This window comes from Salmo trutta, chromosome 25, assembly GCF_901001165.1.
Source record: "Salmo trutta chromosome 25, fSalTru1.1, whole genome shotgun sequence".
Taxonomy (NCBI): domain Eukaryota; kingdom Metazoa; phylum Chordata; class Actinopteri; order Salmoniformes; family Salmonidae; genus Salmo; species Salmo trutta.
Window position 1 is genome coordinate 25,141,116 of NC_042981.1, and position 113,649 is coordinate 25,254,764.

At 42.6% G+C, this 113,649-nt stretch overlaps 2 protein-coding genes across 2 annotated transcripts; one reads left to right on the forward strand and one right to left on the reverse strand.

The window, feature by feature from the left end:
- The first annotated feature begins 6,763 nt into the window (after window positions 1-6,763).
- On the forward strand, window positions 6,764-8,045 carry LOC115162234 (glycoprotein hormone beta-5-like). Its single transcript, XM_029713352.1, has 3 exons — window positions 6,764-6,914; window positions 7,216-7,414; window positions 7,709-8,045. The coding sequence occupies exons 1-3, from the start codon at window positions 6,889-6,891 to the stop codon at window positions 7,898-7,900; spliced, it is 417 nt and encodes a 138-aa protein (XP_029569212.1). The 5' UTR covers window positions 6,764-6,888; the 3' UTR covers window positions 7,901-8,045.
- Window positions 8,046-15,074: 7,029 nt separating this feature from the next.
- Window positions 15,075-86,476, reverse strand: LOC115162232 (potassium voltage-gated channel subfamily H member 5). Its single transcript, XM_029713349.1, has 7 exons — window positions 86,178-86,476; window positions 82,526-82,918; window positions 76,670-77,099; window positions 62,227-62,426; window positions 57,057-57,309; window positions 51,662-51,858; window positions 15,075-16,335 (listed from the first exon to the last, which is right to left on the reverse strand). Exons 1-7 carry the CDS (start codon window positions 86,322-86,324, stop codon window positions 15,325-15,327), a joined length of 2,631 nt encoding a protein of 876 aa, XP_029569209.1. The 5' UTR covers window positions 86,325-86,476; the 3' UTR covers window positions 15,075-15,324.
- Window positions 86,477-113,649: the final 27,173 nt, after the last annotated feature.

Consider the following 113,649-nt stretch of genomic DNA (forward strand, 5'->3'; position numbering starts at 1 on the left):
CACTGACTGCTGCAAGGCATGTTTGCAGTTGAGCCCTACCATTATCACAGTGTACATGAATCTAAATCAAACAGAAAAAAAACGAAATTGCTTTCAGTCGATATGTACAAATATGTGCTATCCACAATTGGTTGTCCTAAGTAAAATGATAGAAACAGTAGTCATGGTAGGAAATGATCGATATACTCAGTTCTCTGATAATTTGGTACTAATTGCAGTTTACCATTACATGGGCCATTATTATTATACATTATCTGCAATGATAAACAAAGCTATCAAAATAACATTTGAAATATTTATTTGTATGTGGAAAACAGAGCTTGACGTTGTTAATAATGGACACATGCTGTACTTGCTTAAAATAAAAATACTTTAAACCAATGATATGGCTTCTTTTCTTGTCAGAGCTTCGTACCTTCATGAGCTCTCAAGATATATTAAATGTAAATATGTTTACATAAATACCTTAAACTTTAGAGAACTTTTTAAAAACATTTGGAGTGGCTCCAGTCTGTTTTTTGGGCATCCTACAGTGGGGACTTTAAAATGAGGCACCAGGCAAGCCAGCAGCAGCAGGAAGAGTAGGTGGAGGGGGAAGGCAGCACACAGCACCCTGTAGAAGAAGATAGATGGAGAGAAAGAGGCATTAGTAAGGCTACGGGCATTAGAGTCAAATGGATGAAAACCTAATTCCATTTTTATGCACTCTTCTCTTTATGGGTATTCTGACCTTGAGCATGCTATTCACCCGCTATTCGTTTGGGGTGAAAATCAAATAAATGAAGGTGTGGTGGAGATGTGTCTACACTTACGGCTTATTCTGACCTTGACTTAATTCCCTCATAATTCCACCACTATTGATAAGAGCTAGGTACTTCAGTAAACCATTTGGATAAGGGGATTGTAAATATAAATTGTTTTAGATATATTTTCTCTTGTGATTGCTGGAGACAAATGTGAAACCAGTCAAATGGCAGCAAACTGAAGCATATCAACATACCACCTTTGGCCAGTGATGTTTATTAAATTACTTTGAAATGTATTTTTTACAATTTGCCTCATGTTAAATTATTAGCCACTATCGGTAGCCACTGCCAGTTATACCCACATATATTCATTACGGTCACTGACTTTTAGTGTTAGTTTTCTTACATTTTGCATTACGTTGTTAGTTTACCTTTCTTTCCTCTGTCACGTTTGTGTGGTTGTTCCTGGGGATCGCTAGCAATAGTGGATCATATTAGGCTAATGCATTACAAGTTGTGCAATAATTTGGGACCTATTTGAATCATTGTGGAACACAGACCAAACGCAAGGCTCACGACAACTGGATCGTTGTCACAGTTCCATGATTAGTGAGGATTATTAGGGTATATTTATAGACCACAGTTCAACCCCTACTGTACACTTCTCACCTTACAGTATTTATTGGATTCAACAAGTGAATATAGCAACTTTCAGGATTAATCAAATCACTGTATTTTTGATTTACCAATATATTTTGTGCATAAAGGCTGTCCAAAACAATTTTTTTTTACTATTCATGAGTGTAGCATCTCATGGAACTGTCATGCTTGCTCCCACCTCCCCTCTCTGGCGCTCGAGGGCACGAGGATGCCCTTCATTGCGCACACCTGTCACCATCATTATGCCCATCAGCGCTCATTGGACTCACCTGGACTCCTTCACATTTTGATTGCCTTCCCTATATCTGTCTGTTTCCTCTGTTTCAACCCTGTGTCAGCATTGTCGTTTTCGTTTCCTCTGTCCAGACGCTGTCCTTGTGTTCCTGTCCGTTGGCTATTAAATGTTCACTCCCTGTACCTGGTTTTCGACTCCAGCATCGATGCTTACAGGAACTCCTAAATATAAATAGGTCAATGGGGCAAGTTCAGTCTTATCCATATTTTTTTGTATGTGTGTCTTAACTTACATCCCATTCCCTCCATAGTGTATTATGTTTGACCAGGGCCATAGGACATAGTGCACTATGGGGAATAGAGTGTCATTTGAGACTTGTCCTCAAGAGTGTGCATTGTATCCAGTTGGTTCTCTCACCTGGCACTGCATAAATGTGCTCTGCAGTCATTCCTCCAAGCTCTGCAGTCATTCCTCCAAGCCAGCGCAGGCCTGCGTCCAGCTGTGATTGGCTGTCCTCAGGCCCTTCTGCAGCTCAGCACTGTCCCCATGCTGGAAGTCCCGCCCACTCAGGTTGATGGCGATCAGAGACTTATAAACTCAGCAAAAGAAACATCCCTTTTTCAGGACCCTGTCTTTCAAAGATATTTGGATTTTTACGAATTAACTTTACAGAATCACAGATCTTCATTGTAAAGGGTTTAAACACTGTTTCCCATGCTTGTTCAATGAACCATTGTCACGTCCTAACCATAGTAAGATGTTATTTTCTATGGTAGAGTAGGTCAGGGCGTGACAAGGGGCGTTTTGTGTTTTCTATATCTATGTTTAGTTCTAGTTTTAAATTTCTGTTTTTTGGGATGCTCTCCAATTAGGCAGCTGGTCCTCGTTGTCTCTAATTGGAGATCATACTTAAGTAGAGGTTTTTTCACCTGTGTTTGTGGGTAGTTGTATTCTGTTTAGTCTATGTACCTAACAGAACTGTGTGCTTTTGTTTCTCTTTTGTTATTTTGTCGTTAGTGTTTTTGAGTTAAAATAAATTTCATCATGAGCACTCAACACGCTGCGCTTTGGTCCCCTCTCTACGACAGCCGTTACAACCATAAACAATTAATGATCATGCACCTGTGGAACAGTCGTTAAGACACTAACACACGTTAGGCAATTAAGGTCACAGCTCGTCAGTGAGGGCCTGCAGCAGCTCCCAGTGCTCAATCACACCTGCACAACATGTTATTAATAGGTCACAATGGTTATTTATTTCATCTTTATTTAACCAGGTAGGCCAGTTGAGAACAAGTTCTCATATACAACTGCGACCTGGCCAAGATAAAGCAAAGCAGTGCGACAAAAACAAGAGTTACACATGGGATAGACAAATGTACAGTCAATAACACAATAGAAAAATCTTCATACAGTGTGTGCAAATGTAGTAAGATTAGGGAGGGAAGGCAATAAATAGACCATAGTGGCGAAATAATTAAAATGTAGCATTCAGACTGGAGTGATAGATGTGCAGATGATGTGCAAGTAGAGATACTGGGGTGCAAAAGAGCAAATAAAAAACAATATGGGGATGAGGTAGTTGGGTGGGTTATTTACAGATGGGCTGTGTACAGGTGCAGTGATCGGTAAACTGCTCTGACAGCTGATGCTTATAGTTAGTGAGGGAGATAAGTCTCCAGCTTCAGTGACTTTTGCAATTCGTTCCAGTCATTGGCAGCAGAGAACTGGACGGAAAGGTGGCCAAAGGAAGTGTTGGCTTTGGGGATGACCAGTGAAATATACCAAACCCACCCAAAGCCAACACCTCCTTTGGCCACCTTTCCGTCCAGTTCTCTGCTGCCAATGACTGGAACGAATTGCAAAAGTCACTGAAGCTGGAGACTTATCTCCCTCACTAACTATAAGCATCAGCTGTCAGAGCAGCTTACCGATCACTGCACCTGTACACAGCCCATGTGCTACAGGTGGGTGTTGCTATGGTGACCAGTGAGCTGAGATAAGGCGGAGCAATACCTAGCAAAGACATAGATGACCTGGAGCCAGTGGGTTTGGCAACGGATATGTAGCGAGGGCCAGCCACCGAGAGCATACAGGTCGCAGTGGTGGGTAGCATATGGGGCTTTAGTGACAAAACGGATGGCACTGTGATAGACTACATCCAATTTGCTGAGTAGAGTGTTGGAGGCTATTTTGTAAATGACATCACCGAAGTCAAGCATCGGTAGGATAGTCAGATTTACGAGGGTATGTTTGGCAGCATGAGTGAAGGAGGCTTTGTTGCGAAATAGGAAGCCAATTCTAGATTTAATTTTGGATTGGAGATGCTTAACCTGTCTGGGCTAGGGGGCAGTATTTTCACGGCCGGATGAAAAACGTACCCAATTTAAACAGGTTACTACTCTGGCCCAGAAACTAGAATATGCATATTATTAGTGGATTTGGATAGAAAACCCTCTGAAGTTTCTAAAACTGTTTGAATGGTGTCTGTGAGTATAACAGAACTCATATGGCAGGCAAAAACCTGAGAAGAATCCAAGCAGGAAGTGGAAAGTCTGAGAATTGTAGTTCTTCTTTTGATTGTCTATCGAAGCTACAGTGTCTGTGGGGTGACGTTGCACTTCCTAAGGCTTCCATTGGCTGTCTAAAGCCTTCAGAAAGTGGTTTGAGCATTTTCCTGTCACTGGGCAGATAATAGGAGCTCAGTTACTGAGTGGTCTGCCTGGCAACAAAGGGATTGTATATGCGCGGTCACGCGAGCATGCCGTTCCTTCTTTTTCTTCTTGAATGAATATGCTATTGTCCGGTTGGAATATTATCGCAATTTCACGTTAAAAATACCATAAATATTGATTTTAAACAGCGTTTGACATGCTTCTAAGTATGGACTTTTCGTCTCTCATTCCGCGCTTGCGCGTTACGCCTTTGGCTAAGTGATCTGTACGCACAAAACGGAGGTATTTGTACATAAATATGGATTATTTGGAACAAAAACATTTCTTGTGGAAGTAGCAGTCCTGGGAGTGCATTCTGACGAAGATCAGCAAAGGTAAGAGAATATTTCTAATACTAATTCTGAGTTTAGGTTGCCCTGAACTTGGCGGGTGTCTGAATAGCTCACCGTGATGGCTGAGCTATGTACTCAGAATATTGAAAAATGTGCTTTCTCCGTAAAGCTATTTTAAAATCTGACACAGCGGTTGCATCCAGGGGTAGTCTATAATTCTTTAAATAATTGTTATATATTTTGTCAACGTTTATGATGAGTACTTTCGTAAATTGATGTGCACATTCACCGGTCGTTTTGGTGGGAATACATTTTCTGAACATCACCCGCCAATGTAAAATGCTGTTTTTCTATATAAATATGAACTATTTTCGAACAAAACATACATGTATTGTGTAACATAATATCCTAGGAGTGTCATCTGATGAAGATCGTCAAAGGTTAGTGCTTCATTTAGCTGTGTTTTGGGTTTTATTGACATGTCCTTGCTTGGAAAATGGCTGTGTGATTATTTTTTGTCTATGTACTCTCCTAACATAATCTAATGTTTTGCTTTCGCTGTAAAGCCTTTTTGAAGTCGGACAATGGGTTTACATCAAGGAGAAGTGTATCTGTATGTTTGAGAAAGTTGAATTATGACATTGTTGTTTTTGAATTTGCCGCCCTGATATTTCACTGGCTGTGTCCCGCAGCTGGGACGCTAGCGTCACACCTAGCCCACAGAAGTTAATGTGAGTCTGGAAGGAGAGTTTACAGTCTTATCAGACACCTAGGTATTTGTAGTTGTCCAAATGTTCTAAGTCAGAACCGTCCAGAGTAGTGATGCTTGTCGGGTGGGCGGGTGCAGGCAGCAATCAGTTGAAGAGCATGCATTTAGTTTTACTAGCATTTAAGAGCAGTTGGAGGCCACGGAAGGAGAATTGTATGGCATTGAAGCTCGTTTGGAGGTTTGTTAACAGTGTCAGAAGGGCCAGGTCTATACAGAATGGTGTTATCTGCGTAGAGGTGGATAAGCAATAAACTAGACATAGAAATACAAAAGACTAGAGACCACATAGAAATACAAACCTAGAACATAACCCCAAAAACCCAGAACTAACTAAACCAACACCCTACTAAATAAATCACCACCCCGAACCACATAAACAAAATACCCTCTGCCACGTCCTGATCAAACTACAATAACAAATAACCCTTATACTGGTCAGGACGTGAGAATAATCTTTTGAATAACCCTTTTTGGTTTTAGGTAGAACCCTTTTGGTTCCAGGTAGAACTCTTGAATTCCATGTAGAACCCTTTCCACAGAGGGTGGAACTACATGGAACCCAAAAGAGTTCTACCTGGAACCAAAAAGGGTTCTCCTATGGGGACAGCCGAATAACCCTTTTGAAGCCCTTTTTTCTAAGAGTGTATCCCAGACTCATCCTCCCTTCCTGCTATTCTAATCTAACTCTAATTGGTTGGAGGTTGAGGTTAATCTCCTAAAGTACTTGAGTTATTCTGCTCCAATCCCCAGTATCCTGAGGGCTTTGGGAAATGGTGATTTAATGATGAGCGAAGTGCTTACTCACCCAAATAAACTCAGACCTCTTCTCGCTCTCATCTCCCCTACTGCGGCCTCCATACATCAGACCAGACCGTGAATTATTCCTCTGTCTCCATGGGATCCACACAACAAACACGTTAGAACTACAGTAAATGCTCTGTGAAAATGTCATAGCAGAAAAAAAACATCTAAATTATAACAGACTTGCACTGAACTGGATAGTAAAAGTTAGCGCTCCAGGGCAAGGTTCTCACCTGTAAGAACAGTTCCTGAGGTCAATCAGCTAAATGAGTCTAATCTACAGGTATGAGTGTTTTCTCCCCTCTTCCATGTGGATGGCTATGAACAAAGGACCAGTCTCAATCCCTAATCAGGCTAATGGTCTGTAGTTGATTGGTGACTGGGCTGATGGGTGAGACAGAGTAGACAGGCCTAAGGGGGATCAGACAGGAGCCTGACTCTCTGGCAGGAGCTAGAGACGTGGTGGTTACTAAGGCCTTAAATGGCTCCTGATTGACATGAGATGCTGGGATAAATAGCTGTGAGTTCCTCCCTGGGATCCATTATCGGGTGATTCTGCTGTCAGAGACATCACAGCTACTGGAGTTACTGTAGCTCCTGATTCAGAGGTTCAGTAGTGGCAGTTTTCTCCAGTGGAGAACCACTGCAGTGAGACCAGTTGTGAGCCTAGATGACCCAGAGGAGAGGTACTCAGTGGTGAGTTATAACACTTTAGTTAGATCAGTCACGCTTACTCTGTATGAAGTTAGGGTCAGGAATCACTGAGATCTCTGGAATATTTCATGTTTTAGTTGTTGTTTTTAGTTTCGTCAACAACCTATGTTTTTTTCATTTGATTGTTTTCATTAAAATGCCAACAATATAGTCTAAAAATACTATTGACATTAACTGCCATACTCTAACTATTTGAAGACTTTGCTAAAAGTGAGATAGAGAAAGAGCGAAATATGTTAGGCATTAGAGATAACCATGTGATGTGTGTGGTGTCTGTGTGGAGGTGGTGTGCTGTGCTGCTGTGCTGTACAGGGCTGTGGTCATGGCTTCACCCAGAGACACTGAGTCAGGCTTCAGCCGTCAACCTGCGCCGCTTCATTGGCTGTGCCGTCCGGGAGTTCACCTTCCTGGCCAGGAAACCAGGCTGTGGAGGGCTTCACATCACCACCGACGCCTGCTGGGGGCGTTGTGAGACCTGGGAGGTGAGGGCAGAGAGAGGGAGAGAGTCCTACGCAGTCAGACTGGAGAGAAGTGTTAGAAATCAGTAGATGTTAACAAAATCAATCAAATGGAAAATATAACAGTAACTAAACCATGATGATTATTGAAGAAAAATGCATCACTGTACCATGGCTAAAGGCTAAATCCACCCCTGACATAATAACGTAATAAGTCAGTAATAAAGTACTTTATTATAAAGTCATAATTGTGGAGCTTGTTGAAATAAATGAACAGATGTTAATGTAAATGAACCCTGGTTCTGTGTGTCTTTTCAGAAGCCTGTCCTTGACCCTCCCTACATAGAGTCATACCAGCGTGTGTGTACCTACAACGAGACCCGCCTGGTGACGGTGCGGCTGCCTAACTGCTCAGTCAACGTGGACCCCATGTACACCTACCCTGTAGCCCTGAGGTGTGACTGTGGAGTGTGCCTGACCAGTACCACTGAGTGTATCACCTCTGTCTGACTGCAGCACCATCACTGGCACTGGACAGGGAGAGCAGCAGCGCTGGATGTTTACTCTATGGAGAGAATGGAAATCACCTTTCTATTTCAAGTCATTATACAACTTGGAAAAACTTGAAACATGTTAATAAATAATGTCATCTGAATCTGAATACTTTATTTAAATTAGATATAGATCACTCAGCTCTCTTCACTAAAAAAGCAGATGAGAACAAAGAATAGTCAAGACATTCAGAGCATAGTGGTTCATAACGAACTTAAAATCATTCATAAAGAGCATATAAACGTGTTTTTCTAAGCGTTATGAATATGCATTATATAATATCTGCCTACTCAACTGTCACTAAGGTGCTTCAGGGCTGTTTGAGCTCCCATGCTTCAGGCATCTTCACTGTGCAGGTGGGATTAGGGAGACTGTGGAGCACTCCCTAGACAGTGTCACACACACTTGCTCACTCTGTCACCCGCATGCAAAGACGCACGCACACAAACACGCACACAGACACATACACACACACACACACACACACACACACACACACACACACACACACACACACACACACACACACACACACACGGGCACACACACACACACACACACAGACACACACATACTCCCTATGGTGTCAGTGGTGTCATACTCCCTTATGGTTCCTCACAAAATATTCAAGACTGGGAACATAAACACTCATCACCCCCTCCCCCCAGATATTAATCGTACAATATCCCTGTGATTCATGCTTTTGGGGTTTTCATGTTGTGACAGCAGGATCATTCAAAATGTCACATTCAGGGGTCAACGTAGTTCCACCATCTTAGGAAGGGAGACATTACGGAGAGGGAATGAAGAGATATCTGTTAAACATGTTCATGGAAAAGCAACCAACTGTTCTTCCATCTTCAGTTCCTGTTTGACAACTCCTGACATCAGTAAAACCGGCCAAAGCTGCCTTACTTAAAAAAATACACAGTGCAAACACGTTCGACCCAGTACACCTAACTTGGAGCAGTGACCAGACCTGGGCCTCTGTGCACTGTCAGCTGGCCCTGTCTCCTGAGTCTCCCTCTCAAACACATTGACCATCTACAGCGCTGCCACTGTCAAAGGAAGAGGCGAGGTAAGAAGACTTACAATAGTTGTGTCTCAAGAGAGCACAGTTTTATGGCCCTGTCGAGAGCTGCTGTAACAACCCCTGTTGTTGTACTCGTGTGACATTTCCGCCGCTTCCTCCTCGGGCTGGAGGAGGAGGGGAGGAGGGGGGGCTGCAATAGCTCCTGGCAGGAGGACTGAGGGGGAGGCGCCCCTGGTGCCACACTGCAACATCCTAATGGAAAAAGAGGTGGCAGGCTCTGATAGGAAGGTACAGATGATGATGATGATGATAAGGATGATGAAGATGATGATAACCCGGTCCTTCAGACCTCAGTCACAACAGTGAACCCCTCCTCTGTCATACCTGCTGAGAGCCTCCATTATGAAACACACAAGTTGTACGATTTTCACTCAAAAGGAAAAATCTAAACAAAAACATAAACATTGTTACCCTAAGCAGAGAACATGCTGAACCCAAATCCACCTCTAACTGACTGCTGTGAAAGAATGACCACATAATGAAGCTGGTGGTTTTACTGGAAAATCTATAGCGGTCTATATTGAGTGTAAGGGGATCCTGGTGTCTTGGTTTGTCGATCTTAGAAGTCTGATAATCAATGTCCTTATACGAGAATATGCCAAAGACAAGAAACCAGGCTCAGTTTTTAAGAGCACTTAACCAAGGGTATTAGGTTTGAATTCTGTGGCCAAAAACGATTAAGAAAAATAGGAATAGTCATAACGTCTTACATTTTCACACTCCCAGGAGTGATCAAGTCATAGAGTTTATAAAGCTTTATTTTTAGTAGCTCTTGACAAGTTAATTTCTCTCAACTGTTCTCTTTGGCTTGGTGTCAATATACACAAATGATGGTAAATGAACTATAATAATTTTTCTGTCAACCTGCTCAGTCTTAATTGGCGGTTCATATTCAAACCCTACTGCATTCTCCCTGAACACAGACTGTAACTCCAGTGTTAATGAGCCTACTGGAGTCAGCACAACACAGGAGTTGAGTGGACAGATTATTGCTGCCAAATCCAGCCCAACCAAGTACACTCAATGACCAAAAGTATGTGGACACCTGCTCGTCCAACATCTGATTCCAAAATCATGGGCATTGATAAGGACTTGGTCCCCCATGTGCTACTATAACAGCCTCCACTCTTCTGGGAAGGCTTTTCACTAAATGTTGGAACATTGCTACGGGGACTTGCTTCCATTCAGCCACAAGCGCATTAGTGAGGTCGGGCACTGATGTTGGGTGATTAGGCCTGGCTCGCAGTCAGCGTTTCAATTGATCCCAAAGGTGTTCGATGGGGTTGAGGTCAGGATCTGTGCAAGCCAGTCAAGTTATTCCACAGCGATCTCGACAAACCATTTCTGTATGGATTTTGCATTGTGCATTGTCATGCTGAAACAGGAAAGGCCTTCCCCAAACTGTTGCCACAAAGTTGGAAGCATAGAATCGTCTAGAATGTCATTGTGTGCTGTCGTGTTAAGATTTCCCTTCACTGGAACTGAAAGGGGCCTAGCCCGAACCATGAAAAACAGTCCCAGACCATTATTCCTCCACCAGTCCTTACAGTTGGCACTATGCATTCGGGTAGGTAGCGTTCTCCTGGCATCCTCCAAACCCAGATTCGGCTGTCGGACTACCAGATGGTGAAGCGTGATTCATCACTCCAGAGAACGCGTTTAAACTGCTCCAGAAACCAATGGCGGTGAACTTTACACCACTCCAGCCGATGCTTGGCATTGCGCATGGTGATCTTAGGCTTGTGTGTGGCTGCTCGGCCATGGAAACCCATTTAATGAAGCTCACAACGAACAGTTGTTATGCTGACATTGCTTCCAGAAGCAGTTTGGAACTCGGTACTGAGTGTTTCAACCCGAGGACAGATCATTTTTAGGTGCTACTCTCATCAGCACTCGGCGGTCCCATTCTGTGAGCTTGTGTGGCCTACCTCTTTGCGGCTGAGCCGTTGTTGCTCCTAGACATTTCCACTTCACAATAACAGCACTTACAGTTGACCGGGCAGCTCAAGCAGGGCAAAAATTCTACGAACTGACTTGTTGTAAAGGTGGCATCCTATGACAGTGCCACATTGAAAGTCACTGACCTCTTCAGTAAGGCCATTCTACTGCCAATGTTTGTCTATGGCGATTGCATGGCTGTGTGCTCGATTTTATACACGTCAGCAACGGGTGTGGCTGAAATAGCAGAGTCCACTAATTTTAAGGGGTGTCCACATACTTTCGTATATATATATATATATATATATATATATATATATATATATATATACATATACTGCTCAAAAAAATAAAAGGGAACACTTAAACAACACAATGTAACTCCAAGTCATCACACTTCTGTGAAATCAAACTGTTCACTTAGGAAGCAACACTGGTTGGCAATAAATTTCACATGCTGTTGTGCAAATGGAATAGACAACAGGTGGAAATTATAGGCAATTAGCAAGACACCCCCAATAAAGGAGTGGTTCGGCAGGTGGTGACCACAGACCACTTCTCAGTTCCTATGCTTCCTGGCTGATGTTTTGGTCACTTTTGAATGCTGGCGGTGCTTTCACTCTAGTGGTAGCATGAGACGGAGTCTACAACCCACACAAGTGGCTCAGGTAGTGCAGCTCATCCAGGATGGCACATCAATGCGAGCTGTGGCAAGAAGGTTTGCTGTGTCTGTCAGCGTAGTGTCCAGAGCATGGAGGCGCTACCAGGAGACAGGCCAGTACATCAGGAGACGTGGAGGAGGCCGTAGGAGGGCAACAACCCAGCAGCAGGACCGCTACCTCCGCCTTTGTGCAAGGAGGAGCTGGAGGAGCACTGCCAGAGCCCTGCAAAATGACCTCCAGTAGGCCACAAATGTGCATGTGTCTGCTCAAACGGTCAGAAACAGACTCCATGAGGGTGGTATGAGGGCCCGACGTCCACAGGTGGGGCTTGTGCTTACAGCCCAACACCGTGCAGGACGTTTGGCATTTGCCAGAGAACACCAAGATTGGCAAATTCGCCACTGGTGCCCTGTGCTCTTCACAGATGAAAGCAGGTTCACACTGAGCACATGTGACAGACGTGACAGAGTCTGGAGACGCCGTGGAGAACGTTCTGCTGCCTGCAACATCCTCCAGCATGACCGGTTTGGCGGTGGGTCAGTCATGGTGTGGGGTGGCATTTCTTTGGGGGGCCGCACAGCCCTCCATGTGCTCACCAGAGGTAGCCTGACTGCCATTAGGTACCGAGATGAGATCCTCAGACCCCTTGTGAGACTATATGCTGGTGCGGTTGGCCCTGGGTTCCTCCTAATGCAAGACAATGCTAGACCTCATGTGGCTGGAGTGTGTCAGCAGTTCCTGCAAGAGGAAGGCATTGATGCTATGGACTGGCCCGCCCGTTCCCCAGACCTGAATCCAATTGAGCACATCTGGGACATCATGTCTCGCTCCATCCACCAACGCCACGTTGCACCACAGACTGTCCAGGAGTTGGCGGATGCTTTAGTCCAGGTCTGGGAGGAGATCCCTCAGGAGACCATCCGCCACCTCATCAGGAGCATGCCCAGGCGTTGTAGGGAGGTCATACAGGCACGTGGAGGCCACACACACTACTGAGCCTCATTTTGACTTGTTTTAAGGACATTACATCAAAGTTGGATCAGCCTGTAGTGTGGTTTTCCACTTTAATTTTGAGTGTGACTCCAAATCCAGACCTCCATGGGTTGATAAATTGGATTTCCATTGATTATTTTTGTGTGATTTTGTTGTCAGCACATTCAACTATGTAAAGAAAAAAGAATTTAATAAGATTATTTCATTCATTCAGATCTAGGATGTGTTATTTTAGTGTTCCCTTAATTTCTTTCAGCAGTGTATATAGACTATATATATAGTCTATCTCAATTTATAAATACAACGTAAAAACAAAATCAAATTTCTGGGAGTTCCGATTTAACTACTATACGGTATCACAAATTGAACTTTGCGGTGAAACTTTAGCTTCTTAGTCATTTCAAAGTATAAAGAGAGAATACATTGAATGAGTGATTCTGATATCCTGCAGGTATCCCAGTAATAATACATTCCCATTCCTGTAGAGAAGGACATTTTCAAGATGACAATTACACTAGAAAGCCCCAGACAGAGATGTTCCAGACAGTAGTTTATTTAGCTGACGCTACAATCAAGGTGTGCAACTGTAAAACAATACATGAACCATAGTGGGAATGATCAGTGCTACTTATTAATGCCATTGCTTTACCAAACATTTGAAAGCAATATTCCAGCAGAAAAGGATTGGACCTTATAGTCCAGGTTTAAAGAAATGCTTCCCAATCCTGTCTGTCCTGTCCCTATAGGAAGATGTATCCAGCTAGCACACCAACAGAGAGAAAGAGGCTAGATATTAGTATGCCCAGGACACAATCAGTGAGTTTCAATAGAAGTTATTTACAGAGAGGAGAGAGAGAAGGGGGGGGGGGGTAGAGAGAGAGAGTATGCGAGAGAGAGAAGAAATATGAGGGATTGAGAGAAAGCGAGAGACCAGTGTGAGGTGTGAGAGAGAGATAGAAGAGAGGAGAGCAGTGTCAGGTGAGAGAGGGATGGAGGATGCAGCAATACATTCAGGTGACTGAGACTGAGCTGAGACGTGATTAGTTCTCTCCCTGTAATGAAGGGAAGGCTGGACATGCTCTCTCTTTCTCTCTCCTGCTGTGGACCACACTCAGACCACAGGACTCTCTTAGTCGATTGTCAAATAAAGACACTGCTCCTAGTCGCTCTATCCCTTTATGAACTTCAGAAGTAAGTTTGAGAGACACTTTCAAGAAATGGGTTACTGCATATGGTACAGCATAGATTACTTATATGTACACAGATCCCTCGACTGAATGCTACCACTGCATCCTAATGTATTATTACGTTGTAGTAAGACAGGCTCCCTGTGTAGCAGACAGGTATTCATCAGTGGACTAAGACCCAGAGCCATACACATACATACTGTATATATGACTCTGCTGTGAGTTTACAAGTGCCAGTAAGAATAAATATGTAGAAAATCACAGGTTGTATAGCTTGCAATATTCAAAACAAATTCATAACCATAAACATGGCGGTAAAATGGACAGAAGACATCCACATTGGTACTTCACAAACCAGGCATGTATCTCTATTGGAATAGCTGTGCCACAGAGGGAGCACTTTGCAGCAGGCTAGCTGATCAAAGATGGGTTTTAAACAGAAGCCAGCCCAACCCAGTCGTTCAGTGCAGTTGAGTTGAATTGGGGAGAGGCTAAGTGGCAGGCAGGCAACCTCAGCACCCACAACATAAGAAATGAGAGATAAGCTGGTGAAGGTGCTCTCAACAAATGAATCTTCAATAATAGAAGTCGGAGCAGGCTTTGTGATACACCATGCAACTGTGTGGCTCGTGTCATGTGTAGGGACTGTGGGACTGTGTGTCACTGGATGGGACTCTATTTCCCAGAAGCCATGCTGTCAGTCTGTTTCAGACTTCCCTACTTTATTTACCATAGTGCAGTCAGTCTGCACATCTAGTTCATGCTGCAGGGTGAACATAAAGCCTTCTTTAGACATCATGTCAACATAAAGTCCATACACAATATGCATCTAAATTATGCATAGACATGAGAAAAATCAACTGTTACGCTATTAACACTAAAATACCCCTGGAAATAATATTTTTCTCTACAGGAAATCAGACAGTGATAGGAGATATATAGATTATAAAAAATATAAATCAATGTAAGTAGCAACAACTAACTGGAACAGACCAAGGCTTGGGAGAAAAAAAAGGACTAATACCTTCAAATCATGATGTTGCTCAATAATTCATATCAGTTATCACTTACTTGCATGGGCACTCATATCATCAAGAAAGGGCCAGATAACAGCTTCTGGACTTTCTTTCTGTGGGAAAAACTTTCACCTCATGGATTTCCCAATACACCAAGTATCAATGCAGTTTCAGGACCCATTGGTAACTAATGGTTAATAGCGCTACCTCTATGCATACCCTCAATGTCAACATTGGAAATTGTCAATACTTAAAACATATTTATATACAGAGTAGATCAATAAAATATTGGTTCTTTTTAAATACATTTGCATGCAGTCAAATGCATCATACACAGGCAAGAAGTAAATAGTTATAGTTTCTTTGACAAGCCAGAATCCAGCTAGACATGAATAGAGAAGTATTTACAATCAAGAAAGGAATAATGATTGACATTAGTTAAAAGTTTGTTTGCAAATATTAAGGTATGTGGAACAGTGGTGTTATATCCTCTTCAGATGTGTCCATCGTCGTCCACTGAGTCAGGAGAAACGGGTCTGGAGACAGCGGAGACGTCCTGACGTTTGGTTTTGGGGGTGGCGGCCAGAGGTAGAGACATCCTCCTCTTTGTAGAGGTCAGCAGTTTGAGGATCTGAGCCACCTGTGTCTCCAGGGCCCTTAGCTGGCCCCCCAGAGTCTGGAGGTCCCCCCGGAGCTCTAACTGGGTCTCCTGCAGCACAGCCTGTAGGGCTTGCTCTGGGATGGGGCCGAACGGGTGTGGCAGGGGTCTCTGCTGGAGGTGAACCCGAACCTCCCCGGCCCCGTCTATACGCAGCTCACTCTTAGTGGTGCTGCTGTCGCAGGAGTCTGTCTTACGGAGGTGGTTGTCCTCCTCCTCTCCTCCTCTAAGCCCAGCCTCCTGACCCCTGCCCTCCTGAAAGAGCATCTCCTCGGAGACGGCTTTAGCTACATTGTTCAGTCCCACCTTCCCGACCTCTGAAGGTGGGGGAGTCAAGCTTTTGATGCGCCCCCAGCCCCTGGCAGCAGGAGGCTTCACCAGAGCAGGGCTGCTGCTCACCTTGAGGTGGACCAGAGGTGGCTCCCCCACGACAGAGCTGGGCTGAAGCTCCAGAACTTCTCTGTTGTTCTGTTTAGGGCCCGCACCAGCGTAGACCTCTGGAGGTGGGGCAGTCAAGTTTTTGATGCACCCCCAGCCCCTGGCAGCAGGAGGGCATGACCTGGGCGTGACCTGGGACACAGTGAGCACACTGCTGCTGCAACCCAGAAGGGGAGCCCCATTCTGGAGCCCCTGTAGGGAGGAATGGGGCCCAGGTAGCTGGATGTTGAGGGGCAGGGAGTGCTGCAGCCTGGAGTGGGAAAGCTGCAGGCTGTGGTGGATGGGGTGCAGGTGGTGTTCCACTTGGACCTGGTTCTTCTCCAGGCCAAGCTGAGAGGACGCACCCTGGTTCCGCTGGCGCTGGCGCTCCTCCTCCTCCTTCATGTCACTGATCTTACGGAAAATCACCTACAGGGACACACAACGGTACCAAATTAATCATTTCATACAAACATTTATTCTTTATCATTTTAATACAATACACACTGAGTGTACAAAACATTAAGAACACCTGCTCTTTCCATGACTCAGACTGAACAGGTAAATGTTATGACTTGTTAAATCCACTTCAATCAGTGTAGATGAAGGGGAGGAGACAGGTCAAAAAACGATTTTGAAGCCTTGAGACAATTCAAATTAAATCAAATCGTATTTGTCACATGCGCCGAATACAACAGGTGTAGACCTTACAGTGAAATGCTTACTGAGTCCTTAAACAACAATGCAGTTTTAAGAAAAATATAACAAAATAATAATAATAATAAAAGTAACAAATAATTACAGAGCAGCAGTAAAAATAAAAATAGCGAGGCTATATACAGGGGGTACTGGTACAGAGTCAATGTGCAGGGGAATCGGATAGTTGAGGTAATATGTACATGTAGGTATGGTTATTAAGGATCAGACCCTTTTGGGTCGAGAACAGGTCCGTTCTCCAGGGAAGGCGGAGACGCCTTCGGGGTTGAAACCTGCTGAGAACCGGCCAGTCGGAGAGCCGACACGGCGGCGACACTTCCACCAGACCAGAGCGGCGTCCGGCTACTGGGGTGGAAGAAAAATAAAAAGTAGGTGAGTGTGGATTCCCAAGTAGCTAGTGTAGGTTTGCTACTTGCTTGCTAAGAGTAGCCACTTCGCCCATGTAGTCCTCCGCAAGCAAGTAGTTGCTATATTGAAAGTCAACGTGGTCCACATGGTCTTGGAACAAAGCAAAGTAAACACAGCTCCTGCAGCGCTGGAAACGTTCAATAGCGACCTCCATTTGAGACCGCCGAGCCAGCTAGGCTAGCTGGACTTCCATGTCTCTCCCCCTCTGCAGAATCTGGAGGGATCCCGGGACAGACAGCAGCGCTTACAGCAACTAAGCCCAACAGAGCCGCAGGATCCAAAATAAAAGTATATAAAAAAACTGTCAATTTTACAAAAACAATGAACCGAGTTCTCTCATTCATCGCTCAACAACAAACATACGTCGCTTTCAGATGACGTTGGACATGCCAGGTATTAGTTGAGGCTTGTCACTGTTGGGACGACTTCATTGATGCACTTATTGATGAAGCCAGTGACTGATGTGCAGTGTTGCCAATTTAGCGGCTCTGTCGCTGTATTAAGCGAGTATTCAGACCCCTCTAGCGACACATTTTCAAAAAATCGACTAGCGACAAATCTAGCGACTTGTTCCGGTGTTATTGGAGACTCTGGCATGAAAGCACGTATCATTCTTACTCTTCTCAACGAGCCACCCCCATCCCAAAGCACTCACAGGCGGTGCAGTCAGAGCAGAAGATGTTCACCCCTCCGCGTCCAGAATGCAAATGAATCGCGTATGTGGGAAGCCGCCGCTGGCTGATCCCGCCCTGGTTTACATTCAGGGCGGGATGTAAATGTAAAGGTTTGGTCTAAAATAAATCAAGGCACAAAAATAAATCACTGCATTTGACTCCCACAGCCTCAGTCACTTACTCACCTTGTCCACTGTGTGTGTGCGCCTCTCTGTGACATAAGCTAAACATCTAGCTGGCTAGCTCATCATGTCTCAGTCTAAACTGTACACTCAAAAATACAGAAAGGAGTGGGAATCAAACCCTGAATTCAAAGACTGGTTGAAGCCGTTTATTGGAGATGATACACGGGCATACTGCCTGTATTGTACGGCTGATTTCTACGCCAAACTTAGTGATGTAAAACAACACATGACAACTCAAAAACAGACTCAAAAGGCAAAGCCTTATAACAGTTCCACCCTAAACAAGCTGCCATTTATGGTTAAAAATATGGACTGCAAAAAAGGCTGAGGTTACCATGGCATTCGCTATCGCTAAACACTGTTCCATGCTGGCATGTAATCACAACGGAAAAGCATGTAGAGCTTCTTTCTCAGACTCCACTGCTGCTACCCACTTCAAAATGCACAGGACAAAGTGCACAGAAATTATTAATGGTGTTCTAGTACCATACTTTCTGAAGTGGGTCGCAGATGTGGGTGACCAGCGTTTCAGCCTCCTCCTCGATGAGTCCACGGATGTAAGTGTTTCTAAGTACCTGGGGGTTGTGATAAGGTTAGGGTGACCATATTTTAGTTTTCAAAAAAGAGGACAGTGGGAGCGGGAGGCAGACGGACACAGTGGGCGGTAAATACAAATGCGTTCACAACCATGCAACTATGTTATTGAACTTTAATACATAAAGTAATACATCCTTTCCATTCAACTGTTGGCCCTCAACAATAGAATAATAACAAAAAAAAACAAAAAAAATAGTTTAGCCATAGGTTAAAATAAATGGCCATAGGTTAAAATAAAATGTAGAAAACAGTTTTAAAAAATCTCCTATTTCAGTCAAAAATAATGTCAGTCCTCCTGATACTTTCCCGAAGATCGAATCTTTCCCAACAGTCCTTTATTACCAATCAAGTAGGCATGAAAGTCTTTGCAAGACATGTTTTTAAAGTTGTATTGTGTACACAGAAGCCCCTTCAGTGACTCAACAGACAAGTGATTCCTTTCCTTTATCCACTGGCTTTGCATCAGTGAAAAAACTCTTTACATTTGCATTGTGAGAAGGAATAGCAAAGAAAAACTGCAATCTTCAGTAGCTCTGAATGAAAATCTATGCTTTTGGACCTTTCAAAATATTTGGTCCTATTGTGTGCTTGCAGATTACTGAACTCTTCATCCCTGTTACACCTTTCTGTGAATTTCTTCAGGTTGGTGACCTGATCAAAGCACTCTGCATCATCAATTGGCACCCCCTTTTCTCCCAGGTGTTTTATACAGGCTTCTATGTCATTTCAGTCAGGTGTCTCACTCAGATCCATCCACATGAAAAAGGAGAACTCCTCCATGGGTGCCATGCATTTCTCCAGATACTCCAGGCATGAACTGTACAGACCCTGTACTTGAGCACTGAAATGGTCACAATTCTTACCAAGTCCATCCTTGTGCTTTTGTGCCAATAGTCCCTTAACTTTAAGGGACATGAAGTTATTGGTCTTGCGTTCAAGAAGCTTGGTGTGGACTTTGTTCAAAAGGTTCTTCACTTCCACAATTGAATTACTCTCCCTTTCCATCTCCTGAATGTGTGAATGAAACACACACATGAGTGAGTGCATGTGCCAGAGGTAAATTTCACTGAACTCATCTTCAAAAAAACTTCTTGATCAAGGAGGGTGTTTTTTCCTGTGAAAAAAAGAATGCTTTCAAGGCTGGAAACATCTGTAGCAGCCTCTCAATACCTGGGAATAATGACAGCCATCACGTCTTGCTGTGAGAAAGGAGACTTCTGTATTCAACATAAAAAAATTCACAGTACTCCTTCAGATTCTCTGTGCGCACAGTGTAGATGTTAAAGTATTGACATATTTTGAAGATGATGTTCTCAATATCGACATCTAGTGTGTCTGCCCCGTAATGAACACAATTGTTCAAGACGTGTGCTGGGCAGCCCACACCGATTAAATACTTGTTCTGCAATGACTTCTTTAAGTTTGCAAAAACATTCTTTCCTTCTTCATCACGCCAGATTCCCCCAAACATTGTATTGCAATTGTCACCTGTAAATGCAATACATTTGGAAAAAATCCCATTATTTTCCAGTGTTTCTTTGATGTATTGCGCGATCGTATCAGCTGTTTCATTTGGAGTGTTTTTAACTTCGACTAATTTACTTTGCACGCCACCATTCTAACAATCAAAATACTGAATAAGCAGAGGGAATATTTTCATAGCACCGTGATTGCTCCCATCAGTAGAAACACCACAGTGAGGTATGTCTTCTAGTGCTTTCTGAGCTATGTCGACAGAATGTGGTGCTATCACAGCGTTAACAATTTCTTCGGTCTTAGTACGAGCGCTTGAAAATGTTTGCGCAGTCTCGGAATCAGGGAATGCCGTTTTTAACAAGGCAGACGTGCAGTCCATTGATCTGTAGCTATTGTGATGCTTCGTGTTGTGGAATGCAAAAACTCCCTCCGCAGCAGTAACAGCATCTTCTGTTTTACCTGCTCTCACAAAATAGTCAGTTTATTTACCTGACGAACTCTCTCCTTTAGCTGCAATTTTGTGTTTTGCAGAGCTTATGTGGGCTTCTAGGTCGCTAGCACCTTTATTTGACACTGACACGTACGACCAAGACGAAAACACGAGAATTTTCTCTGTAAATCGTCTGAATTTACATTTGCGTTTGGGCATTTGTAGCTGTTCTGGAGCCATGTGCCACTGTTGACAAGCAAGCTGCTGCTCTGTCTCTTCGCTGTTGCCATGGTGAGGGTAATGATTGAAATGCAGTTTGACCAATGTTTGCGTAGGCCTACATGACCCATGTGAGAAGGCGGGACCTAAAGAGAAAGGTCAAAGCAATGCAAAACCCCAAAAACGCACACAATGAATGGCGACTGTAGAAAGCAAAAGCCGAATCCCAGGCATTTTGGGCGATTTAGAAATCCCGGCCGGACGCATTTATTTAGGTCCAAAAAGAGGACATGTCCGGGAAAAAGAGGTTGTATGGTCACCCTAGATAAGGTACTTTAGTGACGCCAAGCAGACAATTGTATCAACATATCTGGGGCTTGTTGAGTTGGAGGGAGGAGATGCCAAATCTATAGCCCGTGCTCTTTCCTCGAAGTGTTGTCTTAAAAAAGAGAAACTCCTGGGGATAGGGACTGACAATGCCTCTGTTATGACGGGGATTAACAATGGGGTCCATAAAGTGCTGAAGGAGGAGTATGGCCTCAAATATCTGGTTCTTATTCGCTGTGGGTGCCACTCTCTGCAGCTTGCTCATTTGTAGTTCTAAACATATTTAGGGTGTTTTTTACTCACTTTTTGTCTCTCCCACGACATTATTCCTCTCTCCTACAGCGTCCATCACAATTACATGCACATGACCAATTATGCAAATTAGGTGATGACATCATTTAGCAACTTTTAGGACAGCCAATAGCTACTTTCCTTACTGAGGAGTTGGCAACAGTGCTGATATGGTGTACTCCTCAATGCCATCGGAAGAATCCCGGAACATATTCCAGTTGGTGCTAGCAAAACAGTCCTGTAGCTCAGCATCTGCTTCATATAAAACAATTTTTTTATTGACGAGTCACTGGTGCGTCCTGCTTTAATTTTTGCTGGTAAAAAGGAATCAGGAGGATAGAATTATTGTCAGATTTTACAAATGGAGGGCGAGAGAGAGCTTTGTATGTGTCTTTGTGTGTAAGGGGTGCGTAACCGGTGGCAGGGAAGTCAGACGCAGGAGAGCAGAACTTGGTAATAGCCGGAGCAGTTTAATAGCAAAACCAATGGCATAAAAATAACAAGATATGGGTACAAAAACACTTTGCGCACCAATCGACACGTGCACAAGCACTTACAATAAACAATTCCACACAAAGACATGGGGGTTAAATACACAACAAGTGATTGAGGGAATTGAAACCAGGTGTGAGGAAAAACAAGACAAAACACATGGAAAATGAAAAGTGGATCGATGATGGCTAGAAGACCGGCGACGCCGAGCACTGCCCGAACAAGGAGAGGACCCGACTTCGGCGGAAGTCGTGACAGCCGACGCCGGCCTCATGGACGACCCGGAGGGCGAGGCGCAGGGCGATCCGGACGGAGACAGTGGAACTCCCGCAGCATTGAAGGGTCCAACACGCCCTCTACCGGAACCCAGCCCCTCTCCTCCGGACCATACCCCTCCCACTCCACGAGGTACTGAAGGCCCCTCGCCCGATGCCTCGAATCCAGGATAGAGCGAACGGAGTATGCCGGGGCCCCCTCGATGTCCAGAGGGGGCGGAGGAACCTCCCGCACCTCAAACTCCTGGAGCGGGCCAACCACCAACGGCCTGAGGAGAGACACATGGAACGAGCGGTTAATACAGTAATCGGGGGAAGCTGTAACCTATAACAAACCTCGTTCACTCTCCTCAGGACTTTAAATGGCCCCACAAACCACGGACCCAGCTTCCGGCAGGGCAGGCGGAGGGGCAGGTTCCGGGTTGAAAGCCAGACCCGGTCCCCCGGTGCGAACACAGGGGCCTCACTGCGGTGACGGTCTGCGCTGGCTTTCTGGCGCAGCACGGCCCGCTGGAGGTGAACATGGGCGGCGTCCCATGTCTCCTCTGCACGCCAGAACGAGTCGTCCACCGCAGGAGCCTAGGTCTGACTCTGATGCCAAGGCGCCAGAACCGGCTGGTACCCCAGTACGCACTGGAAGGGAGAGAGGTTAGTGGAGGAGTGGCGGAGTGAGTTCTGAGCCATCTCGGCCCTCACATCCTTGGCCAAGGTAGGCCACCAATACTTCCCAACCAAACAGCGCACTGTCCGACCGATCCCAGGATGACCAGAGGAGGGTGACGTGTGGGCCCAATAGATCAACCGGTCACGGACAGCAGACGGAACGTACAGTCGCCCAGCGGGACACTGAAGGGGAGTGGGCTCTGCACGTAACGCCCGCTCAATGTCTGCGCCCAGCTCCCACACCACCGGCGCCACCAGGCAGGATGCCGGGAGTATGGGAGTTGGATCTATGGGCCGCTCCTCTGTGTCATACAGTCGGTACAGTGCGTTTGCTTTCACGTTTTGGGAACCTGGTCTGTTGGAAAGGGAAAAAACAAAACGGGTGAAAAACATGGCCCACCTTGCCTGGCGAGGGTTCAGTCGCCTCGCTGCCCGGATGTACTCCAGATTGCGGTGGTCAGTCCAGATGAGAAAAGGGTGTTTAGCCCCCTCAAGCCAATGTCTCCAAGCCTTCAGAGACTTGACGACAGCCAATAGCTCCCAGTCCCCCACGTCATAGTTTCGCTCCGCCGAGCTGAGCTTCTTCGAAAAGAAGGCACAAGGGCGGAGCTTCGGTGGAGTACCCGAGCGCTGAGAGAGCACGGCTCCTATCCCAGCCTCGGACGCGTCCACCTCCACTATGAACGCCAAAGAGGGATCCGAATGGGCCAGCACGGGAGCCGAGGTAAACAGAGCCCAAAGGTGACCAAAAGCCCTGTCTGCCTCAGCCGACCACTGCAAACGTACTGGGCCCCCCTTCAGCAGTAAGGTAATGGGAGCCGCTACCTGACCAAAACCCCAGATAAACCTCCGATAGTAATTGGCAAACCCTAGGAACCGCTGCACTTCCTTTACCGTGGTGGGAGTCGGCTGAAATGCGGTCACTCTCCATCTTCACCCCCTAGGTGGAAATACGGTACCCTAGGAAGGAGACAGACTGCTGGAAGAACAGGCATTTCTCAGCCTTGACGTACAGGTCATGCTCCAACAGTCGACCTAGCACCCTGCGCACCAGGGACACATGCTCGGCACGTGTAGCGGAGTATATCAGAATTTCATCAATATACACCACTACACCCTGCCCGTGCAGGTCCCTGAAAATCTTGTCTACAAAGGCTTGGAAGAATGATGGAGCATTCATCAATACATACGGCATGACGAGGTACTCATGCCCTGAGGTCTTACTGAACGCCATCTTCCACTTGTCTCCCTACCGGATACGCACCAGGTTGTAAGCACTCCTGAGATCTAGTTTGGTGAAGAAGCGTGCCCCGTGGATTGACTCAATTGCTGTGGCGATAAGAGGTAGCGGGTAACTGTACCTCACCGTGATCTGATTTAGGCCTCGGTAGTCAATACACGGGCGCAGACCTCTCCTTCTTCTTCACAAAAAAGAAACTCGAGGAGGCGGGTGAAGTGGAGGACCGAATGTACACCTGACGCAGGGATTCGGAGACATATGTTTCCATAGCCGCCGTCCCCGCCTGTGAGAGGGGATACACGTGACTCCTGGGAAGTGCAGTGTCTACCAGGAGATTTATCGCACAATTGCCCCGTCGATGGGGTGGTAATTGAGTCGCTTTCTTTTTGGAAAAGGCGAGAGCCAAATCAGCATATTCAGGGGGAATGCGCACGGTGGAGACCTGGTCTGGACTTTCCACCATAGTAGCACCCACGGAAACCCCTAAACACCTCCGCGAGCACTCCCGCGACCACCCCGTGAGAGCCCTACCTTGCCAAGAAACAGTGGGGTCATGACAAGCTAACCAGGGTAGGCCTAGCACCACGGGAAACGTAGGAGAGTCAATGAGGAAGAGACTAATTCTCTCCTTATGACCCCCCCTGTGTCACCATACCCAGAGGAGCGGTGGCCTCCCTAATCAACCCTGACCCTAATGGTCGACTGTCTAAGGCGTGAATGGGGAAGGGCACAGCCACGGGAACAATGGGGATCCCTAAACTAAGGGCGAACGATCTGTCTATAAAATTCCCAGCCGCGCCTGAATCGACGAGCGCCCTATGCTGGGAATGCGGGGAAAACTCAGGGAAAGAAACATACAAAAAAACGTGTGCAACAGAGGGCTCTGGTTGAGAAGGGTGCAGGCTCACCTGGGATGACGCCAGAGTGCCCTACCTGCTGCCTCGATCCCCAGAGGAACCAACCCGGCACAGACCGGCAGCGTGACCTCTGCGGCCACAGATGGTGCACGAGCCGTAACCTCCTCCAGTCTCCCTACGCACAGCACCTCCCAGCTCCATGGGTACCGGAGTGGCGGTGCTGGGGGATGGAACCGATATAACCCGATCTGGACGTCCGCGGGTGGCCAGCAGGTTATCCAGCCGAATGGACAGGTCCACCAGCTGGTCGAAAGTGAGGGCGGTGTCCCTGCAGGCCAACTCCCGACGGACGTCCTCACGCAAACTGCAGCGATAGTGGTCGATCAGGGCCCTATCTTTCCATCCCGGGTCCGAAAATCCATGGCGAATTCCTGGGCGCTCCTCGTCCCCTGCCTCAGATGGAAGAGACATTCACCCGCCACTCTACCCTCGGGTGGATGGTCGAAGAATGCCCGGAAGAGGCGGGTGAAATCCTCGAAATGGTCCAGCGCCGCACCCACTTCTCCCCACACGGAGTTGGCCTACTCCAATGATTTCCCAGAGAGGCACGATACGAGGGTGGAGACCTTCTCACGACCTGAAGGAGCCGGGTGGACGGTTGCCAGGTAGAGGTTGAGCTGTAACAGGAAACCCTGGCAGCGTGCAGCCGTCCCGTATTACTCCTGGGGAAGGGCGAGACGAATCCCACTGAGACTGGGTGAAAGGGGGGGCGAGTAGTGGAGACCCTGGTTGTGCTGGTGGAGGCGCTGGAGGAACTCCCTGTCTCTCCCAGCGGTCCATAGTTTGGACAACGCGGTCCATGGCGGCGCCGAGATGGTGGAGCATCGCTGCATACTCCCGGACGCGCTCCTCCACCTCTATTCCAGGGGCACCTGCTCCTGCTGGCTCCATATAGTTGGTGTGGGATTCTGTAAGGGATGCGTAACCGGTGGCAGGGAAGTCAGACGCAGGAGAGCAGAACTTGGTAATAGGCTGAGCAGTTTAGTAGCAAAACCAACGGCATAAAAATAACAAGATATGGGTACAAAAACCCGTCGCGCACCAATCAACACATGCACAAGCACTTACAATAAACAATCCCACACAAAGACATGGGGGGAACAGAGGGTTAAATACACAACAAGTGATTGAGGGAATTGAAACCAGTTGTGAGGAAAAACAAAATGAAAAGTGGATCAATGATGGCTAGAAGACCGGCGACGCCGAGCGCCGCCCGAACAAGGAGAGGACCCGACTTCGGCGGAAGTCGTGACACTGTGTGTGGAGTAAAGGTGGTCTAGAGTTTTTTTCCCTCTGGTTGCACATTTAACATGCTGGTAGAAATGATGTAAAACGGATTTAAGTTTCCCTATATTAAAGTAAGTGCTTTCCTGTTTGCTTATGGCCATATACAGCTCATTGGGTGCGGTCTTTGTGCCAGCATCGGTTTGTGGTCGTAAATAGACAGCTACGAAGAATATAGATAAACTCTCTAGATAGATAGTGTGGTCTACAGCTTATCATGAGATACTCTTCCTCAGGCGAGCAAAACCTTGAGACTTTCTTAGATATCGTGCACCAGCTGATGTTTACAAATATACATAGACCGTCACCCCTTATCTTACCAGAGGCTGCTGTTCTATCCTACCGGTACAGTGTATAACCCGCCAGCTGTATGTTTTTCATGTCGTCGTTCAGCCATGAGACATGGATTGTGTATGTGTGTCATTCAGAGGGTGAATGGGCAATATAAAATATTTACAGTGCACTCCAAAAGTATTGGGACAGTGACAAATGTTTTGTTGTTTTGGCCCTGTACTCCAGCACTTTGGATTTTAAATGATACAATGCCTAAGTGCAGACTGTCAGCTTTAATTTGAGGGTATTTTCATCCATATTGGGTGAACTGTTTATAAATTACAGCAATTCTCCCATTTTAGGGGACCAAAGGTATTGGCACAAATACACTTATGTGTATTAAAGTGATATTAAAGTATTTTGTCCCATAGTCATAGCACACAATTACTATATCAAGCCTGTCACTCTACACTTTTATTGTAAGTAAGAATAGAATATGTTTATAAACACTTCTACAACTTCTTAGGGCTAGGCCCCTTTTTCTCTACTTCCTGTCTGAATGACATGCCCAAAGTAAACTGCCTGTAGCTCAGGCCCTGAAGCCTGGATATGTGTACCATTGGAAAGAAAACAGTTTGAAGTTTGTATACATTTTAAAATAATGTAGGAGAATATAACACAATAGATATGGTAGGAGGCGATCCAAATTAAAACCAACCAGAAGTTTTATTTTTTGAGAGACCATCCTCTTAGAAATGCAAGAGTAAGGTCATATTGAAAATTAGCTCCCTGGATGAAATTCCTATGGCTTCCACAGGGTGTCAGCAGTCTGTGTTCAAGGTTTCAGGCTTGTAACTTCAAAAAATAATAAGAAATATCAGTTTTAATAGTGGGACACAGTCTTGTAATTTTGTGTTTGCGCGCGCCATGAAGACCAAAAAAAATATTTTGATGTGGGGCGCCGTCCTCAAACAATCGCATGGCATGTTTTCGCTATAATAGTTACTGTAAATCAGACAGTGCAGTTAGGTTAACAAGAATTTAACCTTTCAGCCGATATAAGACACTTCTATGTACATAAATGTTTAAAATCCATAATATTTATGATCATTTATTGGAATTGCGCGCCCTCCAGTTTCACCAGAAGTTAGCTAGCGGGACTCCTATCCGTATTAATGTGGCTGCTACCATGATTAAGTTAATCCTGAATGAATCGTGAATAACGATGAGTGAGAAAGTTACAGACGCCCAAATATCATACCCCCAAGACATGCTAACCTCTCACCATTACAATACAGGGGAGGTTAGCATTTTTGGGGGGGGTATGATATTTGTGCGTCTAACTTTCTCACTCGTCATTATTCATGATTCATTCAGGATTATCCGTAATCATGGTAGCATCCACATGAATGTAGAATTGTTTAGAAACTTTATATTCTTACTTTTTTTTAAATCACCTGTCTGCCTGTGTATCTGTCGATCCACTTGTCATGTGTCCCATTAACACTGCAGTGCTGCCAGTCAGGCCCTCTACTGCAGCTGGCTTTAGGGAGGATCTCTGTTAAATTATCTATCAGTGCTCCTGACTCTGTCTCCCTCTATTATCCAACCTGTGTTGCCTGGCGCCGCCAGCCTGGTCTCCTCTCCTGGCGCTCCTTAGACACTAATTACATAAGTAATGACAAGGATCTCAGCCAGAAGACCAAAGTGTTATTCTTAGTTAAAATAATAATGGTACCTCTGTAGCTGACAGTCTAGGCATGTGGCTCTTTAGCATGGTGGAAATACAGTATGTTATTATATTATTCCCTCACATTCTTTCTGTCAGCCCTGTCAGGACATGCCCCCTTCTCCTCTGTACCCGGCACCTCTGTTGGAAGAGGCTGCATAACGTCACTTAATGTCATTGTATCAAGTCCCCTGCTGGGTCAGCGGGCTAGTGTAGGGACAAGGAAAATGGATTAAATAAAAACCTTTCCTCAGTAATCTACAAACAATACAGCATAATGACAAAGCAAAAACTTTGTATTTTTTTTTACTTATAGCAAATGTTTAAACAAATTAAAACAAATACCTTATTTGCATAAGTATTCAGACCCTTTATGAGACTCGAAATTGAGCTCAGGTGCATCCTGTTTCCATTGATCATCCTTGATGTTTCTACAACTTGATTGGAGTCCACCTGTGGTAAATTAAATTGATTGGACATGATTTGGAAAGGCACACACCTGTATACATAAGGTCCCACAGTTGACAGTGCATGACAGTGCATGTCAGAGCAAAAACCAAGGCATGAGGTCGAAAGAATTGTGACAGGATTGTGGATTCTGTCGAGGCACAGATCTGGGAAAGGGTACCAAAAAATGTCTCCAGCATTGAAGGTCCCCAAGAACACAGCGGCCTCCATCATTCAAAAATGGAAGAAGTTTGGAAGCACCAGGGCTCTTCCTAGACCTGGCCGCCCGGCCAAACAGAGCCTACGGGGTAGAAGGGCTTTGGTCAGAGCGGTGACCAACATCCAAATGGTCACTCTGATAGAGCTCTAGAGTTCCTCTTTGGAGATGTGAGAAACTTCCAGAAGGACAACCATCTCTGCACTCTGGTCTGGTGAAACAAAGATGAACTATTTGGCTTGAATTAGAAGCGTCATGTCTGGAGGAAACCTGGCACCATCCCTACATTGAAGCATGGTTGTGGCAGCATCATACTGTGAGGATATTTTTCAGCAGTGCTGGAAACTGGGAGACTAGTCAGGATTGAGGCAAAGATGAACAGAGCAAAGTACATGGACATGTTTCTGAATGTCCTTGAGTGGCACAGCCAGATCCCGGACTCAAACCCAATCAAACATTTCTGGAGAGACCTGAAAATAAATGTGCAGCAACGCTTCCCATCCAACTTGACAGAGCTTGAGAGGATCTGCAGAGAAGAATGGGAGAAACTCCCCACATGTGTGCCAAGCTTGTAGCATCATACCGAAGAAGACTCAGTGCTGTAATCGCTGTGAGAGGTGCTTCAACAAAGTACTGAGTAAAGGGTCTGAATACTTATGTAAACATGATATTTCAGTTTTTTTATTTGTATTACATTTGCAAAAATTTCTAAAAACCTGATTTTGCTTTGTCATTATGGGGTATTTGATATTTTATTATAATCCCCATTTGCTGTTGCAGAAGTAGCAGCTACTCTTCTTGGGGTACACACAAAACATGAAACATAATAGAGAATGACAATACAGAACATCAATAGACAATAACAGCTCAAGGACAGAACGACATCCATTTTTTTAAAAGGCACACATACATATAATTGCATACACACAAACTATCTCGGTCAAATAGGGGAGAGGCGTTGTGGCTTGATGTGTTGCTTTGTGTTTTTTTTAAACCAGGTTTGCTGTTTATTTGAGCAATATGAGATGGAAGGAAGTTCCATGCAATACGCTGTGCGCTTTCTTTCATTTGTTCTGGATTTGGGGACTGTGAAAAGACCCATGGTGGCATGTCTGGTGGGATAAGTGTGTGTGTCAGAGCTGTGTGTAAGTTGACTATGCAAACAATTTGGGATTTTCAACACAGTAATGTTGCTTATAAGAAGAAGTGATGCAGTCAGTCTTTCCTCAAATCTTAGCCAAGAGAGACATGCATGCATTGTATTTATATCAGCCCTCTGATTACAATGAAGAGCAAAACATGCCGCTCTGTTCTGGGCCAGCTGCAGCTGGGTCTTTCCTTGCAGCACTGGACCACACGACTGGGCAATAATCAAGATTAGACAAAACTAGAACCTGCAGATCTTGCTTCTTGGACTGTGGTGTCAAAATTGTCCCCTGGAATAACGGACATTATGGTGTAATAAATACACAACTAACATTCTCTAGTAATACTAGTCCCGTGCAAATAGGGCTATAGCCTTAATAACACCTGCAGAATTAATAATTTCTTGCAGTAAAATTATACACCAAATGTAGGCAAAATTTGGACTTGGGAACAGAAGTGGAGAAATATGATTTATTTCTTTCTTCATCTTGAGAGAATGCAATGCTCAGTTAGATATGATCTGTAGAGGTGCTGTCTTCAACATAAAAGCATCATAAAAGCTGATAGTATTTCAACCACAAAATATGCATCAAAGCTGAACTGAAATCTTATCAGAAAAACGATGGATGGTTTTCACAGCTTTCTTTTTCCTTACAACCTGTCAAAGTGATGTCATTTGGACATTTTGCACAGAAAACCTTTCCCGTTTGTATTTTCTCCCCAGTCCCTAAACGTCTTTGCTCCGCAAAAGATGACAGAGAACTTTGCCGATGTCAACTAGATTAAAGCATTCATTCTATCAATCTATTACATTATTCTAATGACAAAAGAGAAGCTACATGTATCTAATTATAGACAAGTTGACAAACAAATAGCCTACCAAAATGTCTGAAATTATAAGCAGAAACATATCTAAATCATGCAAAACAAAATCCTGCACCCCTTGTCGAATGTTTTTGACTGTAGCCTATAGCACATTTTCGATATTTGCGAGTTAGGGTTGGGTGTGGGCAGGTTCACTACGCTGTGGTAGTTGAAGTGTATAATGTTGAGTCATCAGCATACATAGACACAGGCTTTATTCAGAGCCAGTGGCAGGTCAAGCCTAGACAGCTTCCCTGGGGAATGCCCGACTCTACCTGGATTATGTTGGAGAGGCTTCCATTAAAAAACACCCTCTGTGTTCTGTTAGACACACAACTTTCGAGCCATGATATAGCAGAGGATGTAAAGCCATAAAACATGAGTTTTTCCAGCAGCAGTTTATGATCGGTAATGTCAAAAGCTGCACTGAAGTCTAACAAACCAGCTCCAAAAATATTCTTATTATACATTCATTTTCAGCCAATCATCAGTCATTTGGTGTAAGTGCCGTAAATGTTGAGTGCTCTTTCTTATAAGCGTGCTGAAAGTCAGTTCTTAATTTGTTTACTGTGAAACACCATTTTTTGTTTACTGGTGAAACACCATTTTTTTCAAAAGTTTACTAAGGGTTGGTAACAGTCTGATTGGTCTGCTGTTTGCGCCAGTAAAGAGTGATTTGCTATTCTTGGGCAGCGGAATTAATTTTGCTTTGCTCCAGGCCTGAGGGCACACAATTTCCTGTAGGTTTATATTGAAAAGATGGAGGAGTGGCAATATAAGAGTGGCAATATAATCCCCTATCATCCTCAGTAATTTCCAACCAAGTTTTCAGACCCAGGTGGCTTATCATTGTTAATAGATAAAAACATTTTTTTACCTCTCCCACACTCACTTTACGGAATTCAGTTATGCATGGATATGTAAATTCAGAATTTCAGAACATGCCTAAGTTTGCTAATCTTGCCAATGAATAACAAATTAAAGTAGTTCGCAGTATCAGTGGGTTTTGTGATGAATGAGCCATCTGTCACGTCCTGACCATAGAAAGCTGTAATTTTCTATGGTAGAGTAGGTCAGGGCGTGACAGGGGGTTTCCTAGTTTAGATTTTCTATGTTGTTATGTTCTAGTTTTTGTAGTTCTATGTTTTTTTTGGGGGGGAGGGGGTGATCTCCAATTAGAGGCAGCTGGTCATTGTTGTCTCTAATTGGAGATCATACTTTAGTTGTTTTTCCCACCTGGGTTTGTGGGAGATTGCATTTTGAGTTAGTGTATGTTGCACCTCTTCGTCACGGTTTGTTGTTTTGTTTATTAGTTTATTTGTATGTATTGCATAGTTTCACAGTTAAATAAAGAAAATGTGGAATGATACACACGCTTCGCTTTGGTCCGCTCCTTCATCCTACGACAACCGTGACAGAATCTCCCACCACCAAAGGACCAAGCTGCGTGCCCAGGAGGAGCAGGGATTCTGGGCCCGGGAGAGAAAAGAGTGGAGAACATCCTGGACCTGGGAGGAGGTAATGGCAGGGGACAAGACCCTGCCATGGAAGCAGGCGGAGATAGCGAGAGGAACGGCGACAATACGAGGAACTAGCACGGCAACGACGGAAGCATGAGAGGCAGCCCCAATAAAAAAAAATTTTGGGGGGGGGGGGCACACAGGGGGCCATTACCTCCTCCCATTTCACAACAGCCAGTGAAAGTGCAGGGCGCCAAATTCAAACAACAGAAATCTCATAATTAAAATTCCTCAAACATACAAGTATTATACACCATTTTAAAGATAAGGTTCTCATTAATCCAACCACAGTGTCCGATTTCAAAATGGCCATTCCAGAACGTGCGAAAGCACACCAAACGATTATGTTAGGTCAGCACCTAGTCACAAAAAAACATACAGCCATTTTCCAGCCAAAGAGAGGAGTCACAAAAAGCAAAAATAGAGATGAAAATGAATCACTAACCTTTGATGATCTTCATCAGATGGCACTCATAGGACTTCATGTTACACAATACATGTATGTTTTGTTCGATAAAGTTCATATTTATATCCAAAAATCTCAGTTTACATTGGCGCGTTACATTCAGTAATGTTTTGCGTCCAAAAACCTACGGTGATTTTGCAGAGAGCCACATCAATTTACAGAAATACTTATCATAAACTTTGATAAAATATACAAGTGTTATGCACAGAATTAAAGATACACTTCTCCTTAATGCAACTGCTGTATCAGATTTAAAAAAAGCTTCACGGCGAAAGCACACCTTGCAATAATCTGAGTACAGCGCTCAGACACCAAAACAAGCCATACAGATACCCGCCATGTTGTGGAGTCAACAAAAGTCAGAAATAGCGTTATAAATATACACTTACCTTTGATGATCTTCATCGGAATGCACTCCCAGAAATCTCAGTTCCACAATAAATGTTCGTTTTGTTCAATAAAGTTCATCTTTATGTGCAAATACCTCCATTTTGTTCGCGCGTTAGGTTCACTATTCCAAATGCACAAGGCACGCGCTTACTAAGTCCAGACGAAAAGTCAAAAAAGTTATACTACAGTTTGTAGAAACATGTCAAACGATGTATAGAACCAATCTTTAGGATGTTTTTATCATAAATCTTCAATAAAATTCCAACCGGACAATTCCTTTGTCTTTTAGGAATGAAGAGGAACTCAGCTCGCTCCCAAGGCCACGCGCATGACTGAGCTCATGCCTTTTTCCAGACACCTGAATCCAACAGCTCTTATTCTCTCCCCATTCACAGTAGAAGCAACGTTGTAAAGACTGTTGACATCTAGTGGAAGCCTTTGGAAGTGCAATATGACCCCATTTACACTGTATATTGGATAGACAATCACTTGAAAAACTACAAGCCTCAGATTTCCCACTTCCTGGTTGGATTTTTCTCAGGTTTTCCCTGCAATATGAGTTCTATTATACTCACAGACATTGTTCAAACAGTTTTAGAAACTTCAGAGTGTTTTCTATCCAAATCTACTAATAATATGCATATCCTACCTTCTGAGCCTGAGTAGCAGGCAGTTTACTACGGACACACCTTTCATCCGGACGTCAAAATACTGCCTGGTTGGACCAAACCACATTACGCAGGCATCCTAATCACAGCATTTTATCAGCAGTGGAAAAACTAGAAAAAGAGAAAAATAGAGATCTGCGAGGTAAAATGGAGCAGGCAGTAGACAAGAATGAGGCGCCAAATAAAAAACTAGGAATATCCGAAGGGCATGTGCATAGATTAGATAAACAGAAACAGGAATTGGCAAATGTGCTAGAAAAAAGAGTCAAAACCTAAATCAAAATTTAGAGAAAGACAACTCAGGGTTATGCTGCAACAGCATCAGAATACGTGTAGAGGAGTATATGCAATTGCAAATCCTCCACTGTTTGCCCCATGCTATAAGGTGAAACAGGTCACAACTGGTGGGTCACCATTATACCCCTCTCTTAAAGAGGAAAAAGAGCAATATGAGTTGCGAGAGGCAGGGTACAGGCACATTATGAGTCCGGACATAGTAGTTCCGGACTGGATAGTTGATCAGCATGATCCAGGAAATCATAGAGAGGTGCGACCAGTACGAACACACGCAACCCAGGTTACATATTATCCGGGACAAATAGTACCAGGGGAGAACGACCCTATTCCAGATGTCGCGCAACCTCAAGTATGAATACAAATACAGCATCACCATCACCCGTTGAGAGTGAGCGAAATGCGTAGTATTATGAAAGAGGCACCAGATCCAGTAAGGGACGGACAGGAATTTATCAGTTTCTTGAGGAGACAGGGTAGAATTTTGGGGTTCCATGCTGGTGATTGTGATCATATTGTACTCTCTCTTTTGCCAAGGGCCATGTTGCCAACACTCGCAACGGGATATAGAACTTCGGCTTGGTCCTCAGGATGAGAAGATTGTGACCCAGCGACAGCAAATGATAAAATTGAAGGATTCTTAACTACGATTGGGAATGTATTGTTTCAACCAGATGCTAGCAAAATGAATAACTGTACTCAGGGTGCGAAAGAAGGAGTACGCGCTTATGTGGATCGAATGGATGATGCGTTGCGTACTAACCTGACAATGGGGGATAGATATGATCAAAATGCAGGAATTTGTACGTCAGCTTTGATGACAGGTTTGAAACCTGTTATCAAAACGGCTATTGCAGGGGTGGTTGATCAGCATTCTCGCTGGGATGAAATAGTGCAAGCAGCGTTGAGAGTAGAATCTAATTCTGTTTACTCCGCAGCTGTACGAGTTGTTAACAGTGGTTACAATGGCCCAAATAAGACAAATTGACAGAGAGGGAAATGTGGTGGAAGACAGTCAACTAAGCCCTGGTTTAGGTGTGGAGCTGTGGGTAATTGGAAAATGGATTGTAGGGTGGTACTGGAACCTGCTGCCTTTGGAGGAAATGCTGCTATACAAGCGTTTGCGTCTTTGTCAAAAGAGCATCAGCAAATCCTCTTGAAGGCAGCGGGACACAACCATTTTGCATAGCAGTACATGGCCTCCGTTCGATCAATAGTGGTTCATAGAGATTACGGTTTTTATGTGAAGGGAGACGTAGGAGGTCACGTCTCACACAACCTTCTAATAGCTACAGGCGCTCAAATATCACTGATTCCTTACGATGAAAAATTGGCTAAATTTGCGACAGGAAAAAGTATCACATTTTTAGCGGGGTAACGGGCACAATCTAAGGCGATTGAATTATTACCTATGTCATGAAACATCGGACTAGTAACAATACCAGGATCATTTTACATGGCGACAGGAATAGAACCGATTTTAGGGTTGGATAATCTTTGCGAGATGCCGGGAGAATGGATTTTGGAAGGTAACAAATTCAAATTGGCAGTAAGAACAGCGAAAGCTGAACAATTGTTGTTTCAGGACCATCCACTATGGGCAAAAGACGCGTTAGATTGTGATCTAACCAAAGGTTGCAAGCCAAACTCGTCATCAAGTTCGAGACACTGGGTCTCGACCCCACCCTGTACAACTGGGTCCTGGACTTCCTGACGGGCCGCCCCCAGGTGGTGAGGGTAGGTAACAACACCTCCACCCCGCTGATCCTCAACACTGGGGCCCCACAAGGGTGCGTTCTCAGCCCTCTCCTGTACTCCCTGTTCACCCACGACTGCGTGGCCATGCACGCCTCCAACTCAATCATACATTTTGCAGACGACACTACAGTGGTAGGCTTGATTACCAGCAACGACGAGACGGCCTACAGGGAGGAGGTGAGGGCCCTCGGAGTGTGGTGTCAGGAAAATAACCTCACACTCAACGTCAACAAAACAAAGGAGATGGTCGTGGACTTCAGGAAACAGCAGAGGGAGCACCCCCCTATCCACATCGATGGGACAGTAGTGGAGCGGGTAGAATTGTTTGAAGTTCCTCGGCGTACACATCACGGACAAACTGAAATGTTCCAACCACACAGACAGCGTGGTGAAGAAGGCGCAGCAGTGTCTCTTCAACCTCAGGAGGCTGAAGAAATTCGGCTTGTCACCAAACACACTCACAAACCTTTACAGATGCACAATCGAGAGCATCCTGTCGAGCTGTATCACCGCCTGGTATGGCAACTACTCCGCCCATAACCGGAAGGCTCTCCAGAGTGTAGTGAGGTCTGCACAACGCATCACCGGGGGCAAACTACCTGCCCTCCAGGACACCTACACCACCCAATGTCACAGGAAGGCCAAAAACCACCCCACTATCATCCAGAAGGCGAGGTCAGTACAGGTGTATCAAAGCAGGGACCGAGAGACTGAAAAACAGCTTCTATCTCAAGGCCATCAGACTGTTAAACAGCCATCACTAACATTGAGTGGCTGCTGCCAGCATACTGACTCAACTCCAGCCACTTTAATAATGGAAAAATGTATGTAATAAATGTATCACTAGCCACTTTAAACAATGCCACTTCATATAATGTTTACATACCCTACATTACTCATCTCATATGTATATACTGTACTCAATACCATCCACTGCATCTTGCCTATGCCGTTCTATACCATCACTCATATATATATATATATATTTTTTTCTTCTTTTTAATGTACATATTCTTATTCATTCCTTTACACTTGTGTGTATAAGGTAATTGTTGTGAAATTGTTAGGTTAGATTACTCGTTGGATATTACTGCATTGTCGGAACTAGAAGCACAAGCATTTCACTACACTCGCATTAACATCTGCTAACCATGTGTATGTGACAAATAAAATTTGATTTGATTTGTTGTGGTTAAGGGAGAACCAATGAAGCAATACCCTATGAAACCGGAGGCTGGGAAATAAGTGGTAAAGGACCTTCCAATATTATTTGGCATTGTGATCCACGTGGCATAGTGATCCACGGACGAGCTCAATGCAACATCCCTTTATAGACAGTGAAAAGGGGAGTAAAATGACGCATTACTGTGGATTTTCGCGGCATAAACAAACATGCAGTGAAAATCACACCATTGGTAGCAGATTTGGCAGACCTATTGGCATCTATTCCCTCAGACAGAATGGTACAGTGTGTTAGACATGAAAAACAGATTTTGGTCTGTGCCGGTACCTGAGGAGTCATGACACTGGTTTGGATTCTGTTGCCAGCGGGGCAATATACGTGTGCTAGGGCACCGATGGGATTTACAAATAGTCCCACTTGGTATCATTCTGCATTGAAACAACTGTTAAAAGGGTGTCAATTAGAATTTTTTATTTTTTTTTGCACCTTATTTAACCAGGTAGGCTAGTTGAGAACAAGTTCTCATTTACAACTGCGACCTGGCCAAGATAAAGCAAAGCAGTGCGACACAAACAACAATACAGAGTTACACATGGAATAAACAAGCGTACATTCAATAACACAATAGAAAAAAAGAAAATCTATATACAGTGTGTGCAAATGGCTTGAGGAGGTAAGGCAATAAATAGGCCATAGTAGCAGAGTAATTGCAATTTAGCAAATGAACACTGAAGTGATAGATGAGCAGAGAACAGTGACTATGCATATATGATGAACAGAGAGTAGCAGTAGCGTAAAAGCCCGGTTGGCGGGTGGGACACAATGCAGATAGCCCGGTTAGCCAATGTGCGGGAGCACTGGTTGGTCGGCCCAATTGAGGTAGTATGTACATGAATGTATTGTTAAAGTGACTATGCATATATGATAAACAGAGACTAGCAGCAGCGTAAAAAGAGGGTTTGGGGGGGGCACACAATGCAAATAGTCCGGGTAGCCATTTGATTACCTGTTCAGGAGTCTTATGGCTTGGGGGTAAAAACTGTTGAGAAGCCTTTTTGTCCTGGACTTGGCTGGTTGTCATTGACGTTGCGTAGGCTAAAACACTGGTATACACTGATTTACAAGACCATACTGGGTAAAATGCCACTTTATTTCTGTTCTTTTTTAATCAGGTCAGTAAATAAATATAAATTATGGTCCCACTGTGATTATTATTATCTGACCCTGCCGGTCATCTATGAACATTTGAACCTCTTGGCCATGTTCTGTTATAATCTCCAGCCGGCACAGCCAGAAGAGGACTGGCCACCCTTCAGAGCCTGGTTCCTCTCTAGGTTTCTTCCTAGGTTCTGGCCTTTCTAGGGAGTTTTTCCCAACCACCGTGCTTCTACATCTGCATTGCTTGCTGTTGGGGTTTTAGGCTGGGTTTCTGTACATCACTTTGTGACATCGGCTGATGTAGAAAGGGCTTTATAAATACATTTGAATTTGATTGATTGAAAAAATGTATTTCTTCCAAAATGAACAAGAAGCAAGAGAGAGAGAGGGAGAGAGAGATTTCATAATGTTTTTTCCACTTTCAGATTCACTAACTTAGCTAGCAAATGCAGCTAGCTAGTTTAGCCTACTCAAACACCCTTACTCAAACAGAGGGATGCTATGTTAGCTAGCTGGCTATAACTATTCAACACAACACTGGAAATCTTTCAAGTCAAGTTAAGCTTTTGGTTTTACAAATGTATTGCCACTATGGCCTGCCGGTGTAAGTGCTAAACTGCTTACTGACTGTACACTGTAACATTACTACATGATTGTAGCGGGTTTGCTAATGCGTTAGTTCTATTAGCTATGTTGACTATGATGTTACTTTAGCTAAAATGGTGACAACGATGTAAGCTGTGTGTAGAGGTTATAATATAGTTATCTTGGACAGGTTCTCTAGCCTGGTCACATACAGCTGATGTGTTGTGCATTGAAGTCCATACGCTAAGGGAAAAGGTGAGAGGAGTGGAGCCCATAGATGCGAGAAGGAATACAATATGGCTGCTATGAAAGTGAACTGTGTTTACGCGTGATCAGGGGTGTATTTATTCCGCCGATTCTGTTGAAAAATATTTATTTAATGGAAGCAAACAGAACAAAACAGGGACAAACACATTTGAATTTGTCCAATAGAAACTCTCGTTTGTTGGACTAATGATTACACCCTAGATAAGCTAGATGCAGCAAGAGTGTGAAAGGCAGTATTGAATGTGTCACTGTCTGTTCTCTCGACTTCTGTGCACCTACGTTGTAAACTTTAATTCATAGACTTAGTTGTAAAAACCTCATGACGGGTTTAGGGAAAATTTGAGTATAATGTAGTAGCCTAAACCTATCGCTGTTACATTGAACTGGGTGAATGGAATACTGTATGAATGCCAGTCATCCAATATGCTGTAATAGAAATAAGGCCGTGCTCATAGAAAAAAACAGCTAACAGCACTGACCGCCACTGTCTAACATATCTCTGAAGGCTCACTTTGATGCTTTCTCTTCTGAAAAGTTATTCTGTATTTTGGCACGGCACCAGATCCAGTCCATGGGAATACAGAAGGTACAGCTGTATCTTCTTTGTTTAGTTCACTTAACTTCCGATTGTATATCTCTTTCGTAGCCATCGTAGATTTGGCTAGATTTTTTTTTTTAAATGTACTTCTTGTCAGGAGCACAGTGGATGTAATTTAAAACCTTAAATGTTGCTGAAACAGTACTCTGGCCAGACCTAAAACCTGATTGCATTCCATTTAAGATGGTTTTCTTGGAGGTAGGCCTTTTATTTATTTACATTTTTATTTAAACTTTATTTAACTAGGCAAGTCAGTTAACAACAAATTCTTATTTACAATGACGGCCTACCCTGGTCAAAACCAGACGACAATGGGCCAATTGTGCGTCGCCCTATGGGACTCCCAATCACGGCCGGATGTGATGCAGCCTGGATTTGAACCAGGTACTGCATTGATGCCTCTGGCGCTAAGATACAGTGTCAGACCACTGTGCCACTTGGGAGCCGAATGGCTGTAGGAGTTTTGTTTTAAAATTTTACAATATGTTTTTAGGCATTATTTACAATTTAAAAATGATCAGCAAAATATCACACATAATGCCCCGTTATTCCTTCCACCTACACAAAACAGCATGCTACATGGAAGCACATTGAACAAAACCCTTCCCTCCCCAACACATGAACACCCCCTCCCTCCCCTCTACTGGTATTATCTTCAGTGATTAACAACAAAAACATTTAACAGAATGACCTTCTGTTAAATGTTCAAGGTTAAAGGTACAAGAATTTTACACAATTGACCCACCCATTAAGAAAAATTGGTAAATCCCCCATCTATCCAATTTTTCTCCAACCTTTTTGAGAAGTTGAGTATAGTTAAGTTGATATATCTTAATAATTTCAGAAGGAATTTGCAATCCAAGATATGTCCTTTTCTGAGGCCTCCAAGAAAACGTCTGGTATAAGATTGGGTTCTGCATAGCTGCCCTGTTAAAAGGCATAATTATAATCTTCGATAGGTTTATTTTATATCCTGAAAAGGTCCCATATTCTTTCAGGATGTCAACTAATGCTCAGAGTGAAATTTCTGGTTTAGTGAGGTAAAGCAAAATGTCATCAGCATATAGCGAGACCAGATGCTCGCACTCACCTATACGAACACCATGGATGGATGGATGGATGGATGGATGGATGAGATCTAAAAGCTTCTGCCAGTGGCTCGATGGCCAAAGAAAAAAAGAGAGGACTAGCAGGACAACCCTGTCTTGTGCCACGTGATAGGGAGAACTGGGAGGAAACATTTCCATTCGTCAGGATCTGAGCTACTGGACATCTGTACAGTAATCTAATCAGACCTACATACTTAGGTCCAATATCCATCCTCTGTAAATCTTCAAAAATAGGCAGTTCCATTCTATGCGGTCAAAAACTTTTCCCGCATCTAATGAAGTCGCCACTACAGGTTCTTGGTCATTCTCTACATAAGGCATAATATTAAATATATATTATCAGGAGACGAGCAGTTTCTTACAAAGCCTGTTTGTTCCATATCAACCAAGTCAGCAAGAACCTTATCCAGTCTAAGAGCTATGAGTTTTAGAAGAATCTTATATGAAGTGTTCAATAGAGATATTGGTCTATACGACCCACAAAGCAGAGGATCTTTCCTAGGTTTTAACAAAACTGTGATCAGTGCTTGTTCAAGTGTGTCTGGGAGCTTTTCTGTCTCTATGGCATAATTAAACATGTTGCAAAGAGGCTCAATTTGTTTGGGTAAAAAGGATCTATAGAATTCAATAGGGTATCTGTTGAACCCTGTTGATCTTCCCCCAGCAGTGTTGAAAATGGATTCCCTAATTTCTTCAGATGTAATCACTTTTTCCAAGTATTCTCTATCCTCCTCAGTTAAAGCTTTTAAATTGAGTTTGTTCTAAAACTCATGCATTGTGGCAGGGGCATCCCCTTCAGACTTGTACAATGTTTCATAAAACTCCCTAAAGACTAGATTGATTTGCTCAGGACTGTGAACAACTGTGTTATTGGGCAGCTTAATAGAGCTAATAACTATACTAGCTTCCTCTTGCCTTATCTGCCAAGCAAGCAACTTTCCTGCTTTATCTCCATAGTAGTTTTGTTCTCTTAAGTGCGTTTTCTGCTTTGTGGGTCGTCAGGATGTTAAATTCCAATTTTCCAGATCTCAAATTTCTTTCTCCAATGAATTTACTTGAGCCTTATACATCTTACAAACACCCAAACAAAACAAAATTATTTGCCCCTCAGATATGCAAGGAGTTTCCCATAAAATTAGGGGGGAGGCAGAGCGGTTATTGGTGCAAAAAAATATGTTGATTTGAGTGTTCAGAAATGTTACAAATGTGGGATTATTTAGTAAGTAAGTGCCAAACCTCCACCTTCTTGAGGGTGGTTGGGTTTTACTGACTGGTAATGAAGCCAGCAGGGCAGAATATTCAGACATAATTATTGGTAAATACTTACACCCAGTAATTAAATTTCCCTTGCCTGCTGGAATAAGAAATGAGTCGATTCCAGAGTAACTGTAAGTGACAGGGGAGTAAAATTAGCCATTGGTTGTAAAATCTCCATATGTATACAAGTCCAAAATCTTTAATTTCTGCTTTTAACATTTTAGCTGCCTGATATTCATATAACTAATATTCATACCAATCTATGAACCTCAGCTATAATAGTTGTTGTTTCAACTTCAAGTCTGAATGGCATTAATGAAGCCTATGAATTGAGTAGAATATAATAACTTTATTGTGCCAAGGATGCAAGTCCTATATACATGTACTGTAGTTATCACCACGCATGAGATTCCCACATTGTAGCCTGTACATTGAATATATTCACTGATCATGTCCTTTTCCTTGGCAAATAAAGGTGCGGTTCAGGTATGAATCTCTGAGACATTATGTTTCAGTCATATCAAACTCTATTATTTGAATGATGCTGTGTCTGCATGTATGTATTACAATTATACACTTCAACAGTGTTTACCACTCCTGCTCCTGGGACATCAATTATTACACATTGTAACTATGCAATAGACTAGAAAAATGATTGTTTGTAATTCATATATACAGGAAAAAAAATATGCATATCTAACTCCGTTCATCTGCGTTAATCTGAGGACACAAGATAGTATTTCAATAAGATACTTAATTTCAACCAGTGGAGAATGTGAAACGCTTTATTGAAAGTTCATTATCCAGGTGTTATAAATACAAAATACATGCATTATTATTATGATAATTGTAATATTATATTATAAATACAAGTTCAATCTGTACTTCAATGCACATATGGTGTGCATTTTAAAACGAGTAAGACGAGGTGGGGAGAGAGGTGTAGAAGACAGAAAGGGAAAGAGGTAAGAACAGTGACAGACAGCATATGATTAATTAATTACAGTGCTACCCTAATATTCTCTCAGTTCATCACAATTGCGGTGTCTCCTAAACTGCCTTGGGCCCCCAGTTGGCCCAAAGGTTATCTTAAGAGCGGGTGTGGTGGCAATGACGGGACTGGCTTCCTCTCTCACATCAAAACATACCTGCAGACGAGACACAGATGGATAGAGAAAGAGCATGATTAAGCTTAGTTTTTTTTATTCTAACACGGTCAGTCATCATAATCGTCAGGAGGTGAAATGCAAAACTGACCTTGGATCATTAACTCATTAACTACATCGGTCGGTATTTCAATGTAAAGCATCTCTTTAATAATACTTCCTGTTGACCCGACCAAGTGACCTCTCACCTATGATCATGCTGTGCCCTCTGTGTCAGGAGAGGGATGAAGTGAAGAAGAGACTTATTGTGTGTGTGGTCTCACCTGGTGTCCACACTAAGTGGCTACAGAGTACTTTATGTTGAAAAACAGACACATAAGGACAAACAATAGAAGATAATGTCAATAGAAGATACTGTATGTGACGCAGACACCTATCGTAGTGTACCTGAAACATTTAAATATAGAGGGCTATGTGTCTCACCACTTGGTTATTACAAGGCTAACCCCCAGGGAAATCATGACTTGGCAGCAACAGATAGCAACAGATAGTCCAGTGAAAATGGCTGTGTTTATGTGGTGTAAATCTGAAAATTAGCAGCTGACATCTTAAGGGTTTTTTAAATTAATGCATGTGAGACAGGTTCCATGTACAACAAGACAGGCAGAGAAGAAGAGAGAAAAAGAACACAACAGTTTCCTTACCTCTGTTTATGGACACTTTAGCCAGCAATAAAAAGCTTCCACGGCCTGTTCCTCGGACAGTGAACATCTGGCAATATCTACATTTTCGACCCCTTGATCAGCTCGCTCTCTGAAAGTAAAGAAAATAGCATATTTTTTGTAGATATGAAAACAATAACTGAGATATGACCATTCAATCTAAAGCAGCAGATGTCGTTTTCAGGACACGTCAATAAAGCACAGAAAGCTTAACACCAGACTAATATTGTGTTTGTTCATTAGGTGATGGGAAATATGCAATGATACCTGCACCATCTACACACTGTCATGAAATATGATTATATATCGACTATGAAACAAATATGACATGGCCTGCTTATGAGTTGCCATGAAACAAAGTTAGATTAATTCAACTGAAAATGGCGAGAACAGGCGTTCGTAGCTAAATGCTTTTGGTTAGCTTGAGAAAAATAATTGCATGATTTATCATTCTACGGTATGTATGTAATATAGTACAATGTTATGAACTGACACTTAATCGTAGGAGCTAACTACTAGCTATGTAAAAGTTGGACAGAAGAACGCACAGTGCTGCTTACCTGAGATGCCATCATCACACAGTCCTTCTTCGTAGGTGTCCCCTATGACTTCCTTTGTGTCGGAAAAAAAGTTGCTTTCAGAACAATTATTTTGATTGAAAATAAAAAAGTTTTGCTCTCAACAAAAAGACACAAATCTACCTCCATAGCATATAACAATTTGCCTGTGAATAACCACACCTTCATACAAACGTGCTACTGTATGCTGAATTCTTGACGCACAACTGAAGATGCTGCCAGATCCTGCCAGCACGCCCACAAGCGAGCCACTCGGGTGCAGAATGATGATGCGTGGAAGAGGGAAAGGAATGAGATTGGGGAGGGGGGCTAATAGCAGAACAATAGACTATTCAACCTTTACTAAAGAATAGTCTAATAGCTGAGCTAGGTGTGAAATCCCCCCTCCTATCACAGACCAGATTTGCCCTAATGACCAAGGGGTAGCTGCCTACTCAATGTAATAAAGTAACGACTTTTCAAATAAGTTACCTTACACGTTATGTTGGCTGACAATTTGTTAGCTACGCTGTCCTTACGAACAACATAACATATCATTACAGCAGTATGTACCGGTATGTTAGCTAGCTACCTAACGTTAGTAGTTACACATCAAACTTGCCAGTATATTAACTACCCAACGTTTATTGACTTGATTATTCCCGTCATTCTTAGCTTAGCTAAATGGTATAGTCGTTGTGCATTCTCAATGGACATTCGGGTGCTTTCGTAAATTCGCTCTGGGTATCTACATGGATTTCAGAGCACTCTCGTCTGAGTGTACCAGAGCGCAGAATAATGCATTTACGAGCGCTCAACACCAGTTGAATATGGCCGGTGTCAGTAAACGTCGGCAAAAAAGCGTACTTAAATTGTTTCCAACAGCACAGTCACCAATGCTCTGGTTAACACAAAAACTGCCTAACTAGCTCTGCTAGGGTGAGTAAAATGGTCAGAGTGCTCTCATTTGTCTCTGGAAGTAACAAGCAAGCTAGTGAACGTGAGCTTGGGTGTTTGACTGCCGTTGTAAGGCCAGAAAACTCAAATCAACCCTACTCCTTGGCCTGAATGTCCAGCGTGTGCTCTGAGAGCGAAACGGTCTGAATTTACAAACTGATAACGCTCTGAATTTATGAGCATCACGTTGTACAGCGCCATATTTTCTGTTCCATCGTGACGGAAACCCAGAGAGTTTTCATGGAATAGAAACACCAAATATTAATCAAATGAATTAAGCAAGTACCAGTCAAAAGTTTGGACACACCTACTCATTCCAGGATCACAACTATGAAATAACGCCGGCCTCCTGCATGCCCTGCATTCTGTAATACAGTCATGGCCTGCTCTCCCCTATGTAAGGAATTAGGTACTTTCCCATGTTTACTACAGTATGTATTGTAGACTGCACACTTGCCTAATAAACAAATAAACACGTTTTGTTAATAAAATAATGATAAGAAATTACTCTTTCAAATTGCAGATGCTGATTTAGTTATGGATCATAGCGAATTACTATGGGAATAAATATCACTGATTTACAGAATATTGGAACAAAGTTGTCCAATGAAGGCAAACAATTTAGAATCCTCCAATCCTGTAGCCTACTCCCTACCGTCACATTGTACAACGCCATATTTTCCAGTCCATACTAACGGAAATCCTGAGGGTGTTGTTTTTTGTTTTTCTCTGAATAGAAACACCATAATATTAATCAAATTTATTTAGCCAAATTTCTTAAAATCAATCCCATATAGTATGTTATTTCAAAAAAGGTTTTAAATTCTCTGGTAATGCCAATACGGAATACTATCAAATGCTTCTCAAAGATGCCCTCTGGTGGTCAAACTAGCAATGACTTGCAGTAACAGAAAAAATGGCTGACAATTTAATGACATGCCACAGAATTCCGCGGCAGCACGCAAGGTGTGCCACAGTATGACGCAACTTTTAAAGGAGGAACCACTATAAGTATTCAGACCCTTTGCTATGAAAGTCGAAATTGAGCTCAGGTGCATCTTGTTTCCATTGACCACCCTTGAGGTGTTCTATAACTTGGAGTCCACCTGTGTTAAATTCAATTGATTGGTGGTGTGGGGGCTGTGCTTTGGCAAAGTGGGTGGGGTTATATCCTGCCTGTTTGGCCCTGTCCGGGGGTATCATCGGATGGGGCCACAGTGTCTTCTGATCCCTCCTGTCTCAGCCTCCAGTATTTATGCTGCAGTAGTTTATGTGTCGGGGGGCTAGGGTCAGTCTGTTACATCTGGAGTATTCTTGTCTTATCCGGTGTCCTGTGTGAATGTAAATATGCTCTCTCTAATTCTCTTTCTCTCTTTCTTTCTTTCTCTCGGAGGACCTGAGCCCTAGGACCATGCCTCAGGACTACCTGGCATGATGACTCCTTGCTGTCCCCAGTCCACCTGGCCATGCTGCTGATCCAGTTTCAACTGTTCTGCCTGCGGCTACGGAACCCTGACCTGTTCACCGGACGTGCTTGTTGCACCCTCGACAATTACTATGATTATTATTATTTGACCATGCTGGTCATTTACGAACATTTTAACATCTTTACCATGTTCTGTTATAATATCCACCCGGCACAGCCAGAAGAGGACTGGCCACCCCTCATAGCCTGGTTCCTCTCTAGGTTTCTTCCTAGGTTTTTGGCCTTTCTCAGGAGTTTTTCCTAGGGAGTTTTTCCCAGCCACCGTGCTTCTTTCACATGCATTGCTTGCTGTTTGGGGTTTTAGGCTGGGTTTCTGTACAGCACTTTGAGATTTCAGCTGATGTACGAAGGGCTATATAAATAAATTTGATTTGATTTGATTTGACATGATTAGGAAAGCCACACACATGTCTATATAAGGTCCCACAGTTGACAGCGTATACCACAGCAAAATACAAGCCATGAGGTCGAAGTAATTGTCTGTAGAGCTCTGAGACAGGATTCTGGGGAAGGGTAACAAAACATTTCTCCAGTATTGAAGGTCCTCAAAAACCCAGTGGCCTCCATCATTCTTAAATTGAAGATGTTTGGAACCACCAAAACTCTCGCTAGAGCTGGCCGCAAGGCCAAACTGAGCAATCGGGGAGAAGGTCCTAGGTCAGGGAGGTGACCAACAACACGATGGTCACTCTGACAGAGCTCCAGAGGTCCTCTGTGGAGATGGGAGAACCTTCCAGAAGGACAACCATCTCTGCAGCACTCAACCAATCAGGCCTTTATGGTAGTGGCCAGACAGAAGACCCTCAGTAAAAAACACATGACAGACCGCTTGGAGTTTGCCAAAAGGCACTTAAAGGACTCAGACCACGAGAAACAAGATTCTCTGGTCTGATGAAACCAAGATTTTACTTTTTGTCCTGAAATCCAAGATTCACGTCTGGAGGAAACCTGGCACCATCCCTACGGTGACGCTTGGTGGTAGCAGCATCGTGCTGTGGGGATGTTTTTCAGCGGCAGGGACTGGGAGACTAGTCAGGATCAAGGGAAAGATGAACAGAGCAAAGTACAGAGAGATCCTTGATGAAAACCTGCTCCAGAGAGCTCAGGACCTCAGACTGGGGTGAAGGTTCACCTTCCAACAGGACAACGACCCTAAGCACACAGCCAAGACAATGCAGGAGTGGCTTCGGGACGAGTCTCTGAATGTCCTTGAGTGGCCCAGCCGAGCCCAGACTTGATCCCCATAAACAGCTCTGGAGAGACTTGAAAATAGCTGTGCAGCGTCGCTCTCCATCCAACCTGACAGCGCTTGAGAGGATCTGCAGAGAAGAATGGGAGAAACTCCCCAAATACAGGTGTGCCAAGCTTGTAGCGTTATACCCAAAAAGACTCTGCTGTAATCGCTACCAAAAGTGCTTCAACAAACAGCAACTTCCCTGTGGCTCAGTTGGTAGAGCATGGTGTTTGCAACGCCAGCATGGTGTGTGCAACGCCAGGGTTGTGGGTTCGATTCCCACTGGGGGCCAGTACAAAAAAAAAATGCATGAAATGTATGTATTCACTACTGTAAGTCGCTCTGGATAAGAGCGTCTGCTAAATGACTTAAATGTAATGTAAATGTACTGAATACTTATGTAAATGTGATATTTCAGTTTTCTGTTTTTAAATTTGCTAAAATTGATAAAAACCTGTTTTGCTTTGTCATAAAATGAATAAAAATAAACAATTTAATCCAGTTTAAAATAAGGCTATATTTGGTGAGTTTCTCCCATTCTTCTCTGCCAACACACATTTGGGTGTGTATAGGATTTATAATTTCAACCTGAATATCATATATTGCAATTCCATTCTGTGGGTTGTTGTCTTACAGTTGATGTAGCTTGTGTCATTGGGGCTAATCATGATGATTGGGGTATTATTATTTCACTTTCCATTTCCTTTTCTCTTTCCACTATCATCAAGCTGTAATGATAGACATTTTAGAAAATGTAACATCTACTGTCTGCACAGCTTCCCATGCAACCACCGCAGCAGGAATGCTGTGATACAAAAACAGCTTCCCCAAGGCAAAGAAGTGGGATATACTGTAAAGCCTGTGAAGACAGACCCAACATACTGAACTGTAAATCATAGTTTTACATTTCATTTTTGCATCAATTGAACATTTCAGGTAAACAAAAATTCTAAATACAAACATTGAAAAGTTTCACAAAAAGTGCATAACCAAATATTGTATATTTCAAATTACTTAAAAAAACACCAGAAAACACATTGTAGAATGAGTAGATCACTATATCAACGAATTGATAGCATCATAACTCAGAACAGCAAATACAAGGAAATTAAATTCACTACCCATTTAACAAACATTTCCCTTTTCAAAAACATTACAGGCCATGTAGACAACAAGGTCACCCTTGATCCAAAGCCGTATGTGGGGAAGCGATACAAGCTGTCCATCCCAGCTCGCATCCCCAGGATATCACATTTTGTTACTTTGTATAGTTTTTTTCAAGCATTCGGACAGGAGATGAGTGTTACAAATTATACAAATCAATGGGTCCTGCACAATGTAGGGCAGCCGGGTGCCTGTATTGGGCTTATGGCTCTAATATATTTTTTTAAATGTTAAATGATGTCTCTCACCATTATTTCTCAACTTTATTTCTCGAGTGCTCGTGTTAATCAATATTTCAGCTATGCTGGCCTATTGTAAAATATCAAATAAATGTCTGATCAATACATACAATCCTGACTATACTGAAATGTTTAATGCTGATACAGAGACACCAATAAATTGTCCAGCACACTTATTGTATTCTCAATTCATGTCCATTCCCTTATGTCAACGCTTTTAAGGTAACACAGGCTTTAGTAATTCTTGTGAAAAAGTGTATCAGTGAACTGTATTCTGTAATTAGTTTAAAAAAATGAGAAATACAATTGTGCATTGCTGCTGTTTGTCTGATATCAAAGAGTCAATGATCAGCTCTGTTGACCATGAGCGCATCTGCCAACGACAACAAGGGCGTTTCAATAAGCTTTCAATCAAGGCATGCTCACAAATATAAGCTCCCAGCCCACTCAGCCTGTTCTTTCAGGCTTCCTGATAGTTATGAAAAGACAAAAGCTACAATTTCTTCCTTCAATAGTGTAAAAATATAATAAGTGATGTTTTAGTCATTCAAAGGCTATTTTACTTGAAATAGGATGATTGTGTGAGACCTTTAAGACAGGTAAAAGCCTTGAGGCGCTAGACAAAATAATCACAGTAAAGAATAGCCCTAATTTCTTAAATGAGAATATGATTAGGTAACTTAATGCTCAGTTTACCAAGATAGAAACAATTGTCAGAGAGAGAGGGAGAAAGAGGAAAAAGAGAAAGGTGGGTTGAAAATTCAGGATGCCATTTTTAACATTAGTGACAGCACAAGGTAAAACTCTACTCTTATTGTTCTTTTGAAAGCTTGTTGACAGTTGTTAAACTTATGTCTTTGAAATCATTTGCCATTTGTTGTTTGAAATCATTTGATCAGGTGAAAGAACAACTTAAAATACATGAATTACATGTTGTTTTTAATCAAAAGGACAATAGCTTGAGTATTTGCTTCTGCATACCCACAAAGGATGCTATTATGAGATTATTTGAGAAAGAGAAAGGGTTTGTTAAGGAAGTATACTGTATCTGCTAAAATACTAGCAATAAAAAACTTATCTCTACCAACCATAGTCACTAATGGACTGAATGGGAGACCTATAGTATGTCACAAGCTCCAGGAGCAGAATAGCAAGCAGACCTGCCTCAGTACAGATCGAGGGCTGAACCAAGTACTAGCCATCATCTGCCTGATGGCTGTGTGACATCTCTTACAGTCTGCATTGTGACTAATAAAATGATGGGTCATGGAGATGGGGTTCATACAGAGCTCCACCACACCAGCTCCTCCCCACATACACTCCCATGCACCAGTTCACTTACACATGGTACCAGATCACACACACATGTAGGCCCAACCATATAGTGGCAGTTCGACACATACGTACACACATGCAGTGGTGTAAAGTACTACTTAAGCAGTTTTTTGGGGTATCTGTACTTTACAATTTATATTTTTGACAACTTTTACTTCACTACATTTCTAAAGAAAATATTGTACTTTTCACTCAATACATTTTCCCTGACAACCCAAAGTACTCGTTACATTTCGAATGCTTAGCAGGAGAGGGAAATGGTGAAATTGACGCACTTATCAAGAGAACATGTGGTCATCCCTACTGCCTATGGTCTGGTGGACTCACTAAACAGAAATGCATCTTTTGTAAATAATGTCTGAGTGTTGGAGTGTGCCCCTGGCTATCCGTACATTTTAAAAACAAGAAAATGGTGGCGTCTGCTTTGATAATATAAGGAATTTGAAATGATGTATACTTTACTTCTACTTTTGATACTTAAGTATATTTTAGCAATTACATTTAATTTTGATACTTAAGTATATTTAAAACCAAATACTTTTACACTTTTCCTCAAGTACTATTTTACTGGGTGACTTTCACTTGAGTAACTTTCTATTAAGGTATCTCTACTTTTACTCAAGTATGACAATGGGGTACTTTTTCCACCACTGCACGCACGCACGCACGCACCATAGTACCAGCTAACACACACAGGTCCAGCCATAGCACAAACACACATGCCAGCACACACGCAAAAAATTGGTTACAGAAGAGGGAGGAAGGAGGAGAGGCAGGTGGTTATCAGTGTGTGTGTGTGTGTTTGCGTGCGTGTCACTGCTTACGTCTTACCCGTTTGCGTAGGTTGCAGGTGAGGATGAGGTTGCGTGAGAAGAAGTTAGCAAAGGATGTGTAGAAACCCAGAACCTTGAGCAGCCCCTCTCTCTTGATGATGTGCAGGTCGCAGTATGTCAGCGCCCGCACGTTAAAACACGAGTATGCAAGAGTGGTCTCATTCCAGAACATATCTCCAAGCACATCTCCTTTACCTGAGAGAGGAAAAAGAGAAATGGAGAGATTTGTGTGGGAGACAAAGTACAATATTTAGTCATTTCTCAGTGAAATCAGCAGTCACAAATTTAATGGATATTCTGAGATCCGAGGTTAAGGTGAGAATGTTTTGTCAAGGAGCAGAATTATTTTTTTGCCCGGACTACAGACGGATATATTGGTCCGCTAATATAGGACTAGTAAAGGCCCAGTGCACTACTTTTGTGGGGGGGAAAAGTGTTTCATATATAAATAAAAAGATTTTTCAGGGGGTGCTGCAGCACCCTCAGCACTCCTACTTCCCGCGGTTATGGCCCCATGGCCAGTGGAGTGGATTATTAAAAGTGTTTCTGCAGGTTGTCCAGATATAGGCTTGCTACAGTGGGAGTGTAGCAGGCAGCTCCTCTCATCTGCTACTGGGCTGCTAATGAGGAATAGAGAGCGTACCCAGAGCTCAGAGTAAGCTTAGTGTTAGCCAGGGGAAATCATAGGAGTGTCTCCCGATTTATCTCTAGTAGTACTCATAACTTACCATCAACAATATTAAAGGCTCATTGTCCACCCTTCAACCCAGAAGCCTGGAAGGGATGAGAGAGCCAAGCCTATGGTTTTGTAGCTTCAACCCCGCAGCACACACACACCAATTGATTAATGGACTGCTGAATGTATATTTTTTTTTATCATGCTTTGTTTGCTCTTTTCCTTATTACGTCTATCTCTGATAAACTACCCAGGAAAGGGCTGGAAATAGCCCATATTAATATACGTAGCCTTAGAAATAAGGTTCATATAATCAATAACTTGCTAACATCAGATAACATTCATATTTTAGCCATTTCTGAGAATCACTTAGATAATTAATTTCATGATACAGCAGTAGCAATTCAAGGATATAACATCTATAGAAGATGCAGAAATGCTTATGGGGGAGGTGTTGCCGTACTGTATATATTCAGAGCCATATCCCTGTAATGTTAGAGAATATCTTATGTCAAGTGTTAATGAAGTGTTGTGGTTGCACTTGGAACGTCTAAAGTCTTTTCTTTTGGGGTGTTGCTATAGATCACCAAGTGCTAACAGTCAGTATCTAAATCATATGTGTGAAATGCTTGATAGTGTATGTGATGTAAACAGAGAGGTCTACTTTCTTGGGGACCTGAATATTGACTGGTTTTCATCAAGCTCTCCGCTCAAAAGGAAGCTTCTCAGTGTAACCAGTGCCTGTAATCTGGTTGAGGTTATTAATCAAACTACCATGGTGTTTACAAACACTACAGGAACAAGATCATCCACATGTATCGATAATCTTTTTTTCTAATACTGTAGAACGTTGTTCTAAAGCTGTATCTGTACCCACTGGATGCAGGGATCACAAAATAGTGGCTATATCCAGGAATGCCAAAGTTCCCAAATCTGGGCCTAAAATAGTGTATAAGAGATCATTTTTTTTGTTGCTGTGACTCTTATGTGGATAATGTTACAAATATTTGTTGGTCAGATGTGATTAATAAGGAGCATCCAGGCGCTGCACTTGATGAATTTATAAAATTGCGTCTTCCAATTAATGATAAACATGCACCTGTTAAGAAACTGGCTGCTAGAACTGTAAAGGCTCAATGGATTGATGAGAAATTGAAAAACAGCATGGTTGAAAGAGATGGGGCAAAAGGAGTGTCTAGTTGCACATCTGACTGGCTGACTTGCTGCAAATTGAGAAATTGTGTGACTAAACTTAACCTCTCTGGGCTAGCCAGTGGAATCCCGTGGCGCGTTATTCAAATACCGTAGAAATGCTATTACTTCAATTTCTCAAACATATGACTATTTTACACCATTTTAAAGACAAGACTCTCGTTAATCTAACCACACTGTCCGATTTCAAAAAGGCTTTACAACGAAAGCAAAACATTAGATTATGTCAGCAGAGTACCCAGCCAGAAATAATCAGACACCCATTTTTCAAGCTAGCATATAATGTCACATAAACCCAAACCACAGCTAAATGCAGCACTAACCTTTGATGATCTTCATCAGATGACAATCCTAGGACATTATGTTATACAATACATGCATGTTTTGTTCAATCAAGTTCATATTTATATAAAAAAACAGCTTTTTACATTAGCATGTGACAAGCATGTGACTAGCATTCCCACCAAACACTTCCGGTGAATTTACTAAATTACTCACGATAAACGTTCACAAAAAACATAATTATTTTAAGAATTATAGATACAGAACTCCTATATGCACTCGCTATGTCCGATTTTAAAATAGCTTTTCGGTGAAAGCACATTTTGCAATATTCTAAGTAGATAGCCCGGCATCACAGGGCTAGCTATTTAGACACCAAGCAAGTTTAGCACTCACCAAAGTCAGATTTACTATAAGAAAAATGTTATTACCTTTGCTGTTCTTCGTCAGAATGCACTCCCAGGACTTCTACTTCAATAACAAATGTTGGTTTGGTCCCAAATAATCCATTGTTATATCCAAATAGCGGCGTTTTGTTCGTGCGTTCAAGACATAATCTAATGTTTTGCTTTCGTTGTAAAGCCTTTTTGAAATCGGACAGTGTGGTTAGATTAACGAGAGTCTTGTCTTTAAAATGGTGTAAAATAGTCATATGTTTGAGAAATTGAAGTAATAGCATTTCTAAGGTATTTGAATAACGCGCCACGGGATTCCACTGGCTGTTGAGTAGGTGGGACGATTTCGTCCCACATACCCTACAGAGGTTAATGATTCTAACAGCAAACCTGTAAGCTTGCGCCAGCTCTTAGCAAACTGTTGGAAATTGTGTTGGACCAAATATAATGCTATTTCTCTGTAAACAAATTAACAACAGACTTTCAGCATGCTTATAGAGAAGGGCACTCAACATGTACTGCACTGACACAAATTACTGATGATTGGTTGAAAGAAATTGATAAGAAGATTGTGGGAGCTGTACTGTTAGATTTCAGTGCAGCTTCTGATATTATTGACCATAAACTGTTGCTGAAAATACGTATGTGTTATGGCTTTTCAACCTCTGCCATATCGTGGATTCAGAGCTATCTATCTAATAGAACTCAAACGGTTTCCTTTAATAGAAGCTTCTATAATATCAAACATGTAAAGTGTGGTGTACCGCAGAATAGCTCTTTAGGCCCTCTACTCTTTTCTATTTTTACCAATGATCTGCAACTGGCATTAAACAAAGCATGTGTGTCCATGTTCTCTCTGCTACCGCACGGCAAGTGGTACCGGAGCGCCCAGTCGAGATCCAAAAGGCTTCTTAACAGCTTCTACCCTCAAGCCATAAGACTCCTGAAAAGTTAATCAAAGGTCTACCCAGACCCCTCTTTTACACTGCTGCTACTCTGTTTATAATCTATGCATAGTCACTTTAACTCTACCTACATGTACATATTACCTCAACTACCTCACCTAACTGGTGCCCCTGCACATTGACTATTATTTTCTATTTTCTACACTTATTTTTATTTGTTTTTCTTAACTTCTTAAAGCATTGATGGTTAAGGGCTTGTAAGTAAGCATTTCACTGTAATTTCACTGTAATTTCAGAAAAACGGTGTACATTTCACTGTACACCGTTTTTATTCAGCTCATGTGACAAATACAACTTGATTTGATTGCATGCGGATGATTCAACCATACACACATCAGCAACCACAGCTAACCCTTAACAATGATTTGCAGTCTGTTTTGGAATGGGTGGCCAGGAATAAAACTGGTCCTAAACATCTCTAAAAACTAAGAACATTGTATTTGGTACAACTCATTCCCTAAATTTTAGACCTCAGCTGAATCTGGTAATGAATGGTGTGGCTGTTGAACAAGTTGAGGAGACTAAATTACTTGGCGTTACCTTGGATTGTAAACTATCATGGTCAAAACATATTGATACAATGGTTGTAAAGATGGGGAGAGGTATGTCCGTAATAAAGAGATGCTCTGCTTTTTTGACATCACACTCCAAAAACCAAGTCCTGCAGGCTCTAGTTTTGTCTTTTGATTATTGTCCAGTCTTGAGTGTTGCAAGGAAATACCTAGTTAAGCTACAGCTGGCCCAGAACAGAGTGGCACGCCTTGCTCTTCATTGTAATCAGAGGGGTGATATAAATACTATGCATGCCAGTCTCTCTTGGCTAAAAGTTGAGGAGAGACTAACTGCATCATTTCTTTTTATAAGAAACATGAATGTGTTGAAAATCCCAAATTTTTGCATAGTCAACTTACACACAGCTCTGACACACACACTTACCCCACCAGACATGCCACCAGGGGTCTTTACACAGTCCCCAAATCCAGAACAAATTCAAGAAAGCGTACAGTATTATATAGAGCCATTATTGCATGGAACTCCGTTCCATCTAATATTGTTCAAATAAACAGCAAACTTGGTTTAAGAAAACAGATAAAGCAACACATCACGGCACAATGCCTCTCCCCTCTTTGACTTAGATAATTTGTGAGTATGTATTGATATCTAGGCTACGTGTGCCTTTTGTATTATTATTTTTTACATTTATGTACTTCTGTTCTTGATCTGTTGTCTATTAATGTTCTGTATTATGTCATGTTTCATGTTTTGTGTGGACCCCAGGAACAGTAGCTGCTGCTTTTGCAATAGCTAATGGCGATCCTAATAAAATACCAAATACCAAAAAGGCCCAGTGCAGTCACAACTCTGTTTTATCTGCTGATGAAACACATTGTAAAAGTGTGAAACAATATGATCATTGTTATTTCCTGATAGATACAATTTAAATACAATTAACACAGGACCTTTTAATCAGAAGTTTTTGCATGAGTTTAGTTTTGGGTTGCCTGGTGACAACACCATGCAGTTTAAGTTAATATATCAACAACAAAGAGAGTTCCAAACCTCTCTGCCAAGGTACTTATTTCCTACCCAGAAATGATTTGACATTGAAATAAAAAAGCATCTGCATCGAGCCTTTAAACATGATAGCTCAAACTTACAGACTACCATTCCGCAGAGTTAATGTTCTGAGTGATGTTAGACTCATGTCCCTCCCTCCTCTCGTGCTGCTTTATCTGTTCGTTTTTGAGTTGACAAGGTATCAGCCAAACCACTGAAACAACATCATCCACAGACAAACTCAAGAACTAGCCAATAAGTTGGTGCGGAAACAGGTGAGGCGCCAAGATGCACTCTGCTGCTCACCTAGAATGGCGATGACCTCATTGTCCTGGATGACCTCCAGTGACCCTGACACCAAGAAGCACAGGGTGTCGACGCTCTCTCCTGTGTGGAAGGTCAGGTCCCCGGGGGCACAGTGGATGGTCTGAAACTCCCCTGCTAGTGAGCGCAGGCAGCGGTCACTGGCCAGGCGGAACGCTGGGTGCTCACTGAACACTTTCCGGTTGAGGTGGACACAGATGTCAGCCCGCATGTCTTTAGGACAGATGGACAGCACCTGGAGATGGGGAGACAGACACCTGGCAATCAGGCTTTGGACAAGGGACATCAGGCTTTCAGGTCGTTTCTATTACTTTGCATGGTATAGTATGGGCTTCACCATCGTACTGAGCCATTAAGACATTGTGTATTCACATACATTAGAATCTAATGGGAGTCCTACAAACTTTCTGCAGGTATCTCTTCTCCTTCTAGGCGGAGCTCCTCTGTCCAGTGTCTGTGTTCTTTTGCCCATCTTAATCTTTTATTGGCCAGTCTGAGATATGGCTTTTTTTTGCAACTCTGCCTAGAAGGCCAGCATCCCGGAGTCGTCTCTTCACTGTTGATGTTGAGACTGGTGTTTTGCGGGAACTATTTAATGAAGCCGCCAGTTGAGGACTTGTGAGGCGTCCGTTTCTCAAACTAGACACTCTAATGTACTTGTTCTCTTGCTCAGTTGTGCATCGGGACCTCCCACTCCTCTTTCTATTCTGGTTAGAGACAGTTTGCGCTGTTCTGTGAAGAGAGTAGTACACAGCGTTGTATGAGATCTTCAGTTTCTTGGCAATTTCTCGCATGGAATAGTCTTCATTTCTCAGAACTAGAATAGACTGACGAGTTTCAGAAGAAAGTTTTGTTTCTGGCCATTTTGAGCCTGTAATCGAACCCACAAATGCTGATGCTCCAGATACTCAACTAGTCTAAAGAAGGCCTGTTTTATTGCTTCTTTAAATCAGAACAACAGTTTTCAGCTGTGCTAACATAATTGCAAAAGGGTTTTCAAATGATCAATTAGCTTTTTAAAATTATTAACTTGGATTAGCTAACACAACGTGACATTGGAACACAGGAGTGATGGTTGATGATAATGGGTCTCTGTACACCTATGTAGATATTCCATAAAAAGTCAGCTGTTTCCAGCTACAATTGTAATTTACATCATGAACAATATCTACACTGTATGTCTATTCAAATTTGATGTTATTTTAAATGGACAAAAAATTGCTTTTCTTTCAAAAACAAGGACATTTCTAAGAACCTCAAACTTTTGAATGGTGGTGTATGTCCTGACTAAACTTCCACAACATGACGGTACTATCTATCATAGTAGTAGATGTGAGTTTGTCTTTCAAACAATCCTCTTGTACACAGCTAAAAGCTAGCTAGCTAACATTAGCCAAAGCAAGTTTTCTAGCTAGCTACTGATATTTCAACCTTAAATAACAGTACATATGAAGATGTAAAGTAGGCCTCAATTTTTATCTTAGTGTATAAGATATTGTTGAAAACAAGTCAAGGTTGGAACTGTTGCTGTTAAAATACAAGTAATCATTTTAAAACAGTTGAAGTTGGAAGTTTACATACACCTAAGCCAAATACATTTAAACTCAGTTTTTCACAATTCCTGACATTTAATCATTGTAAAAATTCCCTGTCTTAGGTCAGTTAGGATCACCACTTGATTTAAAAAATGTGAAATGTCAGAATAATAGTAGAGAGAATGATTTATTTCAGCTTCTATTTCTTTCATCACATTCCCAGTGGGTCAGAAGTTTACATGCACTCAATTAGTATTTGGTAGCATTGCCTTTAAATTGTTTAACTTGGGTCAAACGTTTTGGGTAGCCTTCCACAAGCTTACCACAATAAGTTGGGTGAATTTTGGCCAATTCCTCCTGACAGAGCTGGTGTAACGGAGTTTCTAGGCCTCCTTGCTCACACACACTTTTTCAGTTCTACCCACAAATGATCTATGGGATTAAGGTCAGGGCTTTGTGATGGCCACTCCAATACCTTGACTTGACTTTGTTGTCCTTAAGCCATTTTGCCACAACTTTGGAAGTATGCTTGGGGTCATTGTCCATTTGGAAGCCCCATTTGCGACCAAGCTTTAACTTCCTGACATGTTTCTTCAATATATCCACATAATTTTCCTGCCTCATGATGCCATCTATTTTGTGAAGTACACCAGTCCCTCCTGCAGCAAAGCACCCCCACAACATGATGCTGCCACCCCCGTGCTTCACGGTTGGGATGGTATTCTTCAGCTTGCAAGCATTCCCCTTTTTCTTCCAAACATAACGATGGTCATTATGGCCAAACAGTTCTATTTTTGTTTCATCAGACCAGAGGACATTTCTCCAAAAAGTACGATATTTGTCCTCATGTGCAGTTGCAAACCGTAGTCTGGCTTTTTTATGGCGATTTTGGAGCAGTGGCTTCTTCCTTGCTGAGCGGCCTTTCAGGTTATAGGTTATAGGACTCGTTTTACTGTGGATATATATACTTTTGTACCTGTTTCCTCCAGCATCTACACAAGGTCCTTTGCTGTTGCTCTGGGATTGATTTGCACTTTTCGCACCAAAGTACGTTCATCTCTAGGAGACAGAACGTGTCTCCTTCCTGAGCCGTATGACGGCTGCGTGGTCCCATGGTGTTTATACTTGTGTACTATTGTTTGTACAGATGAATGTGGTACCTTCAGGCATTTGGAAATTGCTCCCAAGGATCAACCAGACTTGTGGAGGTCTACAATTTTGGGATTTTCCCATGATGTCAAGCAAAGAGGCACTGAGTTTGAAGGTAGGCCTTGAAATACATCCACAGGTCACCTCCAATTGACTCAAATGATGTCAACATGGCTAACATGAGTAAAACATTTAAACGTGTTAATCCCCGCAAGGCTGCTGGCCCAGAAGGCATCCCTAGCCGCGTCCTCAAAGCTTGCGCAGACAAGCTGGCTGGTGTGTTTACAGACATATTCAATTGCTCCCTATCCCAGTCTGTTGTCCCCACATGCTTCAAGATGGCTACCATTGTTCCTGTACCCAAGAAGGCAAAGATGACTTAACTAAATGACAACCACCCCGTAGCACTCACTTCTGTCATCATGAAGTGCTTGAGAGACTAGTCAAGGATCATATCACCTCCACCTTAAAGACCACCCTAGACCCACTTCAGTTTGCATACCGCCCCAACAGGTCCACAGACGATGCAATCATCATCCCACTGCACACTGCCCTACCCCATCTGGACAAAAGGAATACCTATGTAAGAATGCTGTTCATTGACTACAGCTCAGCATTCAACACCATAGAACCCTCCAAGCTCATCAAGCTGGAGGCCCTGGGTCTCAACCCCGCCCTGTGCAATTGGGTCCTGGACTTTGACAGGCCGCCCCCAGGTGGTGAAGGTAGGAAACAACATCTCCACTTCGCTGACTCTCAACACTGGTGCCCCATAAGGGTGTGTGCTCAGCCCCCTCATGTACTCCCAGTTCACCCACGACTGCGTGACCATGCACGCCTCCAACTCAAATCATCAAGTTTGCAGACGACACAACAGTAGTGTGCTTGATTACCAACAATGACGAGACAGCCAACATGTCAGGAAGTTAAAGCTTGGTCGCAAATGGGTCTTCCAAATGGACAATGACCCCAAGCATACTTCCAAAGTTGTGGCAAAATGGCTTAAGGACAACAAAGTCAAGGTATTGGAGTGGCCATCACAAAGCCCTGACCTCAATCCCATAGAAAATGTGTAGGTAGAACTGAAAAAGTGTGTGTGAGCAAGGAGGCCTAGAAACCTGACTCCGTTACACCAGCTCTGTCAGGAGGAATTGGCCAAAATTCACCCAACTTATTGTGATAAGCTTGTGGAAGGCTACCCAAAACGTTTGACCCAAGTTAAACAATTTAAAGGCAATGCTACCAAATACTAATTGAGTGTATGTAAACTTCTGACCCACTGGGAATGTGATGAAAGAAATAGAAGCTGAAATAAATAATTCTCTCTACCATTATTCTGACATTTCACATTCTTAAAATAAAGTGGTGATCCTAACTGACAGAAATTGTGAAATACATTTCAACTGAGTTTTCGGCTAAGGTGTACGTAAACTTCTGACTTCAACTGTATATTTGTTAACACTGCAATGTTTTCATTTGTTGGCTTTATGTAAGCTATTTTTACATAGTTGTCAATGACAATATAAATTACGTTTTAGGTTTGTATCATTTTTAGATTAGATTTGGATAGACTTGATTAACCACAGCAATGATTTTGAGATATGAAGACATTATTATGAATTACATGACTGTCACAAATATGTGCATATGAAAACCATAACTGGAACACAGATTGGTAGAAATGGTAAGATAAATTGGCATTCAACAAGAGAAAGGTTGCCAACTCCTCGTGAAGCCCATTACCTGCAATTTCAGGAGAGTAATGGCAGAATCTGCGAAAGCCAGCAAGGACAGGAGGAGAATAGTTGGTTCAGGTTAAGTTTTTTTTTTTTCTCTGGTGCCTTCGAGGCATTTGTCTTATTTCATCAAACCATAAGCTTTAAGCATCAGACAAGCTTAATGCATATAGTTGATTTCATTAAAACGCATAGGATGTATCTATATATGAAAAATTACACTTGAATTTCTTTTGACCAATCGAAAGAACAGATTACTTTCGATCGACAAAGATTTTAAAAAATTGTCTGGGACAGCCCTATTGTGTGTTCTGCTATACCTCTGTGTGATGTGATCAGTTTATTCCAGTTCAGAATGAAAATGATTTCTTGTATATTACCAGCAACAGTTCCAACCTAGACAGATATGTAAGACTGTTATTAATGGGGGAAAATAAACAATTGTTATTTCTATAGGCATTTCATTGTTATTTGTTTTAGTCTATATTGCATTTGTTTTAGGCATAAGGGCATAATTAAATGTACTGATATTTACATGTTTTAATAAGCTTGGGTACCAGGAAACACAGAATTTCTAATTTGGGTCCGAGGCTGAAAAAGTGTAACACCTGCTCTAACCCCATGCAGCCCTCCTGTGCTTTAACCACACGGAGCCCTCCTGTGCTCTAACCCCAGGCAGCCCTTGTGTTAGATGTTATCACTCCGGGGTCCAAGCTCAGGGCCATGGCTCACCATCTCAGTGTCGATGCCCTTGGACATAGACCATGTGGAGACGATGGAGTCCATCAACCTCTCTCTCAGCTCATTGGGCACCTGGTAGAGCTTGAGGAAGTCCCTCACATCGGTCAGCATCTTGTGTTTGCGGTTGGTGTTGGTGTACATCTGCTGGAAGATGGTGGTCACATTTCCAAAGATGGCGGCGTACAGAAGAGCTGGAGAAGAAAGGAATACAGTTGTCATAAGATTAAATGAGCTGAAGTGAGTGGTAATGACAGGCAGGGCCGGTTCCAGGAATAAGCAACATAAGTGGTCGCTTAGGGCCCCCGGCCGCTAGGTAGCACCCGGAACTCAGTTTGGGTTTCAACATACTATTGAGAGTAAGAATATTATAATACACCAGTTGCAATATCAAAATGTGGTTATATAAACTAGTAATCCCAGCCAAATACAGACAGAGCACACAGAGAAAGTGCCCAAGGCCCTGACCTCCATGGGAACTCAATTGATTTTGTTAGTCATTCTCCCTCAGTGCTGTTTATGATGAGGGAGGAAGACATTCTTTTTTATGAGCATGGCCTTATTTCTGATTTCCTATGCCAGGTAATAGTGAAGGAGATTGATAATTCACTCTTGATAACTCATTGCTATATACCAATATACTGAATGATGGAGGCCCTCAAATTCTTCCTCTCCAACTGCTTAAGCGATGTGCCTACAAATTATATAATTGCGCTTGCACAATTAGTGCTTACTAAAAAATATAATATTTTATAAATTTTACTATCTACAGACTTTTGGAACAGAAATGGGAACTCCATTAGCTCCCAACTATGCAAGTCTATTTATGTGGAAATCGAACTGGATATTATTTACATTAATAATCCTAACAAAGATCATGTTAAATATTGGACCCGCTATATAGACGATTGCTTTATGATCTGGACGGGTTCCGAAATTAAATTAATATCTTAACTACACAATCAATTTCCTTCACTATAGAAAATAACATTAACTCTATACATTTCTTGGATGTACTTGTTACAAAGAAGGGACCATCTCTAAGTACGACAGTCTACAGAAAACCAACAGATTAAAGTACTATATTGACAACCCCCTAAAAAGAGGTTTACCAGCAAGCCAACTTCATAGACTGTGTTGCATCTGCGACAGAGGAAGAATATGATAGAAAATCAAATTCTTTCCTTAAGCGTTTTCGCTTGAGAGGATAACATTACCCCGATACCTGGCTTGATAAAGCTAAAAAATAAGTTCAAAGCTTGAACAGAAGTCAATTACTTAATAAATCCCAACAAAAACATAACAGTTGTTTTCTGTAAACTATATACTTACTTTCAATGATAGCCATAATGTCATCAAGTCTATTGTTATTAAACATTGGCACAAATTATCAGACTCCTCTTTAAATTCTGCTTTCCAGAATCCACCTATAAACGATCAAGAAATCTATCAAACATATTGGTTAAATCAGATGTGGTCAGAGAGAGAAAAGAGACGTTCATAAAAGGATGCTTCGCCTGTAGATATTGTTCCTCTTGTAGCACCATAAGGAAATGTTCTAACATTAGGACATATGAGATAAAGTCACGTACACCACCGTTCAAAAGTTCCGAGCCAATTAGAAATGTCATTGAAAGAAGAGCACATTTTTTGTCCATTAAAATAAAATCTAATTGATCAGAAATACAGTTTAGACATTGTTAATGTTGTAAATTACTATTGTAGCTGGAAACAGCTGATTTTTAATGGAATATCTACATAGGCGTACAGAGGCCCATTATCAGCAACCATCACTCCTGTGTTCCAATGGCATGTTGTGTTAGCTAATCCAAGTTTATCATTTTAAAAGGCTAATCGATCATTAGAAATTCCTTTTGAAATTATGTTAGCACAGCTGAAAACTGTTGTTCTAATTAACCTTTTGAGGATAGGGGGCAGTATTGAGAATTTTGGAAAAAATATTTTCCCATTTTTAACTGCCTCCTACACCAACTCAGAAGCTAGAATATGCATATTATTGTTCAGGTTTGGATAGAAAACACTCTGAATTTTCTAAAACTGTTTGAATGGTGTCTGTGAGTATAACAGAACTCCTATGGCAGGCAAAAACCTGACAAGGTTTCAAGCAGGAAGTACCCTGTCTGACAAGGAGTCGTGCGTCTTGCATCTTTTTATTGAAAAGTAAGGATCTTAGCTGTAACGTGACAATTCCCAGGGCTCCAATAGGCTCTCAGAACCCGCGAAAAACCTGAAGGTTTACGAGGGAGCCTCAGGCTGAAACACATTATCACCTTTTGTAAGTGGCTGCTCAGAGGACCTTTGAATGAGGCGCGTGCTCGAGTCGCTCCTGAGGAGAAATTTTATTCGGCTGTTTAGGCTCAATGCATACTCCCGGTCGGAATATTATCACTTATCTACGAGATAAATGGCATAAAAATTGGTTTTAAACAGCGGTTGACATGCTTCGAAGTACGGTAATGGAATATTTAGACATTTTTGTCACGCCAATGCGCCATGCGCGACACCGTGAAGAAGCATTCTGATAGTGTCTAGAACTCACGAACAAAACGTCGCTGTTTGGATATAACGATGGATTATTTGGGACCAAACCTACATTTGTTATTGAAGTAGAAGTCCTGGCAGTGTATTCTGACGAAGAACAAGCAAGGTAAGAACATTTTTCTTATAGGAAATGTGATTTTGGTGGAGGCTGACCTGGGTGGGTATCTAAATAGCTAGCCCTGTGATGCCGGGCTATGTACTTAGATTATTGCAAAATGTGCTTCATCCGAAAAGCTATTTTAAAATCGGACATATCGAGTGCATAGAGGAGTAATGTATCTATAATTCTTAAAATAATTGTTATGCTTTTTGTGAACGTTTATCGTGAGTAATTTAGCAAACTGTTAGTAAATTCCCCGGAAGTTTGCGGGGGTTATGCTTTTTCTGAACGTCACATGCTAATGTAAAAAGCTGTTTTTTGATATAAATATGAACTTCATTGAACAGACATGCATGTATTGTATAACACAATGTCCTAGGTGTGTCATCTGATGAAGATCATAAAAGGTTAGTGCTGCATTTAGCTGTGGTTTGGGTTTATGTGACATGATATGCTAGCTTGAAAAATGGGTGTCTGATTTTTTCTGGCTGGGCACTCTGCTGACATAATCTAATGTTTTGCTTTCGTTGTAAAGCCTTTTTGAAATCGGACAGTGGGGTTAGATTAACGAGATTCTTGTCTTTAAATAGCTGTAAAATAGTCATATGTTTGAGAAATTGAAGTAATAGTATTTCTAACGATTCAAAAATCGCGCCACTGGATTTCAGTGGCTGTTACGTAGGTGGGACGAGTTCGTCCCACATGCGCCAGAGAGGTTAAAGAAGCAATAAAACTGGCCTTCTTTAGACTAGTTGAGTATCTGGAGCATCAGCATTTGTGGGTTCGATTACAGGCTCAAAATGGCTAGAAACAAAGAACTTTCTTCTGAACCACATCAGTCTATTCTTGTTCTGGGAAATGAAGGCTATTCCATGCGAGAAATTGCCAAGAAACTGATGATCTTGTACAACGATGTGCACTACTCCTTTCACAGAACAGCGCAAACGGGCTCTAACCAGAATAGAAAGAGGAGTGGGAAGTCCCGGTGCACAACTGAGCAAAAGGACAAGTACATTGTTAATCATTGCAATCTACTGCAAAGATAGCCTGCAGAGTTCTGTATTACTATCCAAGTCTGTACCCAAACAATTCGAGCTTCTACTTCTAAAAATGCACCTTTCCAGAAACAGTCTCTCACTGTTGCCGCTTGCTATAGACCTCCCTCTGCCACCAGCTGTGCCCTCAATACCATATGTGAATTGATTGCCCCCCATCTATCTTCTGAGCTCGTGCTACTAGGTGACCTAAACTGGGACATGCTTAACACCCCGGCCATCCTACAATCTAAGCTTGATGGCCTCAATCTCACACAAATGATCAATGAACCTACCAGGTACAACCCCAAATCCGTAAACACGGGCACCCTCATAGATGTCATCCTAACTAACTCGCCCTCCAAATACACCTCTGCTGTTTTCAATCAAGATCTCAGCGATCACTGCCTCATTGCCTGCATCCTTAATGGGTCTGCGACCAAACGACTTCTGCGAGCAGGCCTTTCTAATCGACCAGTCAGTAGATGATGCCTGGTTATTCTTTAAAAGTGCTTTCCTCACCATCTTAAATAAGCATGCCCTACTCAAAAAATGTAGAACTAGGAATAGATATGGTTCACTGATTGGTTCACTTCAGACCTGTCTGCCCTTGACCAGTACAAAAACATCTTGTGGCGTTCTGCATTAGCATCGAATAGCCCCCGTGATATGCAACATTTCAGGGAAGTTAGGAACGAATATACACAGGTATTTGGAAAAGCTAAGGCTAGCTTTTTCAAACAGAAATTTGCATCCTGTAGTACTAACTGAAAAAAGTTCTGGGACATTGTAAAGTCCATGGAGAATAAGAGCACCTCCTCCCAGCTGCCCACTGCTCTGAGGCTAGGAAACACTGTTACCACCGATAAATTCACTATAATTGAGAATTTCAATAAGCATTTCTCTACGGCTGGCCATGCTTTCCACCTGGCTACCCCTACCCCGGTCAACTGCCCGGCACCCTCCACAGCAACCCGCCAAAGCCCCCACCATTTCTCCTTCACCCAAATCAAGATAGCTGATGTTCTGAAAGAGCTGCAAAATCTGGACCCATACAAATCAGCCGGGCTAGACAATCTGGACCCTCTCTTTCTAAAATGATCTGCCGAAATTGTTGCAACCCCTATAACTAGCCTGTTCAACCTCTCTTTCGTATCGTCTGAGATCCCCAAAGATTGGAAAGCTGCCGCGGTCATCCCCCTCTTCAAAGGGGTTGACACTCTAGACCCAAACTGCTACAAACCTATATCTATCCTACCCTGTCTTTCTAAGGTCTTCGAAAGCCAAGTTAACAAACAGATTACCGACCATTTCGAAACCCACGCACCTTCTCCGCTATGCAATCTGGTTTCAGAGCTGGTCATGGGTGCAACTCAGCCACGCTCAAAGTCCTAAACGACATCATAACCGCCATCGATAAGAGACATTACAGTGCAGCCATATTCATCGACCTGGCCAAGGCTTTCGACTCTGTCAATCACCACATTCTTATTGGCAGACTCGACAGCCTTGGTTTCTCAAATGATTGCCTCGCCTGATTTACCAACTACTTCTCTGATAGAGTTCAGTGTGTCAAATCGGAGGGCCTGTTGTCCGGACATCTGGCAGTCTCTATTGGTGTGCCACAGGGTTCAATTCTCTTGCTGCTGGTGATTCTCTGATACACCTCTACGCAGACGACACCATTCTGTATACTTCTGGCCCCTCTTTGGACACTGTGTTAACTAACCTCCAGACGAACTTCAACGCCATACAACTCTCCTTCCGTGGCCTCCAACTGCTCTTAAACCCAAGTAAAACTAAATGCATGCTATTCAATCGATCACTGCCCGCACTTGCTCGCCTGTCCAGCATCACTACTCTGGACGGCTCTGACTTAGAATACGTGGACAACTACCTGGGTGTCTGGTTAGACTATAAAATCTCTTTCCAGACTCACATTAAGCATCTCCAATGCAAAATTAAATCTAGAATCGGCTTCCTATATCGCAACAAAGCATCCTTCACTCATGCTGCCAAACATACCCTCGTATAACTGACCATCCTACCGATCCTCGACTTCGGTGATGTAATCTATAAAATAGCCTCCAACGCTCTACTCAACAAACTGGATGCAGTCTATCACAGTGCCATCCGTTTTGTCACCAAAAGCCCCATACACTACCCACCATTGCGACCTGTACACTCTCGTTGGTTGGCCCTCGCTTCATACTCGTCGCCAAACCCACTGGCTACAGGTTATCTACAAGTCTCTGCTAGGTAAAGCCCCGCCTTATCTCAGCTCACTGGTCACCATAGCAGCACCCACTCGTAGCACGCGCTCCAGCAGGTATATCGCACTGGTCACCCCCAAAGCCAATTCCTCCTTTGGTCTTCTTTCCTTCCAGTTCTCTGCTGCCAATGACTGGAACGAACTGCAAAACTCTCTGAAGCTGGAGACTCATATCTCCCTCACTAGCTTTAAGCACCAGCTGTCAGAGCAGCTCACAGATCACTGCACCTGTACATAGCCCATCTGTAAACAGCCCAGCTACCTTCCTCATCCCCATACTGTATTTACTTATTTACCTTGCTCCTTTGCACCCCAGTATCTCTACTTGCACATTCATCTTCTGCACATCTACCATTCCAGTGTTTAATTGCTATATTGTAATTACTTCGCCACCATGGCCTATTTATTGCCTTAACTTACCTCATTTGCACGCACTGTATATAGACTTTTGTTTTCTTTTGTTCTACTGTATTATTGACTGCATGTTTTGTTTACTCCATGTGTAACTCTGTGTTCTTGTATGTGTCGAATTGCTATGCTTTATCTTGGCCAGGTCGCAGTTGCAAATGAGAACTTGTTCTCAACTAGCCTACCTGGTTAAATAATAAAAAAAATAATGTAATTAGAGTGTCTAGTTTGAGAAACAGACCCCTAACAAGTCCTCAAATGGCAGCTTCATTAAATAGTACACGCAAAAAAAAAAAAAACGTCAACAGTGAAGAGGCGACTCCGGGATGCTGGCCTTCTAGGCAGAGTTGCAAAGAAAAAGCCATATCTCAGACTCGCCAATAAAAATAAAAGATTAAGATGGGCAAAAGAACACAGACACTAGACAGAGGAACTCCGCCTAGAAGGCCAGCATCCCGGAGTTGCCTCTTCAATGTTGACTTTGAGACTGGTGTTTTAAGTAGAGGTCGACTGATGAATCGGAACGGCCGATTAATTAGGGACGATTTCAAGTTGTCATAACAATCGGTAATTGGCATTTTTGGACACCGATTACATTGCACTCCACGAGGAGACTGCGTGGCGGACTGGCTACCTGTTATGCGAGTGCGGCAAGGAGCCAAGGTAAGGTGCTAGCTAGCATTAAACTTATCTTATAAAAAAAAATCCTAACATAATCACTAGTTAACTAGTGAGACTAGCAGAGTCAGGATATATGCAACAGTTTGGGCCGCATGGCTCGTTGCGAACTAATTATGACTTAACAATGAAGGTTGTGCAATATAACAGCAATATTTAGACTTAGGGATGCCACCCATTAGATAAAATACGGAAAGGTTCCGTATTTCACTGAAAGAATAAACGTTTTGTTTTCGAAATTATAGTTTCCGGATTTGACCATATTAATGACCTAAGGCTCGTATTTCTGTGTGTTATTATATTATAATTAAGTCTATGATTTAATAGAGCAGTCTGACTGAGTGGTGGTAGGCAGCAGCAGGCTCGTAAGCATTCATTCAAAAAGCACTTTTCTGCATTTGCCAGCAGCTCTTCGCTGTGCTTCAAGCATTGCACTGTTTATTACTCAAAGCCTATCAACTCCCGAGATTAGGCTGGCAATACTAAAGTACCTATTAGAACATCCAATAGTCAAAGCTTTATGAAATACAAATCGTATAGAGAGAAATAGTCATATAACTACAACCCAAAACTTCTTACCTGGGAATATTGAAGACTCATGTTAAAAGGAACCACCAGCTTTCATATGTTCTCATGTTCTGAGCAAGGAACTTAAACGTTAGCTTTTTTTACATGGCACTTTTACTTTCTTCTCCAACACTGTGTTTTTGCATTATTTAAACCAAACTGAACATGTTTCATTATTTATTTGACACTAAATAGATTTTATTGATGTATTATATTAAGTTAAAATAAGTGTTCATTGTTCATTCAGTATTGTTGTAATTGTCATTATTACAATAATTGTCATTATTATAATTGTCATTATTATATATATTATTATAAAAATTGGCCGATTAATCGGTATCGGCTTTTTGGTCCTCCAATAAATCGGCATCGGCGTTGAAAAATCATAAATCTGTCAAACTCTAGTTTTAAGGGTACTAATTGAATGAAGCTGCCACCTGGGGCAACTGATTTGTGACTTGCCCTTCGTGCCCGCTATCATACTCCATAATTCTGTATCTCTTTGTGACTCATTTGTATACAGGTAGATCATAGAGGCCACATTTCTGATTGGCAGATGAGTGGCAAACCTGATTAGAAGAACCTGCTGCTCATCTGTTGTTCTTTACAAATGCTGTTTTTAATTAAAGCAAATTGTACCTACACACTGAAGAAGGCAGTAAAGCCGAAACGTCTGTGTACGCTTACCCTGATGCAGAAAAAAAATGAAATTTGAATAATCAAGGTGACAGACATTGACACATTCAATACCACCTTGCACACTCTTGCCTGAATCTAGCTGATCTAGGGTGTAATTATTAGTCAAACAGTTGCAAACGATCGTTTCTGTTGGACAAATTCAGGTATGTTTATCACTGTTTCGTTCCATTTGCTTCTGTTTAAGAAACGTTTTTCAACAGAATTGGCAGAATGAATACACCCCTGATCACACGCAAACACAGTTCACTTTCATAGAAGCCACATACAAATAGCATGGTCCCTTTGATAGTTGTATAATTCCTTCTCACATCTATGCGCTCTCCTCCTCTCACCTTTTCCCTACGCTTGTTCATTTTAGTGCACAGCACATCAGCAGTCTGTGACCAGGCGAAAAACCTTTCCAAGCCCAACCTTCATATCATAATCGCTACACACAGCCTATATCGTAGTCACCATATAACGTCATTGTCAACATAGCTACTAGAAGTAACGTGCTAGTAAACCCGCTACAATCATGCAGTACAGTGTACAGTCAGCAGCTCAGCAGTTACACCGGCGGACCCTGGTGACAACACATTAATAAAAACAAAAGCTTACCTTGACTTGGAAGAATTCCAGTGTTGGATATCCATAGCCGGCTAACTAATATAGCATCACTCTCTCTGTTTGAGCCGGGTGTTTTAGTAGGATAAACTATCTAGCTGCATTCTCTAGCTAAGAAAATTAAAAATATATATATTATGAAATATATATATGTTTTAGTGTCTTCTTCGCCTTCATTTTTCCAACACCATCATTAAGTTTGCTGACGACACAACAGTGGTAGGCCTGAACACCAACAACGATGAGACGGCCTATGGGGAGGAGGTCAGAGAACCGGCAGTGTGGTGCCAGGACAACAACCTCTCCCTCATTGTGAGCAAGACAAAGGAGCTGATCGTGGACTACAGGAAAAGGTGGTCCGAACAGGCCCCCATTAACATTGACGGGGCTGTAGTGGAGCGGGTTGAAAGTTTCAAGTTCCTTGGTGTCCACATCACCAACAAACTATCATGGTCCAAACATACCAAGACAGTCGTGAAGAGGGCACGACAAAACCTTTTCCCCCTCAGGAGACTGAAAAGATTTGGCATGGATCCTTAGATCCTCAAAAGGTTCTACAGCTGCACCATCGAGAGCATCCTGACCAGTTGCATCACCTTCTGGCATGGTAACTGCTCGGCATCTGACCGTAAGGCGCTACAGAGGGTAGTGCGAACGGCCCAGTACATCACTGGGGCCAAGCTTCCTGCCATCCAGGACCTATATAATAGGCAGTGTCAGAGGAAAGCACATAAAATTGTCAGAAACTCCAGTCACCCAAGTTATAGACAATTTTCTCTGCTACCACACGGCAAGCGGTACCGGAGCTTCAAGTCTAGGACCAAAAGGCTCCTCAACAGCTTCTACCCCCAAGCCATAAGACTGCTGAACAATTAATAAAATTGGCCACTGGACAATTTACACTGACCCCTCCCCCCCTTTTGTACACTGCTGCTACTTGCTGTTTATTATCTATACATAGTCACTTCACCCCCACCTACATGTACAAATTACCTCAACTAACCTGTACCCCCGCATACTGACTCGGTACAGGTGCCCCCTGTATAAAGCCTCGTTATTGCTATTCTTAGTGTCTTACTTTTTATTTTAGTCTATTTGGTAAATATTTTCTTAACTCTTCTTGAACTGCACTGTTGGTTAAGGGCTTGTAAGTAAGCATTTCACGGTAAAGTCTACACTTGTTGTATTTGGCCATGTGACAAATAAAGGTTGATTTGAATATGGGCCCTAGAAGAAAGATGTTGCCCAATACCTTTCACAGTAGTCATTTTACCACAGAACCCTAGAGCAGGGGTAGGAAACCCTGTTCCAGACGTGCTGCAGGTACTGAAGGATTTTGTGCCAACTAGGCACCACACCAGGAGTGCGTTCAGTTCTCTTGAATGTTTGCTACTTTGAGGAACGGTTTGTACTGAACGTCACGTTTTCCCAAAACATTATTGTACGTTCTTGAACAGACTTTGAGATACATTTGATCCGTTCGGTGGGTGTGCGGCTTGTAGCAATAAGTGATGTAATTAAAGGGCTGCAGTGTATTTTGAACCCACAACCCAACCTTTCCGTGTTTTTCAACTAGTCGTTCAGTACAGCAATTGAAAGTTCTATTATGTTTTAATGTACTGAACGCAGCCCTGACCAACTAAACGAATTGATCAATCAAATGTATTTATAAAGCCCTTCTTACATCAGCTGATGTCACAAAGTGCTGTACAGAAACCCAGCCTAAAACACCAAACAGCAAGCAATGCAGGTGTAGAAGCTAGTTTTTCTAGGAAAAACTTCCTAGAAAGGCCAAATTGATCAGTTCAGTGCCTAAATTCAACACACCTGGTTGCCTACCCCTACCCTAGAGGTATTAGTCAATGCTTATTTTTAATTTAACCTTTATTTAACTAGGAAAGTCAGTTAAGAACAAATTCTCCGGCCAAACCCGGACGACGCTGGGCCAATTGTGCGCCGCCCTATGGGACTCCCAATCATGGCCGGATGTGATTCAGCCTTGATTCGAACCAGGGACTGTAGTGACGCCTCTTGCACTGAGATGCAGTACCTTTGACCGCTGCGCCACTCGGGAGCTGAATATTGTATGCGAATTTCCATATATCAATGACACTAACAAAAAGGTTAAATTGTTCAGCAACATGTGTAGTAAATGCTAACATGGCTTTGGTGATGAAAGGTACATAATGCATATATTGTCATCAGGCCACTGCATGCTGTGACATGGACCTGGATAGTGACACATCCTTCTGTCATACTGAACGCCGCCCAGTCAAATGCAATCAATTAACACGTTGTGGCATTGATCAACCAATGGTGTGTTAGATACCACCCTCATACGTTTGCTTGACACCCCTCATTATCATATTGGAGGACAGAAATAAATAAATCATATAAATGAATAAAATGAACGAAAGAGGGAAAGAAAGGTTATTGATGGATTCAATAAAATGTTGTTTTTATTGCTCTCGTATTCTCAGTTTGTCAGTGTCAAAGAAGCCTGTCATTTGGATCATTTGTGAGGTATAAAAAAGATTCTGCTTGAGTTTCCAGTCATCTAAAATCATGAATAATTGCATTAAATGCATTTCTTTCCCATGTGTAAACTTCTGCAATCACCTTGAGGCTACTGCTCTATGACAGTACGCAAAAGAGATGATAATGCATGCAATGCTTTATTATGAAGGCGATTCTTTTTTCATCCGTTCCGGTACCTTAGAGGCCAACCAGGTCACCTTCATCTCTGGCTCACTTTTTGTTCCGGCACCTCCAAATGTACAAATTAAGCACTGTGCATACTTCTGAAGGCAATACTTACCGGTCCTTGAATAATGGTGAGCAGGTACATCCTGTAACAGCCCTATGAACAAAGGTTGAAATGCAGCCAGAGTGCCTGACCCCCACTGTCTGCAATTATACTTAACCTCTTATTGGCACCTTTTTTTAAATGTTCGCCTAAAATGACATACCCAAATCTAACTGACTGTAGCTCAAGCCCTGAAGCAAGGATATGCATATTCTTGGTACCATTTGTAAGGAAACACTTTGAAGTTTATGGAAATGCGAAAGGAATGTAGGAGAATATAACACATTAAATCTGGTAAAAGATAATACAAAGAAAAAGTCAACCCTTTTTTTGTATTTCTTTTGTACCATCATCTTTGAAATGCAAGAGAAAGGCCATAATGTATTATTCCAGCCCAAGTGCGATTTAGATTTTGGCCACTAAATGGCAGCAATGTATGTGCAGTTTTAGACTGATCCAATGAACGATTGCATTTCTGTTCAAACTGATGTATCAAGACTGCCCAAATTTATGGAATAGTCTGCCTACCCATGTGAGAGACGCAGACTCAGTCTCAACCTTTAAGTCTTTACTGAAGACACATCTCTTCAGTAGGTCCTATGATTAAGTGTAGTCTGGCCCAGGGGTGTGAAGGTGAACAGAAAGGCTGGAGCAACGAACCGCCCTTGCTGTCTCTGCCTGGCCGGTTCCCCTCCCTCCACTGGGATTCTCTGCCTCAACCCCTATTACAGGGGCTGAGTCACTGGCTTACTGGTATTCTTCCATGCCGTCCCTGGGAGGGGTGCGTCACTTGAGTGGGTTGAGTCACTGACGTGGTCTTCCTGTCTGGGTTGGCGCCCCCCCTTGGGTTGTGCCGTGGCGGAGATCTTTGTGGATTATACTCGGCCTTGTCTCGGGATGGTAAGTTGGTGGTTGGAGATATCCCTCCAGTGGTGTGGGGGCTGTGCTTTGGCAAAGTGGGTGGGGTTATATCCTACCTGTTTGGCCCTGTCCGGGGGTTTTATTGGATGGGGCCACAGTTTCTCCTGACCCCTCCTGTCTCAGCCTCCAGTTTTTATGCTGCAGTAGTTTGTGTCAGGGAGCTAGTGTCAGTCTGTCACATCTGGAGTATTTCTCTTGTCTTTTCCGGTGTCCTGTGTGAATTTAAATATGCTCTCTCTAATTCTCTTTCTCTCTTTCTCTCTTTCTCAGAGGACCTGAGCCCTAGGACCATGCCTCAGGACTACCTGGCTTGATGACTCCTTGCTGTCCCCAGTCCACCTGGCCGTGCTGCTGCTCCAGTTCCAACTGTTCTGCCTGCGGCTATGGAACCCTGACCTGTTCACCAGACGTGCTACCTGTCCCAGACCTGCTGTTTTCAACTCTCTAGAGACAGCAGGAGCGGTAGAGATACTCTCAAAGATCGGCTATGAAAAAGCCAACTGACACTTACTCTTGTGTTACTGACTTGTTGCACCCTCCACAACTACTATGATTATTATTATTTGACCATGCTGGTCATTTATGAACATTTGAACATCTTGGCCATGTGCTGTTATGATCTCCACCCGGCACAGCCAGAAGAGGACTGGCCACCCCTCATAGCCTGGTTCCTCTCTAGGTTTCTTCCTAGTTTTTCCTAGCCACCGAGCTTCTACACCTGCATTGCTTGCTGTTTGGGGATTTAGGCTGGGTTTCTGTACAGCACTTTGAGATATCAGATGATGTAAGAAGGGCTATATAAATACATTTGATTTGATGTGCCTAATTTATTTATTAATAACTTTTCATATTCAAAACTGTGCACTCTCCTTAAACAATAGCATGGCATTCTTTCACTGTAATAGCTACTGTAAATTGGACAGTGCAGTTAGATTAACAAGAATTTAAGCTTTCTGCCAATATCAGATATGCCTATGTCCTGGGAAATGTCCTTGTTACTTACAACCTCATGCTAATCTCATTAGCCTACATTAGCTCAACCGTCCCGCAGGGGACCCATCCTGCATGATTACATTTTCCCCCACTGCGAGTCAGACTGCAGACTCTACGCTTTCAGCACCGCATAAATCACTGTGAGAAATAAAACAATTACAATAAAAAAAGTGATTGCCAGTTTGGGTCGATGGGAAATAAGAATCACAAATAAATGAGTCAGGGAGATAGCCCACAGGGACGATTTGAACAGTGATAATTATGGAAATGATGTGAGAATCAGTACAAAAGCAACTTCTAGGTAATTTGAATGGAGAAAAACTGGTGATTTTGGTTAGTAACAGTAGAGGTTCAACTCTACTATGAAACACCTGCAGAATATCCCTTTTACACACCCACACTTGTGCTAGGTCCCCCTGACCCGTTGCCATCGCAACATGTCCAAATATACCACCATGCCATTAATGTTTCCATGGAGTGCATTCAATTAGAAAAGGAATTTCAGTAGGAGAATACAACGAAGAAAAATGAGGTATGAAGAGACAGGTCTTTTCAACCTACTTAGCCCTGTGATACAAGTTACCACAGCCAACATGCTGTGCTCCTAGAGAAAGGAGAGCCTAAACTCAGTTGCAAAATTATCGCATCAATTCATGCGATTTATAGTGATATGGATTTTTTCCATATCACCCAGCCAGCTCTACTCTTTACTATCAGTTATCTCCCTGGAACAGCTGCCGACCCAACCAACCAACACCATGGAGAAGAAAAAACAACAAAGCCCATTTACTTACATCCCACTATCATCATGGCCACAGAGAAGATCTTCTCTCTGTCCGTGGTGGGGGCGATGTTGCCGAACCCGATGGTGGTCAGACTGGTCATGGTGAAGTACAGAGAGGCGATGTACAGAGAGTTTTTCCCAGGGCCGCCCTCCCATTGGCCTGAGCCACTGGCATTGTAGGAGTACGGCGAGCCGAGGTTGATGGCTAAGTGATAGAGCCAGCTGTCCGTCCTGATGTTGTTGGTGACCTCGTCGATGACCTCGTAGTGTCCAATGCTGTACCAGATGCAGGCCATCCAGTGGGCCACCAGGCCAAACACACACATCAGTAAGACCAGTACAGCTGCTCCATACTCCAAGTAGTGTTCCAGTTTATGGGTCACCCGGCCTAGATGCAGCAGGCGCACCGCCTTCAAATAACTGAACAGTCTGCGAATACCCTGCAAGAGACACAGAGAGGGAACATGGTAAAGGGTTAGTTAGGGTCAGGGTCATTGGGCAAAACTACATGATATGTGTTGACATGTAGCACTAACCCCCTTCCGCCCTCAAATTAGCATGATGTAATCAACCCAACTGGACCTGGGGTACAAAAACATGGATACATTTCCATCTCAGTAAATGTCATCTAAATAAGGCTAAACAATGTTCTATGAGTGGAGCTGAATAGGATAAAAGTAGTCATAATTGCAGCTTTCCCACTAGTTTATAAAACAGAATATATTGCCTCAAAAAAACTGAATACAGATGTAATTTAGCCTTCATATCTCACTTCACACAAAATTGATGTCTCTGAATCAAACAGCTCATCTTGCATTCAGAGATCTCTCTTCTGATGTAAGCAACACATGTTCTCCAAAGTGCTTGTGTTCTGTCTCTGTAATAACACAATTTTCCCAGAGAGGACACAAAAGCAGTTGGCTGAGAAAACAAGCAGACAACAAACAAAAGGATTCTGCTAATATGGAAAAGAGGAAAAATACTCTAGTAGCTTGCATCGTGTAAATTGTGCTACTGTATCTACATTATCTCTGCACAAACTGAAGCACAGGTGGAAGGCAGGGGAGTCTCCACAAGGCAACAACATCCAGAGATTGTAAACATTTCACTAACATGAATCTCCATACGCTGCTTTTATCAGATGAAGTATTGCAGCAACATGAAAGTACATAAAAGACAAATGTTCTATCCACTAATATGACATTAAAGAAGTCAGTGGAGGAGCTGTACTGTAGCTGTGGGCAGCTCTTACTAACATGCCACCATCCCCATCATCGCCTCCCCTCTGTCCCTCTTCTCATCTCTCCTCTCATCCCCTCTTCTCTCACAGCATCAAAGGCTTCCCCTGAGACCCCAGCTCAGCTCATGATAAATTCCCTTTATTTAACTTCATTGGGGTAGGGGGCAGTATTTTGACGTCCGGATGAAAAGCGTGCCCGAAGTAAACTGCCTGCTACTCAGGCCCAGAAGGTAGGATATGCATATTATTAGTAGATTTGGATAGAAAACACTCTGACATTTCTAAAACTGTTTGAATGATGTCTGTGAGTATAACAGAACTCATATGGCAGGCAGAAACCTGAGAAAAAGTCCAACCATGAAGTGTGGAAATCTGAGGTTTGTAGTTTTTCATGTGATTTCCTATCTAATACAGTGTCTGTGGGGTCATTTTGCACTTCCTAAGGCTTCCACTAGATGTCTTTAGAACGTTCTTAGAACGTCTTTCGAACGTTGTTTCATGCTTCTACTGTGAATGGGGAGAGAATAAGAGCCATTGGAATCAGATGACTGAGAAAATGACAGGAGCTCAGACAGGCGCGCGCCCGTGAGAGTTAGGTGTGTTCCTTTTCATTTCTGAAGACAATGGAATTGTCCGGTTGGAATATTATTGAAGATTTATGATAAAAACATTGTAAAGATTGATGCTATACATCGTTTGACATGTTTCTACGAACTGTAATATAACTTTTTTCACTTTGTCTGAACTTACTGCGCTTTGGACATAAAGGATGGACTTTATCGAAACAAAACAAACATTTATTGTGGAACTGGGATTCCTGGGAGTGCATTCCGATGAAGATCATCAAAAGGTAAGTGAATATTTATAATGTTATTTGTGACTTCTGTTGACTCCAAAATGGCGGGTATCTGTATGGCTTGTTTTGATGTCTCAGCGCTGTACTCAGATTATTGCAAAGTGTACTTTCGCCAGTAAAACCTTTTTGAAATCTGACACAGCGGTTGCATTAAGGAGAAGTGTATCTATAATTATTTAAATAACAGTTGTATATTTTATCAACGTTTATGATGAGTATTTCTGTAAATTGATGTGCTCATTCACCGGAAGTTTTGGGAGGCAAAACATTTCTGAACATTACACGCCAATGTAAAATGGAGTTTTTGGATATAAAAATTAACTTTATCGAGCAAAACATACATGTATTGTGTAACATGAAGTCCTATGAGTGCCATCTGATGAAGATCATCAAAGGTTAGTGATTCATTTTAACTGCATTTCTGGTTTTTGTGACGCCTCTCCTTGCTTGGAAAATGGCTGTGTGGTTTTTCTTGTCTAGGCGCTGTCCTAACATAATCTAATGTTATGCTTTCGCCGTAAAGCCTTTTTGAAATCGGACACTGTGGTTGGATTAACAAGAAGTGTATCTTTAAAATGGGATATAATAGTTGTATGTTTGAGAAATTTGAATTATGAGATTTTTGTTGTTTTGAATTTGGCGCCCTGCTATTTCACTGGCTGTTGGCGAGTGTGTCCCGCAGGTGGGGCACAGAGAGGTTAACTATCAATGCGAGAGAGGCGCGCCGATGTTTTTTAACGTTTATATAACTAGGCAAGTCACTTAAGAACAAATTCTTATTTTACAATGATGGCCTACCCCGGCCAAACCGTCCCCTAACCAAGAAAAGGCTGAGACAATTGTGCACCGCCCTATGGGACTCCCGATCACGGCCGGTTGTGATACAGCCAGGGATCGAACCAGGGTCTGTAGTGATGCCTTTAGCACTGAGATGCAGTGCCTTTGACCACTGCGCCATGCTAGAGCCTACATCATTGCTCCTGAGACATTGGCTATCGGGATGTAGTAAGCTGTTTACCAGGTATCATGCTTCTTATATCATTATACCTGTGCGCAAAATTAGCCTAATGCTAACCCGAACCCCGCCAGATAGCCTTAGTGCTAGGCTAATGCTAACCCTAAACTGATCAGGCCCACACTGGTAAACCCTAGAGAGGCACACAAACCTAAACTAATATACAGCAGGAGACTATTCATCTATTGTATCCTGAACAGACACCAATACAAGACATAATTCACCCCTTCACGCCAGCTTCAAGTAACAGCAGGGAACCTCCCAATCTAGCCACCTGGGCACCTCAGCCATTAATACAGCAAACATGTATTTTATATAACATATATACACTGAGTGTAGAAAACATTAAGAACACTTGCTCTTTCCATGACAGACTGACCAGGTGAATCCTGGTGAAAGCTAGGATCCCTTATTGATGTCACTTGTTAAATCCACATGAATCAGTGAAGATGAAAGAGAGGAGGTTAAAGAAGGATTTTTAAGTCTTGAGACCACTGAGAGATCAAATCAAATGTTATTTGACATGCGCCGAATACAACAGGTGAAGAAGACCTTACACTGAAATGTTTACTTACAAGCCCTTAACCAACAACTCAGTTAAGAAAAATAAGTGTTAAGTAAAAAATAAAAACAACAAATAATTAAAGAGGAGCAGTAAAATTATGTAGTTAATGGCGCCGGAGGATACGGCTGCCGTTTTACGGTCCCCTAACCAATTGTGCTATTGTGTGTGTTTTTTCACGTTATTTGTCAATTATTTTATACATAACGTTTCTGCCAACGTCTCTTATGACCGACAAGAGCTTCTAGATATCAGGACAGCGATTACTCACCACGTACTGGAAGATGATTTTTTCTTTAACGAGTCGGATGCAAAGGATTTACTCCAGACACCCGACAAGGCCCTCATCCCCCTCGTTCGCAGAAGAATGGAGACGGAGATATTGGGGACGTAGGTCTGGGTGCATTGTAGGGCGAGTGGGTAATCTGCCTTTACCATCGGTCCTATTAACCAACGTACAATCACTGGATAATAAAATAGAGTAAATACGAGCATGTATATCCTACCAACGGGACATTAAAAACTGTAATATCTTATGTTTCACTGAGTCGTGGCTGAACGACAACATGAATAACATACAACTGGCGGGTTTTACGCTTTTTCGGCAGGATATAACAGCTGCCTCTAGTAAGACAAGGGGTGTCGGTCTATGTATATCTGTAAATGGCTGGTGCATGAAATCTAAGGAAGCCTCAAGGTTTTGCTCATGTGAGGTAGAGTATCTCATGATAAGCTGTAGACCACACAATTTACCAAGAGTTTTCATCTATATTCTTCGTAGCTGTCTATTTACTACCACAAACTGATGCTGGTACTAAGACCGCACTCAATGAGCTGTATACGACCATAAGCAAACAGGAAAACGCTCATCCAGAGGTGGCGCTCCTAGTGGACTTTAATGCAGGGAAACTTAAATCCGTTTTACCTAATTTCTACCAGCATGATAAATGTGCAACGAGAGAGGAAAAAAAAAGAAACAAAAAAAACCTACACCACCTTTACTCCACACACAGAGCTGCGTTGTCATGACTCCCGCCGAAGTCGACCCCTCTCCTTGTTCGGGCGGCGTTCGGCGGTCGACGTCACCGGCTTACTAGTTGCCAACGATCGATGTTTCACTGTTCGTTTGGTTTTGTCTTTATTGTGTACACCTGTTTTGATTTTCCCTAATTATGTTCATTATTTAAACCTCTGTATTTCCTGTTTGTCTTGTCGGTAATTGTTTCCTGTTGTGTGTGAACGGAGGTGTTTTCTCTGCGATATGTATTGTCCTCGGAGAAGATTTATTGATTATTAAAGTAAACACGTTTGTTTACATTGATCCCTGTGTCCTGCGCCTGACTCCTCTACTTCTCCTAAAGATATTCATGACATGCGTACAAATCTCTCCCTCCATTTATCCTCCTGATTCCTGCTTACAAGCAAAAACTAAAGCAGGAAGCACCAGTGACTCGGTCAACAAAAAAGTGGTCAGATGAAGCAGATGCTAAGCTACAGGACTGTTTTTCTAGCTCTGATTGGAATATGTTCTGGGATTCTTCCGATGGCATTGAGGAGTGCACTCCTTGAAAGCGGCAGCTCTAGCCTTTAGCTCAGCGCGGATGTTGCCTGTAATCCATGGCTTCTGGTTGGGGTACGTACAGTCACTGTGGGGACGACGTCATCAATGCACTTTTTGATGAAGCCAGTGACTGATGTGGTGCACTCCTCAATGCCATCGGAAGAATCCCAGAACATATTCCAATCAGAGCTACAGTCCTGTAGCTTGTCATCTGCTTCATCTGACCACTAACCTGGAAGCTTATAAGACATCCTGCAATGCCCTCCGACGAACCATCAAACAGGCAAAGCGTCAATACTGAACTAAGATTGAATTGTACTACACTGGCTCCGACGTTTGTCGGATGTGGCAGGGCTTGCAAACTATTACAGACTACAAAGGGAAGCACAGCCGGGAGCTGCCCAGTGACACGAGCCTACCAGATGAGCTAAATTACTTCTACGCTCGCTTCGAGTCAAGTAACACTGAAACATGTATGAGAGCATCAGCTGTTCCGGACAACTGTGTGATCACGCTCTCTGACTGTGTTATACATCCCGCCAGAAGTACCTTTAGATTATGTCCTTAAAAACATTATCTCAAAGATCCCCCCCACCCACCCACTACCCTTTCCCTGAGCAAGCCTACCGCACCTCATCCACATTCATAAAGGCGATGATGATGCCGTAGGGCAGGCAGGACAGCAGGTCGATTACAAACCAGATCTTTATGAAGTTCCTCCTGATCAGCTTGGGGTGTGAGATTATCTCCCTACCAGACCCCATGAAGGTGGTGTGGAAGTCAAACACGATGTCCACCAGGAATATGACATCCACCACACTGTCCAGTACCAGCCACACAAAGTTGTTCAGCTTGGTAATGAAGGACACATTATAGGGCACCATGATTGCCGTGTAGAAGGTGAGGACGAGGATGACCCAGTCCCAGGGGGTCTTGAAGGTGCAGTAGGGGAGGATAATGTGGGAGGGAGTCTTAGGAGCCTCCTGTTTGTACTGGGGGAGGATGATGGAACTTAGCTGGAGAACCTGAGAACACACACAGAGGGATGGAGAGAGAGAAAGTGACTGACGATTACAGTGGCCTATGATAGAAACGATAGATCAATTAAGAATTAAAAAAGTGACTCCAACACAAATGCTGCGTACACATTTTTAGAATCTAGCAAAACTAACCGTTTTCTTGGCAACCATGCATTTTTTCGGGTAGAGTTTGGGGCGGGGTGAGGAGTACTGAAAAGGTGCGACTTTCAGGTTACAATAGGCCATAAGCATACAGCAGATCGCCGATTGTCCTCACTTTGACTATGCTGTAACAACATACTGTAGCACCATGACCAGAATCTCTATTCATTTAAGTGAGCAGATTAGGGCTTTCAGGAGGAATGGAAAATCAACTGGAGACATTTCAAAATACTGGTAGACTAGGGGATTTTGGTCACGGACAGTGCTATTCGCAAACACTATCAACATCTTGTTTACATTCTTTTTTGTAACCACAATGTCACAAATCATTTGTATCTACCTTTCCAATTACCTTTAGAGTTTGGGATTTACAAATGTGTGCTTTTCATGTCATTTTTCGTTAGGGAAAATCTGGTCTGTGATAAAATGATTGCTTTAATATAATTATAATGCAGGGTTAATAATAATAATAACAATAATATTAATAAATGCTTTATTATGCAAATGTTTAAAGTGCGTGTGGGTGACAGAGGGAAACAAAATGGTGCGCCTTGGGACCCAAAAGCATAATCAGTGCTCTAACTTTGTTTGAGGTCATGCGGCGGACAGTCAAAACATTTTATTATTAAAGACTGTCTAAAAACATGTTGGTACTTATTTATTGTGCTCCAAAGCCAGGAATGAGTGAGTCACTCAGCTTTATGTAGGTGCCGAGGCTTTATGACCATGCAATCAACTTCATTATTTAGCAGACAACACTTGCTGCTTATGTTTAGTCAACACATACACTACCGTTCAAAACTTTGTGGTCACTTAGAAATGTCTTCGTTTTTGAAAGAAAATACAATTATTTGTCCATTAAAATAACATAAAATTGATCAGAAATACAGTGAAGACATTGTTCATGTTGTAAATGACTATTGGAGCTGGAAACGGCAGATCTTTTATGGAATATCTGTCACACCCAGATCCGTTTCACCTGTCTTTGTGATTGTCTCCACCCCTCTCCAGGTGTCGCCCATCTTCCCGATTATCCCCTGTGTATTTTGTTCTCTCCCTTCACAGAACAGCGCAAACTGGCTCTTACCAGAATAGAAAGAGGAGTGCAAGGCCGATGTTTCTCAAACTAGAAGTTCCTCTGTCTAGACACTCTAATGTACTTGCCCTCTTGCTCAGTTGTGCACCAGGGCCTCCCACTCCTCTTTCTATTCTGGTTAGAGCCAGTTTGCGCTGTTCTGTGAAGGGAGTAGTACACAGCGTTGTACGAAATCTTCAGTTTCTTGGCAATTTCTCGCATGGAAAAGCCTTCATTTCTCAGAACAAGAATAGACTCACGAGTTTCAGAAGAAAGGTCTTTGTTTCTGGCCATTTTGAGCCTGTAATCGAACCCACAAATGCTGATGCTCCACATACTCAACTAGTCTAAAGAAGGCCAGTTTTATTGCTTCTTTAATCAGAACAGTAGTTTTCAGCTGTGCTAACAATTGCAAAAGGGTTTTCTAATGATCAATTAGCCTTTTAAAATTATAAACTTGAATTAGCTAACACAACGTGCCATCGGAACACAGGAGTGAAGGTTGCTTATAATGGGCCTCTGTATGCGAATGTAGATATTCCATTATAAAAAAGAATCTGCCATTTCCAGCTACAATAGTCATTTACAACATTAACAATGTCTACATTGTTTTTCTGATCAATTTGATGTTATTTTAAAGGACATAAATTGTGCTTTTCTTTAATAAACACAGACATTTCTAAGTGACCCCAAACTTTTGAACGGTAGTGAGTATCTTAAGAATATCATGGAATATAATTGAACATTTTCGTTTCTCTTAGAATAAAAACCTTAGTGTAACAACAGTTTTAGTAAGTCATATGCTACAGTCCAGTTACAGCTTCTTCTGAGCAAGTAGAAACAAAAATAAATGTATTTTTTCAGGTGTGCGTGCAGGACAGAGGAATAGCAATTCTTACACTATTGTTCTAAATTCAATCACCTTCTTCATCCTCATTATTCAGTTCATTGAAATTCAATTTTGAAGTTGTGCACAATTATCAGTTTCTATTTGGTTTATATCACCCATTCATTGTCAGTTAGACACACATTAGTGCCTTGGGACCCAAAAGCATAATCAGTGCTCCCCCTTGCGGTGGTCTGGAGCAATGAAGCAGGGTAACATACTAAACCACAAATTACCTCTAAGACCCGCGGCATAATCTCAAAACTTTTATTTGAGGAACCACTGTACAAGAGGTACTGGTACCGAGTCAATGTGCGGGGTACAGGTTAGTCGAGGTAATTTGTAAAGTGACTATGCATAGATGATAAACAGCAAGTAGCAGCATTGTAAAAACAAAGGGGGTGTCAATGTAAATAGTCCGGGTGGCCATTTGATTTATTGTTCAGCAGTCTTGTGGCTTAGGGGTAAAAGCCATTAAGGACCCTTTTTGTCCAAGACTTGGCGCTCTGGTACCGCTTGCCGTGTGGTAGCAGGGAGAACAGTCTATTTGGGTGACTGGAGTCTGACAATTTTTGGGGCCTTCCTCTAACACTGCTTAGAATATAGGTCCTTTCTCAAAGTTCAGGAATGCCACTTACGTCCACTTATATCAGTACTTTTGTAACAACCTAAACATTACGGCTATTAGATCAATTAAGCCTCACATAGCAAATTGACCAAATTTTACCTCCATACAAAAACCCTCTGCTTCTCGCTGTATTTTCACGCAGACAGAGGGGTGGAGTCAAGCCTCTCACTTCGCCTCTTCCTCTCTGTAATGATTCACAAGCTAGCCCTATTTGAAACGTCGCCATCTCATGGCCGCATTTATCCACCAGCTTCAGTACTTGAACACCATCCAAAAAGCTTAAAAACCCCATTGAAAGCCCCATTCAATATTTGGCCAAAGTTAATATAAATGTTTTTTTGAAATGAACATAATTCATGATGGATTTTAATAGTTTTAGTTTTTCAAACGGGTTTGTTCATTTTATTTCAGTTGACTAAATCGTTTTTTTATGATTAGTTTTCATTTTAGTTTCGGTTTACTATAATAATAACCTTGGTGTGTACAGATTTACAGTATATGACGTAGCATTTACCTCTGCCAGATGGGATTGCTTGGGTTGGCTGACCTCATGCCTGCTCATAGGAGTGAGCTCCTGTGGTGTCGTGTGGTGACTGGTGTTGCGGTTATTATGTGTCAGAGCACGGGTCAGCCGTCCAAACTTGGTACATCCTGCAGACATCAAAAATATTGACACATTTAGCACAGCTTGGTCATATGGAAAGGGTGCATAAATAATATATGCTTCAAAACCACTTGGAGAAAACTAAAAGTGCACACTGTTAAGCATACATTTTAAAATTACTTAACAATTTGTTGTAAGACTAGCAGCTATGGATTCAAAGCTACAGCATCCTTATTGTTCCTACACATTGTAAGAAAACAGCTGAAGGCAGGGCTTTCTCCTGTAGAGCAACATTTTTATGGAATGGTCTGCCTGTCCATGTAAGAGACGAAGACTAGGTCTTGACCTTTAAGTCTATACTGAAGACTCCTCTCTTCAATAGGTCCTATGATTGAGTGTAGTCTGGCCCAGGGTTGCGAAGGTGAATGGCAAGGGACTGGAGTGACGAACCGCCCTTTCTGTCTCTGTCTGGCTGGCTCCCCTCGCTCCACTGGGAATCTCTAGCACTTTCACGTGCCATCCCTAGGAAGGGTGCATCACATAGTGCTAGGCTTTTTTTCCGCTATACTCGACTTGAGCTGGTTGAGTCACTGACGTGATCTTCCTGTTGATATCCCTCTAGTGGTGTCGGGCTGTGCTTTGGCAAAGTGGGTGGTGTTATATCCTGCCTGGTTGGCCCTGTCCGGGGGTATCGTCGGCATTGTCTCAGTCTCCAGTGTCTATGCTGCATTAGTCTAAGTATCAGCGGGCTAGGGTCAGTCTCCTGTCTTATCTGGTGTCCTGTGTGCTCCCTCAAAGTCCTCTCCCTCCCAAGACCATGCCTCAGGACTAAAAAAAGTCTGGTTCATCCTTGGGAGCAATTTCCAAATGCCTGAAGGTACCACGTTCACCTGTACAAACAATAGTACACATGTATAAACACCATGGGACCACGCAGCCGTCATACCGCTCAGGAAGGAGACACGTTCTGTCTCCTAGAGATGAACGTACTTTGGTGCGAAAAGTACAAATCAATCCCAGAACAGCAAAGGACCTTGGTGTAGATGCTGGAGGAAACAGGTACAAAAGTATCTATATCCATATAAGTCCTATATCGATATAACATGAAAGGCCGCTCAGCAAGAAAGAAGACACTGCTCCAAAACCGCCATTAAAAAGCCAGACTACGGTTTGCAACTGCACATGGGGACAAAGATTGTACTTTTTGGAGAAATGTCCTCTGGTCTGATGAAACAAAAATTGAACTGTATGGCCATAATGACCATCGTTATGTTTGGAGGAAAAAGGGGGAGGCTTGCAAGCTGAAGAACATCCCAACCGTGAAGCACGGGGTTGGAAGCATCATGTTGTGGGGGTGCTTTGCTGCAGGACGGACTGGTGCACTTCACAAAATAGATGGCATCATGAGGAAGGGAAATTATGTGGATATATTGAAGCAACATCTCAAGACATCAGTCAGGAAGTTAAAAGTTAAAGCTTGGCAGACTCTTCCTAGAGCTGGCCACCCGGCCAAACTGAGCAATCGGGGGAGAAAGGCCTTGGTCAGGGAGGTGACCAAGAACCCAAATGGTCACTATGACAGAGCTCCAGAGTCCCTCTGTTGAGATGGGAGAACCTTCCAGAAGGACAAATATCTCTGCAGCACTCCACCAATAAAGCCTTTATAGTAGAGTGGCCAGACAGAAGCCACTCCTCAGTGGCTTTTTGCAAACTCTGATTGGAGTTTGCAAAAGGCACCTAAAGGACTCTCAGACCATGAGAAACAAGATTGTCTGTTCTGATGAAATCTGGCACCACCCCTACGGTGAAGCATGGTGGTGGAGGCAGCATCATGCTGTGGGGATGTTTTTCAGCGGCAGGGACTGGGAGACTAGTCAGTATCGAGGGAAAGATGAAAGGAGCAAAGTACAGAGATCCTCGATGAAAACCTGCTCCAGAGAGCTCAGGACCTCAGACTGGGGCGAAGGTTCACCTTCCAACAGGACAACGACCCTTAGCACACAGCCAAGACAACGATGCTGTGCAGTGATGCTCCCCATCCAACCTGACAGAGCTTGAGAGGATCTGCAGAGAAGAATGGGAGAAACTCCCCAAATACAGGTGTGCCAAGCTTGTAGCGTCATACCCAAGAAGACTCGAGGCTGTAATCACTGCCAAAGGTGCTTGAACAAAGTACTGAGTAAAGGGTCTGAATACTTATGTAAATGTGATATTTCAGTTTTTAATACATTTGCAAAAATGTATAAAAAAACTGTTTTAGCTTTGTCATTATGGGGTATTGTGATGTCATGATGGGGTGATGTCATGATGGGGTGATGTCATGTCATGATGGGGTATTGTGTGGAGATACATTTTAGAATAAATCTGTAACTTGAATTTTTCCACGTTTTGTCATGAGGTCTAAATACTTTCAGAATGAACTGTATAGTGCTACTGCCAGCGCTAAGATTTAGCCTTGACTTAGCCTTGCCTTAGGTTTGTTAAAATAGAGCCCAAGGAATGCTGCTGGAAAAATCAAGAGCTGCTGATGGTCAGAATACAGTTATAATATACTGGACAACCTAATGATTCATACTCATGATTATATCTGGACAGGTAATGTTTTATCCATCTCACCGTATCTCTCCTCCGCTCTCCCGTCATCTCTCCTCCCCCCTCCTCTCATCTCTCCTCCCATCTCTCCTCCCCCCTCCTCTCATCTCTCCTCCCCCCTCCTCTCATCTCTCCTCCCATCTCTCCTCCCCCCTCCTCTCATCTCCCCTCCCATCTCTCATCTCCCCTCCCATCTCTCCTCCCCCCTACTCTCATCTCATCTCTCCTCCCCCCTACTCTCATCTCTCCTCCCCCCTACTCGCATCTCTCCTCCCCCCCCCTCTCATCTCCCCTCCCCCCCCCTCTCATCTCCCCTCCCCCCTCCTCTCATCTCCCCTCCCCCCTCCTCTCATCTCCCCTCCCCCCTCCTCTCATCTCCCCTCCCCCCTCCTCTCTCTCCCCTGTCATCTCTCCTCCCCCTCCTGTCATCTCTCCTTCGCTCTCCCCTCTCTCTCCTCCCACCTCAATCCTATAGAACATTTGTGGGCAGAACTGAAAAAGTGTGTGTGAGCATGAAAGCCTACAAACCTGACTCAGTTGCACCAGCTCTGTCATAAGGAATGGGCCAAAATTCACACAACTTATTGTGGGAAGCTTGTGGAAGGCTACCCGAAACATTTTACCCAAGTTAAACAATTTAAAGGCAATGCCACCAAATACTAATTGAGTGCATGTAAACTTCTGATGAAAGAAATAAAAGCTGAAATAAATCATTCTCTACTATTATTCTGATGTTTCACATTCTTAAAATAAAGTGGTGATCCTAACTGACCTAAAACAGGGAATTTTTACTGGGATTAAATGTAAGGAATTGTGAAAAACTGAGTTTAAATGTATTTGGCTAAGGTGTATGTAAACTTCAACTGTAAATACATATGGAACTACAGTCTCACACTCATTCAAATCAAACTTTATTTGTCATATGCGCCGAATACAACAAGTGTAGAATTTACAGTGAAATACTTACAAGCCCTTAACCAAAAGTGCCGTTCAAGAAGAGTTAAGAAAATATTTACCAAGTACACTAAAATAAAAAGTATTAATAAGTAAATTGTGCATGAAGGTGGGGGTGAAGTGACTATGCCTAGATAATAAATAGCGAGTCGCAGCAGTGTAAAAGAAAAAGGGGGGGAGGTCAATGTAAATTGTCCAGTGGTGATTTTATTAATTGTTCAGCAGTTTTATGGCTTGGGGGGTAGAAGCTGTTGAGGAGCCTTTTGGTCCTAGACTTGGCGCTCCGTTACCGCTTACCGTGCGGTAGCAGAGAAAACGGTCTATAACTGTTGGGTGACTGGAGACATTTTATGGGCTTTTCTCTGACACTGCCTATTATATAGGTCCTGGATGGCAGGAAGCTTGACCGCAGTGATGTACTGTGCCGTTCACACTACCCTCTGTAGCGCCTTATGGTAAGATGACGAGCAGTTGCCATACCAGGCGGTGATGCAACCGGTCAGGATGCTCTCGATGTTGCAGCTGTAGAACCTTTTGAGTATCTGGGGACCCATGCCAAATCTTTTCAGTCTCCTGAGGGGGAAAAGGTTTTGTCGTGCCCTCTTCATGACTGTCTTGGTATGTTTGGACCATGATAGTTCATTGGTGATATGGACACCAAAGAAACTCTTGACCCGCTCCACTACAGCCCTGTCAATGTTAATGGGGGCCTGTTCGGCCCGCCTTTTCCTGTAGTCCACGATCGGCTCCTTTGTCTTGCGCACAATGAGGGAGAGGTTGTTTTCCTGGCATCACACCGCCAGTTCGGTAACCTCCTCCCTATAGGCCATCTCATCGTTGATCAGCCCTACCACTGTTGTGTCGTCAAACTTAATGGTGGTATTGGAGTCGTGTTTGGTCATGCAGTCGTGGGTGAACAGGGAATACAGGAAGGGACTAAGTCCACACCCCTGAGGGACCCCAGTGTTAAGGATCAGCGTGGCAGATGTGTTGTTGTCTACTCTTACCACCTGGGGGCGGCCCATTAGGAAGTGCAGGATCCAGTTACAGAGGGAGGTGTTTAGACCCAGAGTCCTTAGCTTAGTGATGAGCTTCGTGGGCACTATGGTGTTGAACGCTGAGCTGTAGTCAATGAACAGAATTCTCACATAGGTGTTCCTTTTGTCCAGGTGAGAAAGGCGAATTGAAGTGGGTCTAGGGTGTCCGGGAGTTTGCTGTTGATGTGAGCCATGACCAGCCTTTCAAAGCACTTCATGGCTACCGATGCGAGTGCCACGGGGTGGTAATCATTTAGGCAGGTTACTTTCGCTTCCTTGGGCACAGGGACTATGGGGGTTTGGTTGAAACATGTAGGTATTACAGGCACGGTCAGGGAGAGGTTGAAAATGTCAGTGAAGACACTTGACAGTGAAGAAGAGTTTCCAGTCATCTGGTGATTTTCAGACACCTATACTGTTATCTTTGAAGTAGAAAGAAGAATCGATATAAGTTTAAATATTAGACATGTGTAAACAGAATGAAGGCTCAGCCCATGTGAGTGTACAAAGCTGGATCAATGTCAAATTGACTATTAGACACGTAAAAAACAGAACGTAAGCAGAATCTGTGTGGATGAGGCAAGGTAGACCAACAAGACGTGACTGGTCTTCTTTGCTTATGGCTTTAGAGTTGGTTGAGAGTGGTCTTAGCTCCAGCTTCGTTCCGTGGTGGTAAATAGATGGCTACGTGGCCATGTACAATGTGTAAATCCGAGAGGCTGCTGTCCAAACCACTGGCAGCATCTATTGGAGTTCCACAAGGATCGATTCTTGGGCGTTTAAACGTTTAAATTCAAACAGTTTTAGAAACTTTAGGGTGTTTTCTATCCAAATCAAACAATTATATGCATATTCTAGTTACTGGGCAGGAGTAGTAACCAGATTAAATCGGGTACGTTTTTTTTCTGGCCGTGCAAATACTGCCCCCTATCCCCAACAGGTTAACCTGTTGGGGATAGGGGGCAGTATTTGCACGGCCAGAAAAAAAACGTACCCGATTTAAACTGGTTACTACTCTTGCCCAGAAACGAGAATATGCATATAATTAGTATATTTGGATAGAAAAAAACACTAAAGTTTCTTAAACTGTTTGAATGGTGTCTGTGAGTATAACAGAACTCATATGGCAGGCCAAAACCTGAGAAGATTCCAAACAGGAAGCGCTCTCTCTGACTATTTCTTGGCCTTCTTGATCATCTCTAACCAAAACAGGGGATCTCTGGCATAACGTGACATTTTCTAACGCTCCCATAGGCTCTCAGAAGGCGCCAGAAAGTGTAATGAGGTGTCTGCAGTCTCTGGGCGAAGTACAGCAGCTCTGTTTGTTACTGGTCAGGCTGAGGACAGTGACACTGGAGATGCGCGTTCATGAGAATTCTCCATGTTTTTCTTTCAGACTTTGAATGAATACAACATCGCCCGGTTGGAATAGTATCGCTATTTTACGAGAAAAATCGCATAAAAATTGATTTAAAACAGCGTTTGACATGCTTCGAAGTACGGTAATGGAATATTTAGCATTTTTTTTGTCACGAAATGCGCTCGCGCGTCACCTTTCGGATTGTGACCTGAACGCCCGAACAAAACGGAGCTATTTGAATATAACTATGGATTATTTGGAACCAAAACAACATTTGTTGTTGAAGTAGAAGTCCTGGGAGTGCATTCTGACGAAGAACAGCAAAGGTAATTCAATTTTTCTTATAGTAAATCTGAGTTTGGTGAGGGCCAAACTTGCTGGGTGTCAAATTAGCTAGCCGTGATATGTACTCAGAATATTGCAAAATGTGCTTTTGCTAAAAAGCTATTTTAAAATCTGACACCGCGATTGCATAAAGAATTTCTGTATCTCTAATTCTTAAAATAATTATGTATTTCGTGAACGTTAATCGTGAGTAATTTAGTAAATTCACCGGAAGTTTGCGGTGGGTATGCTAGTTCTGAACATCACATGCTAATTTATAAAGCTGGTTTTTGATATAAATATGAACTTGATTGAACAAAACATGCATGTATTGTATAACATAATGTCCTAGGAGTGTCATCTGATGAAGATCATCAAAGGTTAGTGCTGCATTTAGGTGTGGTTTTTGTGACATATGCTTGCTTTGAAAATGGCTGTGTGATTATTTTTGGCAGGGTACTCTCCTGACATAATCTAATGTTTTGCTTTCGCTGTAGAACCTTTTTAAAATCGGACAATGTAGTTAGATTAACGAGAGTCTTATCTTTAAAATGGTGTAAAATAGTCATATGTTTGAGAAATTGAAGTTATAGCATTCATGGAGGTATTTGTATTTCGCGCCACGCGATTCCACTGGCTGTTGACTAGCGTCCCACCTTGCCCATGGAGGTTAACTGACTTGCCTAGTTTATAAAAAGGAAGATGCTATGGGTGTAAGATGGCACAGTGATGCCATCTGTTGGTAAATTTTAATTACTGCAACTCCAGTGTTTTTACCGGTGTGCTTGAGATACCCGGATGTATTGCAATGTACTGAACAAGACTGGTTACTCGCATCAATGCCTCTGTCTCGTCATTTAACATTCAAACCGTTGCAGTTAAAATACAAGTCATCATTTTTATTCTGAACTGGAATAAACTGATTGAAGCAATATATTTTTTGGAGGCAAAGACACACAGTTCTGGGTTGCTCATCTACAGCAGGAAGCGGTCTCCTGCCTGACTGAGAAAGCAGTAGATGTTCTGGTCCTGTTTTGCACCACGTACCTATGTCAGTCAGGGTTCTCAACTCTGGATTACTTCAAAAACAAGTACAGAATGCTGAGCATGACTTCAATGTTGCACTGTCAGAAAATGAGCCCAGAATAGACATGCTTGTTAAAAATTCAACCAGCCGCACACCTCTCATTAGGACTGTGTGTGTGTGTTTTCTGGTCTACATCCGTGTGATAAAAAAATGTTAAATCCTTTTTTTTAATTTAAATTGAACCTTTTTATTATTCTTTTTTTTTTAATAGGACAGGAGCTTTCAATTCACTAACAAACCTAGTAATAATTTCCAACATGAACAGTTTCGTTTTTTTTCTCCTTCCTTTCTTCAGGTAACAACTTAACACATTTTGATAGTGATAACAGTGAAAAGACTGTGTGTCAACAATCCCAAATGGGAAACCTACAAATTAAGTGTTTTAGGTGGCTGGGACAGACGCGCCGCAGCATGAACAGACAGGGGGCTTGTCTGCGAGGACTGCGGGTTCCCGCACAAGCATGTCACCTGACTGTCTAAGGGGAGTATTGATGGGCGAGGGAGCGGCCGACCTGTGATCACCTGGCTCTTTGCCCAGTGCCTCAGGCCCCATGTGACTTGCTGGGGTTCCGTCTTTTGTCACGCGACCCCTATGACCATCAGGGTTCTGAGTAGGTGCTGGCTCAGCAATCCGAAAGTGAACCCTGTTACGACGGTACAGTGATCCATTAACGTCGACCAAGTAGGAGCGTGGTGCCACTTCCTGTACACAGGATCCGAGTCTCCAGAGGCCCGTCCGGTCCCCTGGTAGTGGCTTCATTCGCACTGTTTCACCCACCCTGAGCTCAGGTAAGTAAGTCTTTTGCTGATTTGTCGTAGATGAACTTGGAGACCTGTATTCTGTGACATAGCATCACCAGCATGTCTGTCACCTTACATGGCTCCAGGAGAGTGCTGGCTACTGGCAGAGCTGCTTTTAAGCACCGTGCCATGAGGCCGAGCTTCTATCCATGCCTTCTGTCGGGGTATTGCGCCACTACAGGATTGCTTTCCAGGCATCTTTGCCCTCTTGCAGAGCTTTTTTGCAGAGGTTCTTTGCAATTTTGACGGCTGACTCCGCCTTCCCCTTAGCTTTTCAGTGTCGTGGTGACGTGCTCAAATTCCCATTCTGCAGCCAATTTTCTGAACTCAAATCCAGAGAATTGGGGTGCAGTATCTAAAATTACCCTATCTGGCTGGCCATAGTGGGCAAACTGAGCCTTGCAGCGTTTGATCGTTGTCTCTGCTAAAAGGTCGGGGAGGAGGTCAATCTCCCAGAAGTCTGAGTAATGATCGACTACCAGCAGAAAGTCTTTGCCACTGTGCTGGAAGATATTTAGACTTACTATCTGCCAGGGGCGCATCGGTAGCTCGTGGGACATCATCGTCTCTCTCTGTTGCTCAATGGCATATTCATTGCAGACTGACTGTGAATTTATTGACAGTCTTTGATTTCACTCTACATTCCTGGCCAATACAGTGTGTCACATGCTTGTCTGTAACAGGCCTCACCTCCTATGTGACTTGAGTCCACGCGCGCCAACATCTCAGGGCGCAGAGACAAAGGAATAACAACTCTTACACTTGAATATTACTCTGTTTTGAACACTGAGCTCCTCTTTGACTGGCCAATATTCTCTGATGCCTAAAGCAGTTTCTTCCTTGCAGTCGGGCCAGCCCATGAGAATCACAGACCTCAATGCCTGGAGTTGCTCGTCCCCATCTGTGTGCTGTCTGATTTGTATACGGAGCCGGTCCGTAACATTGAGGTAGTCAGCCTGATTGATGTGTTAAACAGCCACATGCTCTGTTTGTAAGCTGTACACTGCGTGTTGTTCATGCATGGAGCATGTGTGTGTTCCTGAAGCAGTAGCCCTGCTGAGCGTGTCACTCACAGAGTTGAAGTCAGAATAATACATTTCAACTCAGTTTTTCACAATTCCTGACATTTCATCCTAGTAAAAATTCCTTGTCTTGGGCCAGTTAGTATCACTACTTTATTTGAAGAAGGTGAAATGTCAGAATAATAGTAAAGAGAATGATATATTTCAGCTTTTATTTCTTTCATCACATTCCCAGTGGGTCAGATGTTTACATACACTCAATTAGTATTTGGTAGCATTGCCTTTAAATTGTTTAACTTGGGTCAAACGTTTTGGGTAGCCTTCCACAAGCTTCCAACAATAAGTCGGCGTAACTGAGTCAGGTTTGTAGGCCTCCTTGCTAGCACGCGCTTTTTCAGTTCTGCCCACACATTTTCTATAGGATTAAGGTCAGGGCTTTGTTATGGCCACCTTGACTTTGTTGTCCTTAAGCCATTTTGCCACAACTTTGGAAGTATGCTTGGGGTCATTGTCCATTTGGAAGACCCATTTGCGACCAAGCTTTAACTTCCTGACTGATGTCTTGAGATGTTGCTTCAATATATCCACATAATGCCATCTATTTTGTGAAGTGCACCATTCCCTCCTGCAGCAAAGCAGGTCTTGGCTGATTTCTTTTGACTATCCCATGATGTCAAGCAAAGAGGCACTAAGTTTGAAGGTAGTTCTTGAAATACATTCACAGGTACACCTCCAATTGACTCAAATGATGTCAATTCACCTATCAGAAGCTTCTAAAGCCATGATATCAATTTCTGGAATTTTTCAAGTTGTTTAAAGGCACAGTCAACTTAGTGTATGTAAACTTCTGACCCACTGGAATTGTGATACAGTGAATTATAAGTGAAATCTGTCTGTAAACAATTGTTGGAAAAATGACTTGTGTCATGCACAAAGTAGATGTCCTAACCGACTTGCCAAAACTATAGTTTTTTTTAAACAATACATTTGTGGAGTGGTTGAAAAACAAGTTTTAATGACTCCAACCTAAGTGTATGTAAACCTCCAACTTCAACTGTACATCTCTGGCCCTGGCTTATACACCACCTTGAGGTTGTAGTTTAGTAGGGCCTGCAGCATGCTCTGCAGTCATTTCGGGGCATTCAGGAGAGGCTTGCTGAATATACCAATAAGGGGCTTGTGATCTGTCTCTGCGGTAATGTTGTCGCGCCCGTTCAGGTAGTGGTGGAAGTGTTGGCATGCAAACACAATGCGGAGGCACTCCTTCTCTATCTGGGCATAGTTCTGCTCTGTTGGAGTGAGTGCCCTAGAGGCGAATGCCACAGGCTGGCCCTCCTGCATGAGGCAACAGCCAAGGCCATACTGGCTCGAGTCACTCTAAATCTGACTAGAGGTCGACCGATTAATCGGAACGGACGATTAATTAGGGCCGATTTCGTAACACTCGGTAATCGGAATTTTTGGACACCGATTACCTTGCACTCCACGAGGAGACTGCGTGGCAGGCGGACTACCTGTTATGCGAGTGCAGCAAGGAGCCAAGGTAAGGTGCTAGCTAGCATTAAACTTATCTTAACATAATCACTAGTTTACTACACATGGTTGATGATATTACTAGTTTATTTAGCTGGTCCTGCGTTGCATATAATCGATGCGGTGCCTGTTAATTTATCATTGAATCACAGCCTACTTAGCCAAACGGGTGATTTAACCTCTCTGGCGCATGTGGGACGAACGTAACAGCCACTTCAATCCAGTGGCGCGATTTTTGAATCGTTTGAAATACTATTACTTCAATTTCTCAAACATATGACTATTTTACAGCTATTTAAAGACAAGAATCTCGTTAATCTAACCACACTGTCCGATTTCAAAAAGGCTTTACAACGAAAGCAAAACATTAGATTATGTCAGGAGAGTGCCCAGCCAGAAATAATCAGACACTCATTTTTCAAGCTAGCATATCATGTCACATAAACCCAAACCACAGCTAAATGCAGCACTAACCTTTTATGATCTTCATCAGATGACACACCTAGGACATTATGTTATACAATACATGCATGTCTGTTCAATCAAGTTCATATTTATATCAAAAACCAGCTTTTTACATTAGCATGTGACGTTCAGAAAAAGCATTCCCACCGAAAACTTCCGGGGAATTTACTAACAGTTTGCTAAATTACTCACGATAAACGTTCACAAAAAGCATAACAATTATTTTAAGAATTATAGATACAGAACTCCTCTATGCACTCGATATGTCCGATTTTAAAATAGCTTTTCGGATGAAGCACATTTTGCAATATTCTAAGTACATAGCCCGGCATCACGGGCTAGCTATTTAGACACCCACCCAGTTCAGCCTTCACCAAAATCACATTTCCTATAAGAAAAATGTTCTTACCTTTCTTGTTCTTCGTCAGAATGCACTGCCAGGACTTCTACTTCAATAACAAATGTAGGTTTGGTCCCAAATAATCCATCGTTATATCCAAACAGCGACGTTTTGTTCGTGAGTTCTAGACACTATCAGAATGCTACATCACGGTCACGAGCATGGCGTGACAAAAAATGTCTAAATATTCCATTACCGTACTTCGAAGCATGTCAACCGCTGTTTAAAACCAATTTTTATGCCATTTATCTCGTAGAAAAGCGATAATATTCCGACCGGGAATCTGCAATGAGCCTAAAGAGCCAAATAAAATTTCTCCACGGGGGCGAATCGTGCACGCGCCTCATTCAAAGGTCCTCTGATCGGCCACTTACCAAAGGCGATAATCAGCCAGAGGCCGCCTCGTCAACCTTCAGAGCCTATTGGAGCCCTGGGAATTGTCACGTTACAGCTAAGATCCTTACTTTTCAATAAACAGATGCAAGACGCACGACTCCTTGTCAGACAGGCCACTTCCTGCATGAAACCTTGTCAGGTTTTTGCCTGCCATAGGAGTTCTGTTATACTCACAGACACCATTCAAACAGTTTTAGAAACTTTAGGGTGTTTTCTATCCAAACCTGAACAATAATATGCATATTCTAGCTTCTGAGTTGGTGTAGGAGGCAGTTAAAAATGGGCACATATTTTTTTCAAAATTCTCAATACTGCCCCCTAGCCCAAACAGGTTAACAAGCGCATTCGTGAAAAAGCACTGTCGTTGCACCAATGTGTACCTAACCATAAACATCAATGCCTTTCTTAAAATCAATACACAAGTATATCTTTTTAAACCTGCATATTTAGTTAGCAGGAAATATTAACATGAATTTCTTTTAAACTAGGGAAATTGTGTCACTTCTCTTGCATTCTGAGTCAGGGTACACGCAGCAGTTTGGGCTGCCTGGCTCGTTGCGAACTGTGTGAAGACCATTTCTTCCTAACAAAGACCGTAATTAAATTGCCAGAATATTACATAATTATGACATAACATTGAAGGTTGTGCAATGTAACAGCAATATTTAGACTTAGGGATGCCACTCGTTAGATAAAATACGGAACTGCTCCATATTTCACTGAAAGAAAAAACATTTTGTTTTCGAAATGATAGTTTCCGGATTTGATCATATTAATGACCAAAGGCTCGTATTTATGTGTGTTATTATATTATAATTAAGTCTATGATTTGATAGACCAGTCGGACTGAGCGGTGGTAAGCAGCAGCAGGCTCGTAAGCTGTGCTTCAAGCATTGCGCTGTTTATGACTTCGCCTATCAGCTCCCGAGATTAGGCTGGCAATTCTAAAGTACCTATTAGAACAGCCAATAGTCAAAGGTATATGAAATACAAATGGTATAGAGAGAAATAGTCCTATAATAACAATAACCTAAAACCTCTTACCTGGGAATATTGAAGACTCATGTTAAAAGGAACCACCAGCTTTCATATGATCTGAGCAAGGAACTTAAACGTTAGCTTTTTTACATGGCACAGTTTGCACTTTTACCTTCAACACTGTGTTTTTGCATTATTTAAACCAAACTGAACATGTTTCATTATTTATTTGAAAGTACATTTATTTTATTGATGTATTATATTAAGTTAAAATAAGTGTTCATTCAGTATTGTTGTAATTGTCATTATTACACACACGGAGGTCGACCGATTATGATTTCTCAACACCGATACCCAAACAAAAAGCCAATGCCGATTAATCGGCCATTTTTTTAGTTATTTGTAATAATGACAATTACAACAATACTGAATGAACACTTATTTTAACTTAATATAATACATCAATAAAATCAATTTAGCCTCAAATAAGTAATGAAACATGTTCAATTTGGTTTAAATAATGCAAAAACAAAAAGTGTTGGAGAAGAAAGTAAAAGTGCATTATGTGCCATGTAAAAAAACAAACATTTAAGTTCCTTGCTCAGAACATGAGAACATATGAAAGCTGGTGGTTCCTTTTAACATGAGTCTTCAATATTCCCAGGTAAGAAGTTTTAGGTTGTAGTTATTATAGGACCCTCTCTCTACGACTTGTATTTCATATACCTTTGACTATTGGATGTTCTTATAGGTACTTTAGTATTGCCAGTGTAACAGTATAGCTTCCATCCCTCTCCTCGCTCCTACCTGGGCTCGAACCAGGAACACATCGACAACAGCCACCCTCGAAGCAGCGCTAACCATGCAGAGCAAGGGGAACAACTACTCCAAGTCTCAGAGCGAGTGACGTTTGAAACGCTATTAGCGCACACCCCGCTAACTAGCTAGCCATTTCGCATCGGTTACACCAGCCTAATCTTGGGAGTTGATAGGCTTGAAGTCATAAACAACGCAATGCTTGAAGAAATGCGAAGGGCTGCTGGCAAAACGCACAAAAGTGTTGTTTGAATGAATGCTTACGAGCCTGCTGGTGCCTACCACCGCACAGTCAGACTGCTCTATCAAATAGAAAATCATAGACTTAATTATAATATAATAAACACAGAAAAACGAGCCTTAGGTCATTAATATGGTCGAATCCGGAAACTATCATCTCGAAAGAAAAACGTTTATTTTTTCTGTGAAATACAGAACCGTTCCGTATTTTATCTAACTGGTGGCATCCCTAAGTCTAAATATTCCTGTTACATTGCACAACCTTCAATGTTATGTCATAATTACGTAAAATTCTGGCAAATTAGTTCGCAACGAGCCAGGTGGCCCAAACTGTTGCATATACCCAGACTCTGCGTGCAATGAACGCAAGAGAACTGACACAATTTCACCTGGTTAATATTGCCTGCTAACCTGGATTTATTTTAGCTAAATATGCAGGTTTAAAAATATATACTTCTGTGTATTGATTTTAAGAAAGGCATTGATGTTTATGGTTAGGTACAGTCGTGCAACGACAGTGCTTTTTTCGCAAATGACCTTTTGTTAAATCATCCCCCATTTGGCGAAGTTGGCTGTCTGTGTTAGGAAGAAATAGTATTCACACAGTTCGGAACGAGCCAGGCGGCCCAAACGGCTGCATATACCCTGACTCTGTTGCAAGAGGTGACACATTTTCCCTAGTTAAAATAAATTCATGTTAGCAGGCAATATGCAGGTTTAAAAATATATACTTGTGTATTGATTTTAAGAAAGAGATTGATGTTTATGGTTAGGTACACGTTGGAGCAATGACAGTCCTTTTTCGCGAATGCGCACCGCATCGATTATATGCAACGCAGGACAGGCTAGATACACTAGTAATATCATCAACCATGTGTAGTTAACTAGTGATTATGATTGATTGTTTTTTATAAGATAAGTTTAATGCTAGCTAGCAACTTACCTTGGCTTCTTACTGCATTCGCGTAACAGGCAGGCTCCTCGTGGAGTGCAATGTAAAGCAGGTGGTTAGAGCGCTGGACTAGTTAACCGTAAGGTTGCAAGATTGAATCCCCAAGCTGACAAGGTAAAAATCTGTCGTTCTGCCCCTGAACAAGGCAGTTAACTCACCGTTCCTAGGCCGTCAATGAAAATAAGAATGTGTTCTTAACTGACTTGCCTAGTTAAAAAATATTATAAAAAAATATTATAAAAAAATAAAATAAGAAATAATAATAAAAAAGAAAAAAAAAGAAATGGCAAATCAGTGGCCAAAAATACCGATTACTGATTGTTATGAAAACTTGAAATCGGCCCTAAATAAAATCGGCCATTCTGATTAATCGGTCAACCTCTAATAAATACATACATACATTAAAAAAAATTGGCCGATTAATCGGTATCAGCTTTTTTTGGTCCTCCAATAAAGCTGTATCGGCGTGGAAAAATCATATCGCTCGACCTCTAATCGTGACAGGTTGAGACAGGTTGAGACATCGTAGTATCACAGTACAGGTGTCTGGGTGACCAGTTGTTTAATTTCCCTCACCGCTGCGTCGTGTTTTGGGAACCTCACCGCCGCGGTAGGAACTTGGCCAGGTAGGTGACGAATCCGACAAAGCGCTGCAAGATGGGGGGGGGGGATTTCCAAGACAGCCTTCACTTTCTCAGGATCCGCCTTCAATCCGGTGGAGGACAAGATGTGCCAATGAAAGCTGACCTCTGGCACTTTAAACTGAAGCTTTTTTTATGCTTAGCCTTAGCTTGAACTGTCTGCATCTGTCCATCAGGGCCAGCAGCTTGGCGTCATGGTCACATTCTGCCTTCTCATCACTGTCCCCACAGCCCACTACGAGGATGTCATCTGCTATGGGTTCCACGCCACTGATTCCCACCAACAGCTCGTGCTGTTTCCGATGATACACCTCTGGAGCCACGGACACCCCAAACGGGAGCTTCAACCACCTCTTCCTGCCCCAGGGTGTCCAAAAGATGGTCATGTAGCTGCTGGGCTCGTCGAGCATGCACTGCAGGAAGGCATCTCTGGCGTCCATGATCGTGAAGAAGCTTGTAAAGAACATTCTCCAACGTGGGCATGATGTAATGTGAACGTCGCAAAACCCGGTTGAGGTGTTTAGGATCAATGCATATCCGTAGCTTGTCTGGTTTCTTGACGATAACCATATTACTTAACCAGTCTGTAGGCTCGGTGACGGATATGATGTGGCCATCTGCATCATTTGTCAAGCTGAGCCTTCGTAGCTGCTTTCATGGTCACTGGTACATTGCAGGGTGCACACTGGACAGGCTGGATTGCTGCATCCAACTCAAAGTGGACTTCGCCGGGAACTGACTCTACCGGTACATTGAAGACATCATGGCATTTGTTTAGGAGTGTCTCCTTGATCAGGGGCCCAGCCTGGACTTTGTCTATATTGTTACAGTCTGCTGGGATGGCTAAGTTAATAAGCCCAAGGTGATCGCATGTAGAACCTGACAGTAATGGCTGTTGACTAGCCTCAACTATTTCAAACTCAAGGGTGTGTTTCTGGCCACGTAAAACACACTGTCACAAACACGCCTAAAGAGGTCATGAACTGGCCTGAATACAGTTTCAGCTTGGTGCTACTCTGTGTGAATTTGTCTTTGGGCACGAGCCTCCTTTTGTCTTTAAGGCTCATAACGTTACATGTGGCCCCTGAATCTAGCTGGCATTGTTGTGGTTTATTATTAAGTTGTAGAGTGACAAACCATTTTTTTCCTTTTGCCCTCACTGCCCCTAAGCACTCGCTAACATATACATCATCAGTGCTGTTGTTCCCTTCATCTGTGTTTGTTTCAATGGAGTGCACTTCACCCTCCTTTCTCTTGCTTTTCATGCAGACCCTTGCGAAGTGATTAGCTGTACCACATGATTTGCATATTGCTGGGCAGTGTTCTTTTCCCTACTGTAGAGTTGGCTGTAGTATTAGCATTAGCTGTGGCAAAGGGGAATTCCTTTACTGGCTGCCTGAATGTAGCATTGACATTGTCCATATTGTAGCGACCCGCACAGACAGCTGTGGGTTATGTGTTAGGCTATTAGTGGGTTGTGTTGTACTTACCAGTGTTCGCGGGGTCATGCCCATCAACCTGCTATCTGCCAATGACGGGAATATTCTGATACCGTGGTTGGCGAAGTGGCGTGGAGGGGGGGTTGGGCAGGGGGATGGAGCATTGGAAGTTAAGACCGGGTTTAGCCATTGTTCTCTCTACTTCTGGACTTCACAAGAGAACGTCACGGTTGGTTTGTAGAGTACCTTTCATTTATTTGGCGTGGGCTACGGCCAAACAGTAGCCTGTGTTAAGTTGGGTTAATAAACCGTCAATTCGTTAACTCCATCCTCTGTCTGGACAATTGTTCCTTTATGATCTAGTCAGGTTATTACAATATGTTGCCTTTCTAGCTCCATGGACCTTATCCTTATTTATATCAGTAAGCTCTGCTGCACGGCATGTCTCGACTGCCAAGACCAGCATCAGGTCACATTCACTCAGCAAACATCTGCGCGTGTCCTCATCAGTTATACTGTTTGCAACAACCGAAAATATAATGCTCGTAGATAACGTTCTTTACTGGCTTAAAGTAATTTTAACGAGCATCAAGAATAGCTGTTGCGTTACCTTGCTGAGCTGCTGTTAGGTTCAAGTTATTTGTATAGTGTCGGCAATCAGTTCCCATTATGGTCCTCAAAGTGGCAGCCACTACCTCATCGTCCTTTTCAGAAGTCCCGTGGCTAGTGCATAGCCCTCCCATTCACCTCTAAACGTATCCCAGTTCGTGCTCCAATCTCCGGTGAGCTTCATAACGTTGAGAGGGGGAAATGTTCGCTGCCATGTCTAACCGGTGCTAACAACACTGAAGCTAACTAGCAAACTCACTCTAGCTAAGGTCAATTCCGGCGAAATTTTACTCAAATAAGCGTTTTTTTTGTAAACCAGAACAGGCGTCTTTAATTTGCGGAAATCATGGTTAGTTATTCGACTGACACCATGTTTGAATGTTAAATGACAGAGACATTGATGCGAGTAACCGGTCTTGTTCAGTACATTGCAATACATCCGGGTATCACACCGGAGAGCGCTCTGAACAGAGACCGCAGTTGCACTTGGCCAAATCAATGAATTCAATAATTATACATTTACTCTGACAGGTCGCGGGCCTGTTAGTGGTGGGTCGCGACATGTCAAGAGTATATGTATAATTATTTTACTCATTGATTTGGCCAAGTGCAACTGCGGTCTCTGTTCAGTGCGCTCTCTGCTGTTTGGCAGCTACACTTTGGGACGCGTGCTATACTTTAAGAAAGGCTGATGTAGAAAATAGTAAAAATATAGAAAAACCCTGGAATGAGTAGGTGTCCAAACGTTTGACTGGTACTGTATGTATGAACTGTAAAATGTTACATATCACTAAAACAATATATACACATTGTGGAATAAACTTTGAAAAACTATATAATTTGTACAAACTCTATACAAGTCGTATAAAAGAAAATGAAAAAACTAGAATTATTTTTTGACCTAAAAAAGGAACACGATCATCAAAACTAGCTTTCTCTTTTGGTTTCATTGCTTACCATTTGTACACTGGACAAGGTTTCCCAATAAAGTATTTTTTGGTTCCACAAGCTCTCTCTCTCCCCCGGGCATCCTGGGGCCAGGTGATGGTCAGGGTGGTGGAAATCTTTGAGGCTTCTTATAGGACCACCGTGTGGCGGCAGAGCAGCCTAGTGGTTAGAGCGTTGGACTAGTAACCGAAAGGTTGCAAAGTAAAAATCTGTCGTTCTGCACTTAACCCAGTGTTCATTGAAAATAATGTGTTCTTAACTGACTTGCCTAATAAAATAAAAATGGATTTAACAGCCGGTGAGATAGAAGCTTATTGTAAAAATTAGCTTCAACTGCTCAGAGCACACTGTGGCAGAGACTCGCTCCTCCCGAGATGCGCTGCCTTCTGTTTATCGCCACACACAACACGCTCCTAGAGACAGGTCTCTAGATTTCCTACCTCTTTTTAGGGGAAACGTTTACGCACTCGCTTTTTGTGTAGAGGTTTTCACTGACACTTTTTAAAACAATTACTGGAGCCTATCCACAAAACAATGTGCCTGCGCATAAGAGAACGTTAGATAACATAGGTAAATTACTAGACATGTATAATCAGCAACATTTAATTAGGTTCATAAAGATGATCTCAAAAGAAATTGGATTGTATTGACTGTGCAGACCGTCATCTCTGGTGAATGCAGAAAACACAGAAGTATATATATTTGAGTCCACAAAGCAGATGATAATAGGTCCAACTCCCGGTGTCATTGAAAAATCAAATCAAATGTATTTATATAGCCCTTCTTACCAGGGGCAAAAATCTGATATCAACTTTGGAGGGGACAATTACATGAAATCTTCTCAAGAGCAATTCCTGAGGGGGACACCAAAAGTAGTGCTGTAACACATAGCCTACATTGTAATATGGTAAATGTATATTGAGGAACCAAAGAAATAAGGTGTTTGCCGTACTCCTAACTACCGGTACCCAAAACTACACAACTAATCACAACAGCAATACCATTGCCTTTAACAAATAATTTTCCAATTATGTTCCTATTTTACAAGTCAAAAAAATTGAGAACCTTTCATAATGTTGCCAAACAAAGACTCAACAAACTTACCTGAGACTCCCTGTCTCTGCCAGTCTGTCCCTGCATATCTGTCCCCAACTCTGCTGTCTGTGTGCCATCTGTTGCCTGCTCTGCCTAATGACATCATTGTGAAACATTTCCATTAGAATTTCATTTCTTTCTTATGAACATTTTATCAACTAGTCTTTGAGATATTAGGCTACTAGGGTTCTTACTTTGCGTTTTGGTGTACTGAAAAATACTCTGATGTCCGTCTTTTATTTTTCTGCCATTTTTTGCTACCTGGCTGGCTGGCTGGCTGGCTGGCTGGCTGGCTGGCTGGCTGGCTGGCTGGCTGGCCGGCTGGCTACACACACACACAGTGTGTAGGTTATTTACAGTAGGAGATGGGCTTCTATCATCTTATCTTTTATCATTCTATTTGGGCTTCGATCTAAAAGGTAGCTAGCAAATGTGAAACGGATTAAAATGACAAGAGTTGACAGCTGTATGAGTTCACCATTTACACAACATATGCTGCGACCTTTTGTAATTTTAATAGTTTGTTTCATATTGGCTGGCAACCAACAATAGCTGAATTTGCAAAGCTAGCGAGCACCAATTCCGTTTCAGTGGTGTTTGCTATAATCTTTGCTACCCGGGTTAAATAAAGGTGAAATAAAATAAATAAATAAAAGTTCCCTTGCGACAATTTAGCTTTTGCAACGAGACCATTAACTATATTTAAGACAATGGTAGAAGAGAGTGTAGTTCTGTTCAGTTTGGACTTCAGTTTATCGCTAACCTTATCACAGGGACTTTGAAGCACTAACTTACAGTAGATACGACCCCTCTGTTACCTTGCCAACTAAGGAACTGGCAGTGGATCAAACCATTGTGAGGCAAAGGGTGGGGGGGTCGCAATCTTTTGAAACGTAAAAACGCGCTATTAAGTGTCTATAATCAGCACAATTGCTTTCATTGCGTATTATTAATATTATTTAAATTACATAGTTATGTTTCAGTGATATATTGGGGGGGACAAATCATATTTTTCCCACGATGGGGGGGTCGTGTGTCCCCCGTCCCCCCCAGGATTTCCGCCCCTGCTTCTTACATCAGCTGATATCTCACAGTGCTGTACAGAAACCCAGCCTAAAACCCCAAACAGCTAGAAATGCAGGTGTAAATGAACCTCCCAAATGTAAAAAATATTTTCACATTACCCTCCCCTTGTACTGCAAAAAAAAGAAAAGAAAAGATGATTACCACCAAATAACTGTAGCGACCCTGTGTTTATACACGGAGTATACCAAACATTAGGAACACCTTCCTAATATTGAGTTGCACCGCCCCCTTTCGCCATGAGAACAGCCTCAATTCTTCAAGGCATGGACTTTAAAGTGTCGAAAGTGTTCCACAGGGATGCTGGTCCAGGTTGACTCTAATGCTTCCCACAGTTGTCAAGTTGGCTGGATCATTCTTGATGCACACGGGAAAGACCCAGCAGCGTTGCAGTTCTTGATACAAACCGATGTGCCTGGCACCTATACCCTGTTCAAAGGCAGTTAAATATTTTGTCTTGTCTAATTCACCCTCTGAATGGTAAACATACAAAATCCATGTCTCAGTTGTCTCAAGGCTTAAAAATCATTCTTTAACGTCTCCTCCCCTTCATCTACACTGATTGAAGTGTATTTAACAAGTGACATCAATAAGGGGTCATATCTTTCACCTGAATTCACCTGGTCAGTCTGTTTTGTATACTCAGTGTAAATGTGGATATCGACTTGACTACTTCAGTCTGGTTTTCCACCTACAGGTTTCTGTGCCAATGCACCACACACAACCAATAAGTAACGCTTTACCAACTACGAGCGCTTCATCATGGTTTGAGTTAACATTACAATCAAATATGTCTCTCGACACATACGATGCATACCTCCCTATTCAGTATCGAAGGGTTGGCTTGACAATGTCTGTAACGTGTTTTGTAACAGTCTCATTCCATTCATGGAATGGCCGGTGCGCTGATTGGATGTTGGAATTATATTAGCGTGGAGTGGATGAATGTGCGCAGGTCGCCTACAGGAGACGTTTGAAGTAGACTGATCAGATTAAAACATTGTGACTGGTTGTGTTTATGCTCCACATAAAAGCACATACATCTTAAAAGTAAAATTAGAAATATTCATGGTATATTGAAGCGTAATGTTCGAGGAATAGCCGCATGGATCAGAAAGGAGGCAGAACGACAGTTAAGCTTTCCTGAATAACTGGGCCTGCTAGGAACATAGGCCTACGTGGCCACACTATATAGAATGACATGAGAATGATTCATTTTATTTCAACTTTAACCAGGTAGGCCAGTTGAGAACATGTTCTCATTTACAACTGCGACCTGGCCAAGATAAAGCAAAGCGACAAACACAGTTACACATGGACTAAACAAACGTACAGTCAATACAATAGAAATAAATCTATATACAGTGTGTGCAAATGAGGTAAGATTAGGGAGGTAAGGCAATAGGCTGTAGTGTCGAAGTAATTACAATTTAGCAATTAAAATACTGGAGTGATAGATGTGCAGAAGATGATGTGCAAGTAGAGATACTGGGGTGCAAAGGAGCAAAAAAATAATATGGGGATGAGGTAGTTGGATGATCGGCAACAGACAGAACATCACTATCAGAAGTTACAAAAAAGAAGAAAAAGTCAGACAGTCCCGTGACTTTCAAGTGTCATTTTCACTGCAGTTTACAGCCTAGAGTAGAATTGTAGTTACTTGAAAACAATAATGCAAATATTCATTGCGTTGTTGTAACGTGTATGCTAGGAGTCGGCAAGTAAATACAGGGAGTGAATTTAATAAATGGCACAAAACACGAGTAGCTACAGACATAAAACACAGGAAGAGAAACAATAACGCCTAGGGAAAGAACCAAAGGGAGTGACTGATATAGGGGAGGTAATCAGGAAGGTGATGGAGTCCAGGTGTCTCATGAAGCTCAGGTGCGTGTAATGATGGCGGCATGACATAGACTGACCAGATGAATCCATGTGAAAGCTATGAACCGTTATTGAGGTTACATTTACATTACATTTAAGTCATTTAGCAGACGCTCTTATCCAGAGCGACTTACAAATTGGTGCATTCACCTTATGATATCCAGTGGAACAACCACTTTACAATAGTGCATCTAAATCTTTTAAGGGGGGGGGGGGGTTAGAAGGATTACTTTATCCTATCCCAGGTATTCCTTAAAGAGGTGGGGTTTCAGGTGTCTCCGGAAGGTGGTGATTGACTCCGCTGTCCTGGCGTCGTGAGGGAGCTTGTTCCACCATTGGGGTGCCAGAGCAGCGAACAGTTTGGACTGGGCTGAGCGGGAACCGTGCTTCCTCAGAGGTAGGGGGGCCAGCAGGCCAGAGGTGGATGAACGCAGTGCCCTTGTTTGGGTGTAGGGCCTGATCAGAGCCTGAAGGTATGGAGGTGCCGTTCCCCTCACAGCTCCATAGGCAAGCACCATGGTCTTGTAGCGGATGCGAGCTTCAACTGGAAGCCAGTGGAGAGAGCGGAGGAGCGGGGTGACGTGAGAGAACTTGGGAAGGTTGAACACCAGACGGGCTGCGGCGTTCTGGATGAGTTGTAGGGGTTTAATGGCACAGGCAGGGAGCCCAGCCAACAGCGAGTTGCAGTAATCCAGACGGGAGATGACAAGTGCCTGGATTAGGACCTGCGTCGCTTCCTGTGTGAGGCAGGGTCGTACTCTGCGAATGTTGTAGAGCATGAACCTACAGGATCGGGTCACCGCCTTGATGTTAGTGGAGAACGACAGGGTGTTGTCCAGGATCACGCCAAGGTTCATAGCACTCTGGGAGGAGGACACAAGGGAGTTGTCAACCGTGATGGCGAGATCATGGAACGGGCAGTCCTTCCCCGGGAGGAAGAGCAGCTCCGTCTTGCCGAGGTTCAGCTTGAGGTGGTGATCCGTCATCCACACTGATATGTCTTGAGGTCACTTGTTAAATCCACTTCAATCAGTGTGGATCAACGGGATGAGACAGGTTAAACAAATATTTTTAAGCCTTGAGACATGGATTGTGTACAGTGTTTGCTGCAGGATTTAGAGGTCATTTGTGGTTTTGTATGGTACTCTGCGTTACACTTCATTGCTCCAAACCAGCGCAAGGGGAAGTTAGAGCACTGCTTATGCTTTTGGGTCCTACTGTGTCTTCACCTGACAATGAATGGGCGACATTTACATTTTAGTCATTTAGCAGACGCTCTTATCCAGAGCGACTTACAGTAGCTAATGCATACATTTAATTTCATATTATTATTTTATAAAAAAAAAAAAAAATTTAAACCTAAATAGAAACTGATAATTGTGCACGACTTCATTATTACTTACTAAAACTGTTGTTACACTAAGGTTTTTATTATTTTATTTTGTTAGGATTATTTAGCATTTACTGTAATACTGTATCCCACTCCTGACTGGTTACATTGTACAGTGCCTGAGTGGCGCAATGGTCTAAGACACTGCAGATGCTGGTTCAATACACATGCTGGCCTTGACTGGGAGAACCATGGTTTTTGGTTTCTCTCCCTCTAAAAACATAAATAAATGATTCTATATTTCTAGTCATTTAGCAGACGCTCTTATCCAGAGCAACTTACAGTAGTGAATGCAAACATTTCACAAATTTTTTTTTTCTCCATACTGGACCCCCGTGGGAATCGAACCCACAACCCTGGCGTTGCAAACACCATGCTCTACCAACTGAGCCACAGGGGAGACCAGACCAAACTGGCTTTATTTCCAAATTAGTAAGAATGTCTCACCCCATGTTCAAGAATGGCCTATTTATCGCTCATTTTACGTTTTTTCTCTCATAATCTCCAAAATATTATTTTTTTAAACAAAGCGATTATTATTGTTATTAATTTAGAATGATATAAAAGCCCCTTGGATATACTCACATATATATTATTAACCCTGTTATTATCAGGACAATATATATTGGTCATGGCTCCCGAGTGGGGCACAATGAGATTTCCTTTGCAGTTCTCCAGCTGTATCCACTGAAAACGTGCAAGGCACAAGGGCAGAGGGCACGCAATGGGCCGCAGAGCCGCGCACAATTAGACAGACCTAGCACCATGGGGGAGGGGGGGTGGACCCCCACAGCGCCGCACTGGCTAGCACAGAGCAACACTTTAAGGGGCATTGCACTAATAATGGCGGAAACGTTCCCGCTGTTCTTAGTGCCAGGCTGCACGTTCAAACTAAAACAATGTAACTAATAATGGCATCTTTATGCTTTCGTTAATAAAATAACGATGAAAATACTATTTCAAAATGCCGATGTTTATTTAGTTATTAATCGATAACGAATTACTATGGGAATAAATATCACTGAATTATAGAAATATTGGAACAAAGTTGTCTAATGAAGGTAAACAAATGGTTGCTTACTGGAAAATACTCTTTCAAACATACACGGTCAAGTTGTACAGCGCCATTATGGCTATTAGCAGGTAGCTGGACAATATATTTGCCTGGAAGGAGGGTAGGGGGAGAATTCTATCATCGAATGTATTTCTAATTTAGGTTGGCTGTATTACAACCGGCCGTGATTGGATGCAATTTCAATTTAATCCACCAGAAAATACAAAATAAATAATACCACAAAAAGTATTATGTATCACATCCAACCGTGATTGGGAGTCCCATAGCGCACAATTGGCCCAGCCTTTCTCTCCCACTAAAAACAAAAATACATGTTTTGACCTTTACAAATATTATTTTGGCCTTTATTCAGTGTACAATCGCTCACTTACGTTTTTTTGAAAACGAAATAACCTCCAAAATATCGTTATATATTATCAAGTTGACGGCACAGTCATATAGACGGCACCTACAGTGCATAAAGCTGAGCGACTCACTCACGCATTCATGGCTTTGGATCAAAATAAATAAGTATCAACATTCATTATGGGCTATTAGCAGGACAATATACCTTTACCAACACCTCTCTGTATTTTGAAACTTTTTGGATTGGGGATCCGGAGTGGATGGTGGCTCACGCAGAACAAACAGATGAAGGTTCACAAATGCAGGTTCGATACCCGTGCCGGCTCCCACCGGGAGACCCATGAGGCGGCTTCTGGTTTTAATTTAGAATTCTCCAATCCTCTATATGTAATTATTTGCAAGGAGTCACGTCATATTTTTCGATATACTGTAGGCCTACCTTAGACGACATGAGTCTCACTAGTATTGAGTAATGTGCTGTTAAAAGTGGTGTAGGTCTTGTTTATTTTAGAGCATATTGAAGTTAGAAGCAATAGGATTTGAAGCAATAGCCTACAACTATTTTAGCACTGTTTCGCACTGCTCTAAGACAAGCATGTCAGTTAAGAACAAATTCTTATTTACAAGACAGTCTACTCCATCCTCCCCATCGGTGAATTTAACCCCTGTCGCTCGCAATGACTCGGGCACGCGGGAGACCGGGGTTCAATTCCCGAGGGGGAGGGAGGAGTAGGCTGTCCTTGTAAATAAGAATTTGTTATTAACTGATTCCATATGTGTTATTTCATAGTTGTGATGTCTTCGCTATTATTCTACAATGTAGAACATAGTACAAATAAAGAAAAACCCTGGAATGAGTAGGTGTGTCCAAACTTTTGACTGGTACTTGCTTAATTAATTTGATTAATATTATGGTGTTTCTATTCCAAGAAAAATGTAAAAAGCCTGTTGTCATTCATTGGTTGTTTCTTTGGAGCTAGCTAAGCTATCATTAGCTAGCTAGGTGGATAATAATGTGATGCACAGTAGGCTACAGTAACGTTACAGTATTACTGAATGACAACAATATAGAGGTTTGTAACTTTACATGATTTAGCCTTCTTGTCAATCCAGATCTGAATAGTTGATATCCTTTTTACTGTACACTGTTGATAGTAGAGGTCGACTGATTATGATTTTTCAACGCCGATACCGATACCGATTATTGGAGGACCCCAAAAAAAGCCAATACCGATTAATCAGCCAATTTTTTTTATTTATTTGTAATAATGACAATTACAACAATACTGAATGAACACTTATTTTAACTTAATATAATACATCAATAAAATCAATTTAGCCTCAAATAAATAATGAAGCATGTTCAATTTGGTTTAAATAATGCAAAAACAAAGTGTTGGAGAAGAAAGTAAAAGTGCAATATGTGCCATGTTAGAAAGCTAACGTTTAAGTGCCTGGCTCAGAACATGGGAACATATGAAAGCTGCTGGTTCCTTTTAACATGATGAGTCTTCAATATTCCCAGGTAAGAAGTTTTAGGTTGTAGTTATTATAGGAATTATAGGACTATTTCTCTCTATACGATTTGTATTTCATATACCTTTGACTATTAGATGTTCTTATAGGCACTTTAGTATTGCCAGTGTAACAGTATAGCTTCCGTCCCTCTCCTCGCTCCTACCTGGGCTCAAACCAGGAACACATCGACAACAGCCACCCTCGAAGCAGCGTTACCCATGTAGAGCAAGGGGAACAACTACTCCAAGTCTCAGAGCGAGTGACGTTTGAAACGCTATTAGCGCGCACCCCACTAACTAGCTAGCAATTTCACATCGGTTACACCGGCCTAATCTTGGGAGTATATAGGCTTGAAGTCATAAACAGCACAACGCTTGAAGCATTGCAAAGAGCTGCTG

Coding starts and splice junctions, on each gene's coding strand:
- LOC115162234 (XM_029713352.1), top strand. CDS start 6,889: ATGACCCAGAGGAGAGGTACTCAGTG. Junction 6,915..7,215: donor CAGAGGAGAGGTACTCAGTG/GTGAGTTATAAC, acceptor GTCTGTGTGGAG/GTGGTGTGCTGTGCTGCTGT. Junction 7,415..7,708: donor GGCGTTGTGAGACCTGGGAG/GTGAGGGCAGAG, acceptor GTGTCTTTTCAG/AAGCCTGTCCTTGACCCTCC.
- LOC115162232 (XM_029713349.1), bottom strand. CDS start 86,324: ATGTCTGCAGGATGTACCAAGTTTGGACGGCTGACCCGTGCTCTGACA. Junction 77,100..82,525: donor CCTTTATGAATGTGGATGAG/GTGCGGTAGGCT, acceptor TGTCTCTTGCAG/GGTATTCGCAGACTGTTCAG. Junction 16,336..51,661: donor CCTGCAACCTACGCAAACGG/GTAAGACGTAAG, acceptor GTGTCCCTGTAG/GTGATTTTCCGTAAGATCAG.